The sequence below is a fragment of the Balaenoptera ricei genome, chromosome 5, assembly GCF_028023285.1.
Source record: "Balaenoptera ricei isolate mBalRic1 chromosome 5, mBalRic1.hap2, whole genome shotgun sequence".
In the NCBI taxonomy this organism is placed as follows: Eukaryota; Metazoa; Chordata; class Mammalia; order Artiodactyla; family Balaenopteridae; genus Balaenoptera; species Balaenoptera ricei.
In genome coordinates, this window is record NC_082643.1 from 101810199 (window position 1) to 101954377 (window position 144179).

Here is a 144179-nt window from a genome sequence, read left to right on the forward strand (position 1 = left end):
GCTGTGTGCTATTGTCCACCCAAAGACCCCGGTCTGCTGCTTGGCCCTCTCTGTTGAAATGGCAGCACAGCAAGTGTTAAAGCACGCGATAGTCATGCTGGCCTCCAAGGAGACTTTCTCCTTGTCCTACTCAGCACTGGCAAGGGCCACAGCTCTCTCTCCAGGGGGGTTGGTGTTATTCAATACAGAGGATGGACGCCACCCAAGATCACTCCCAAGACCTTCACTTTGGGTAAAATGTCTTCACCCCTGTTCTTTGTTCACTATTAAAATTAGTCCATCCAACACTCCACATTGTCTATTTCTGCATATTCACTGTCACCTTCATCTGCAGGCATTGCCAGGAAACTGGAATGAGAAAACAGGAACACTCAGAAACACAGACACACACACACACACACACACACACAAATAACACAAGCACAAAATACTCCAAAACAATTTGGAAACAGTGCAGTGCCTCCCTTGGCACTTCCCCAAGTCTACAGCTTGAGGAATGTCTGACCTTGGGCAGTTCAATGTTGCTGCCTTTTCTAAAGGAACCTCTGCCTCAGTATAACAAAGACCAGCTTCCACTGAACATTGGGGAGCTCTTGAGGCTGCTGCCTTGTCTCCGTTTTCTCTCTTTACAGACACCATGTGGTGTAGGAAGAGGCTGGTGCACACTTGTGTTAGAGCAGGTACAGAGACGGGGTGGGGGGGGGGGTGGTGGACAAGAGAGAGAGTTGAAAGGGAGGCACTGTCTTCTGTTTCTTTAGGATGGTGTAGGGAAAAAACACGTAAATGGTCCAGGTTTGGATGCAATCTGCCTCCCAATTCCAATTCTATCTATTTGCAGCAACATAAATTTAGGCTAGTTGTTCATTGCCTACGCGCGTGCATCTCCTCCTTCTCAAAATGGCTCTAATGACACATCCTTGTTGTCGTGAAGATGTAACAGGAGTTATGGCAGGTGCGGTGCCAGCCAGGCACACAGATAAACACTCAGCCAAAGCTTGTTCTCTTTCCCTTTTAGCTTTTTTTTTTTTTTTTCACATTAGCACTATTCATGGAGGTCCAAAATTCTCCCTTTTTATTTGTTTGTTTGTTTTGCCTCCCAAATCCTGAGTCTCGTCTGCAAAGTAAAAGAGAGAGAGGATGAGAGAGAGGGCTGTGAATTTTCATAATTTAAGGGTCTTTTTCTTTGACTTGATCATGGAAAGTGATGTATGGGAGCTGAGTGGAATGACAAAAGGGGAGAGAGAGAAGAGAGAAGAAAGACTTCACAAGAGCAAACCCAAAACTCAGCCCCTTTTGAATAATCATTAAGCAGCCTGTTGGAAGTTTCAAGTCCTCAAAAGATTTTTGGGATGAGAGAGTAACAACATGAATCTAGAAAATGTGGTACATTTTATCATAGATTTGAATTAGAGAAATCTTGGTTGGTTTTGCCTATTGTATTGGGGAGATAGGGAAAGGCACAAAGAAAAACAGAGAAACACTGCCCCCTGCTGCCTGTGTGGTAAATAGCAACACCGATGTAAAAAATTTCCGTGATCAAATAAAAACACTCACTCCCTAAATGTTTGCAAAGGAATCACTATGTGCAGATATTTGATTTTGTGGAATGCATTTTCCCATCCAAAGCTACCTTCAAAGGTTGTAAAAATGATCAAAGAACAGAGGCATGCTCTCCAATGATTATGTTCTTCACTGGGCTTTGTTTTTGTTTTTTTTTTAATTTATTTATTATTTATTTTTGGCTGCGTTGGGTCTTCGTTGCTGCTCGCGGGCTTTCTCTAGTTGAGGCGAGTGAGGGCTACTCTTCGTTGAGATGCGTGGGCTTCTCATTGCGGTGGCTTCTCTTGTTGCAGAGCACAGGCTCTAGGCACCTGGGCTTCAGTAGTTGTGGCACGCAGGCTCAATAGTTGTGGCTTGCAAGCTCTAGAGCGCAGGCTCAGTAGTTGTGGCACACGGGCTTAGTTGCTCCGTGGCATGTGGGATCTTCCCAGACCAGGGCTCGAACCCGTGTCCCCTGCATTGGCAGGCGGATTCTTAACCACTGCGCCACCAGGGAAGTCCCGGTTATTTATTTCTTTATCTGAACAGGAAATACATTGATGTGATTTTAAAATCAAAATGATATAAAAGTTATAAATTGAAAAAAATCTCACCCCTTGTTTTTGCCCTCCTAAACCATACCTATTTTTATTAGATTTTCATGTAAATACAAGCAATCGTGACTATATAATTTTTTTTCCTTCTTTCTCATACAATAGTCAGCTACTCAATATTGTTCTACATACTGCTTTTATCATGTAACACCATGTCTTGGAGATCTTTCCATTTCAGGACAGAGTAAGCTTCCTTGCTCTCTCCTCACAGAATATTTTAAATGTGGAAAGGACACATTGCCAGTTGCAAAACCCTATAAATTGGTTACATTATTGCAAAATGTGAATGATTTAAATTTTCTAATATAAAAATAACCTCCTTCAGCCCACACTTTCCCACAGACAAACACTGTCCACGGTCCTTTGTAATAACCTTGTCTCCTGGTTGTTATTTTTATTCTAGTGCTCCTGGTGATGACAATCTCTCACCTTGGTACCCACTGTGTTCCATGGCAGAACAGAGCTTTGCGTCACTGAACTTTAGAAGCTAGTGCTCAGAATTAAAAGAGCTTAATGTCACCAAGATTTCTATTAAAACACCCAAGGTGAAGGAAAAAGGCTTCCGCTTCAGCTGAAATGTTCTTGTAAAGGGCAAAGTGGAAAATACAAACACCACTGCCTTTTTGCTGGTTGGATACCACAGCCATCGGCGCCTCCTGAAAATGGTAGGGCTGCCAGCTCTTGATGGAAACCAGGTTTGGCTTTTTGTATTTGAAATGGCTAGAAAACAGTGTCTTCTAGTGCAGATAGCAAGCCAGTGAGACTGTCAAGGTCAAAGAAAAACCCAATTATCCATAGCAAACACTGACCATACAATTAAATTATACCAGTCAGGAAAACGTTTGATCCTCTGCAACTGGGCTTTTCCAGAAAACTCACCCTGAATCAATCTGAGCCATTCATCAGCTTCTAGCTGACCAATTTCCTTCTGCCACCCAGCATCCTACAACATGTCTGTAGTAGATACTTCATGCTGACCCATATCCCCTTGGTCCACCCTAGAGGTCACCTGCAGCATCACAGGAAGTTCCCATGCACACAGATATCTTACCATCAAGGATTTGTTTCTACCTAAGGGCTTTTTCTGGCTACATAAGTATGCCCTGGAAAGTCCAGCCATGCAGGGCAGGACAAAAGTACCAGGGAGTTAAAATTCCCAAGCAACCCTCAATCACTGAGGGACAGGAGTTGGTAGATAAATGTCCAGCCCTCTTGCCTCTTGCTGGGGCAATGCTGAAGTGTGTGGCACCCAGACTCTCAAAGGGACACCAGTGTGATTGAGTCCCAGGTACTGACAATAGTGACCCACTCATTAGTACATTCCTTATTGGCTTTTGTCCCTTCCCACTCTTTCATCTTCTTCCTGTGATCACTTCCTATGACAGTCTGGATCCAACCAGGAGACGGAGCACACAGTAACTTAAACAGAGGAAGTGTAATACAAAGAACCATTGACTATGATAAAGAGTAACTGTAAGATACAAGTAAACTCTATAAGGCACCCTATGGCTTAGGCTGAACACCCACAGAAGGACAAAGTTGGGAGGAATCCAGACATCTTTGGAGAAGGTGTGGCTCAGTCCACAGTATAGTAGAGAAGTCTGCGGCTTTGGCTAGGCTAGAGCTGGTCTGGAGGTGCCGCAAGCAAGAAGCCACCCTCCAGAGTGCACATGGGGGAGCAGTCAATCAGCACCTGATTATGGGGATGTGGAGCCTGGGAGTCGGGGGGGTGGGGGATAGGAGTCCTTCGGAGCATGTAAGCTGTGCTCCTGGCTCTGGTTTCCATACCAAGGGGGCTGCATGAAGGTTATCACCACACCATGGCTCCAGGACCTTCCCCGAGTTCCAATGGGCAGGTTCAAACAGATGCTAATTAGGGAAGGGAGGGGATGAGGAGACAAGGGAGGAACAGTCAAGAAACAACAGTGCAGCCTTGGGGCAGCGTCCTGGTTCCCCCTCAAGGTATATAAAACAATAATCTTTGAGCTGTTTTGCAGATACTGAAACCCCCACCAGGTGGAGAAATTAATGGTATGCTGCCCACAAGCACTTAGACCCCAGACAGGTTGGAACCAGAAGGTTGATGTCACTGACTCACACTTACCTCACCACCAACCAATAAGAAGAATGTCCACAAGCTGATCAAGTCTTCTTTGAACCACTACTATAAAACTTCTCCCTACCCCCTCGGGGTGGGGAGGGAACACACAGTTTTGAGGGCATTAGCCCCCCGTGGCCCCCTTTGCCTGGCAAAGTAATAAAGCTATTTTTTTTCTACTTCACCCAAAACTCTGTCTCCGAGATTTAATTCAGTGTCGAGGTACAGAGGCTGGATTCGGCTTCAGGACCATATTTTGGCTTGTGGGCAGGTTCCACAGAATGTCCCCACACCCATAATTGAGCCTCATCTGGCACAGAAATGGCAGGAGACCCTCCTTCTCCAGTAATATCCCTCCAGCATCCTTTACTGAGAAAGCTTAATATCATGCTCATGTTAAAGGAGAAATACTTAAAGGAATCCCTTTATCATACACCACATATTCAAGGGTGCATCAGATCTAAGAGGCAATAAATTGATAACAAAAACACCTCCCAAATAAACTATTTGCACCCAAATCCTTTTCTCAGGGTCTGATTTTGAAAGAACTCACATTAACAGAATGCCCATCAAACCTGATTTCAGTCTTGTTTCTGTGTGACTTAGATGAAGGGCCATAACAGCTCAGTGTCCCCATTTTCTCATATGTAAAATGGAGGTGATAATAAACAATTCCCACTTCACAGAGTGTTGGTAGAATGAAAAATCTAGACCATTCACCATGCATCTGGTACCAAATTTCATCCTCTTTCATCCTTATTTTCAAATCAGTTGCAGCCCCCAAATTTCTTCTTCCATCCTTTAAGTAAGAGGCTAAGTGTCAGGGTGCTCTGACCTACCTAGCGCAAGACATTTTGTCCTTGACTGTGGCTTAGGACAGCTTTAGTGGGGAGGAGGTTAGAAGGACACTTTGCCCTGGAAAGGGACTCTTTGAAGCTTCAGAAACAACGGATAAAGACAAGTGCTTCTCTGTAGAGAAAACTTCAAATGGAGAAGTTCTCCCAGAAGAGGATACACCAATTTCTGTGGGCACTTAAATAAATGAGCTTTAAAGGGGTAATATAATAGCTACCTTGTGTTGAGATCTCATGATGTATCAGGTATTCATAGTCATAATCCTGCTTAATCCTCACAACAAGTCTCTAAGGGAAATGTTATTTTTAATTCCAATTTTGCAAATGATGAAACAGAGGCTCAGAAAAATGAAGCCATTTGCCTAAGATCAGAGTCAGGATTTGAACCCAAATCTGACTCAAAGCCCCAGCTCCAACTGCTGTGGTGGATGGAGTCCTGATTTACACTAAAGAGTCAGAAGATTGTGATCCATGATTAACCTCTAAGTCCCTGTGAGATCTGGGAGGAAGTTGTTCCTTTTTCAAGGGAGAGATTCCCTCATCAGTAAAATGAGGGAGTTGAGTTAGAACCGTGATTCTTGTGGGGGTGATACCATCCCAAAGGATATTTTGTAAATTTATAGGAATAGTTGGCACTATGATGAGAAGATGCTCAAAGGCATTTCATGGTTGAGTACCAAGAAGAGTAGACACCCTATACAATGCTTGGAATAATCCTGTCCAATGAAGAATATGCTTCATGCCATGTATATCCCACAAAACATTCTTCTTGCTGAAAAGTTTATCTAAACCTAGACCCCAGCACCATTTTACATAAAAAATAAAGCATTCTTATACAGTTTTAATATACAATGAATTTTTCAGAGCCAATTGGGGGAAGATTGTGCTTTTTTTATTAAAAAGTTTAGCAAGCATTGGTCACCATTTGGAGAATCATATCACTGACACCAATGCAACTCATGATAGGAGTTAGCAGAACATTGCCCCTCTCTCACTTTGCATTTGTACTGATCATATGTATAGTATCTGTTGCAAGTATCTGTGTATTTCCTTATGTCTTCCAATATAGAAGTCCCCAGACATTTGTATATTGAAATACTCATTACCTTACTAGAAATTACTTTCCTTTTATGTTTCCTTCACAGAAAAGTTAGGACACCAAATTGATTAAAAAGAAAATGTATGTGTAGACAGGTTGTATTATCTGTGAACTTTGTTTTGAGATATTTAAGGAGGCATTATAAAAGACTTGTTTTGAAAGGGGAACTCGGGGCACAGGGAGAGAGGTTCTGACCTCTCTGTTCAGTGAAACATGGCAGCCCCCAATACAAAGCCAAGAATCAAGATGCACAATATGCATATATTTTCATTTACTCAAAAATAACTCATTAGCACCAACTCTGAGCCAGGAATTGCTGTGGGTTCTGGGATGCCATAGAGATCAAAAAGACTCAAGCCCCTGATATTGTAGAACTCTCACTGGAAAAGGCAAAGGCTCATATCTACCAAAGCTAAATATTCTCCTAACCTATAGCTCAGTAATTCCACTACTAGGTATGTACTCTGGAGAGATAAGGGTACATTCCCACACAAAGGCATTACAAGAATGTTTATAGCAGCTTTATTCATAACAACCAAAAACTGCAAACAACTCAAATGGCCCCCAAGAAGAGAATGGATAAATAAATTGTGGTGTATTCATACAGTGGAGTAGTACACAGCGATTAAAAAAAAAAAAAAAGACAAACTACTAATACCACAGCATAGATGAATCTCACAGACATTTCGTTGAAGAAGCAAGACACAAATGTGAAATTACTATATAATTTCACTTATATGAAGTTGAAGAACAGTCAAAATTAGTCAATGTTGATAAGTATCAGAATAGTGGTTGTCTTTTAGTGGAGAGGTTATTGACTAGGAAAGCACACAGGGAACTTTCCAGAAAGGTGAGAAAATTCTGTAACTTGGTCTGCTTGATGGTTTTACAGGTGTATCTAAATTACCTAGGTGTAATCAAAAGTTCATCAACCGGACACTTAAGATTCATGCACTTTGACAAACCTTAAAATATCCAAATTTCACCTCATTTAAAAAAAAAGACTCTATTTGAACACCCCAATTTAAAGTTAGTAACTGCAAACAAAACGTCTCTGAGGTCAGACAGATTTGGGTTCAGATCTCATTGCCAGTATTTTCTACATTGTGAGACCTTGAGAAAATTACTTATCCTGTCTGAGCCTCCATTTTCTCATGTATAAAATGAGAATAATAATTCATCCCTTTCCAGTTGGCTGAGAGGATTACAGACGTAACGTATGTAGAAGTGCTACCACTGTCCTTATGCTTCTCCAGGAATTTCACACTCCATTAGCTTTGACTTCCCCAAAGCAGGGTTTGTGTCAGTGATGGCAAATGTAGGACATTCGTGTGCCCCATTGCCCACTCCTGAGCCCTAGGACATGGCTAATCAACTATGACACTCTTCCCCGCTGACCCTTAAAATCCATCTCCACACAGTTCTCCCTGAAGCGGCACACTCCGTGAGAGCTGACATATGAAATAAAACCTATTTGCTATCCTGACCTACATCACATTCATCTTTGCCTTGTCTGCAGCATCTAGCACAAAGACCTGTCGAGCTTGTAAAAAAATGGAAAAAGAACTGATATTTACTCAGCATCTAAAACTCAACATACTCAAGCCAGGTGTTTTTTATGTTTTTAATGGTACCACTTAAATCCTCACAAAAATTCTATGAAAGAAGCATAATTCTTGTTGAGTAACCAGAGAGAGTAAGACCCAAGCTTATTTAAGTGACACCAGTCCACAGGTCAGAGGCAGCTAAACCAGGTTCAAATCCAGAGTCTAACGCCTAAAGTCTGTCTGCCATGGCATGCCATGCTTCATTAACTTGAATGTGCAGTGCATGTCTAACATTAGAAAATAGACAATTGTGGATGAATCATTCAGAATCCAGAACAAGGAAATAGACATGTATTTTACCATTAGGAGTGAGTTAAAAAGAGAATATAGAAAATGATTTCATGCCAAGGAGTAAATAAAAATAAGTGAGGTCTGATAATTTAAAAGAAGCAAGACATAATCAACAGTCTGCAAGATTAACAATTTATTGGCTGCTAATTCTGCAGATTGGCTTTTTCAAGCACGAGCCCATTGGGTATTCTGCTAATGGAGCAGAGAGCACCTTGGCTAATCCTGTGAAGTGCAGCTGCCCACACTCTGCAGAGCCCTGCCTGTGTTTCTTGCTTTCAGTTTGGTCTGCTTTCCTGCCAGTTTCATGTATCTCATCAGAGACCAGAGGTGGGAAAGCAGAGATGCTCCTTGACAAAGCAGAAGTCTTTGCAGTGGAGGACCAAGAGGACCAGTGAGCCCAGACCCCAGGCATGTCAGGACCACTGTTTTGAGTCTGAAAATACACATTGCAATGGCTTCTCTCCTGGGGAGACAGAGGGAACAAGAGAAAAGACTGGGAGGGAGAAGAATGCTAGAATGTCACAGCCGGGAGAGCCTGCAGAAGCCATTTTTCCTGTCTTCCCAAATGTCAACAGGTTTGCCATATGCCTATATGATCTGTACTATTATTGACGTATTCTCCTTCTTTAAATAAGCCCACTTATTTGACTACATTTAGCCTCATCCTAAGCTATAGATCAATAAAATCATACACTTGATGTGCTGGTTATATCTTCCTTATAGATATTAAAATAAACATGGTAACTATGATAATTTTAAATGTTTATCCAAAACCACAATGAGATACCACCTTACACCTGTCAGGATGGCTATTATCAAAAAGACAACAAATAACAAACGTTGGCAAGGATGTGAAGAAATGGACCCCCTGTGCACTGTTGGTAGCAACATAAACGGTGTGGCCACTATGGAAGAAAAGTATGGAGATTCCTCAAAAAATTAAAAATGGAACTGCCATATGATCCAGGAACTCCACTTCTGGGTACTTATCCAAAGGAAACAAAAATACTAACTCGTAAGATATATGCACCTCCATGCTCATTGCAGCATTATTTAGGATGGCCAAGCCATGGAAACTACCTAAGTGTCCCTCAATGGATGAATGGATAAAGAAAATATGGTATATGTACACAATGGAATATTATTTAGAGAAAAAAAGAGTGAAATCCTGCCATTTGCAAGGCTTTGAGAGCATTATGCTAAGTGAAAAAAGTCAGACAAAGACAAATATCATATGATCTCACTTATAAGTGGAATCTTAAAAACAAAACAAAACAAGACACCAAACTCATACAGAGAACAGATTAGTGGTTGCCAGAGGTAAGGTGGGGTGAGAAAAATGGGTCAAGGAAGTCAAAAGGTACAAACTTCCAGTCATAAAATAAATAAATCTTGGATTTGTAATCTACAGCATGGTGACTAGAGTTAATAATACTGTATTGTATATTTGAAAGTTGCTAAGATCTGAAATGTTCTCACCACAAGAAAAATTGTAAATATTTGTGGTGGTGAATGTCAACTAGACTTATTGTGGTGATCACTTTGAAATATATACATATATCAAATCATTATGTTGTAAACCTGAAACTAATATAATATTATGTCAAGCATATCTCAAAAAAAAAAAATGTTCATCCACATATCACATAAAACCAGCTTGAATCCTTCTAATGGGACAAGTACCACAGCATTGAGAAATACTGATAAAGTTCATCGGATTCTAACCTTTCTTTCCTTTAGCAGCAGAAATTAAGTGGTAATAGAGGATTCTGAGGAACCCCAATCTATCCAATAGATAGCACAGAGAAGCTTTGATGAAAGTTGAGTAAGATGGCCAGGAAACCCAGCTCCTTAACATCCTTACTGCCGCCCATCCTGCCCCAAGCCCCCGAGTACCCTTGTAGAACACCCAAAGCTCAACAGCAGTATTTGAACACTGCCCTAGCTCCAGCCTTTTGTTGTACAGAGGAAGAAACTAAGGCACAAAAAAGAGAACTAATGACAAAATATTGCATAGAAAATTATTGCAGAAATAGATCTTGAACACAGGGCCTCTGACATACCTCTGGAGATCTGTGCACTGTCCTGTGCCCTGGAAAACCTTCAACCCTGGGCCAAAGAGATGACACATGGCCTCCCTCCACCTCTATCTCCTTCCACGTCTTCTGGTTTGAAGCAACCTTTGAGGTGAGAGAAAAGGAAATCTATGACTAGAAGCGAAGGCAGTGAGGTGGGATTTGGACCATTATGGCTATGGTGCTGCTTGGTCTGAAAGCTCTTTGGACTGAGAATATAAGACTGATGCATGAGAACCTCAGGGAAACTGACACAGCTCAATACATCTGTACCATTTGGGCCCCCTATTTCTCCCTTGAAGAACATTCCAAGTAGTTGAAGCATCTAGAAGCATGCCACAAACTCAAATCCTATTTCAGAAGCACTGAAGAATAATTTGAGATAGCTTCCATACTTCTGTCTCCTTCCTCACCTGCAGCTCCTCTCTGACCCACCCCTGTCAGCCATGCCCCTCCATCCTCCCTTCTCTGGATCTTTCTCTCTAGAGGCATCCAGCATCTTTTCCCTCGCAGAGCACCCCAGCTTCTGCATATCTCCTCCCCACCCACTGTGCTGCTCCACACAAGACAGACAGCACAGCCCACCTTGCTGATGATGGAGTCTTCCTCCTCCAAAGGCTGGAGATGGCATCAGAAAATAATAAAACTTGAACCATTTTTCTTTCTACCAGATTTTAGCTCTATATAAGGAATCATTTTCCAACAGCCAGAACTTCCCAAAAAAGGTGAGTTGGCCCCTTCAGGCAATGGTGTGCCTTCACCTCCAGGGGATCACTTGAGAAGGCATCCTTGGAAGATTCTGATCTCAGATGGGAAATTTCACTGGATATCCACTAATACCTCCTTCCAACTCTAGAGTTTTCTGATTCAACAGGGGTCTGTGGCCTTTGGGTTGCAGCAAGGGGGAAATCTGAGGCAGTTTTGGGAAGCATATGTGAGAAGCATCTTTGACTCTAGCACAGAGATCATTAAACTTTTTCTGCAAACAGCCAGATGGCACAAACTTTAGGCTTTGCACGTCATACGATGTTGTTCGTTGCAATTACTCAATTCTGCTATTGTATCAGGAAAGCAGCCATAGGCAATATGTAAACAAATAAGTGTGATAACGTTCCATTAAAACTTTATTTACAAAATAGGTGGCATTGACATAGTATGAGTGTGTTTCATGTTTGGTAATTGCAATCATTGTTGCTTTTGTTGTGGTCATCCATGTGCAATGCTTGGTGTCAGTCTATTTATCTCTTGTAAAAATAAAATACAGTGTGTGTGTGTGAAAAAAAAAATAGGTGGCAAATGAGTCTTAACTTATTTCAAAATAAAAAGGTAAAAACAAAAATTGGCAGCAGGCTAGATTTGACCTGCTGGCTATAGTTGGCCAATGCTTGCTCTAGAGGAAACTTATCCACCTGAATACCTCCCTCTCCCTTCTTGCTTCATCCACTCAACCACTGAGCCAAGTCAGCACTACCTCCAGAATATGTCTCATGGCCATCTATAAGAGAGACAAGCCAGCACCTTAAGTAATCAAACCCACATATTCCATAGTTAGCAACTGCAGGAAGACCCCCAAATTGACCTTCCTTTGAGAGACATGCGTGCATTTCTTAAAATGTCAGTGGTAGAAGTGCTTAGCCCTTCAACCAGGAGAACTGTTGTACGTTTAGGGGTGCTAATTATAAGCTCCTCCCTTCCAGATTCCTGAGAAATAGACAGCAGACCCAAGGAACCAAATGAGAATCAAGATCCAGCACTGCACTTTCCTAAAAGGCCAGGCAAGTACAAATAGCTTCAATATTTAGGGCTTTGGGTTTAACATGTTGGAGAACATGGCTCAAACCAGACCTTCCCCAATTTTACTCCTAACCCCTTGAAGACATTTGGGTCTATTCAGAGGAGAACCAAAGTTCCAGAACCAACTCATACCCATCTGACCAAAAGTTGCTTTCTTGAATTGTTATAACCAGAGCAGGAGGGAAAGACAGCAAGTAATACTTGGGCCCACAGCTCTGCATTTAAGTGAAGAGGCTCCATTACTCTCATTAATGTGACTACCCTTATTGGTGATAGGGTAAGAACCTGGAACCACTGAGTTGTATTGGTCAGGGGTCTGGATCCCTATATTGACTACCTTACAGAGGCAGGAAGAGGAGGGGAGATAACTTGGTCCTGAGGTACCCACTTTTCAAAGGGACAACTCTGATTAGATGCTGATGAGCATTCATAATTAGTAACAGTGACAGTAAGGCATTACAAATTGCTCTTTCTGCATCTTTTCTCACTTATTTTCTGCCACCCTGTGAGGCTGCCATTCATGTCAACCCCCTTTACATATAATGGGCTGTCCAGAGGAGCGTAAATCCTAGACTTAATTGAAACTAAGAACACTGCCATCTTGGCTATTTTATGTGATTTCTGTGCTCAGGGTAAAAACTTGAACTTACTTTTGGGGCAAGTTGTCTTTTATCTTGGAAACAATCATTTCAGCAGTCCCTTTGAGTTACAGGTGTGCAAAGTAAGTGCATTCCTACCCATTGATTTTGGGAAAGGGACTTCTTCGGTGGAGATGGGGTTTGGAAAGGGCCTGGGTTTAGAAGAGGCTGATACGTAAATTCAGAATGAATCCTCTCTCATACAACAGTTTACATATGTGAAACTACATGGTGGGTCAAGGAGCCTTCTGCGAGAAAATAGTTTGGTATTTATCTACTTATTATATTCTTTAGAACACATCTGACAAGGGTGGGCCTACTTGAGGCCAGACGGTGGGAAGAAAGAGAAGGGTCTCCAAGAGGAAATTCATCAAGAGGGAGGAGTGTGGACTGGGCAACCCAGGCAAAGGCTGTTGAAGCAGCTGGTTCTGGGCAGTGAGTGCTTTAGCTCATGATACTGCTCTCTGGGGGATGGGCTGGGCCTTAGGGAATATGGTTGCTTCTGTGTGAAATGAAAGAGCTGACCTCTGATGGGCCGCACCCCTGGCAACCCAGGCCCATTGGACAGAAGAGTATCCTTGACCAAGGGTAACACAGGAGAAGGAGCATTGTCCACTGTTCTCTGTGGAGCCGCGGCAAGAGCTGACATTTCTCCTGACCACAGGGACTGCCCAGCTTCAGCAAGGGCCAGGCATCCCAGGTTTTGTTCTTCTCACCTGCAGAGCAGCAATAGGGGTTCTTGGGCTTCCCAGGAAAGGTCTCTGAAGACAAGGTGTGGGTGTGGGAGAGCCTGCACTGCCTGCTGATCTGAACAGGTGAAGGATGGCAGTCACAAAGTGACTGTTAGCAAAAGAGATTCATTTTGCATTTGTATGAGCTGTTGAGGTCTAGGGACTTCCAGCTTCTGAGCATGTGAGCCAAATGAGGCTTAGAGAGGCTTGCTTAATAATAGGATCTCAGCCATTCTTAACTCTCACTGCACACAGAATTACAGGGGAAGTCCTGAAACAGACTGATACTTGGGCTGAACCCAGCCGAATTGAATCAGTCTTTTGGACTAGAGCCAAGGAATCAACTACATTTGAAAAGTTCCATAGGTGAATCTAATGTGTAGGAGGTTGTGAAGTACAGGACTAACCTAAGGCAGATAGATAGATAGATGATAGGTAGATAGATAGATAGATAGATATAGATAGCCCCATTTTATGGAAGCTGAAGGTTAGAAAGTCAAATAAGTAGCCCAAGGTAATTAAGCTGATAAGCTTCAGAATCATATGTCAAATCTAGGTCTGACTGATTGCTGACCCCATATTGATTTTACTCTATCATGTTACCTTGAAGATTCTGGAGAATGAGGAAAAAGGAACCAAGATAGAAGAGAACAGAAAGAACCCCCCAAAGACTTCAGCTTCTTACCAGTTAAAAACATCCTTGCAGCGAATAAAACGAAGATGTTGCACAGAGACACAAAAATCTTCCTTCTTCATGTCAGTGAAAAGCCATCCAGGCCAACTCAACATACTTCAAGAAAGGTTTCTTTCTCCCACTTCTTTCCAGCCGAAAAGCTTGTCAAGCTCCTTGCACTGGTAGTTACTTCACTGGGAGGCAGGCCTTGAATGAAACGGAGAAAGTGTGGTTGTTGTGGCTTGGATTACAAAGGAATCCCACCTGGGCCCGGGCTCCCAGCCTCATTGAGCACAGGCAGAAACAGAGCGCCATCTTGTGGGGAAATGGTGCAAGCCAGGCTGGTTCAGGGCTTTGGACCAGAAATGTGAAGCCTCTAGACCCTAGCACATTACAAGTGCCTCAAGGGCAAGAGTCCTCTGAGTGTCTGTGAACACCTAGTAAATAATAATATCATTTTAATTAGAGCCATCGCTTATTGAAACTTACAATGCACCAAGTTCTAAGCAAAGCCTTTCCTGAGTACCCTCCCCATCCCATAAACACTTGCAAACTCTGATGTTGGCAATATTATCCTCACTATAGTGATATGGGTCTAGAGATGTGGATAACTGACCAGCCCAAGTCACAGAGCTAGTAATGGATCTGGGATTCAACTGAGGGGAAAATAATAGTAAACTTCATTTCCACTAGGAATGTGGGGTCTGTTTGACTACAGAACTCTTGGCAGTGTATGTGACACGGGAAAAATGCAGGCAGGAAACCAAATGCCAGCAAAAACCTGTCCTGGAAACCATCCCACTGTTTTTTCATGTCCTCTTGTTCTATAACTAGGCAGAAAAACAAGAACCAGAAGGGCACTTGCAGGTGTGTACTGCTGAGTGTTTAAAAACTGGCTCTATGGGGTATGAAAGCCCTGATTTGTGGCATTTGCCAATTTCTGTGGTATAAATACTCCCACGGTGGCCAGTTTCAAGCTACCAACTTGGCATCAACTACTTCACAAATTTCCTGAAAATTTAACATGAGCTTATTTAAACTGGTTCCAGTGCATCCATGGAATCGATTTCATTCTAAGAGAATGATGCTTGTTAGCTAGAAGTAGGGACTTCCCCCATCCTCCAGTCCAAAATAACCCTGAGTATTTTGTTGGGTTTTTTTTTTGGCTGCGTTGGGTCTTCGTTGCTGTGCGCGGGCTTTCTCTAGTTGCAGTGAGCAGGGGCTACTCTTCGTTGTGGTGCACGGGCTTCTCATTGCAGTGGCTTCTCCCGTTGTGGAGCATGGGCTCTAGGCGCGAGCTTAGTTTCATCAGCGGCATGTGGGATCTTCCCAGACCAGGGATCGAACCTGTGTCCCCTGCATTGGCAGGTGGATTCTTAACCACTGCGCCACCAGAGAAGTCCCAATCCAGACTGTTTTAGCAGCCTTCAATGATCTCATTCAGGATTTTTCTCACAAGGGCTAATACATTGTTTACTTCAGCTTGGCAGACTCATACAATCTGGCTGTATGTTTGGCATTAATCATAGACACTAATGATTTAAATCTCTGGGCTTGGAAGCACAGAAGATTCAAGTAAGTGATGTCCTAGACCAGAAGAAAAGATTTTGTGAATCTTGACAAATAGGAGAAAAGGTCCATTCTAGTTAGGATTGGTTCAGTTAGTGAAAGAACAAATTAAAACCCCTAAAAATCAGAAAGCAGAGTAAAGTGGAGATGAACTACACATACATCTTGGGTGGAATAAAGCGAGGTTACAATGAATTATATAATACCAGCCTTTAAAAATCAATATAAAATAAAACAGATAACAATGGAATTGCAATAAAAGAAAGTATGATTACTGGGGACTGTGCCATCCCTCAGGTTCAGAATTGCTTTGCTTCTTCTTGGAAAACTAGCTTAAGTTGAGTTTGGTCTTCCTGGGGGTAGAACAGTGGAGTGCTTAAATGCATAGGCTTTGGGTGGAAATCTGTGGCGTTGACCAAGTTACTTAACATTTCTAAGGCTCAGTCTCCTTGTCTGTAGAATGGTGATATTAATGATGTATAAACATTTATCCACATTTCATTTCAAGCTTGTTGGCAAAGGGAAAGACTTAAAAAAAAAAAAAAAAAAAAGCTAGTTCAAATATTTTCTTTGGGGAAGACACCAAAAGTGACTTAAACACCACTCAACTAAACTTTTAAAAGAGAAATGTCTGGTTTGAAGGTTATTAGGAAAGCATGTGGCTTAAACAGTGTTGTACCTTTGAATATATGGTTAAGGGTTACTGGGCACATCTAAACAAGAGCAGAGTGGAGTCAATCTAACTTCCCAAAAGGAATCTAAATTGCTTTAAAGTCCATCAGAAAAATACTCCGGAGCTTTATTAGGAATGCTAGATCCTTCCCAAAGAGGCTGAAAATCACATCAACCCACAAAGTTGTGCCCCAGATCAGGTTTGGAATGATTTTCTTTCACAGTAACCATCACATAGGGCTGGTGTGAGGATTATATGAAATGGTAATATCAGCTAACACATACAGAGTGTTCTTCCTGTGCCAGAACCAGTGGTGAACATGTTACATCCATTATGAAATCATGTCATTCGCCAGTTCCCAATTCTCTAGGGGTTTTTCATTGCACTTAAGACAAAACATGTTTCCTATCCTTGTGGTCAAAGCCCTTCGTGATCTGATTCCACCTGCTACTACTCTACCCCAATATCCTCCAGCTGCAATGACCATATTTCTGCTCCTCAAACACATCAAGCTGATTCCTGCCCCAGGACCTTAGCATTAGCAGTTCTTCCTGCAACAGCTACTCCTCATTTCCTCATGGCTGACTTCACTGCGACATTCAGATCTGAGAATGACCTTCTCTAACCTGTGAGCTGCTGTCCAGTCAACCTCCGCTGTATCTCTCTACTTCATCTTAGGCAGAGTACTTATCTCTTCTTGATATTTTATTCACGCATTCGTTTGTTGACCATTTAATTCCACTAGAATGGAAGCACTGGTAGGGCAAGCGCTTGTCTGCCTAGCTTACCTGCTTTCTCTCCCATGCCTAGAATATTTCCTGGCACATAGAAGGACCCCAAACATATTTGCAGAATGAATGAATTATCTCAGTCAGTCTTCCCCAAACCCTATGGTAGGTCCATTTGTGTATTTCACAAATAAGAAAACAAGACACGGAGAAGGTTGAGTGATTTGCCCACAGTCGTAAAGCTAGAAAACAGCAAAGCAAACCCAGTTGTGGCTCCAAAGGCCTTAGGCTCCACCTCTTCATCATCATGCCTGTAAAAATAAGCTTCCTCACTCACCCTTCCTGTTTTATATATTACATATTTAGTCTAGGAAATGGAAGTAAATCTGCCTTTGCTTTAGACTTACTTTAAATTAGCTCCTCTGCCATTCGTTAGTCAAAATGCTATCTACTGTTTTATGTAAATCTAAATTAAGGAAAATGCCCACTTCAGGAGTGAATATGCCTTTAATTGTATGAATATATATTTTCTAGTACTGCCCTAGATTAAGGTACTTAAGGTACTTAACTTGTTCAGGCCTTCCATCCCCTCTGCCCATCCAGCATCCATCATTTCTTTCAAAACCAAGTTCCAGGCTGCCTTCCTGTAGATGGCTTCATTGATTAATTCAGTCCATTCCAGCCACCCTCCCACAAATGTACACATTCATTTTCTTCCACTTTGTCCTCATTTTGTTACCGAATGCAAGTTCGTGTACTGGACGCACAGTGAGGCTGAACAAACCGAAACGTCGGAGTTTGGAGCAGAGAAAGGTTTATTGCAGGGCCAAGCAAGGAAAATGGGTGAATTGTGCTCAAAAACCTGAACACCCCAGTGGTTTTCAGGAGAAGTTTTTGTAGGCAAAAGTTGGGGTGAGGGCTGCAGGGTGTGTGACTTTCTTATGATTGGTGGGTGGTGAGGTAAGTGGGGGGTTCCAGGATTGTGAATCATCAGCCTCCTGATTTCAACCAGTCTGGGGTTCCAGCATGTAGTTACCATCTTCTGAAACAGGAGGGAGCAGGCAGGGCACAACTTTTAAAAGAATGACATAGCCATAGGACATGACAAAAACTGGTTAGAACTAACTAGATCCAAGATGGTGGAAGATTTGACTTCCAGTAGACCTTAAGCCTCATTATATGCTCATTGTAATACATTAGCTAAATGACACAACCATCAGCAGCCTGACAGTTCAGAGCTAATCATAAAAGGCCAAAAAGTGGGTGGTGGCCCAATTCCTGGAAATCCCCACTCTTTCCTCTGAAGTAGTTGGAATAATCCTCCCACTCATTAGCCTATGAAATTACCCAGCCCATAAAAACTAACCACCCCATATTTTGGGGCCTCTCGCCTTCCCAGATGGCCCACACTCTGTCTGTGGAGTGTGGTTCTCTCTAAATAAATCCACTTCTTACCGATCACTTTGTCTCTCACTGAATTTTTTCTGCCATGAGACATCAAGAACCTGAGTTTCATTAAGTCCTGAGACCAGGTGTGTGATCTCAATTAAAAGACCATGGGTTCAAGTCCCAATCTTACTTGCACAGTTTCACTTCTACCTGGGTGGGGGCCTTAGTTTCTCTAGAAGAACTCAAAGATATTGTTATGTATCTCCCTTGAGGAGGAACCAGGATCCTGCTTCAATAGCCCGCACTATCCTTTTTCGATTGCTCCTCCTTCATTTCTTCATTCCCTTACTTCCCTGATTAACAACTCTTTGAATCTGCTCTTTGGTATTCAGGAAGGTCTAGGAGGCTGAAGCCTTTATCCTGCAAATAAGAAACTGGGGACATGAAAAGGCTTTTGTACCTGGGAGGGCCCTACGGGGTCCTGCTTAATTTCAACTTCTACATTACCCAACTCCTCTTATTTTATTTCATACATGTATTGTGTGTGCATAACAAGCATGTTTTGTCTTTATAATCAGTGTGTTAGCTCCCTGAGACTGTGGCCCATGCCCATTAGGCTTCCTATTTTAGGGAAATCTACTTAGAACCAACAAGATGGTATAGAATTCCTATACAGTTGCCTAATAACAGAAAACATGTGCATATAAATGAAAGTACACTTTCTTCCCTCTTCCTTCCTTGTTCTGAAAGTTCTGAATTTGGGGAACAATACAAATGCTTTCTTTATTGCAAAACTCACTGTTTAACCACCATTGTAACTTGTTCAACATATTTACCACACCAAAGTATGTGTTTCTAATAACCTAAAATAGTAAAAATTCAAATTTATGTTTAATCTAAAAGAATCTTAGCCGTTACTCAGCCTTTTATTATGTCTTTAATGGTTACCTGAATCTCACCTGTTAATTATGGTCTCTTCTTATCACAGAAAAAGAGTGGTGCAAAACATTTCAACACAAACTCCTTACTTAAATCCAGAAGAGTACAATTGTCAGTTTAGTATTCATTGTCTGAAAGAATTATTTGATGAGTATTTTTATTCAATTTTCTTTCAAGAAGTAAGCATAACTTCTCTTTTTCCAAGTAACTCATATCTCTTGAGACACATGATTCAACTCTATGAAAATCATTCTTGAGTCAAATCTTTCTAGCAAGAAAGTTCTTGCTTTTGAAATGAAGGAGGACCCTGCGAGGCTCTCCCAGTTACAAACGTCTTTCCATGACCCCTGTTTCTTGTTTGTAGGGAAAAGGTGTCAGCCTGAGTTCCAAAGGGCAGATTCAAACAGTTACTACTTAGAGAAGGGAGGGAATGCAGAAACAAATGAGGAGCAGTCAAGAAACAATGGTGAAGCAATAAAGCAGCGTCCTGGTTCCTCCCCAAGGAATATACAAAACAATATTATCTTTGACTTCTTTTGCAAGAACTAAGGCCCCCGCCCAGGTGGAGGATGGTGACTTCAGGCTGAGCACAAGATTCCCAGAACACCACCCTGTTACCTCACCACCAACCAGTCAGAAGAAAGTCACACACTCTGCAGCCCTCACCCCAAATTTTGCCTATAAAAACTCTTCTCTCAAAACCATCAGGGAGTTTGTTTTTTTGAGTACAAGCCACTCATTCTCCTTGCTTGGCCCTTGCAATAAACCTTTCTCAGCTCCAAACTCCAATGTTTCAGTTTGTTTGGCCTCACTGTGCATGGGGCACGTGAACTTGCATTTGGCAACACTTTTAAAGAGTTGTCCCCACCCAATCCATGGCCTCACTGGAGTAACAGAGGCACTAATATTAAAAAGCAAGCCATGTGGCTTAAAGAATATCAGATTTGTATTGATGTTTTGAAGTATGCCAGCATGGATTAGTAGGAAGTGTCAAGCCAAGGCTCAGTTTACAAAGGGGGCAAACGGTGACAAATGCTGATATTCACTAGGTTCCTGTGCCCATGGCACCATTTTTCACAATCCCTTCCCTTTTGGGTCCCTCCCCATCACCTTAACAAGGCATCTTCCATATTAAACAATAGAACCTTTATTAGTTTGAATGTTTTTCGGTATTTGTTTTACATAATCAAACGATGGGTAAGAACAAATATAACTAGGCCTCAGAAACAAGTAGAGGACAGGCAGGGCCTTCACTGTCCATCCCTTATCTGTGCTTCACTCTGCCGGTTGTCAGATGTTTTTTCTTCTGCAGACTGGCTCTATCCATATGGCAGAGGAGGACCTCGTGGTGGACTACTCCAGACATCTGCTCACAGTGTGGCCACCAGAGAGGGAAACCAATTATCTTCAAAAACCCCAAGGATAGTTCTAATTGGTACAGCTTGTATGGGGGCTTATCTCTAAATGATTAGCTGTTGTCAATAAACTTCTGTGTTTTCCTCATTTTCTACAAGGAACTTAAATTTAAATTTAAATTTAAAACACGGCCAAGAAAATTTGATGTTACCTGAGATAGACCATCCGAATGGTCCCACAGCAATATCTCAATTTGTTCACCACAGTGTGGGGCACAGCCTTCCGTTTTGCAAGGTCAGAGGGTGAATATCAGTACACAAAGTATGGATCTGAATCCCACATGGTTTCACCATTAACCAAGTTCTTACAGCCTTATGCATAAAAATCATCCATGGGGAAAGATCTAACCACCAAGTGGAGAGCTTCCTATATTTGCTGAACAGCACTTTTTCTTCCTAGATGCAAAGCCAAATGTGAAGCCAAATATGACCCCAAGGTTGTCCAATGATCACAGAGTCAGAAGAGTAATGAATTAGATGATCTTAATGGCTGGCACCTATTAGCAAATGCATGCTTTCTGTAGAAACAATGTCAGTTCTAGACACTTTGGATCGATCCCTGCCTTTCATAGATGCTATGCCAGCCATTTCCCTCTGAAGAGATTCTTCATTCAGAGGTAGAATACTTTCATTACTTAGGTATAAGATTTCTTGGTTATAATCTACCTTCTTATCCCTTTCACAATTTCTACACAAATGACCTGGATTAGATTTGGGTGATTTAGATAATATTACATCATTTCTACAAATCTTGCTTTCATTTCTACTTTTCCTAATTTCATTCCTGGAGGTGTGGCTTTCAGTTTGCAGGGAACGATCTATCATCTAGAATATTCAGGAAACACACATACACACACACACACGCTATTTTTAAAATAAAAACAATCTTCTTAAAGACTAACTCTTCTAAATGCAAAATTCCTTTCCATTTTTATAAGCATATTAAGGAATATCTTTTATTTCAAGCCATCTGATATACTGCCATCCCAATTGTCAAAATAGCCCGCAAGTCAGTAACATTAATTGACACTGGCTGCTTAACTTCATAATAAATCTTACTTCTTTAAATCTTATTGTTATCAATACCAGAAGTTTAAATCTTAAAGGCAAAGAAATATGAAAAAAGTAATGTTACCTGCATAAAAGGAGTATCCTCTTCTGAAAACAAAAACATGTTGAAACTAGGAAGTGTGGAATAAAAACCTGACTAAAAGGCTACCAATCACTTAAGGGAACCACGAATGGCCATCAGAGTTCCCCAAACATTGATGAGAAAATTCATATTTTAGAATTCTGTCTCAGCATACCCACTATACCTCCCCCAATGCCAAAAGCAATTTCTTCACAAAGTAGCACATCTGCATGTGTATTAACGGACAGCTTAATTAACTGATGGGGTACGTCACAGAACATTTCTAACAGAAATGAAATAAATATATGATACTAAATGAGCATTTATTGAACACGTCGTGTGCATCCAGTACCTGTACCAGAGACCCAATGTCCTGCCTTGATCTATTCTCATTCACGGTACGACTAGAAACTATAATAAAGGAAAACTTGGACCCTTTTCCTGTAATCTGCTCTTTCCTCAGCATGCAGAGTTTCCCCTCTCTCTTTGTCCAAATTCCACCCATTCTTAATAATTCATTTCATATAACAAATTGTCAGGTGACAAAATGATATATGTCACATTGTCATTTATGTGGGCTGGCTTGGTCATTACAACAAGCCTGTGAATTAGGCATTATCTTCACTGTTCAGAGAAGCAACTTCTTATCTAGTGAAAGGCAGACATTCTTGAATACAGGCTTCTCACCTCCAAAGTCTCACAACCTCACCATTGCTGCCTCCTTTTAGTCCAGGCTTTCGTAAACTTTTTCTATAAAGGCCCAAATGGTAAATCTTCTCAGTTCTGCAAGCCATGCAGTCTCTGTCTCAACTCTGGTCTTGCAGCAAAAGCAGCCTTAGACAATGCAAACAAAGCAAACCCAATGGGTTTGGCTATGTTCCAATAAAACTTTATTTACAAGTATACATCAACCAGATTAGGCCTGTGGGGCACAGTTAGTCTAGTCCAATGTTTTTCAAATGGTGAACCATCAGCATTTGTTAAAAATTTCAACTTTCAGGCCCTGCCCCAGGGCTACCAAAAGTGAGATTCTGAGGATGGGGCCAGCACTGTTTTAACAAGTCCTACAGGAGTTTCTAATGCACACTAAAGTTTGAGAGCCACTGCTAATCTTCCTTATTACCCACACAGGACCCTCCCACATAAAGTATGAATAACTAAGGTGATGGTTATGCCCCACTTCACCAGAAAGCCTCTCTCCACCTCCTTCCACTCACATCTTCTGCTCCAAATCATGATTTTTCTCCTCCTCTGGAGTTCCTGCCCCAATATCCCAGGGGCTTATGCAATCCAATCCTAGTATTCTGTTGCCATTATTGCCATCTTGCTGTCCCAGACCCATCTTCCATCTCTCACCTGCTAGAACTCAGCTGCCTTCTTTAATTCTGCAGCTTGTCCAGGTAGCATATGCTCACACAGCCACAATTCCCAAAACACCCCTACTCTTGGGCACTCCTAGCCTGGCAGGGAATAAGGAGGTTTCCAATCTCTGCCAGAACTGACCCTCTTCCTCTCCACCTGACCATCCTCTTGTGCCACCCTCACCTCCAAGTCCTGACAAGCCCTTCAACTTGTTTCAGGAGAAAAAGCAATTCCCCTTCTCACATTAACACTTTATAAAATGTTCTGCCCAACTACCATCTCCACCTTCATTGACTATCGTACACTGCAGCAGAAATATAGAGACTCGCTGTGACCACAGAGTTTGCTTTGGAAAGACAAATAATACATCTTATCTTCTTCCCCACAACTTACAAATACTGTTAATGGGGGTGTTTTGAACCCCACCGTAAAATGTGTTATCACTAAAAAAGTGAACTTTCAAGATTTCAACTGAACTTTGAGTTGATGGAGAGTCATTTAGGAAATAATATTCATCCGCCTTTTGATTATGAAAGGCAAGGCCTGGGGCCTGGTTTGGAATGGGACTGCCCTGCGGATATGCGGGAAAGGGAACAAATGACTCTGCCTAATAAGCATATGGGCTCCCTGGGATTAGGAGATCATCACTGTAAACTGATGTTTGACTTTCACAGGACTACCCCCAGAAACAGGGTTTGGAGGATTGGGTAGGGGTGGCGATGGGGCAGGCTGGGCTGTAGAAAAGAGAGGAAATCACAGGGGCCAGATATCTGGCAGGTATCTGGTGCCCAAGGACACAAATGGCTACCAGTAATGGCTGCCATAATAACCCACCATTGTTCCCCTCCTTCCCAAAGTGTTTGTAAAGTTCGTTGAAAGTCACTGGAGCATCAGACTTGGGAAACTGAATGAAAGCTCGATCATATTCAAGGAGAAAGTATTTGATTCTTGTTGAGATGCTGTGAATTCAGACATACATACAGTGGGGTAGGGGAGCAATGGCAAATTTTTTTGAAGACCTCACCAAGAGGTTCCCCACTATTATCAAAAATTATATTACTGATTCTAAAGAAATTGTAAGAGAAGAGAACAAAGCAACAAGGCCATTGGTTAGAAATGATGACTGCTTAAAACAGCATTTTCCCCCCTTTTTTTAGGTTTAAATGTACACCATTTTCCCCCTAGGTATTCACGATACTTATCCCTAGGACCTGGCTTCAAGTGGAAAGAAAAGCACCTTGGAACAGACAAAGCAGTACAGATCAGTGACCCTGATTCTTTTCAATCTAACTAGAATGCTTTCCAAGGCTAAAAAATTGTTCAAAGTTACACTGTACCCAGTATGTGTGTAACCAGTGTAACAAATCCATGGATACAAATATTCCCATTTCTTTTAGATTAAGTGTGTGTTATTCAATAAGACAGTTAACATACATTTTATAAAATCAATTGTGAATTATCTATTTAAATTATAATTTTCTACTTTGTCTGCCAAAAGGAACAGAATTTAAAATGCCTTCTCCAATCCCTATAGAGGTCTAAATTAGAGCACTCAGAGCAAGTTTAAGGGAACCATGAAAGGTAAAACTTTTCTTTGTGTAACTACTAGAGACATTTTATAGAGCATATTGTAGAAGTACATTTTCTTAGGAATACTGTTTATAAAAACTCAATACTTCAAGTGAATTTGGAACATACACAGAGACTGATAACTCTGCAAAATAATAGGCAAAGAATAGGATTAATAGAAGTGGGACAAACAAAAAGAAAAAGAAACCATATTGGACCAGAAAAGGGACCCATCATCTTAAACCACCCATGATTTATAATTTTCACCAATAAATACTATAAGGAAGAATTTAAAACACGTGTGTGTGTGTGTGTATGTGTGTGTGTAACATCTCTGGAAGATTATACCAGACACTGGTAATAGAGGTTGCTTCTGGGTAGGGAAACTGGGGCACAGGGGAGAGACTTAACATTCCACTGTGTTCCATGTGAATGTATTACCTAGTTTTTTAAAAAATTAAATAATTGTATATGCATATATATCAATATAATATCCAAAAGGATTCATACCAACATGTTAATAGTGGTTATCTGAAAAAGAGACTGATTTTCTTTTCTCTTTTGTATTTTATAGTTCTCAAATTTTCTACAATGAGTATTAACCTTATAATTACAAAAATATGTACTTTTAAATGTCTCTAAAAATATGGAATAGTGAGTCACCAATGAATCAAAATAAATAAAATAACATCAATAAAAAAGTAAAAACAGAATATAGTTAATTCTCACCTTATGACGTTTTAGAAAATATTTAGGATTTTCTATATGTTGTTTACAAAACATAAAATTATTTACTAGCCACTGAACCAATTCATTTTTAGCAGCAAATATCTTATTGTTTCATTATTTTTTTTAAAAGTTGATCATTTGCCTAATTAAATTTATGGAATTTTGCTGAATTCTTATGGATGACTCTTTAGTTATTCCCAAATAGTTGAGTAAATTTGATACACACATCTATATACACCAAAGAAATACCATGCCTTTTACCATACTACACACAATAAGTACTATAAACATTTAACAATATAGTGTATTGCATTGTTGGTAATTAACTAAAGGGCAACATGCCATATTCTCATCTTGTTTTCATAACTAATTTTGAAAATAGATAAAACAATGATATCTTATACCATTTTGATCTTGATTTGCTTTTAGTGATAAAGCTTTTATTGCACGATTTCTGTTCTCTGCAGTCTTCATTATACTCCTCAAAATGCAAGACACTTTATGTGAATTGAAACAATGAAGTCAAACTGTTTCTGATAGAAAGTAAATCCAATCAGGCTGATCTGGCTAGTTTGACAATGAAAATGGCTGTTAATTAGGTTATATGACAAATATTTCCTATATTTGACAGTTTTAACTTTAATGAGCCGTTTCATTAGCTGCAAAGTTTTGACAAAAACAAAACTGAACTACCTGTAACCAAAAAAAAAAAAAAAAAAAATTTTATTTTATCCAAAACTATATATGCAAATGAACAATGTTCTTCCCAAACTTTGAGTATATTGGGTTAAACAAGGTACATCTCATTTTTTAAAAAGTCTAATTCATAGTCACTGATGTCTTCTTTTTTAACACCCTACTCTAATCATTTGATGTCTAGATAAAGCCTACCTGGTATATTTTCTAGAAACCGAAAAAGTGGAAGAATAAGGACTAGGTAAACAAATCCTTTGGCAAGTCGGGTGGTTTTCAATTCTTTGCTTTCAAGAAAATTGAAGGAGGACTAATTGAACAGCCAGCTCAAAGATCATCAAATCTAATTTTTGGAGCGGTATTGCTACAATAAAACTCCGTTCCCAGGTACAGTACTTGTTTATATGAACACAATTTCTCAGGTCATGCAGCTATAAAAACTAGAAATACGAATAGAATTGTTGCTCAATCCTTCCCGTTCTAGCAATAAGACATATTCATCCATAGATCTATGAATTTTAAAAAGCAACAATATCCATTTCACCAAGAGATGTATTTTCCCATAACTTTTACATTCTATTGAATAATTATGAAAATTTGTAATATTTATTTTGCTTTGATCGTGTACTAAGAATAATTTTAAAGATAACTCCATCAAGAATCAGGCGGATAATTGGCAATAGATGTATATGTGATGTAATAACTTAAATATATAGTGTTTTTAAAGAACAAAAAAAAAAAAAAAAAAAAAAAAAGAATCAGGCGGTTTGCTCTCTGTGTAACCTTGGACACTTAATCTCTCTCGGATCTCAGTTTCCTGATTTGCAAATTAGTGATAGTAAGACCTAGTCTAGCGGTGTTCCAAAGACTGGGTGAATTAATGCACATAGAAAGCTCTAAACGCCACGCCTGGCCCTTAGTGCGTGCTATATAAGCATTACCTATTGATCAAACTAATCAATAGCAACACCCTAAAAACTAAAAGCCTGGGGGTTTGTCTTCACGGGTAGGAAGGAGGTGCTGGAGGGATCGGGTTCTAGACCACAGGCACACTCGGAGAGTAACGGGATGCTTAAGAGAAAACGGGATGGGGCGGGGAGGAGAGAGACAGGAGGCCCCTGGAGCTACCTGCCTCGAAGAAAAATGGGCAGGATCACAGATTGAGAACGAAGAGGGCTGGGAGAGTTTAGAATAGCAGTTCTACCAACGGTTCGCATGTCTACGGATGCGAACGTCTACGGATCTCGACTGCTCCGTAAATCAGGAGCAACAACATCAGGCCTAAATGCCACCGCGGTTGGAACCCGGCCAACGTTTCGCTCCCCCGCCCCGGCCAGGTGCGAGCCGGCGCCCAGTCGGCCCTCAGGCCCTGGGGGTCGCGTGAGTCAAACGCCCGACTGCCCTGGACTCCAGACCCAGGACCCGCGCGCAGAGCCCGCCGCCCGCCTCCGCTTCCCACACGGCCCGGCCTTGCGAGGGCGCCCGCACTCGGAGGCGGCTGGAACTGGCCCCTCGCGGTCCCCGTAGCCGGACCTTCGTTGCTATTGTCACCGCCTTTTCCTCCCTTCCCCCGGTTCCCTTTCACTTCCGGGGTTGCCCTGGATCCGCTGGTTCCGTAACAACATCCCGTTGGCTTACTTCAGGCGGCGAGACCGGTGCAGCCGTCGCCTCCCAGGAGCGCCGCCCGCCCGGGCCCGCGCCCTCCCCAGCCCAGGCCGCCATGGCCACCAACCCGCAGCCGCAGCCGCCTCCTCCCGCGCCGCCGCCTCCTCCGCCGCAGCCGCAGCCGCCGCCGCCGCCACCCGGCCCCGGGGCTGGCCCGGGCACGGGCGGGGCGGGCGGCGCGGGGGCCGGCGCCGGGGACCCGCAGCTCGTGGCCATGATCGTGAACCACCTCAAAAGTCAAGGGCTCTTCGACCAGTTCCGCAGGGACTGCCTGGCCGACGTGGACACCAAGGTTCGGGGCGCGCGGCGCTACGGGCGTGCGGGGACAGGGGAGGACCCGCGGGCCGCCTTGATGGGCAGTCTCCCACATCCGTCGATGGGCCGGCGGCGCCTTGGCTTCCCCAGCCGGGGCCCCCCTGAGGCGCATCTCCTGCCGAGCTCCCTGTGCAGCCGCTTCCTCTCTGAGCTGCCGCTTTGTGCCCGGCACTGTGCAAGGCACGCTGTGTTCATTCATTCGCTTAGCCTTTCGTTCGCTTAACAGACTAGCGTTAAGCACCTCCAACGTGCCAGGCACTGCTTACATGCTGGAAATGTAGAGGTGAGCAAGACGGAGTCACTGTTCTTTTGGAGACTCTTTTGGAAACATTAACGTTAACTGTGCTTTCATCTCTGATTCCCCCACCCCCACCACGTTTACTTTGTATCCAAGTTATTTTTACCTTCTCTCGAAGATTTCTGGTAAGGATCATAACTTTGTTCTTTGCAGAAATTACTAAGTGGTAATGAATCAAATTATTTGCAGTGTGCATTGCTGGACTTTGTGAGGGGTGCAGGAGTGAAGAGGCAGAGCTGGGGAGATCAGGACTTTTGTTTCTACCGATGACTGATGTAGGTAGCTTAGGCCAAGTCACTTCTCTAAAGTGAGAAGGGAGGTGGGGTGAGGGGTGAGGAGCAGAGAAAACTGAGTAAAGGATGGAGGAGAGGGGGCAGCAGATACTGAAGTGGAAGAAGGACTGGACAAAAGAGTGAGTTCGGAAGAGTAAGTGGTAGAGGAGAAAGGTCAGCACAGTGGTTCCCTATACAAAAAGAGTTAGGGGCTAGGAAGGGGAAGGGATTTTGTACCAAATGTCAAAGTGAAAGGAGCATTAGCAGGAACGGGTAAACTTAGCTGGTTCTGCAAGGGATGAGTAGAGGACACCAGGAAGGAGCACTCAGTGAGATGGATGGAAACCCAGCAGAGTCTGGAAGCAAGTGAAGCAGAAAGCTTCTGTTGGAAACAATTGTTTTCTTTTTTCTTTTTCTTTTTTTTTTTCTTAGGTCTGGTTTGGTTCCCTGGTTTTAGAGTTTTGATGGGGTGAGGGTTTTCTCATAGTGTGTTCAGCTGTTCTAAAGAACCTCGTTTCTTTAAGAAAAGTGCTTTGTGGTGAACTGCGCACAATTCCTTTATCTTCTCTGGGAAGACCTTCCTGCCATGTGGGAACATCTTCCCTTTTAAAAACTCTGGCTCACCTTGTAGACCAGAAATAGAATGTGCCTTTTTTGAGTTGTCAGAGTTTCTGCACCACAGAAAATTCAGTTTACTTGGGGCTATTTATCTATGTAGGAAGTACTGATATGTAGTTTTCTCACTTTTAGAGAATATGCACAACCACCTTTTTGAAAATAATGCCTATTGCCTCTTTCTTCCTTCCTTCCTCCCTCCCTCCCTCCCTTCTTCCCTTCCTTCCTTTCAAAGGACATGGCCAAGTAAATGTTACCCAACTAAATAAAGCCGGTTATTTGTATCCGGCAAGTAAAAATTAAACTTTGCTGTTCTCAGAAACCTACAAATCTGTGTGTTATTGTGTATGCAGATTGAAAATTTAATATGCTGATGGTGGGGGCGAGGGGGCTGCAATGTCTAAGGCTCAACTTTTTCTTCTTCCCCATCCCCACTGAGCGTTATTGTTGTATCTGTAATATCCCTGCCAGATCCTCTCAAAGTGGAGTCTTAAAACATTTCTTGGGCGGGAAGGAGGGAAGCGCAGTGCTTTGACAATCTAATGAAAACTAAGGAAAATGCACATGTTCACATTAACATACAGCCATAAGATCCAGCTACTGCTGAGGCTCCTCTGCTGTAGACTACCAGTTCCCAGACCCCTGGAGCAAGCTGAGAGGTTACAAAGCCATTCTGACCCCTTTGCACTGAGTTGAGCATGAGGAGGGAAAATCATGAGAGGCCCATCTTTCGGTCCCAGGCAGGGAGCTCACTGACCAAGTAAATATGGCATCTTTCACCCCAGGTGGTAAAGGCCAATTTTTGGATACTTTCTCAGTTATAAATGGCTCCTGGTCACTATGATTATTGTCTATTTCTTTTTAGATTCAAAAGGAAAATCAAAGACAGAAGTATATAAGTTTATTCACCCAACAAATACTTATTATGTACCAGGCATTGTTTTAGGTGCCAGGGATATAGCAGTGAACAAAAAGTCCCTGCTTATATGGAGCTTGAATCCTCGCAGAGAAAAACAGACAATAAATAATATGTGAGAGGTTCTATGGAAGAAAGAAAGCAGGATGAGGGTGGAAAGGATTGCTGATGTGTTTTGAGTAAGTTGTTCAGGGTAGATTTCAATGAGATGACATTTGAGCCATAACTGAAGGAGCTGTCCAGCTATCAGGGCTGAGGGTTCCAGGTGGAGACCACAGCAAGTGCGGAAGGCCTAAGGCAGAACCTGCTTCGGGAGAAAGTGACAGGAGGTGAGGTAAAATTGCCCCTCCCTCCCTCCCTCCCTCCACAGATCTGTCAGGCCTTGGAAGCCTTTGTAAGAGTTTGGCGCTTACTGGAGCTGAGAAGCCACTGGCAGGAGTTGGGCAGAAGAAGGACATGATCTGACTTTCATTTTAGATAGCTTGACCTCGTATAATTATTAACAGTGTCCCCTTTGCACCCAGTCATGATCTGGTTTGGACAATAAATTATATGGTTACCCTAATTTTAGAAGATTGGCACTAGCTGCACTGTGGAAAACAGACTTCAGACGAGCAAGGGTAACGCAGGGAGGTCAGCAACAATAATCTAGAAAGGAGATGAGAATGCTCTGGACCAGAGTGGTAGCAGTGAAGCAGGAGGGAAGTGGTCAGGTTCTGGCTGTTTTTTGATGCTAATGCTGACAGGATTTGCTGATGGTTCTGGAAGAGGAGTGGAAGAGAAAGGGAGGAAGCAAGGAGGACATCAAGGCTTTTGACCCGGAGCGCTGGAGAAGGAAGAAGAGATAGATAGCTATTCCCAGAAGAGTAATGGAATCTAAAATATTTCTCTAGTCACTAGGCTTTTTACCTAAAGTAGAACCTAGAAACCAGGAGAATTACCTGTTGTAGTTCAAATTGAAGCTTGTTTTATGGGGCAACTAGAGAGCTAAATTTGTTGTGATGTTCGAGCCTAACTGTTTCTGAGATTTGGGAATACTGCGAAGAAGAATTATGTTTTAGAATCATTGGGGAGAAAATTAATTTTCATTCACATTGGTTTTGGATAAATGGAGAAGAACATGAAAAATGATCGTGAGACCGTTTTTGGTAGGATTGAACATAGGTATTAGCAAAAGTCTGGAAATTGGAAGAGATGAAGGGGTGTCACAAAGGGATAAAATCTTTATCATCTGTGTTACCTAGATAGTTACCCAGTCATCTCACCTGACAACTACTTTTCAGTTGCTTATCTGCCTAGCAGTGTGAAAAGGTGTGTGGAAACAAAGATTGAAAGAGGGGGAGGAGCAGGCTTACATTTCAGTAGGGAGATAAATATTCCCCCTCTCCCCAAAAATGCAGTACAACACAAGAATTCCTTGAATGACAGTATGTATAGGAGACAGTTAGTACGTGGGAGAAGGGCCACAGAAGCCTACCTTGGGTGTCAGGATGACTTCACAGATTTGGGTGAACTCCAAAAGCGAGAAGTTTGCCAAATGGACAGGGAGAAAGAATGGTAGGTGCACAAGATTGAAGGCATGAGAACTTACCACTAGAAAATAAGCTTTGAAGGGTAAGGGAGCAAATAGCAGAAGACGAGGCTGTACAGTTTTGCTTAAAATCATTCAGAACACGCAAACTCATCTACGTTAAGAGCCACGTAAAAGAAAGGTATAAACAGCATGAGATGCGGGGGACAGCTTGGAGGAACGAAGCATGCAGTCCTGACTGAGTGGTCAAACATTCCTTCTAGGCAGCATCCTTTTAAGATGAGATGACATAGTATGTGTCCTTTCTCCTGCTTCCCTTATGTCAGGAGTGCTCAGCGCTAGCACAGCTGACACTTTGGGCTGGATAGTTCTTTGTTGTGGGGGTCTGTCCCGTGCACTGTAGGATATTCAGCAGCATCCCTGCCCTCGACACACCGGATGCCAGAAGCAACTCCCCTCAGCTGTGAGAATCAAAAATGTCTCCGCACGTTGCCAGATGTCCCCCCACCACCCCGGGGGGGTGAGGGGGGCAACAATTGCTTCCAGTTACGAACTGGTGACCTACATCAAATTTAATGCCTAGCTCCAGTGATTGCCACTTCATAATTTCTCTTGAATCCATGTCTTTCAGCCCGTTTTTGCCACCCCAGTACAGACCTTTATTATTCTAGTCATTGCATCCTTTCCTGAGTATATTTTGTGTCTGTTTACTCTTTCACCGTAGGAAGATTAAAAGCTTTATCAGAAAGCTTTTAATTTATCAGAGAGTTTTCATCAGAAAGCTCAGCTATCACATATCACTCTGCTCATATGTGTTGTGGGTTCCCGTTCTCTATCCCATAATTCCAGACTTCGTATACAGGTCCCCAAATCCTTCCAGGCCCTGGCCCCAAGCTCTGTCTCCAACTTCATTGCTCTGCTTTTTTGTAGTCTCTTTTCTATCCAAATTGGATTTAACAATGTGGGGGGCTCCCTAATGCTCCTGACCCCACGTTTTCTCATCCACTCGCTCTTATATTGTTGGGTGTACCTGCAAGGCCTGCCTTTCCTAGTCCCAGCTGCGTCGTGAAACTCAGGTGCTGCGTTCTCAATGAAGGCTTTCTTTCTCTGCTCCTCTCCCTTGCTTTGCTCCAAATCATCTAACAGTAACACTTATTGGTATCTTATTTTCTAGTCCCTTGTCTGTAAATAGGAGGTAAGTCTGTCTTCTTTGCATTCCTCATCTCCAAACATATTGTCTTAGACAAAATAAATGGTATTTGAATGACTCTGAAATTATCCTGAAGCAGTATTGTCATAAACTGTGAAACTTTGTGGCCACATTGACACTGTAATCTAAGAAATGTTTAACATTGTTAAAGATACTCAAATTCCTGAGACTATCGATATTGTGTAACAGCGGAGATTTTTAACATTTATGTCTTTTTTCTTCTTTCTTTCTAGCCTGCCTATCAGAATCTGAGACAACGTGTTGACAACTTTGTTGCAAACCACTTAGCAACTCATACGTGGAGTCCGCACCTCAATAAGAACCAGCTAAGAAACAATATTCGACAGCAAGTGCTCAAGTAAGCCTCAGAATTGCAGAGTTTCTACAAGGGCTTGCGAATGTCACCACATACTTTGCCTGAAAGCAGAGACATTGTGCAGAAGTTTGTTCACCTGGTGATAATTTTTGTCAAGTTTGGTGTGACTACTTTATATTATGATACAGTGTGATTTTAGAGTAGGCTCTAATCACTTCACATTTCCCCCATAAATTTAACAGTCTGATTTCTCCTGTAGACCTTTGGAAATATTGAGGGAAGGGAATGACAACGTGACTTCAAAAAAAAAAAAAAAAAACCCTCTAGATATGATATGAATAGATGGTTAATGCCAGATTGGTAAATATATCCTATACAGTTACATTCACAATTATTCTCTTGGCCCTAAAAGAGCAGGCTTTATTATTCCTGATTTACAAATAAAGACATTAAAGGTCACTGAAATTAAAACATTTTTCCCTGATTTGAGGCTGTGTCTTCTGTGTTCTAATATTGCCCCTCGCTTTTTCTTTTTTCTTTTTTCTTGCATTTTACTGTGATTTTACCTGTGCTTTTTAATGATGACATATCTAAAAAAGGTGGGAGAAGTGCATTTAGACATGTCGGAGTCGTTTTTGGTAAACATAAAGAGAGTAAGAAAAGCTGGAATGTTTAGAGGGACCTAAAAAAATCATATTTATTCCTCCAAAAGCAGATTAACAATATTATCTTGTTCTTGAATATAAGTATTTGCCAAGACAAGAAGACTTGGACCCTCTATCCCTGCTTCACACCCCAAAAAAGTGACTACATTGTTTAAAAACTGCCTTAGTCTTGTTTAAAAACTGCCTTAGTCTCCCTGCCTTGACAAATATTTACAAAATGTGGCTTTTAAACAGTTAAACAAATGTTTTTACAGCTGTTACCTCTTTTATTTATTTATTTATTTTATTTATTTATTCTTGGCTGTGTTGGGTCTTTGTTGCTGCACGTCGGCTTTCTCTAGTTGCGGCAAGCGGGGGTTACTCTTCCTTGCGATGCGCGGGCTTCTCATTGCGATGGCTTCTCTTGTTGCAGAGCACGGGCTCTAGGTGCACGGACTTCAGTAGTTGTGGCACACGTGCCCAGCTGCTCCGCAGCATGTGAGATCCTCCCAGACCAGGATTCAAATCCATGTCCCCTGCATTGGCAGGTGGACTCTTAACCACTGCGCCACCAGGGAAGTCCCTACAGTTGTTACCTCTTAATTCCCTCTTGTCCCTCAGGAACCTTGCAAACCTACCTAGTGTGCTACTCCATTGATAGTTCCACCCACAGGAAGCCCCACAAATAAAACTTTACACTCTGACTCAAAGACCCATTTAGCCACAGGTAATACTAGATACTAGGAGCCTGGGGGCTCAGACTCTGTGTCCTAGTAAATAAGAGAAGAGGGAAATTTGACAATAGCTTTGTTGTCTGCATTTTAAAGGATGTTCAGGAACCTGTAAAAGAGTCCAGGTAAGATGAAAGATGCCATTAGAGGGCTGCATAATAATACCTTTTGGGAAAAAGTCAAAGCCTTTCCTGTTGGGTGGCAGGCCTGGGGGGGTTACTCATTTCCAGACCTTCAGGAGAACAATAACCAAAATAGTAGGGGGGTGGGAGGCTAAGGGTGGGATGGGGGAGGGAAGCTTACTGACACTGTCCACACTTGCAGAGCACTGTCCCGCAACAATTTGCATATCTGCTTCCCTCTCACAAAGGATGACCTTGCTTTAAAAGCGGAAGGGGAGAGTCTTGGATTCTTTTTTTTTTTTTTTTTTCCCATATATTGAGAGACTAAATGGAAGGCAAATTTCCTGGAATTTACTCCTTAGCATACAGAACCTATAAAGTAGGGAAGGGAAACAGTCATTTATTCTGTTCTTCAAAGGGAACTAAACTCAATCGTGCCCATGTAAAATCAAGCACTTAAAATTGTTGTACCAATATAAGGCATTGTTTTCACAGAATCTTGTTTGGTGAGGGATTGCTGGGCACGTCCACAGAGGGTTCTTGTGACTGTCAGCAATTAACACTACAGCAGTCCACCCATGGGTGACAAGGACTCTCCTCTAGAGACATTTTAGAACAGGGGAAATAGCTGTCTCTTGGGTAATATGGGCATTGCTCTTACTGTGATAGCTGTATATTTTTTTCTAGCTCTGTTACTTATTTTTCATAGAACTGTTCTCTTATTTAAATTCCATTAGTAAATTTATGTCTCTTAAATAACATGTTAAAGTTTCTTAAAAGAAAGACTAGTTGTGTCTAACTAATGGTATAAGGATGGACTATCACCTATAAATACAATTTCAGACAGTTTTTCTTACATATACTTTGAGAAGTACTCAGTTGACTCTGTTAGATTGAACCGTCTACAGTTGCCATTTTTGTAGGACAGAACAGTCTAATATCAGCAGTTTTGGATGGTTCAGCTTAATAGCCAATCTGCCAGCTCAATAGATGGAAAAAAGTTTTATTTTATTCTATTTATGCATTCGTTTGTACAACAGAACCTAAAAATGCTAGGGAGCTCAGAAATAATGACCTTAAGTGTACAGTGTTTAAAAGGAAGACAAGGAAGTAGCTTTAACCAAGACAGTGCCAGCTACTGGCATTTTGGCTTTGCCCTTGGACCTAGAAGTGTGACTTCTCCTCCCTCTGGTGAGGCAGCTCTGGCCACACCTCAATGAAGTGAGCCCACGAAGAGCAATGTGGTCGCTAGCACTGGCCTCTGTTTTTGTTTTTGTTTTTCCTTTAACATCTTCATTGGAGTATAATTGCTTTACAATGTTGTGTTACTTTCTGCTGTATAACAGAGTGAATCAGCTATATGCATACATTTTTAAGATCAGAGCTGACCTCTGAGTGAGAGTAGACTAAAGTACACAAGGGCCCAGAACATAAGCATCAGGGAAAGAGACTGAAGCAGTAATTTGGAGGTGGGTGGGTTTTATTTTTTATTTTGTGCCTTTGTGCTTGTGCCTTAAATCAAAACGTTTTTCAGATTGCTTGTCATTGCTTCTTTTCCACCTGCTACATTTTAAAGACACCTCTAAGATGCAACAACAATGTTTTCAGGATTTTTTTTTTTTGTATCATATCTTAGAACTTCAGAAAGCAGGTTACCTACTTTGGGCAGCGTTGACTCATTTTTCTCTATGGCCCACATAAGTGGAATTATAGTATCCCAGGGCTGCGAGGTGCCTCAGGAAATGAAAATCACATTCATCCTGCACTCCAGGCAGCGCTGCACTCAGAAATAGCATTGCAAAGTATAAGGAGAGACACCTCACCCGCTATGCAGGGAGAGCCTGAGGCCTCGGAGCTGCAGAAGACCAGCAAGCACCACGCTCTCCCAACTCTATCCAGGGAACTGTGACTCCTCAAGTTCTTTGTTAGAAAGGAACAAGGTGGAAGTGTGTTTCTTCAGATAAATTCATGTCATCTTATTTTGCTCAGACAACTTTGTGATTTTCTGCACAGTTCAGACTTTACTGTCCCTTTTGCTCCTCTGTCTCTTATGTATGATATTTCTTTGTGCACTTTCTTCCCCTTCTCTTCTCTGGAAATCGAGCTTTCCTTAGGAAAGCTTTTGCAAATAATCTCAGACATAGCTAAAAATAATAATATCCTACTGTTTTCCTACAGCGTATGGTGTGTTCTAGTGCCTATCAAGTTGTATTTTGTTTGTGTCTCTCTCTCCCACCAGAACAGGGACCAGGTCTGATTTGTAGTGGCCCAGTGGCTAGCATGGTGCCTGTTGTGTAGATGACACTTGGAACATAATTGTTGAATGAATACATCATTTAGTTTTTATAGCAAGAAGATAATAAAAAGAAGGCCAGAAGTCTTAAGTTTTATTTTTGTTCTTCTAAAGTTTTCTTTCTTTTTCTTTTTTTTTTTCCTTTTTTGTAAGTTTGGTAAAATTATACTTTGTGTATATTCTTCAGTTTTCCTGGAGGCTCTAATACTTACAAGAGGCTTACATTTTTCTGGTCAAAAAAAAAAAAGAGGTTGCAGAATCCATAGATTTATTTTATACCCAGAGCTCAGCTTTAATGATCATTTATTCCTATCACTAAATGATCACTAAGGTCATTTACTGAGATAAGCCATGGGCAGGATTGAGGTAAGATAAGCATCACCTACAAGCCTGGGCTTTAGGTAATGTGCTGTGTCTAGTTCTAAGGGTATTTTGTTTTGCTTTTGTTCTGTCTGCCTTAGTATTTCCACTGGTGACACAGTGGTGGGAAGTTTACATATTTTTTTGCAGTATGGTGTATTAAATGCCACTGTATTGTGAAACGTATTTTCTTTTGGGTATTCTTTCTGTATATTCCAAGTGAATGGATTGGAGGCAATTTAAGGTTGAACATATATGTAATAGATATGGCTTTACTTAAAAGTAATTAATGCAAATAATGTAGTATTATCTTTTTCACCTTTCTGTAAATTACCCTGTGTTTCAGATCAGGAATGTTGGAGTCTGGTATTGACAGAATTATTTCTCAGGTTGTGGATCCAAAGATTAACCACACATTCAGACCTCAGGTGGAGAAAGCTGTGCATGAGTTTTTGGCCACACTAAATCACAAAGAGGAAACAGGTGGCAGCACAGCCCCCGATGATGAGAAACCAGACTCTTCCATCGTTACACAAGGTGCTTTGCTTTTACTCTTGCTCAGTTCCATTGCTTTCCTTCTTGAACTGAGTATCAAGTTAGGGGTATTTAGTTCTTTAAAACATTTATCTATTTGGCTACTCTAGTGAAATTATATTTATTTTAATTATCACCCAGATTCTTCAACTGGCATAACATTTTTTTTTTAATGATAAGCATTTTAGTAATGTAGTGTTTGTGTGTGTGTGTGTGTGTTTCAATAGAGGGGATAATTAAAATAATTAGAAAACACATCCTTTTTCTGAGAACTAGACTAGTCTCACATTTGCTGGTGCCTTTCCTAATATACTGTATTACAGAGGTAGAGAATTTAGAATGTGTTAAATACTAGCACCAGTACCTGAAAGTCTAAAGGTGTATGTGTCATATGAAGATGACAGTGGCAAGTGGCCTTGATTCAGCAGAGCGGTTTACCTTCTGCATAAATTTATTCTAAAATATGTCTTTCCCTCGAAGGTGTCCCTGCCCCTGGGCCCAGTGCGAATGTGGCCAGTGATGCCATGTCAATCTTGGAAACCATCACTTCTCTTAACCAAGAAGCTAGTGCTGCCAGGGCTTCGACAGAAATGTCAAATGCAAAGACCAGTGAGAGAATATCCAAAAAACTCCCATCTCAGCCAAGCACTGAGACTACTGTTGAGAAAGAGAGAACTTCAGAGGACACGGCTGATAAAGAAAAATCTACACCTGACTCTGCAGGGGAAGGACAGGAAACAGTCCCTAAGTCTGAAGAATTTAGTGATCTCCCTTGTCCAGTTGAAGAAATTAAAAATCACATAAAAGAAAGTAATAGTTCAGTTCTGCTAAATAAGGATGTTCAACAAGAAAGCAGTGACCAAAAAAATAAATCAACAGACAAAGGTGAAAAGAAGCCAGACAGCAATGAAAAGGGAGAAAGAAAGAAAGAAAAGAAGGAAAAGACTGAAAAGAAATTTGATCACTCAAAAAGGAGTGAAGATGTCCAAAAAGTAAAAGATGAAAAACAAGCAAAGGATAAAGAAGTAGAATGTTCAAAACTTCCTTCAGAAAAAAACAATAATAAAGCTAAAACCAGCGAAGGGACCAAAGAAGGTAAAAACTTGGAAAAATCAACAACAGTTTAAAGAACAAATGAGTGTCCATTGGGGGCACATCAAATTTGCCTTCAAATTTTGATAAAATGTATTTGATACGTGTGTTTTAAAAGCCTGAAAACTCATATCCTCTTTGCTAAAAGATGAGCAATAAACATTTGTATATTTCTTTTCTATACTAATGTACCAATTCACAAAGTAAACGAACAGAGAAGTTCTAAACCTTATAATGTAACTCTTGTAATTTATTCATATACATTATTCCAAGCAACTTAATTCATAATCTTTAAAATATTAGATAGTACATACTTTCAGTTCCTTACTTAAAATTTCCTTTGTTTATATTATTCAGACCATGAATTATGAGTTTCATTAATTTTACAGGATAATAGTTTGCCTTTGTATTTTCTGCAAACAACTGTACCTTATTTGATATTAGTTACTAATGGTGAGAGATTATTTCTGAAGTTGAAGTTCTTTGACAGTATTTAAACCAGAAAGTTTTAAATGTAATTTAGGAATTGGGTGCTGTGTGTATTCTTATATAACAAGATGATTTATTTTCTATGTTTTATTTTCTTCTTGAAGATTTCTCTGTGATAGATTCTGATGTGGATGGACTTACAGACATCACAGTTAGCTCTGTCCACACCAGTGACCTTTCATCTTTTGAAGAAGACACTGAGGAGGAAGTTGTAATGTCTGATAGCATGGAAGAAGGAGAGATTACATCAGATGGTAAAGCATTTTACTTAATAATGCCTTTGTGAAGCTTCCCATTGAGCAGTATTTGTATATTCAGACGGCTGTATCACGAAAGACAGTGTGGTATAGTGGCAAGAGCATGGGACTTTATAGTTGGAAGATTTGTCCCTGAGTCCCAGCCCCGAGGTTGTCTGTCTGAGCAAGCTAGGTAAGTTACTAAACCTCAGCAAGCCTTGGTTCTCTATCTCTTAACTCCATTCCCTAGGATTATTGTAAAAGATGAGATCTTGTACCAATATGCCATGTGTCAGTGGCACAGTCCACAAGACTGCCCTCATGTTTGACACCAATTGCAAATTCGGAGTCCCCAAGACCACCTTTAGGTTTGGTAATCACTAGAAGGACTCACAGAGCTCATTGAAAGTTGTTAAACTCATAGTTACGGTTTATTACAGCTAAGGGACACAGATTAAAATCAGCCAAGGGAAGAGGCACATAGGCTATAGAGTCTGGCAAAGTTCAAACACAGAGCTTCCACTTGTCCTTTCTTTTTTTTTTTTAAATTTATTTTATTAAAGTATAGTTGATTTACAATGTTGGGTTAATTTCTACTGCACAGCAAAGTGATTGAGTTATACATACATATACATTCTTTTTCATATTGCTTTCTGTTATGGTTTATCACAGGATTTTTTTTTAACATTTTATTTTATATTGGAGTATAGTTGATTAACAATGTTGTGTTAGTTTCAGGTGTACAACAAAGTGATTCAGTTATACATGTATCTATTCTTTTCCAAATTCTTTTCCCAATTAGATTCTTACAGAATATTGAACAGAGTTCCCTGTGCTATACAGTAGGTCCTTGTTGGTTATCCATTTTAAATATAGCTGTGTGTACATGGAAATCCCAAACTCCCTAACTATCCCTCCCCCCCATTCTTCCCCCCCGGTAAGCATAAGTTCGTTCTCTAAGTCTGAAAGTCTGTTTCTGTTTTGTAAATAAGTTCATTTGTATCATTTTTTTTTTTTAGATTCTGCATGTAAGCGATATCATGCTATATTTCTCTTTCTCTGTCTGACTTACTTCACTCAGTATGACAATCTCTAGGTCCATCCATGTTGCTGCAAATGGCATTATTTCATTCTATTTAATGGCTGAGTAATAATCCATTGTATATATGTACCACATCTTCTTTATCCATTCTTCTGTCAGTGGACATTTAGTTTGCTTCCATGTCTCGGCTATTGTAAACAACATTGCAATGAACGTTGGGGTGAATTTATCCTTCCAGACCATGTTTTTGTACAGGTATATGCCCAGGAGTGGGATTGCAGGATCATATGCCAGCTCTGTTTTTAGTTTCTTAGGGAACCTCCATACTGTTCTCCATAGTGGCTGCATCAGTTTATATTCCCACCAACAGTGTAGGAGGGTTCCCTTCTCTCCACACCCTCTCCAGCATTTATTGTTTGTGGATTTTTTGATGATGGCCTGGTGGTGTGAGGTAATATCTCATTGTAGTTTTGATTTGCATTTCTCTAATAATTAGTGATGTTGAATATCTTTTCATGTGCCTCTTGGCCATCTGTATGTCTTCTTTGGAGAAATATCTATTTAAGTCTTCTGCTCATTTGTCGATTGGGTTGTTTGTTTTGATGATATTAGGCCACATGAGCTGATTATAAATTTTGGAGACAGATCCCTTGTCACTCACATCATTTGAAAATATTTTCTCCCAATCTCTGATTGTCTTTTCATTTTGTTTGTGGTTTCCTTTGCTGTGCAAAAGCTCTTAAATTTAATTAGGTCCCATTTATTTATTTTTGTTTTTATTTCCATTACTCTGGAAGATGGATTGAAAAAGATATTACTGCAATTTATGTCACAGAGTGTTCTGCCTGTGTTTTCCTCTAAGAGTTTTGCAGTGTATGGTCTCACATTAAGATCTTTAACCCATTCTGAGTTTATTTTTGTGTATGGTGTTAAAAGACTGTTATAATTTCATTTTTTTACGTGTAGCTGTCCAGTTTTCCCAGCACCATTTATTGAAGAGACTGTCCTTCCTCCATTGTGTAGTCTTGCCTCTTTTGTTGTAGATTAATTGACCACAGGTGCATGGGTTTATCTCGGGGCTTTCTATCCTGTTCCATTGATCTATAGTTCTATTTTTGTGTCAGTACCATACTGTTCTGATGACTAGAGCTTTGTAATATAGTTTGAAGTCAGGGTGCCTGATTCTTCCAGCTCCGATTTTCTTTCTCAAGATTGCTTTGGCATTTCGGGGTCTCTTTTGTCTCCATACATATTTTAAGAGTGTTTGTTTTAGTTCTGTGAAAAATGCTATTGGTAATTTGATAGGGATTGCGTTGAATCTGTAGATTGCCTTGAGCAGTATAGTCATTTTGACAATATTGATTCTCCCAATCCAAGAATGTGGTATATCTTTCCATCTGTTTGTGTCATCTTTGATTTCTTTCATCAGCGTCTTATAGTTTTTGGAGTACAGGTCTTTTGTCTCCTTAAGTAGGTTTATTTCTACACATATTATTCTTTTTGATGCGATGTTAAGTGGGATTGTTTCTTGAATTTCTCTTTCTGACCTTTTGTTGTTAGTGTATAGAAATGCAAGAGATTGCTGTGTATTAATTTTGTAACCTGCGACTTTACGAAATTCATTGATGATCTCTAGTAGTTTTCTGGTAGCGTCTTTAGGATTTTATACATATAGTATCGTATCATCTGCAGACAGTCAGTTCAACTTCTTCTTTTCCAATTTGGATTCCTTTTACTTATTTTCTGATTGCCATTGCTAGGACTTCCGAAACTATGTTGAATAAAAGTGGCGAAAGCGGACATCCTTGTCTTGTTCCTGATCTTAGAGGAAATGCTTTTAGCTTTTCACCGCTAAGTATGATGTTAACTGTAGGTTTATGTATATGGCTTTTATTATGTTGAGGTATGTTCCATCTGTGCCCACTTTCTGGAGAGTTTTTTTTATCATAAATGGGTGTTGGATTTTGTCAAAAGCTTCTTCTGCATCTATTAAGATGATCATATGGTTTTTACTCTTCAATTTGTTCTTGTATCACATTGATTGATTTGCAGATATTAAAAAATCCTTGTAACCCTGGGATGAATCCTACTTGATCATGGTGTATGATCCTTTTAATATACTGTTAGATTCAAGATTGCTAGTATTTTGAGGATTTTTACATCTATGTTCATCAGTGATATTGGCCTGTAATTTTCTTTTTTTGTGATATCTTTGTCTGGTTTTGGTATCAGGGTGATGGTGGCCTCATACAATGAGTTTGGGCGTTTTCCTCCATCTGCAATTTTTTGGAACAATTTCAGAAAGATAGGTGTTAACTCTTTTGTAAATGTTTCATAGAATTCACCTGTGAAGCCATTTGGTCTTGGACTTTTGTTTATTGGGAGTTTTTTAATCACAGTTTCAATTTGAGTACTTGTGATCAGTCTGTTCATATTTTCTATTTCTTCCTGGTCAGTCTTGGGAGATTGTACCTTTCTAGGAATTTGTCCATTTCTTCCAGATTGTCCGTTTTATTGGCATACAGTTGCTTGAAGTAGTCTCTTAGGATGCTTTGTATTTCTGTGGTGTCTGTTGTAACTTCTTGTTCATTTCTAATTTTATTGATTTGAGTCCTCTTCCTCTTTTTCTTGATGAATCTGGCTAATGGTTTATCAATTTTGTTTATCTTCTCAAAGAACCAGCTTTCAGTTTCATTGATCTTTGCTATTGTTTTCTTCATCTCTATTTCATTTATTTCTGCTCTGGTCTTTATAATTTCTTTCCTTCTACTGACTTTAGGTTTTGCTTGTTCTTCTTTCTCTAGTTGCTTTAGGTGTAAGGTTAGGTTGTTTATTTGAGATTTTTCTTTTTTCCTGAGGTAATACTGTATTGCTATAAACTTCCCTCTTAGAACTGCTTTTGTTGCATCCCATAGGTTTTGGATCTTTGCTGTCATTTTCATTTGTCTCTAGGTATTTTTTGATTTCCTCTTTGATTTCTTCAGTGATCCATTGGTTGTTTAGTAGCATGTTTTGTAGCCTCTACATATTTATGTTTTTTTACAGTTTTTCTTTCTTTTAGTTTATTTCTAATATCATAGCATTGTGGTTGGAAAAGATGCTTGTTATGATTTCAGTTTTCTTAAATTTACCAAGGCTCTCTTTGGGGCCCAGCATGTGGTCAATCCTGGAGAATGTTCCATGTGCGCATGAGAAGAATGTGAATCCTGCTGATTTTAGATGGAATGCTCTATAAATATCAATTAAGTCCCTCTGGTCTAATGTGTCATTTAAGGTCTGTGTTTCCTTATTAATCTTCTGTCTGGATGATCTGTGCATTGCTGACAGTGGGGTGTTAAAGTCCCCAGCTATTATTGTGTTACTGTCGATTTCTCCCTTTATGGCTGTTAGTGTTTGCCTTATATATTGATGTGCTCCTATGTTAGGTGCATATATATTTATAATTGTTGTATCTTCTTCTTGGATTGATCCCTTTATCATTATGTAGTGTCCTTCTTGGCTCTTATAACAGTCTTTATTTTAAAGTCTATTTTGTCTGATATGAGTATTTCTACTCCAGCATTCTTTTGATCTCTATTTGTGTGGAATACCTTTTTCCATCCCCTCACTTTCAGTCTATGTCCCTAGGACTGAAGTGGGTCTGTTATAGACAGCATATATACTGGTCTTGTTTTTGTATTTATTCAGGCAGTCTATGTCTTTCGATTGGAGCACTTAATCCATTTACATTTAAGGTAATTATCAATGTGTAAGTTCCTATTGCCATTTTCTTAATTGTTTGGGGTTTGTTTTTGTAGGTCTTTTTTCTTCCCTTCCTCTGTGGTTTGATGACCATTCTTAGTGTTGTGTTCAGGTTGCTTTTTCTGTGTGTGTGTGTGTGTGTGTGTGTGTGTGTGTGTGTGTGTGTAGTAGTTTTTGGGTTTACTGTTCCCATGCAGTTTTGATATAGCAGTCTATGTATGTACAAGATTGTTTTAAGTTGCTGGTGTCTTCCCCGCCTAGAGAAGTTCCTTTAGCATTTGTTGCAAAGCTGGTCTGGTGGTGCTGAACTCTCTTAGCTTTTGCTTGTCTGTGAAGCTTTTGATTTGTCTGTCAAATCTGAATGAGAACCTTGCTGGGTAGAGTATTCTTAGTTGTAGGTTCTTCCCTTTCATCGCTTTAAATGTATCGTGCCACTTCTTTCTGGCCTGCAGAGTTTCTGCTGAAAAATCAGCTGATAACTTCATGGGGATTCCCTTGTATGTTGTTTGTCATTTTTCCCTTGTTGCTTTTAATATTTTTTCTTTGTCTTTAATTTTGTCAGTTTGATTACTGTGTGTCTCAGCATGCTCCTCCTTGGGTTTATCCTGACTGGGACTCTCTGTGCTTCCTGGACTTGAGTGAGTGTTTCCTTTCCCATGTTAGGGAAGTTTTTAGGAATTATCTCCTCAAATATTTTCTCAGGTCCTTTCTCTCTCTCTTCTTCCTCTGGGACCCCTATAATGTGAATGTTGGTGCATTTAATGTTATCCCAGAGGTCTCTTAGAACTGTCTTCATTTCTTTTCATTCTTTTTTCTTTATTTTGTTCCGCAGCAGTGATTTCCACCATTCTGTCTTCAAGGTCACTTATCCGTTCTTCTGCCTCACTTATTCTGCTATTAATTCCTTCTGGTGTCTTTTTCATTTCAGTTATTATATTGTTCATCTCTGTCTGTTTTTTCTTTAGTTCTTTAGGTCTTTATTAAACATTTCTTGCATCTTCTCGATCCTTGCCTCCATTCTTTTTCCAAGATCCTGGATCATCTTCACTATCATTATCCTGAATTCTTTTACTGGAAGATTGCCTATCTCCACTTTACTTAGTTGTTTTTCTGGGGTTTTATCTTCTTCCTTTACCTGGGACATATATACCTTTACCATTTCATTTCATCTAATTTTCTGTGATTGTGGATTCTGTTCCGCAGGCTGCAGGACTGTACTTCTTCTTGCTTCTGCTGTCTCCCAATTGTCCTTTCCTTGTGGTGGTGTGGACACACTGCCCTTCCTGGCATTGACATCTGACAGTGTATACAGATTATTGCCAAGCAGGGAAACTCACTGGAGTCTTGATGTCTGAAGTTTTTATTGGGACTTCATCATGTACACCTAGTTGACTGCCCATGTGTCTGGCCTCAGCCTCCAGCCCCTCTGGAGGTCAAACTGATACCCCATGACCCAATGCTCCTACCCTAAATCACACTATTAGGCAATTTGGCTTGACCCATGACCCTAGGTAAATAAGAACACTCCTCTCAGGCATGGCATTCCAAAGGCTTAGAGATTACCTCCCAGAATGGAGGAGAAAGACCAGACCTCTCTTTTATTATATAGTTTGTTTTTCAGCCAACACTTATTAAGTACTTAGTGTGTTCCAGACACTGTGCTCAGTTATCACACTATTGTATAGGTGCAGGTGAGGAAACAGAGTTGCCAAGACAGGGTGTCTCATCCAGGGTGATATAGCTAGTGAGCACAGCGCCATTTCAAACCTGTGTCTGGGCTTATAATCAATACCTTATGCTGCTCTTTACCACATGATTAAATATTGTTTATGACCTTTTGAAAAGTCAAAAATATTGAATATTATTTGCAATTGCCTGTAGGTAGCATCTTGTAACTTTGTTGCTATCTCTTGGATAGAATACCTAGAGAGAAAACCATAGGGGAGAAAAAGTAGAAGGTTTTAATGCCACAGATGTATTTTTCTGTCTCCCATTTTTCATTCTTTTCTTAGTATCCATTAAAAAACTGAACTAGCAGCAATCTCCACTGTTCATAATTATCCTCATGAGGTCATTTGAGTACCGATGTAGGAAGAATGCTCTCATCCTGTTAACACTCCACTTTCTCTAGCCAAATGGAAATTTTAATTCTAGATCCTTTATTGAGTCTTTTCAAGGTTTTTCCTGGACAGAACTAGATTTTCTATGTACGGGATCCAAAAAGTAAGAAAATGGCTCTTTTGAGAGTACTAAGCAGTACTTAGTACCACTTCTTTGCTTCTTGCTGTGCCATGGGGAACTTATCCTCCTTCCTAAGGTAGACAGGGGTTTTAGTATATACTTGGTGTAGGGCCAATTATTGATTCTTCCCTCTTCCATAAAAGAAAGATCACAGGTTGTCATTAACATCTCAAGTTTACTTTAAAGTGTTGCTTCAGGTGAATTTGTTCAATTAAATCGTGGTAAAGCATTCATACCAAGTCTATTTTCATACAAATGAGGATTAACTATTTGTCAAAGAAACATAAATAACTATAAGGCCTAATTTTTCTTTGCCTTTTTGATATATGGGAAGCTGAAAGAAAGGAAAAAATAAGTCAAGAGGACTTACCTGGTGGTCCAGTGGTTAAGACTCAGCATTTCCAGTGCAGGGGGCACAGGTTCAATCACTGGTTGGGGAAGTTCCACATGACATGTGGTGCAGCCAAAATAAATAAATAAATGGATTATAGCCTTCACAAATGTCAATATCTGGATGTTCAGATACTGATATTTCTCCTGTCAGACCTACAAATACACTCGAACTACATTGATACTACTTTTGCCTCTTGATGCTGATCAAGCATAATGTTGATCTTATTGCTGATTGACAGAAGCGCTCATCTTTCTATTGACTTTCTTCCAGACGAAGAAAAGAACAAGCAGAACAAAACAAAAACTCAAACCAATGATCCCAGTGAAGGAAAAGCAAAAAGTGTACGGCATGCTTATGTTCACAAACCATATCTTTATTCAAAGTATTATAGTGATTCTGATGACGAGCTTACTGTAGAACAACGGCGGCAATCTATAGTAAGTCAGATTTGATCTCTTATTATTTTAACCTATTAAATCAGGTTGGCAAACTTGACTAGTCTGTTTACAAGGTACTGGTGAGCATTTGGAACAGTGACATATAGGTTCTACTTTCAGGAACCTTGTCATTTAACCAGGCAGAATAGACATAAACATATGATGGAGGCGTTTGTATCATGATTAATGTTAGTGAAAAACTGGTAACAACCTAGGTGTTTCATAGTGTCGAAATGTTTGACTCAAATATGGATCCAGCCATAAAGAGAGGTGACATCAGCCATTAACATAATATTAAGAGGGAAGCGCAGTCCATCCACATATTTCCTGCATTTGAAAATACTTCTAAGATGTGCTATTAACAGCTTTTTAGAGAAAAAAAGTGCTACCTTGTTGTATATGTACATCAATTTTAAGATGGCTTACGATTTCAGAAACGTTAAAATATGAAAAATTGTGCATCATAGATTGAGGAAGTATTACTACATGAAAAATGACTTGAAGGAAGTGCACCAAAATGTTAATAGTGGCTTATCTCTTGAGGTTAGTGGATAAGGAGTTACGCTTAGGCTTAGGATGTTTGGTGCTTTGAGGCTTTGAGTTCTGGGTGGGAAAGAGATGGTGGAGTAACACACAATGACTGGATTTTCCCTGGCTTTAAAATATGACTGCAGAAAGTCCCATGTCTAAAACCTGGGTCCTGAAATCATGACCAGAAAGTCACATTTGTTGTAGGACTAGCCTGTCACTTGAATCTGTATTTCAGCTTTCTTTTTTGAGAAAATAAAAAAATTATGGAGACCTACCTCTACACTTGATGCTCATAGATATTTTTAAAGCTATCCTTTTAACTGAAATAGCAGTTTATTAAGCCACCACTTCCCAAAATGATACCTTTAAATTGATGGCATTCTTTAAGAGTAATGAAGAATTTAACTTCTCTCTCTTTTATTCTTCTGGTAGCTTCCAGATTGAAACACATGCACACGCACATACGCACATATGTATATAGTAGTAAATATGCACTTTTGCAGAGCCCTTTAATTTGTAAGAACATCTGAAGGGCAAGTGTACTTTTTTCCCCAAAGTGTTTTTGCTTTTGCCTGATAATCTGTCAGGATAATTATGAATATTTTGTGGTTTTAGGCTAAAGAAAAAGAAGAGAGGCTTTTAAGAAGGCAAATTAATAGAGAGAAACTTGAGGAAAAACGAAAACAGAAAGCAGAAAAGACAAAGTCTTCAAAAGCTAAGAATCAAGGTATGGGAGATGTTAACTTTTAATATTTTAAACTACCTTATATACTCCATTATTTTCTAGCTATTAATATAACTTATGAGATATAATTTTGATTTTATTTTATCATCATATCTCAATAAAACCTCACTTTTTTAAGTTACGTATTTTAAGGTATGGAAGATATCCTTTTTAATCTGATGTGTTTCATCACTTTCTTAATTATATTTCTGTATCTAAAGTAAACATTCTATCACATACCAGATAATACACCTCACATGTTAGCAATTTATTTTCCAGTGATGGTGGAATGAATTATCACTGGAAAATGTATTGTTAACCTGTGAGTCCTCAAGCCTTGCAGTGATAATAATGGAATTCATCTATACTTTATGTTAACTAAAATGTCAAACATTTATCTGGAATATTTCATTGAACAAAATTGAACTTCCTCTGGACACTGATCTTGTGTGATATAAAATACACAGATGTACATATATGAACATTTTAAATAAAAAATATGACTTCTCCATCTAAAAAATTATTTTTATTCTAACACAGCTTGGAGATATTAAAGCCATGTTGCATTTTTACAGTGATTAGAAAATCTTAATGAAAAATAAATATTACACTGTTTTTAAAACTCTGTGGTGAGATACAGTTTATTGATTGCTTCTTTCCCAGGCAAAAGTAGTGTGGACTTAGAAGAATCATCAACAAAGAGTTTGGAACCCAAAGCACCCCGAAGTAAAGAAGTCCTTAAAGAACAGAAAGTTTTAGAGAAAAAGGTAGCCTTAAGCAAAAAGAGAAAAAAGGATTCCAGGTACATATTTTATCTGGCCACATTCCCACTGTAACATTCTCTCGGCATGCTTTCAGAAGAGAGGCTTTGAAAATGACAGTAAAGAGTGAGACCTTTAATGTGTATGTTATTCCATGTTTATGAAAGACCTTAGGGTTTCCTTTTCAGTATCATAATTCATTGTGTTAATATCTATAATATTTCAAAGTAGTGTATACTAATCTTTTGAGGGGGGCAGGCTTTTTTGATAATCTGACGGAAGCTTTGGGCTCTTTGCCCAGAAAAATGCACATGCATAAGCACACAGTTGTCCCTAGAGTTTCAGAGAGTTTATAGACCCTCTGGAAGTACTCAGGAAGTATCCCTGTTCTGGACATTCAGTTACCTCTTACTGACAGTGACTGCTTCCATTCTCCAGTCTTTCCAGGCAGTTCACTTCACCAGAATCTCATACTTCTCCCCATAAACCGGAGGTCCGAGCCAAATTTTTTTTAGCACTGCATTATCATGGTTAATTCTATAAGAATTACAAAGCTGAAGAGATTGAGAGTGGCTGTCTAGGCATGGGCTATAACTTTGCTGTTCCATCGTGATGCAGTTATATAAATTTATCTTAAACTTGAAGATAGCTGAATCAATCATTTGCAGAACTCAGTGGGAGGAGTTAGCTCTCATTTTTCTCATAGACCTCATTCCAGTTGATCTGAATAAATAAAACTACCCTGTTTATTCAAAAGATAAGACTTTCAGAATGAAATTGTAGCCCATATCATATTCATCTTCAAGCAAAATTCAGGAAATTTTGTTTCAAGAATACTTTCCTATAGGGCCAAGAGTGTTCCATGTCACATTTGGGATTGAGTTCTTCACTGTTGACCAAGAATAGGATTTAAATTGAAATGCACAAGTCTCTATGTATAGATTAAGTGTTTATAGTAAAGAAAAGCTAAGGTTTTTTTTTAATCTTCCCAAGAAATTCTGATATTTGATTCAAAGTTCATATTTCACTTTTTCCCCCACCTAGGAACGTTGATGAGAATTCTAAAAAGAAACAGCAATCCGAAGAAGATTCCAAAGAAACCCTCAAAACAAATGAGGTGTGTCTTAATTAGTAAAACCCCATTTTAACTGTTCTTTTGTTAGATATACGCCATTCAGTCCTTTGTAGTAAAACTTAGAATACAATCTGATTTTTTCCAAGTTGAATAAAAAATCCATCACATTCAGCATTCTAGCACCCCCATCCTATTATGACCTGAATTCCTCATTTTGGCAAGTTGATTCATATGATCTTTTATCTGGATAATAGCTACTTTTCTACTCCCTTCCCTTCCCCCAACTTCCCCACCTCTTATTTCCTATTTTGGCAATAATAAAATTGCCAGGAATAATAATGAAAAAGAAAAGGGAAAAAAAGCTAAAAATCCCTCCGCAAATAGATTGTCTGTTTTATTCTCTTCCATTTCTCATCAACATATGTTCATAATTTTGTAGAGTAGATGTAATCTTGCAAAGTGTTTTTAATGTTCCCTCTTTACTCATTGTATGCTGTAACTTCCTAATTATAATATTTGATTGTATATTATATTGAATACCATAATTTAAGCATTTCCCCTTAGTTGAGCACTTAGATTGTCTCTAAGATGTGATCATTTTAAATAGTAAAAATACGTACATAAAACTACCCCAAAAATGTTCAATAAATACATTTCTTCTCCTTTTTGCCTTATTTTCTTGGGATAAACTTTTGTTTTCACTGGGTTTAAATGTTTACGTATACTGCCATATTTATAACTCTGTAGCTGAACTATCTTAACGCTTGTAAGGGAGACACTAATGGTTTAGTAATTATTTATGCATAGCCAGTAAATGTTCTTGATGTCTTTATCCAGAAATTAGAGGCATATTTATAAGTATATCCTGATATTCTAATGGCATATCTTTAAATATTTAACTTTATTTTATGAGAAATTTCTGTGAAAAATGATCTCATAAAATTTTATTCACATTAATTGGTTAGAACTTACTGTAAAATTAGGTTGATGAAATCCCTGTTCTTTCTTTGAGGAGTTTAATTTTAAAGTACTTTTTTAAGATCTTGCTATGTCCTGGTCCCAATATTAGTAGTTGTTGAAATGTAAAAAGGTGCAGTGATATACTTACCCAGAGACACAGAGGGCTTTCTGAGGACTTCAGCCCATTATTTGAATAAGAATAATTATAGCTAGTCCATAAGTCTTTATTAGAGTGTGCTTAGTCATTAATATTAATCCCCTCAGTGCTGTACTGTGGGATAGGGAGGAAAGTTTGGATGTTTTGGTCTATCAGTATCTTCCCTTGGATACATCAACGTATACATACGTTATATATAACATTATTATTACCGTGATTTATTGTGTGCATTTGAAGCTTCCTAAGTAGCTTGTCTTGCAGGTAACCTAAATTCATGGAGTTCCCATAAATAATTTGGGTTTCTATATTAAAATATAAGAAACCTTTATTTCATTGCAAAATTTTTAAATTGCCTTCATTAGGTTTTCAGCTTTTGGACTAAAAAGAACATTGCTTTGTCATTCTTTCAGCTTATATTTATTAATGACCACTGGGCATTAGTGGGCTTTAGCAACTTAGAGTTTAAGAAGGCTTCCTAAATGCATGGACGCATCTCAGGAGAAAGAACTACTCTCTAAAAAGATGCTGCAATGTAGTGGGAAGGGTACCACACTCAGATTGAAATCATCTGAACTCGTTGCTGGGTGTCAAGTTATTGAATCATGCTGAGTTTCAGGTTCCTGATGCATAGAATGAAGTTAACAATATCTACTGGCTGCTGGCAAAGGTTAAATAAGTAAGGTGTAACATGTGACAGCACTCAACGTACTATATGCACCCAAATGTTAGATGTGAATATAAAAATTAATGTTAGTATTTCTTATATTTTAACTTTTATTTTCTTACAGCATTGTGAAAAGGAAAAAGTATCTTCTTCAAAGGACTTGAAGCACGTTCATGCAAAGAGTGAACCAAGTAAACCTGCTCGGAGACTTTCAGAGTCTTTGCATTCAGCTGATGAAAACAAAAATGAATCCAAAATAGAAAGGGAACATAAAAGACGGACATCAACCCCTGTTGTGGTGGAAGGGGTACAGGAAGAGACTGACATGAGAGATGGGAAGAGGCCAGTGGAACGGTCAGAAGGTGGCACAGAAGAACCCCAGAAACAGAAATGCACACTTAAAAATGAAAAGCATCCAAAGAAGGATGATTCTGAAATACCACACTTGAGAAGCCTGCCTAAGAAAGAGACAAAATCCTCCAAGGACAAGCCTGAAAAAGAGAAAACTTTGTCAGAAGACAAACTGTCTACAAAACATAAGTATAAAGGTGACAGTACACATAAAACAGGTGATGAGACTGAGCTTCACTCTTCTGAGAAAGGCTTGAAAGTTGATGAAAATATTCAGAAGCCAAGTCAACAAACAAGGCTTTCTTCAGATGATAAAACTGAACGAAAAAGTAAACATAGGAATGAAAGGAAATTATCAATTTTGGGCAAAGATGGTAAACCAGTTTCTGAATATATTATAAAAACCGATGAGAATGTTCGTAAAGAAAACAACAAAAAAGAGAGACACGGGTCAGCCGACAAAACTAAGGCAGAGCACAAATCAAGAAGATCAAGTGATTCTAAAATTCAGAAAGATTCTCTGAGTTCCAAGCAACATGGAAGCACATTACAGAGAAGAAGTGAAAGTTACTCAGAGGATAAATGTGATACGGACTCGACTAATGTAGATAGTATTTCAAAAGCAGAAGAGGTTGTTCACAAGGAGAAGCGAAGAACCAAGAGCTTGTTAGAAGAGAAACTGGTGTTAAAGTCTAAATCCAAAAGCCAAGGCAAACAGTTAAAAGCAGTTGAAACAGAATCACAAGAAAATGTCATGAAACAGGTGACCACTTCAAAACCAGATAAGGAGAAGAACACAGAAGAAAGTGACCCAGATAGGCTGCGGAAGTCTAGAGTTGAAGACAGACCTTCTGAAGAAAGTGGTATGGAACCTGCATCAGAGAGCACTGCCTCTTCAACACACGGTGCACAGAGAGAGTCCAGTCACAGAGCGAAGTTACCACTAGCAAAGGAGAAGCACAAGGGTGATAAAGAGTCAACCTCCGCCAGACTTGAGAGAAAGTTATCAGATGGGCACAAAAGCAGGAGCTTAAAGCATAGTAGTAAGGATGTGAAAAAGAAGGAAGAAAATAAATCAGAGGACAAGGATGGTAAGGAAGTTGACAGCAGTCATGAAAAGCCCAGGGGAAACAGTTCAGTCGTGGAAAAGAAATTAAGCAGAAGGTTGTGTGAAAATCGAAGAGGAAGCTTATCCCAAGAAATGACCAAAGGAGAAGAAAAACCAGCAGCAAACCCTTTGGGTACTCCCAGTAGTTCCTCCCTTCAGAGACCCAAAAAAAGCGGTGATCCTGCCTTGATGCCTGAGCAAGAGCCAATGGAAATTGATCTGGAGCTGGCCATGGAAAATGCATTGGAAGTACCCAAAACCCAAAACATCAGAAGCAGTAGTTCTCAGCAAGACATTGACTCAGAAAATATTACAAAACAAAAAACCAGCACTACAGTTCTAAAGGATGAGTTACGAACTTCCACAGTAGATTCAAAAACAGCAGCGCCAGCCTGTAAATCAGGACGTGGAACAGGAACCGTTGGTAATTCTGAAAAGCACGCTGATCATAAAAGCACCCTGACCAAGAAAGTGCAGCTCCAAAGTGCTGTGTCCAAACCGAATCCCGGGGAGAAAGAGCCTGCTCAACAAGGAACTCATGAAATGAATGTAGACTCTGAAACGAGTCATCGATTGTTACCTCGTGCCCTGTCAGAAAGTGACAGGGCACAAAAGAATTTGAAAAACACCACCAGACCCACTGAAGAACGTGTTGCTCAAGGAGATACTGCTCTTGAACATTCCACAAATGTAGACTCCTCCCCGTCCTTAAGTTCTGTGACTGCTGTGCCTCAGAAACAATCTCATGATTCAGGTGTAACTCCTTTAGTTGACAAAAGAACTGTTTCAGAAGGTGGCACAGCCAGCACCTTGCTTGTGGACCACTCTGAAATCCCTAACCAAAGCTTGACTGTTAGGGAATCAGAAGGCCCTAGGACAAGTGACAGCAAAGAAGGTGATGCAGTTTCCACAGTAGATAAACCAGCAAAAGCAAGCATGGATAACAAAAGACACATTCCAGAAGGTTCCCAGGCCACTGTACTCCACAGCAAACAAGGAAAAGTAAACACGCCTCTTGGTAGTGAGTTAACAGACATGACTATGCAAAATGAGAATGTTATCAAAGAAGGTGGCTCAATGGACGTGGCTGGGAAAGGAAGTAACTTGAGTTCAAAGCAGACAATTAAAGCTTCTGTAGAAAATGGCCAAAAGGATGGCATTGCTGTTGATCAGGTGGTAAGTGTGAGTACAGAAAAAGATGCTGAAACTGTTGGACTTAAGCATAATAGAGGCCCAGGTGAAATAGAAAACATGCCAACTGATGCTGACAGAAGGAATGAAAACAGTGAGGTGGACACCAGTGCTGAAAGCAACACTGTATCCTCTGTTTTACACCAAAGGAGCGGGAAAGCTGAGACTGCAACAGCTGGGTCTGGTAGAGCAGAAAAGACTTCCATTGCCACCAGTACTGAAGGGAAGGACAGAGGTGTTCCCCTAAACCCAGTAAAGGCGGGGGATGCCACAACCACGTCTGCAGAGACAGCAGAGGGCAGGGTGGCTGTGCCTTGCACAAGCATCGAGGCGGATGAAGGCCTCACGATGGGTGTGCACTCCAGAAAGCACTCTCTTCACGTCAGGCTGGAAGCCAGGGAAGGCACCATCTTTGCTGCAGCAGAGGAGGGTGGGGGCGTCGTCACAGAAGGATTTGCTGAAAGTGAAACTTTCCTCACAAGCACCAAGGAAGGAGAAAGTGGAGAGTGCACTGTGGCCGAGCCGGAAGAAAGAGTGGCTGACCCAGTGACGGCTCCTGCAGGGACCACCGAAGATGACGTCAATAGCGCGGCACCCGAAGAGAAGGATGATGCTGTGACCAGTGCAGGCTCCGAGGGGAAGTGTGATGGTTCTTCAAGTGGAGACTCAGGACTCGTGGAGGGAACGGTTACTTTTATTAGCGAGGTTGAAAGTGATGGAGCGGTAACAAGTGCTGGCACAGAAATCAGAGAAGGGTCCCTAAGCAGTGAAGAGGTGGATGGATTCCGGAGAAATATGATGAGAATGGGCCCCAAGAAGGAAACTGAGGGGACTGTGACGTGTACAGGAGCAGAACGGAGAAGTGATAGCTTCGTCATGTGCTCAGTAGCTGGTGCAGGGCCACAGGAGGAGCGGAGGGTTACAGGGGCCCCTGAGGTCACAGTAGATAACGACACGCCAGCGGGAGCCAGTCCCACCCAGGAGGGAGGCGGGTCTGTGAACGACGGCCCAGAAGGTGAAAGCGCGGTCACCAGCACAGGGATAACAGAGGAAGATGGGGAGGGGCCGGCAAGTTGCACAGGTTCAGAAGAGAGCAGCGAAGGCTTTGCTCTAAGTTCCGAATCAGAAGAAAACGGAGAGAGTGCAATGGACAGCACAGTTGCCAAAGACGCCACTAACATACCATTAGTCGCTGCTGGTCCGTGCGATGATGAAGACATTGTGACCAGCACAGGTGCGAAGGAGGAAGATGATGAAGGGGAGGGTGTTGTGACCAGTACTGGAAGAGGAAATGAGATAGGGCACGCGTCAACATGCACAGGGATCGAAGAAGGAGGTGAAGGGGTGTCCGTTTGTGAAAGTGCAGAAGAAGGGGATGGTCGGATTGGCACTGCGGTGGGGCATGTGGAAGCCGAGGCCGGGGCTGCCATCCCGAATGCAAATGAGAGTAATGTTGTTAGCATGAGCGGTGCCGAGAAGGACATTAAAGATGCAGAGATCTGCTCCAGTGCCAAAGGGATTGTGGAAAGCAGCGTGACCAGCGCAGCTACAGGAAAGGGCGAAGTGGCTCCAGTTCGTGAAGGTTGCGAGGGTCCCATGACTAGTGCAGCTTCAGATCACGGTGACAGTCAGCTCACCAGAAAAGAAAAAGTCGACGATACCAGTATTTCCACTGGCCTGGTGGGGGGCAGTTATGAGGCTCTTGTATCCGGTGCAGTCCCGGAATATGAGGCTCATCACACATCACCAGGCGAAAAAGCAGATGAAGGTATCATCACCTCTGTGGAAAACGAAGACTGTGACGGCCTTGTGGCTGCTAAAGCCAGTGTCAGTATTACCAACCAGGCTTGTTTAGCCAGCGGTAAAAGTCAAGGTAAAGGCTTGATGATTTCTACCAGTACAACAAATGATTTCACCCTGCAGCTAAACACGATGGTAGACATGGAAGAAGGTCGTTCAAGTGCCCTGAGAACTGAAGAAAGTGTGGAAGGCCCCAGAATGAACGTGGAAGAATTCGAGGTCCCCATGCCCAGCGCGGTGTCAGGCGATGAGAGCCAACTCCCGGCTGCTAGAAACGAGGAGAAAGACGAGTGTGCCATGATTTCCACAAGCATAGGGGAGGAGTTCGAAGTGCCCATTTCCAGTGCAACAACCATCCAAGGTGCCGAGAGTCAGCAGCCAGTTGTAGCAGTTGAAGAAAGAGCTAAAGGGCCAGTCTTGATGAGCGCCGATGACTTCGATGTGCCCATGCCCAGTGCACCTGTGGAAGTCGAGAGCCCCCTCGCTTCAACCAGCAAGGAGGAGAAAGATGAGTGTGCCCTCATTTCCACCAGCATCGCAGAAGAGTGCGAGGCCTCCATTTGTGGTGTGGCTGTGGGAAGGGAACATGAGCGATCCATCCCGGGCATGGAAGAGAAAGATGGGAGTGCCATCATCTCAACAAGCTCAGTAGAAGACTGCGAGGGCCCAGTGTCCAGCGCTGTCCCTCAGGAGGAAGTCCATCCCTTGGTCACACCAGCGGAGGAGATGAGTGACACCGCCATGATTTCCACCAGCACCTCGGAAGGACGTGAGGCAGTCATGGTGGGCGCCGTCCCACAGGATGAAGATCAGCCCACCATTGCGGGAACAGAGGACTTGAGTGATGCCGCCATCATCTCCACCAGCACAGCCGAATGTGTGCTGGCCGCCACTGGCCTAGACAGGCACGAAGAGAATCAGCTGACTGCAGGCAGCCCTGAAGGAAAAGATGACCTGTCACCCTCGAAGATGAACAAAGCTGAGGCCCCTCTGCCAAGCCTAATTGCTGAGGACAACTGTCAATATCCTGGGCCATCAACAGGAGGAAAGGAAGTGGGCCCCATGGTGGCAGTGGGCACCAGGGAAGGGCACGGCGGGGTGTTGGTCAACGTGCTCTCTGCAGGTGCTGGGTGTGCATCAGAGACAGAGAAGTCTGGCAAGGACTGTGCGGGCAAAGTTCAGAGAGAAGATGAAAGCCCTGAGGCAGGGACGTCGGGGGACAGCACTCAAGGCAGGTGTCCAGCAGGCGTTAGTGTGGACTTGCCTCTCGACCCTCGAGGACCAGAGCAGGCAGCCAAGGACTCCTCCGTCAGGGTGCTCTGTTTGACAGCCATAAATATCGGTGCTAAAAAAGCTGATGATCAGCAGGGGCCTGAGGGCAACTTGAAAACCACCACCACTGAATGTATCAATGGCCAAGAATCAGAAATTGCTCCTTCTCATATGACAGTCCTTCCTGCTACCTACGCTGTAGCTCCCTCGGCTCCTAAATGCAAGCAGGACTTGACTATCAGGAGTGATCACAGTGGCAAGTGGACTGCTCCGGCGTCTGCTGAGAAAACAGGAGATGGTAACAGCATGACCATGTCCTTCCAGGAAGAAGGAGGCCTTGAAGTCACTGTTTCTTCTGAAGAAAATTTGCGTAACATAGGTGAGAATCTCTTAAGTGCAAATTGTCACATTTTACAAAGATAGTTGTGTGTAGAGGACATTTAAGACAATCTTCCAAAAGATGGTTTGGGTTCTAGAACGTCACAAAATAGCTCTCATCCAACTTGAAGGTCAAGCTTCTCTAAAATTGTGTTTAAAAGCTTAAAGCCTTAGACCTGCTTCTCATGTGCGATGAGGCCAGAGGCTGAGAGCCAGGTCATCAGCTGGCCAAGTGTTGTCTGCAGGACTGTTGCAAGTCACTAAACCTCTTGGACCTTCAGGTTTCTTATCAATCAAAATGAAGATCCCTTACAACAACGTATGAAATCACCCTCATTTTACAAATGAAGAAAAAGATTCAGAGAGTTTAAATAACTTGCATAGTACTCAGGTGCCTCTTAGAAAAAAATTACTTCTGAGCCTCAGTTTTCTGTTGTATAAAAGGGGATAATAGTACAAAAACAAGCATCATTCCAACCCTTATCTGACTTACAGACTTGAAATATGTGTCAGTTCAGTCTGGCTGGCTACTTCTAATCAGGGAGCACATTATTTTTTTTAATGGAGTTTATTGTTCATATAAATGAGTTAGTTTCCGGTTTAGAATTGTTTGAAAAGGAAAAGAAACGCGTTCCTTCCTGGTAGATTTCAGAGAGTGCTGGTCTTGTTAGAAACAGTTGGTAACTTTCAAAGGTGTAAGCTTTGAGCTCGGTCATTCATACACTCCCACTTCAGACACATTACACCAGGTACCACTATGGATTCAAAGATAAATAGTCAAGATGGGAAAACAGCTGTGAATCTAGCCATGTATAGTACATAGGCCATGACACTGCAGTGTGACAGGTGCTTAGAATAGGGTTAACCACAGAATGCTGTGAGAACTCGGAGGGGGCACATGGGCTGGACTTGAAGGGATCAGGGATGTTGTCTTCCTTTCTACTCTGATTGTATAAATTGTAGCATCCTGGACTTTTCAACTGGAATAGACCTTAGATACCATCTAAATGCAGCCTCCAGAGGCTGAGGCCAGTAGGTTTAGTCCTGTTCATTATAGGGACTTAGATAGGAGACATTAAGAAATGTTCCAAGGGTTGAAATAAATGACTAAAATTTTTCATTGATTTTAGCTTAGGGTAAATTGAACACTGGAAGTTTTTATGACTCAACCATTGCTACAGTCTATTATTCCTCCTGCCTCCCCTCTTTTCTTCCCCCTAAAGGAACAGAAATAGGAGGGCTTTTAGCAAAGGCAAGCTTGCAGCCTCTTGGAGAAAGGAAGGGTTTTCCTTGGAGGCTTACATGTGGGCAGGTGAGAGAAACTAGAAGTCACAGGACAGAAGAGAGAAGGAAAGAAACGACCAAGACAGGGATAGGTTTGAGTCTCTAGCAGAGAAAATTCTGTTCTCTTTTTATCCACTTCACAGTTTTTAACTTTATGTTCAACTTTGCTGTGTCAGCATGAAGCAAGTACAGTGAGTCTATTCACAAATCACCTTCTTTATTGGGAATATACCACAGTGGCCTAGAATATTTTCTTTTAGGGACAAACTTGATGTAGATCACTGTAGAAAAATTCTTGGAAATGAGACATCCTCACAAATAATATTGTATCATTCTTTGTGGGCAGCCATCTTAACAGCAAAAAAAACATTTTCACACCCCCTCCACCAAAAATGAGTAAATGACCCCTTTCTGTTCATCTGAGAATTTTCGTATATATTCTTTTTTACTGTTTTCTATTGACAGCAAAATAAAACAGCAAAGGAAGAGGGCATGGAGTACTAGATAACAACATTCTGTTACCTTTTGATTCAGGATGTATTTTGCAAGCAAATTCTTAAATTGATTTAGTGCTTTGAATTTCTTTAGGCACTGAAGAGTCTCCATTGAATGATTTGGGAGGATTGGGACTGAAAGCCAACTTGAAAACTGAGGTATGGCTGGTAATTCAGTTATGCTGAACTGTCAGTGGTGTAAGTACCTTTTCACCATATATAGACATATGTACACTTGAGCAGAATATATTTCCTGTATTCTGTATAGCTATACAAGCAGAGTATAGCTTCTAATTGTACTTAAGACATTTAAGTTTTGTTATTGTCACATCCTATAGGGGAAAAGCTAAGAACCTCAATAATCTCAGTTAATAGTGCCATCATCAATTCCATCCACTCAAACCAGAAACCCAAGAGTCACCCTCAGTCACCCCACATTCAGTCCATTTCCAAAATATAACTTGAATCCATCTATTTCTATTTCTACAGCTTCCACGTAATCTAAGCCACGACTTCAGTAGTGTCCCCATTGGACTTTCTTTCTCTCCGGTCCCTCCTCTAGTCTTCACACAGCCCTGAGAGCTATCTTGAAAAACATGTCATTGCTCCGCTTGAAATTTCCAGTGGCTTCCCATCATACTTAGAATAAAATCTAGTTTTGGGAGTGTTTTTTGTTTTTGTTTTTGTTTTTTTATCACAGCGGGCACTGCAGTGGTTCAGGGTGAGCTGTGGTGAGACTTGAGCCTCTTGAGGAAGTGGGGCAGATCAGGAAAGGTCTTGTGTGTTGTACTCTTTTACTTTAAAGCAATAGGAGAGCCATTGATGGATGAAATTAGTTTTATCATATCTTATTTTATTTTTTTGTTTCTGAAGGTTGACAGTATTCATTTTTAAATTTCACAAACTTGAAAGTAGACTTTTATATTGTCACAGGATGCTGGGTGTTTTTTTTAATTCACTTGAGGTGAATTAAACTTACCTTCTTATTTCAAAAACCTCATTTAACTTATTTGTTATGGTGCTTTGGACTTTTTAGGTATTTGTGCCATCAGAGGAAGAGAAAAATCATGAAATTCCAGCACCACCAGAAAGTCCAAGTGGGAGAAAGCTGAGTGGAATCGGTAAATTCCTTTTAGTGGTTGTTCACATTACTTTTTCCTTGCATGTGGTTTTATCGTTTATTGCCACATAAAATTAGTAGCTAACTTGTAATAAGACATCGACAGGCTATATGGATTTACCTCTCACTTTTTAACATAGGTTAGAGAGAACTCTTTTCTATTTCATTTTTAACTTATACTTTTTCTCATGAAGTATCAATATTATGTCAATCAGTGCTATGTAAGGTAATTGTTTAAATCCAATGTCTCCAAATAATTGTGGCCAAACAAGTTGCTTTGGAGCAAACCCTTGCTCTAGCTCACAAATGTGTCAGTGTGGCCCTCCCTGTCCTTTCAGGTGCTATCACAGTTCACTTCCAAAAGGCTAGTCTCCGGCCCCTGTTCCCACTTCTTTTAACTTCACGCTCATGACTCCTGGGCTCTGGCAGTTGCCCAGTTACTGAAGCTACTCCCCACTTGCATAGCCTCTTCTCAGTCTCTCTGTGCAGTAGTATTCGGTGTCCACTAAGTATTTTTTAGGGGAGAGCCTCAGTGTCAGACGGGATTAGGACAGCGGCTCTCAAACACTTTGGTCTCAGGACCACTTTATACTTTACAAATGACTTCATCTAAATCTGATTACCTCCCAAAGGCCCTAACTCCAATACCATCACATTGGGGGTTAGGATTTCAGTATATGGGGTGGGTGGCAATATATTCCATGTGAGGGGGATAGAAACATCCAGTCCATAGCATTCAAAAAACTGAAAAGTTCGGGTAAAGCATGATCCAGGAGCAAAGACACAGCTTGCAAAGGCCCAATTTCTTATCTTCTCCTTTAGCCCCCAGCAGAAGTAATCACTTTCTCATTCTTGGTCTTTAGGAAGATATCTTTGTGCTGTCAATCATGGCTGAAATCCTGAGACTTATTCTGATTCAGTTTAGGTACCTGAATTATACTGTTCTATAATTTTTTTTTAACTCAGCCATATATTGTGGGCAGCCTTCATTGTCAGTGTACACAGATCAACTTCATTTGTTTTAATAGTGGTCTGTAACGCATTTTCCCATTTGTTATTTCAGTGGTCTCCAGTTTTTGTAGCTTTTACTAGCTGCAGTGAGCTTCCATATGCATGTAACCATGCATTTCCCCAAGTGTTTTCATAAGAGTGAGTTGAGAGGTCAAAGAATATGTAAGTTTTGCATTTTCATTTCAAGCACTTGATACTCCCCCTAATTTGGAGGCAAATACTGAAGGATAAGTAGGTGTATATTCGGTGGACAAGGCAAAGAGAAAGGCAGTGTGTATAAATCCTCACCTGGAACTATCTGGGGCAGTCAGGGTGGGGACCTTCCAAGGCACAACCGTCTGAAAGGGCAGCCTTCAAAGTATGTGACCTCAGAAGCCTTATAAGCAAAAGTACCAGGCAGTCCTGGAAGACCACCGCAAGACCTGGTAAGCCATTCATGCTCACATGTTAAAACCCTAACGATGACTAATCTATCCAAAACTTGGACAGATGCATTAATTAAAATTTGTATGTATGTGTTATAATACAAATAATTGATATCTCATTTGTTAATTGTCAAGAAGGTAACATTTTTGGATTCTGAAGTCCTTTGTTCCCCCAGTTATATTTCAGGTTACTTTGCTGTGTTTAGGTACGGTTGAATAAGAGATCTACTTACGTAAAAGGAAGTTGTTTTTAAAAGAAAAATGTGTGTTCTGTCATTGTTGAGTAGAAACAGTAGACCTTGTACTTCAAGTTTCCAAAGAATATAAACAGACCATTGCTGTTTGAAGGGATAGGATCTAACTTTTCATTTGATGGCATTATTTTTAAATGAACCAGTGTTACACTGTCACTTAACAGTTACAGCAAAGGCCTTCCTTCCACCGTCCTTCTAAGCTTCAGACGCCGACATGGTTACATCACTACAGTGATTTAATGGATCACTGCCATTACTGTAAAAATGCAGGCAACATTGTTTTTCTGATAGTACGACAGAACACGAATTGTAGAATATAATTGGTCAGAATTTTATATTTCACAAAAGCAGCTAGGCCACTTAGCGACATATTCCGACTTAACTAAAAAGCTCTAAATTTGTTTCTCTGTGGTTCAGAAACAACATTCAGTTTCCTTATTTCTCATTTTTATTTTTGAACAGCTGAACTACAGAGGGAGCCTTTGTTGGTGATTGAATCACTAAATGTAAGTCACTGTAATGGTTAGAGTTTTGTTGTTATTAGTTGGGGTTGCTTTGATTTGGGGTTTTGAGAGCGATTACATTTAGGGGAGGGGCTGGCTGTGCATTTCTTTAGGAGACAGGACGTGCTCTCCATTCAAGTTCAACCTACTGACACCTCCAGTTTCATGTTCAACTATATCCACTGATGTCAGGAAATTTAGTTGTTTTTCTCAGAAAAAAGGAGTCACTCTGAATTCAGCAGCACTGTGTTCTAGTGGCTCTTCAGGCCAATGTCATGAAACAGCACTAAGGAAATAGAAGGCGGCCCAGATCCCTCAGACTAGGGAACTCCCCTGGTAATCCTAATGAAATCCTTCAAAGAGCTAGGAGCTTTCTATTTTTTTATTACTATAATGGGATTGCAAATTGGACTGTGATGTCTTAAATTATCCTGGTGCTGTAGACCAAACCGACTTTATTTTAAGAACTAAAGTTCACTTTATGTCTTTAGAAACCTTTTGTGAAGATACTAAACTATAATTGCTATATATACATATTTTTTCCCAGCTGTGGCTCTCATAATCCCTTTTGTGCTTGAAAGAGTTGGGTTTGTGTTTTTTTGTTTTGTTTTGTTTTTTTGTCTTTCTTAATGCATAGAGAAGTGAACATTTTGTAAAATGCTTGCAAATCACAGACAGCTACATTCTTTCCAGTGCCCCTAGAGGACTCAGAAGAGCTTTGCTTCCTACCAGACAACTGTGGCATCAGAGGGCTTACCTCACCCTGTTGAGACATCCCAGTCTGTATCTAGAAGCTCACACACAGTCTACTGAGTAAAAGGAAGAGAAAAGCCCCACTTGGTTCTGTTCAGGTTTACCCTCCAGGAGTTCAAAGGATTCTAAATGTGGCCAAAACCTCCAGAGCTCCCCAGCATCCGACCTTGTTTCCCCGAATCCCCCAGCAGCTGGCTTTTTCCCGTCTAAGCACAACTGTCCTTTCCAAATATGAAATTCTGTAGCTAGGATTTAGAATATCGTAGGATATTCTAAGACTTCCTCTCTGTGTAAAAAAAAAAAAAAAAAGTACAGTTGACAAGATTTGACAAAGGGAAACCTTATGACAGAATGACAGAATCCCTCAACATTTTTTAGTAAAGAAAATCTTCAGGGATTGTTGGATGGGAAGAGAAATCATAGAATTCGGAAATTTTTTCTCTCTTATTTCTTACTCTTTTGCCATAACCATTTTAAAGACAAGGAGAATAAACACAGTGTGATGCTAATTTGTTAAACTGAAACTTCTTCAAAAGGAAAATGCCCTATGCTCTTGAGCTTCTGAGTGAAATTTAAAAAAAAAAAACACGTACTCCATTTCCTTTAAGCGTTCCCACACACGGCCAGATTATTTTCTAGATATTCAAGATTTGTGTGAGATTATCCATAAGTAACTTTCTCTATTGCGTGTTTAGGTCGAAAATTCAGGCTCAAAAACAAATGAAATTCATAGCAAATCTCAAAGCAAAGAAGGTAAGTTAGTGAAATTCATAGTAGTAATTTTAATATTATAATTATCATTTTTTGAGTGCCTTCTGTGTGACATGCCCTGTGCTAATTATAATTAGTTTGCAAATTTTCACTCATCTAATTTATATGATCCATTACAATGAGTGTTAACATCATCACATCTGTAGTTGAGGAAACTGAGGCATGGAGTGGTCCAGTGTCTCATTCAAGGCCACATAGCTTGTAAGTGGTGCCTTGCCTTAAATAGCTACTAGAACTTTGCCAGAAACCTCACAGTGGATTTATCCAGTGTGGATACAAAATGTATAGCCCCCAGTGGTTTGTATCATAGGAGAGGCTCTGTGCTGAGTACTTAACCGTTGATTTCTGACAAGCAGTCTCAATTTGGTAGCAGATCAGGGACATCACATTTATGAGGCTCATCGCCCAGGAGTCAGGCCTCATTGCACGCAACCTGCAGAGACTGCCGACCCCAGAGGGATAATTCTCTTCTCAAAACAAAATATAGAATTTTGTTGAATCCTACTGATTTTGTTGATCCCCTATTCCAAGAATGGGGAAAGAGGTCTTAATCCCCTATACAGTTATTTTTATAACATGTTATACCATATTTCAAACCAAAGTAAAATGGCAATAATTATAAACACCCATGTACCCATCACCTAGTTTTGTCATATCTTAAAATGCAGTATATTTGCTTCATAACTTTTTAAAAAAATGTTACAGATATAGTTGAATCCATATTATGCACCCCCCTCCCCAATCCCAATCTCTTTTTTGTCATGTTGACATGTATAACTCTAGTTACTTTACTTCAGTTGCTCTTTAGTATTCCATGGTGTGAATATACCACAGTTACTATTTTGCTTCTTTTGTTAGTGGACATTGAGGTTTTTTGCAACTTGTCCCAATTACAAAGAGAGCTACCATGCATGATCTATTGTTTTCCTTGGACACTTGTTCATACTGTGCTGCTACAGGAGCTGGGGGGAGAAATGGCTTTGAAATTTGCCATGTAAATTCCAGTGATTCTCTTCCCTCCTTCAACTCCATTTACTCAAGTCTAGAAATGGAAATCATGGAACTTACCTGACATAGTTTTTGTGAGGATCCCACCACAGTCATTTGTAAAGTATTCTTTCTTCTTTTCCTTCCCCCTTCCACACACACCCCTAAAATAAGTATTGGAGTGAATACTTAAGGTGGGGTTTTGTTTTTTCTTTTTTCTTTTGTATTTATTACTCAGAGATATCCAATAGTGGAAAAGACAACACAGAAGCCATAAGAAGTCATAATGTTGAAACAAATCCTAAAGAGGTGGGTTTTCATAAGAAACTCAAGTATTTCATGTTTTATGCATAGTGCTTTCTCCTGTGCACAAAGGCTTTTACCTCTTTGTGTATATAAGAAATTCAATGTATGTATTAAGAGTTCTCCATATCACTGTTACTTCTTTATGTTCTTGTAAGGTTTAGGTAATTTGGCAGGTCCCAGGTTATTTGGACATGTCCCTACGGTACAGTCAAGGATGTTTTTTCATATAACTCCTATTCATCAGCCCTTTAGTAGGCCACCAAGAGGGGAGAAAAATGTTGCCAATTAATTTATGACATGCCATCAATTGTAAGACATAGTTTGACTTCAGAGATGGTAAAATGAGAATTTTTTTTAACGTATTTTAGAATTGTTGAAATAACAGTATGTAACCAGAAATAGATATGGATATTTTGTATGGATTTATATTAAAATCTTAAAAAAAAAAACCCTCAAGCTTACAAAATGAGTCTAATCCAAATCTAGATGCCAGAAGCATTATTCTAGATTTTTAAAAAATTTATTCCAAGGGCTAGAAACTAATACAATGTGCCCCTCTTTAAGTAGATTTGGATCCAAATTCTACTGCCTTTAATATAGTCACTCTTAATTCTAGGTTGAAGAGGAAGAAAGGCACATGCCTAAAAGAAAAGGAAAGAAGCAGTACCTCTCTTCAGAAGATGAACTGGGTATCTAGAATATACATGTTCCTGTTTTAGATATCTTTGAAAATCATATTATTTTCACATCCAAAATAATGGGCCGGTAATATAGAAAATTCTTGAGGGTAGCAATTATTTACAACTCTTAACTCTAGTGTGTTTCCAGACCAGCTTGACACCTCCAGGGTCTTTTCTGGACTTGATCTAGAAACTAGATTATTCCCTGCAGAAGACCCAACCCCTGGAAATCACAAAAACCCAGGCTGCCTGTGTAACCTGGGCCTGGGCCCCAGCCAGGTGCCATCATGTAAATCTGATTCCCAAGAGCATGGTCTTAATTGCTAAGCCATACCTCTTAGGTGCTAACCTGTTCAGGAAGTTAAAAGTATCTGTGGACGGAGATTCCCTGGAGGTCCAGTGGTTAAGACTTGGCACTTTCACTGCCGTGGCCTGGGTTCAATCCCTGGTTGGGGAACCACAGCCACACAGCTCAGCCAAGAATAAAAGAGTCTGTGGAAACGCTATGTCCTAAACCTTCTCCACAGAGCCTCCTGCTTTGTTGGTGCCATTTGAGCATTTGTAGATTTTTTTATTTTATTTTTTTGGTTTTGCTAGGGCCAAGGCCAGTGTTCAGTGCTCAAGTCACATGATATCATAAATGCCTAAGAAAGAAGTCTCAAACTGTCATTTTTTAAAATAGAACTATGCATTTCATTTTTCATTTGGCTTTTATTCCTTTGTGATTCTGTGCAAACTGATTTACAGATGATAATCCAGATGTCCTGGATTCCAAAATAGAAACAGGACAGAGGCAATGTTCTGAAACTGAGCCACAAGATACAAAGGTACTTTTTCCACATATTAATTTTAAGTTTTAGGGGTAACCTAATTACATCACTGTGTATACTTATTTTGTATTATATATATGTGTGTGTGTGTGTATATGTTATATATATAGTTCTAATATCCCTTTTACTTTATGTATCTCTAATAATAAAAGGTGTATATTTTTTAGGCTCTCTCAAAGGAAAAAAACAAATGTTGTACTTTATAATCTTAAACTGCAAGATTGTATTAATATCACAGTTTAGATATAATCATTGCTTAGGTTTTTGTTCATATTATTGACTTCCTTAGGTTTCTAGGTCCTTTCTTCCCAAGTGTAATATGCTTTATTACAGATATACTCACATGAGAACAGTGAAATACAGTGATACATACTGTTTAAAAATTTTAATATTTGGCTTTCTCTTTACCATAACTCCAGCCCCTAAAATATAGGTAGTCCAAGGATGGGCCCTCCCTCATTGCCTCTTTTTTCCTATGAGCTTATTTTCACCTTGTGACTCAGGGAAGCGGCTCACAAATTTTCATTTCTGCTCTTACCCTGTCTTTTGTTCTAGGCCCAGATTTCTCCATTTCCTGGTAGATAACCTCTTCTTGGGTGTTCTTCCATTTCCGAGACTCAGGACTTCTCAGTGTCTATTCCAGTCCACCTCCATCTTCTCGTTCTCTCTCCTTCCCTAATCTATTGTTTTTCCGACTTGTTCCAAAAGTATTTAAGTCACCTTATAAATATATGGAGCTGACTTCCAGCTCACTAAAACCAATTTATAGTCTCTTTTCCTCCCGATAACTGATAAACTAAATAAAAAGTAGTAAAAGAATTTTAACAACCGAAGAGCTAAAGTCACATATTGTCATGAATTTCAGCTGGTTGTGGCCAAGGAAAGATACTGGGTTTTAAAAAAGCCCATCACTCCCCCTGCCCTATCCAGAGCAAAAATCTTGAGACAGTGCTCCTGAATTTGGAAAGAAACAGATTAAAGGGTATCCTTTTATTTTCCCTTCAACTTTATGTAAGGTTTTTAATGTTAAGTTTAAATATACTCTGACTTAATTATTTTCATTTAAAAATCACATATACATGTAATATTCTCAATATAAAACAGTACTCTGATTTTAAATTTAACTTGTATATTTTTATTTACACATTATATTAGTATCATAGTATAAACAATTTGGTATTTCATGCTCAAAACTTCTTTGCAACTAAGGGCAAATAATTTAACCATTGAGAGATCATTGCTCTAAATCAGCCCAGCTGGATACCCAGAAGTTCTCTTTGGCATCTTCTGCTTTAGTCCTTTCCCCCAGTCCCTCCCCTCCACCAACAAAGAAAAAAAAAAAAAAAAATCTGTTGTAAATTCCTTTCAGTTCTTTCTTTGGAGTTTCTCTTGAAAAGTCCAGGGTGAGGGAGGAGAGCAATTTCCATTTTGCAGGGGAAAAAAAAATGGCCTTGTTGCTTTATAGCCTTATCTCATGCTTTTCTGCCTTCAGATTTTGTATCTTTTTGTGTAGTCTCCCAAGCAGCAAGATTGTTACTTTTTAAAAAATTTCCCACAAATACCTAAAAGACTGCTAGGAAATTATTGTTCAAATAAGAAAAAGAAGCTTCTTGTCTTGTTCAACTTCTCCATAGGAAGAGAACTCTGGAGATTTGGAAGAGTTACCTAAAACGAGTTCTAAGACAAACAACACTGCTTCAAGGGCCATGGAAGAAAAAGGTGAGTAATACATCTACTTAGATAAATTGTTTTAAGAGGAGACTAATCCTTCAAAGCAGTCAGCATATCTCTCACCAGGCTTCGCCAACTGAAACTGCAGTTTGCCGATCTGCCTTCCCTTTATAACACAGTACGTCGCGCTGAGTATCAGTAGCGCTTGGGAATCATTTTTAATCTGGCTCCTGTTTTACCCAAAGTGTGCTTCTTATCGGTTAACCAGCCTCTGGCTTATTAACTTTGGTGTGTCCACCTGAGAATGGAGTCTGTGTGCATGTGTGACGGGGACGACGTAGGTCACCTTGGTAGGTGTCCTGGCGCTCAGGCTGAGTGTAGTCCCCAGCAGTGAACGAGCTCTGCTCTTTCTGCAGATGAATACAGCAGCAGTGAGGCTGCTGGCGAAAAGACAGAGCAGAATGATGATGACAACATAAAATCTCAGGAGGTGAGAAATGTTTTCTATATTTATTTGTTCAGATTTATTTACGTACTGCAAACAAATAAAATACATTCAATGCTCTTACCCAAAGTTCTTCTTAAATGCTTTTGAAGTAGCTCTTTTTTTTTTTAGTGCGCTAGGACAGCATTTCATGCAGTGCACTTTATCAGTGTCATTTTGATTCATTTTGTTCCCTATATCTTAATTTTATCCAAACATTTGTATGAGACCTACTTCTGTCAGCCACATGGGATCAGCCCAGATCTGTACCTCAGTGTCCATGTCACTTCCTGACCCAAAGGCTTAGCACAACCAAGCCAGGCAGCAGCTCAGGTCAGAGAACAGGGAGCTGCAGAGCCCTGGAGTCCAGCAGAACGAAATGGGAGCCGTAGCAGCAGGATGTGCGGAAGGCCTGCAGCAAGTGCCAAACGGGACCCAGTTTGACAAGGTGAGGTCAGGGATTCCTGGGAGGCTGCGGGAGAGGCAGACCTCCATCCCTGCCCACTCCAGGCCCCTTCGGATTTGCAGAGAGCCCAGTGGGACACATAATCACAGTGACCTGAGACGGAGGCCCATAAATCAAGGGAAGCAACTTGTACACCAGCCAGATCTTCTAGATAACCATTGCCAAGTTTGCCAGTCTTGATATAACTTCTTTTTTTTAACATTTTTATTGGGGTATAATTGCTTTACAATAGTGTGTTAGTTTCTGCTGTATAATAAAGTGAATCAGCTATACATATACATATATCCCCATATCCCCTCCCTCTTGTACCTCCCTCCCACCCTCCCTATCCCACCCCTCTAGGTGATCACAAAGCACTGAACTGATCTCCCTGTGCTATGCAGCTGCTTCCCACTAGCTATCTATTTTATATTTGGTAGTGTATATATGTCAGTGCTACTCTCTCACTTCTTCCCAGCTTACCCTTCCCCCTCCCCATGTCCTCAAGTCCATTCTGTACCTCTGCGTCTTTATTCCTGTCCTGCCCCTAGGGTCATCAGAACCTTTTTTTTTTTAGATTCCATATATATGTGTTCGCATACAGTATTTGTTTTTCTCTTTCTGACTTACTTCACTCTAGGTGTGACAGACTCTAGGTCCATCCACCTCACCACAAATAACTCAATTTTGTTTCTCTTTATGGCTGAGTAATATTCCATTGTATATATGTGCCACATCTTCTTTATCCATTCATCTGTTTATGGACACTTAGGTTGCTTCCATGTCCTGGCTATTGTAAATAGTGCTGCAGTGAACATTGTGGTACATGACTCTTTTTGAATTATGGTTTTCTCAGGGTATATTCCCAGTAGTGGGATTGCTGGGTGGTATCGTAGTGCTATTTTTAGTTTTTTAAGGAACCTCCATACTGTTCTCCATAGTGGCTGTATCAATTTACATTCCCACCAACAGTGCAAGAGGGTTCCCTTTTCTCCACACCCTCTCCAGCATTTATTGTTTGTTGATACAACTTTTTAATAGTTCTGTTTGTTTTCAGTGGCCTCCTTTATTTTTTCTAAGGGATCCCATCTGGTCACAAGTGACTAGGACTAAATCCACATTTAAGTGGACATACATATTTATTACAGAAGTAAAAGCTGACACTGAGCGCTTACTTCCATTATCGCATTATCTCATAATCCTCAGGACTCCGTGAATTCATACTCAGTTAGCATTGTTTATCAAGTGAGGGGACTGCACTGAGAGAAATGAAGCACTAAGCCTAAGGTCACGTATTTTTTAAGAGACAAAGCTGGGATTTGAGACCTCTTAGGAGGGAACTCTAAATCCCATTTTGAGAAAGCAAACTCTTCGTATAATAGAGGATAAAACTTTTTATTGCTTTTTTTTCCCTTTCCCCCTTAGGAAGATCAGCCGGTAATTATTAAAAGGAAAAGAGGAAGACCTCGTAAACACCCTGTAGAAACATCATTAAAAACAAGTAGGTACTTGGTGTGTTTTCAGTTCGCACAAAAGAAATTTTCAACTGATTTTCTAAGTGAGATTTTTATTTTTTAGAAGATGACTGCAAAACAGATGCTGGCATTGTCACTGTAAGTAATTGCAAAAGATGAGAATTCTTCAAATATCTGCTCTTGACCTGGAAAGAGTATACTGCAATATTAGTATTTTCAACTATCTTTTTAAAAAAGTATTTGAAAAGCTTTAAGAGATTTTCTTAAATAAAACATCAAATAACCATTCAGATTATATTATGATTACTAATAGCTTCATATAAATATAATTATATTAATTGTAATTCACTCTGATTCTATCCTCACCTGTCAGTTCAGTTATATAAATTATTTAGGGACTTATCTTCTTGTCATCCTTGATTAAAATATAGAAAATAGCTGTTTTATATGATTTTTACATAACGGCTTCTTTATGGAAACCTCCAAAGTGTCTATCTTACTACTTTCTATGGAGGCCCTTTTATAATAGAATGTACACCAATTTTGATGCAGGAAAATCGGCAGTAATACTTTATCTTTTTTAATATTCTTTATCTTTGACCCTGAGGTGTATACCCAACAAAACCATTGTACCAAGACATCATTGCATGAGTTTCAATGATAGCATTATTAAGAGGACAAACATGTCCACTGACCTAACAAAAGCAAATGGGATTCAAGCCTCAGCTCTGCCACTTACTCCCACATCTGTGATACTGGGCCAGTCATGTGACCCTCTCGAGACTCCCATTTCCTTGGATATAAAGTACTATAACAATATCTGCATTAATTATCTCACTAGAATTCTTATAAGACAACAGAACCAAAGAGCCACATGTAAGAGTGTGAATGCATTTACCAACACATAAGATGGTTTACCGGGCCGGGTTGGGGAATATTAACAGCGGGCCATGCGTGTCCCTCCAGTGCTCGCCCCCAGGCGTAGCAGCACAGTGGCTGGGAAAGAGGCTTGTGGCAGCCCTAATCCTCCTTGTGGAAAGACCTGTGTGTTCAGAATCATAGGCATCCATATTTGCTTGGTATGTTTAATCAACTGCAGGAAGTAGGTTCCAGATATTCTGCCTACATAATAAACAGAGGTCCTATACCTTCTTTACATTGTTGATTAACTTTCTATGTGATGATAACAAACTGCTGACTCCAGTTTTTCTCTTTGTTTAAATTCAGGTAGAACAATCTCCCCCTGGCGGCAAACAGAAAGTAATGCAAGCAGGTGTGTAGCTAAAAGCATTGCTCTGCGTACGAGCTGAGGAAGGGGTGGGGCAGCCTGGCTGTCGGGGACGGTTTTAGAATTTCATTGTTTTTCAGTGAAGTGGGTGGCTTCCTTGGTCAAAGCAGCTGTCCTTGTAGCCACGAGAGACTCTGACTATTGGCTTTTCCTGTGATCTGAGTCATTCTCAGTTTTGTTAGTCTGGGAAGCCTTCAGAGAGGAGGGGGAGGGCAGCACGGAGCAAAAGAGGGAAGGCACTGCTGTGTCCAAACCGTACTTTCGTGGACATGTTTTAGGGAGAAATAGATCAACCTGGGACTGGGAACTCTTATCAGGAAGACAGGAATTCAGCCCAAGAGCCTATTGTTTTCAGAAGAAGAATTTTGAGAGCAGCCTGTGCAGCTTCCAGAACTAGGATGCAAGAGATAAAATTGTTTCAATGAAGCGTTTTTGTCCTCATTCCAAGGAGAAAAAATATTCCAAAATGTTGATAATGATTAGCTCCGGGTGGTGAGATAGTAGGGACATTTCATGTTTTTACGGTTGCCTGCATTTTCCAGAATTTTTACGATGTGTATATATTAATTTCATGGTTTAAATTTTTTGATACATAAAAGCAAAAAATAGCCATTGATGGGTTTGAAAGTGCTGACACAGGCAAAAAAAAAAAAAAAAAAAAGAATATGACAAGTATTTTGGACCAAATAAATAGCATGGTCATATCAGGAAAGTACATATTTTGATTAGCAAGGTAAAAGTAAATGTGTAATTTAAAATTTTTTCCACATTTAACTATGCGTGGGATCTTATGATCATATTTTACTTTTTCTTGCCTCTTTGAAAATTAAGGTTTGTTTATTTTTTTTAACAAAAGGAGGTTTTGCTTATGTTTTGTTTTTAACCATCTTTTATTCATAATTTTATAATATTTTATATCCATACAACAAGAAATCTTTAGAACTCAAATGCCCTTTAAAGAGTCTATTGTAAGCTATGCAATTATGTTTTAGTATTGTCGTTGGGCAGTCGTTTTCTGAATCTGGGTAATGATGACCAGTTAAAGACTGGATTCTTCTTTGTGAGCCTTTTTCTTGGTTTTTAACTCTTCTACCTACGTTAGTTTAGTGAACTTGCAGAAAAGGCAGCTACACAGTCTTCATCACTAATAAGTCCACTTTTGGGTTGTTGAGTGTCTAATCAACATCCTCATAATCTTAGCTTCAAACAGTGCATTGAACTAAACTTCATTTTTCTTACCAAGATACATTCTCAGAAAATGGTAACATCTACAGAAAGCAAATACATAAAGAATAGGTATTCACAACCTAAAATAGGCTTATAAAATATACTTTTCTAGATACCATGATATAAGTATATGGAGTCATAAGAATTCCAACTCCCCCCCACCTGCTAGTTATGTGACTCTGAACAAATTACTTAAGTTACTCAAGCCTCATTTTCCTACCTATCAAATGAGGGCTGTGCTATTTATAGAGCTCCATTACAATTTGAGTAAAGTCTGGAATCCTGACCTGCAGTTCCTGCTGTTTCTTGGGGGCTCCCTAGATGTACCCTTCCTCCTCCCTTTCCAGGTTCAGAGCATTTGAGCTGAAAGAGAGAAACCATGAAGGCAATCTAAGCCAAATCCTCATCTCACAGATGAAAAAACTGAGGCTGAGGGAATTTAAGTAATTTGCCTAGATCACATAGCTTATTCATGACAGATCTGAAACGCAAACTTTGGTATCCTGACTTTCATTCCGACGTGCTTTTTAGCTTAGGTATTCCACCTCAACGTTTGCTTGGCTGATACAAAAACAATGATAAATCGTGTAAGAATACCTTAATTAGCACTGGTACATTCACAGACAGCAAGCCAGACTGCTGAAATTTAATTTGACACTAATTAAAATATTAATGCAGAGATCTTCCTTTTCTTAAAGATGAGTCCAATAAAGAAACATCTAACCTACAAGAACGAAGTGGAAGCAATGTAAGTGTTAATTTTCTTATCAAGACATGTCTTTTACAAATAAACTTAGTAAATGCTCAAGTGACCACCATTTCAACTTTAATTTTATTGCTTCTAGGATGACAGTGAAGAAAAATCTGTAGCAAATGTGCGTCGGAGAGGAAGAAAGCCCAAGCGTTCGCTCACTCTATCAGATGATGCTGGTATGTTCCTGGCAGAGTCTTAATTACAGAGTCTTATCATTTCAGAATCACCTTTTTAAGAGTTTTTCTTTGGATGAGGAAAAATCCAGGGGGTGCAGCTAGTATTAATACTACATAAATATGTGTGAAATGGCTCTAATCCTGTGTCAGAAATGGTACATCCCAGATGCTTTTCTGAGTACATGCGAATTTTTTGCAAATGCTGGCTGTGAACTGCCTAAGTAAACTATCCCAGAGATTAAATTAAACAGTTGTGAATTGCAAGTGCTGAAACAAAAAGGAAGTGGAAAACCACTTCTTCTGCCTCCAAAGCCCTAATATCCTTTGTTCTAAACTCTGTGACTCTGTCCTTTGTAAGTGTCTTTGGGAATTGTACAATCCAGGTGTTACCCTTCTATCTGAACAGAATCCTCAGAGCCAGAAAGAAAACGCCAGAAGTCAGTTTCTGAGGCAACTGAGGACAAGAAAGACCAGGAGTCTGATGAGGAAGAGGAAGAAGAGGAAGAGGATGAGCCCACAGGAGCCACCACAAGGTCCAGCACCAGATCAGAGGCTCAGAGGTAACAGGGGACGAAGGAGGGCGTCCAGAACCTTCACCAGCTTCTCCATCAGAAAATAGCTGCGGGTTTCATGGGATTCTCTTGTCTTTGACTCACTTGTGCCACAGTGTGAGCTCTTTCCTTTCGTTTTATCCTCAGCAGAGAGCACATGCTCCCAGCCCTCTGACATTTCAGTTCCTCTGGGAGAGGCTATTTTCCCTCTTAAACCATTTTTGAGGATCACTTTGGAATCTTTTCCAGGCTTTAGATACCTGTTTGGTGGAACCTATTTAGTTCCTTCATAAATATTTATCAAGGATGAGGAGATGTCTCAGATGCAGTGCTAAGCACCGTGGGTGGAAACACAGATACGGACAACACAGTCTCTGTGTGCAGCGTGCTTAGCTGCGGTGAGAGAGAAATCACGAGCCCATACCCGTTGTAAGACGCACCTCACAGTGCTGTGTGACAGGTCCGTCACGTGAGATCGCCAGTATGGCCACCATTTTCCACTTACATAACTGGCAATTTCATATGTTTCCCATAGTACGTTCTCCCAAACCCTAGTATAGCCAGAGCCTCTGGAGAAAAGAGGACCATGGTCAAGTGAGTTTGGGGAATGCCTCTGAATTTTCTCTCCTTCTTAAGCCATAGTGTACATTACCATATTAAGGGCGTGTCATGGTCCTAAAGGAAAGAAACCTGTTTAACTTTGTCAGTTATACTTTGCCCACCAGCCCCTGTTATTATACCTGTTAACATCAATCAGTATTCCTTTCCCCACAGCCCATTTTGAGAAATGTTGCATCACCTTACAGTTTTATAACTTTTTCTGAAGCGTGAATATTTTCCATTTTTAATGTGATTCACAAGGTGTTAATCTTGGTATCATCATCTATAATTTCATTATCCAAGATTTCAGGAATATTTATTTCAAGAGTATCACTTATTAACATCTGCCACTGTAGTATAATAGTAATAATGTGTTATGTTTACATAAAGACTTAAAATGAGCCTATTTCTAATTCCTCTAAACTTGTACATTATTAGCCATTCATGATGTGGTTTAGTTTCTCAAAGAATGAGATTTTAGAGCCAGAAGACTTTAGGAGCTCACAGGGCTGCTGAAGGTGAGGTGTCTCACGGTTGTTTTTTAGGTGGGGCAGCTCAGATAAACAGGAATCATAGAATTAAGATATCTGCTGATCGAGAGGGTGCATTTGGGTACAGACACCCCTTCCTCTTTTACACTCGTGGAAAGATCATCCAGTATAGTCGAGCCCAACTCAAAGTTCCACAGGCCTTCTAGGCATCTTCAAGTGAGTGTCTAAAAGTAGCTAACAGATTTGCCCTTTAAAATTTATTCTTCAAAAATAAATCATATTTGACTTACGGTTCTATAATCACCTGGATTATCAATGCTTCTGCTTAATGCAGTTTAGGAGCTTGTGATTTACAAATGGATTCTTTTCACTTTAGATTCCTTGGCATTGGTTGATTGGTTCCAGGGCTCTGGCATCTTTATAATCTCACAGATTCTCAGGGTCACATGGGGTCTCAGTGGGTCCATACTGCAAACGCATCAGTACCTCGATCATGCTGCCAGCAGCTCCTCTGAAAAGGTATTTCTGCTTCTGCGTGTTACCTCAGGGCAGGAAAGCCACCTCCTCATGGCATTCTCTTGTGTTCAATGGATGCTGGCCTCCCCATAGCTTCTACCTTTGGAGCCTCCTGTACAACTTTCCCTTAAACACTGGAGGGCGGCTTCCAGCTCTTCTCTTGTTTTGAGCCCCCTCATCATCCTGTTTGTTCTCCTCAATTTATCTGTATTCTCTTTAAGAAGCAAATGTCTACACCAAGTGTGCGCTGATGAATCCAGAAGAGGCCTGTCCGCCTTATTTTCTAGGCTGTGCATCAACACGCATCCAACTCACTGGGCTCCCTCTGCCTGGGCTGCACACCAACTCAGCACCTTCTTTTTCCTCATGGGGCATTTCTTCTCTCACCTGATACTTGTGCAGGCGACTGCTTGGACCCGGTTCCAGGGCCTTAACATTCAGCTTTGTGAATTGTACTTTCATCGATCTTGGCCCCTTATTCTACTGTGGTGAGCACTTTGGGATCTTATATCATCAGCCAATATATTTTCTGTTTATCACAGATTTATCTTTCTCTAAATCACGATATACTATCCCACACAGTGAAAACAAAGCTAGAGTCATATAAGCAGAGTTAGTCTCAGGTGACATGAAGACCTGCTTACCAACAGTGGTCCAGAAAACCAGCCATTTTCCTACTTTTAGTCCCCATTCTCTGACTTGCCCACGAGGAGCCTCGCCCTTTCTGGAGTCCCAGGGACTGGAGTGTTCAGTGCTGCCATTGCCCAGTGTTTCTGTAATCTGCTTCAGAAAGCATCATAGTGAGCCATCTACATGTGCAGCATCCAAACTTGGCAGCCCACAAACAGTTTCTCCTAGAAATCACCAAAAATTAGCAAAAGAGAAATGATCTACCAGTGAAAAAATTAGTAAATCTCCCCTATTAGGAAGGTAAGTCCCTGCTGACGTTCAAGTCACTTTTAAACCCCTGAGACTGGTTTTGGTGCAGTGATGCTTTCTCCCTAAGTTTAAGGTTCTTGTCTTGCCAAATAACTGTCTTTGGGAATCATTTGTTTTCCAAATGAAACCTACTCCAAACAGAGTAGGAAGGGCTGCCAAAAGGAGTCTCGGTGGCCTCACCAGTCTGCCCCACCTCACGGCCCTCCTGCACAGGCTTTATCCTTGACACTTGTGAGCCTTACCTGCCAACTCCTGCCCCCCAGAACCAAAGACAAGGCTTGTTTCTCCCCGAGTGGTCACAGACCTGAATGCTTGGTTAAATCAGTGCAGCAGGGTCCAGCAAGTAATAGCCCAGGGTCATTTCTGTTTTGCCCAGAGCACTGGAGAGGTGATGAGGTGACAGGAAAGCACTTGAGGCGCAGCCACGAGCCAGCTTGCACCTTCAGCGTGGCCTGGTTCATCTTTCCGCTTCCCACAGGTTGTGCCGACCCCTGCTCCTTGCCTCTGGTTGTGCTGGTTCTTTCTTGAGGAGCGCCCTCACCAGCAGCCCCCAGTCAGCCAGGTCCTTCCATCCTGTACACCCACCCCCTTCAGGACGCCGCCCTGCCTGCTTCAGCCCATCCTCACCTCCTTCCTGCTGCCCTTCCAGTTGGGGCTGTGCAGTTGACAGCGGCGTATACCGTTGCTTTAAGTGTGTTAGTTTTGTTTTCCTCTCTGGTCCATAAGCTTCTTCCTTGAGGTCAGGGACTTGCCTTACCTTCTGTACATTATAGCATCAAAAAATAAAAGACTTCACATTGTATAACAACTGCTTTCATGTCTCTTACCACATTTGATCTTCATAGCATACTTGTATGTATGCATCATTATCCCCACGTTATAGAAAACGAAGCAAACCGAAGTGCCGGGCACCTTTCACATAGATTCTCCCATTAATCCTCATTAAGTAAAATGTAGTATTTATCCTTATTTTATATATGAGAAGACTCTCAGGAGGGTCTGGTCCATTATTTCTCAAACGTGAATGTGCAGGCCCATCGCAGAGGCTCTTGCTAAGGTGCCGGCGCTGATTCTGCAGGTCTGGGGCAGGACCTGACGGCCTGCGTTTCTCACAAGCTCGCGGGTGCTGCCAGTGGTGCTGGTCATAGGCCCCCCTCTGAGTGGGAAGAAAGGGTCTGTCAGGTGACGTAGCCACGCTCACACAGCTAGACGGAAGCCCCTGCGCAAAGCTTCTGTTCCCTGCTGTATGGCGTCCAGCACAGTGCTGGCGCGCGCCCACTCCTCGGTAAGTGGCTGCGCACTTAGTGGCTGATGCCTTTCCCTGGTCATGGTTTGAAATGGGATATTGACAAGCACTGGTTTTTAGCCGTTCTCAACGCATGCGTAGATAACGTTATGCTGAAACTACATCATATACAACAATATTTGACTCGATTTGAGCTTATTTACTTCTGCTGTCAAAGGAACAATAAGCAAAACATGTCTCCACATCAGTAGAGTCCCATCTCCTGCAGTTTTATTTTCCAAGTGTCTTCACTGATATAACGTTTACTGCTCGCTCACACGTGTCAGGCTTTGTACTAGGCGCTGGAGAGAGGAGAAGGAATAACCTCAGCAGCTGCCCTGGAGAAACATCCTGTCTAATGGAGGGACGTATGTGTACCTGACTTTCAAACTTTTTTGACAGTAAGCAGCTCATGTTAAGAATGTATTCTGCAATATTGTCGCTGTCACTGAAACAAAATTTTCATGAGCCAAACTGAATAGAAGTGATATCAATGGTCTATTGTGTTCTATTAATACATTGTTTTAAAATAATGGCTCTAGCCTGCAATTTGAAAAACCCCAGTGGATAAATTAACCACGGAAAGTGCTGTGGCGTTTCCGAAGGGCAGCTTGCTCTGTGATGAGGAAGCCTCCCCAGAAGGAGTTGCTTTTGAACTGGGGCTTCAAAATGAGGTTTGCCAGATAGGAGGTGTGGCGTTGTTCCAAAAAACAATCACACGCCAAAATATGAACGTGTCAGAGAACACTTGGTGTTTGGGAATGGGGCTACTCTGGCAGGACTATAGTCCAGAATGGTGCAGCAGTTGAGGGCAAATGGTAAAGGACTTTGTGTATTGCGTCCTGGATGACTTTGTGCTGAAAGCATCAGAGATCCTAGAGAAGAGATAACCAAAACAAGACGGTGATATTGACATGATCAACTGAAGTTTCCGACAAATTGGTCTAATGGCAGAATGGCGAGCAGGGCTAGGCTGCTGGCAGGGAGACTGGGTAGGAAACTCTTCTCAAGTTCCCATGCCTTTTCTAACACTGCCAGCTGTCCTCTGTGGTAACGTCCTGTGAGACACGGTTGTGCGCGTGCTCAGACGGAGGCTGCCATCCCGCTGTGTTCTCACCAGTTGTTTCAACATGGGACTGGCCGTTGATTTCTTTATTGTATAGCTAGAAGAACTAGGGCCTAGAGAAGAAAGTGGTCTTGATCAAGGTCCACACCCAGAGTAGGACAGAGCCGGAAGCAGAGTACAGGCTTCCAAACTCCTCCACCCGTGCCCTGTTAGGATGTGAGGCTGTCAGCAAATAACCAGTCAGCATAGGCTCTTCTAGAGTCTCCTTGTCCTGTGTGTAGACCTTATCTAGGTTTTCTCTTCTTGGCTCTCAAGGTCAAAAACCTTCCAGTTTTTGAAGAACTCCCAAATTACTTGAAGCAGCTCTTTTTAAGTCTTACCACGGCCTTGACTTTTGTTTACTGCAGGTCAAAGGCACAGCTCTCCCCTTCTACCAAGCGCAAGAGAGAAGCCAGCCCTCCCGGGGCACGCACCAGAGGTCAGCAGAGGGTGGAAGAGACCCCGGTGAAGAAGGCAAAGCGGTAATCTGACTGCGGCCACCCCTGGCTGGTCCACAAGGGGACACGGTAGAGAGAAGAGGGACAAGCCTCAGGGCCACAGGCTGTTGTTTTTAACCAGGGGAAGGCCATGCATGTGCTCCAAGTTCCTAGGTGCAAGCTTTTTCTTGTTATGTTTTAAACAGCTTTATAAACTATTGTTCATAGAAGTATTATGTACATTTATTTCAGATAAAGGAAAATAAGTTTACTTTGTACCTGAACTCAAAACAAAGTAGTTGTATATTTTAACATTTGAAATTGGGATTTCCCGATGTGACACATCACTCACGCAAACCCTTCCAGCCCATCAGACACCAGGCTGCCAATTGGTAATCTGTGTACAGTATATAAACATGTAAAAACAGGTTGTATTTTACTGTATGTATGATGCTAATCAATGAACACTTTATTTATTTTACAGAGAAAACTTATCTGTGAACTTTGCTATATATCTGTTTATTTTATTTTATTTTTTTTAATAAAAAAGAAAGGGTTTTAAATGCTATGCAGTCATTAGTAGAGATGTTTTAGGACTCTGCCTGCCCTGTAACTATCTGAATCTCATCTGGCAGGAAATACAGACTCTTCTCGCATGTATCCAAGTAAAGTAGTTTAGCTCAAGAAGGGGTCTCCATTGCTTTTCTGTTCACAGTTGTGATTCTGTTTTTTAAGAATGTAACTTGTTTCTAGATTATGCTCGCATCTGTGACTTTACTACTAGCCCCACTGACGTAGGAAGTTCCGGTTCAAGTAAAATTACATCTGTCACCTGCGGCAGCAACCCCTGTGTCGGTGTCCATTCCTCTCTGTGCTGCCCCATGTTCTTTCCATAGTGTCTTTTTCAGTGAAGAGAAATGCATTGAAGATTAAGTCACTCCTGTTTATCGAGCTTCAGGATTATATGTTATTTTATACACAGTTATCTCAAGATAGAAACTGGCTTTATTGCCAGATTCTTTTTTAAACATGTTTTAACTCTCATATGAGCAAACTGTCCAACTTAAGTTTTTCATAAGATTAAGCTTTTCTTAAGATCAAATTTGCCTCTAGCAATGATGTGATGAGTTGCCAAATAATTGAGATTGTTTTAAAATGTTTTGTTCATATTCTTGTTTTATAATTAAAATTTACATTCAGTGTGTGTGATTTTTTTTTGGAACTCTTAATGTAAGGTGGATATTTCTGTCATTTTACATTGTTTCTTACTGAGATTTTATATATAAATTATAAAATGTTTCCCAAAACTTGAGTGGTAAGAAGTTTTTTTCCCCTATTTTAAAATTTCTCCCTGTGAAAACTGTTTCATCTCTCTAAATAATTGGTCTTAGATATATTGTTCCATTTTCACATTCAAATTTGAGTCAGTGATGGCCTCTCTCTCTCGGTAGAATTGAATGTTAGATCTGGAAGGGGCTTGGGAGACAAGGGATGTGAGAACTCCTTATTTCCATTTATATGGTTGAGTTTAACCAAAGCTCAAAGTTAGTTAAGGGTAAGAAGCCAGACTAGGTTCCAAGGCTCCAGACTCCTTGGCAAACCATCTTTGCACTGGATGGTTCTAGATTGGTTCACCAGAAGTGCTCACCTGAGAATGTATTCTCCACGTGAAACCAGTCTTATTCCGTTTAGTAACGCCCTCCCTGGGCACGACCTTATGGGACTGAGTAGCTGGGTTGTGAGGAAATGCAGCCTCTTAACAAAGTTGGAAGTAAACATTGCAGCTGCATAAGGAATTGTCTGGTGGGGAACTCAGCTGGGTCACTTAACCTCCAGCTGTTCTGAAACCCATGTAGGGAGGAGCTGCCACCCCACGGGGCACTGGAACTACACAGGAGCGGTTCTTGGTCATCACAAGGATTTGGCATCACTGATCCACGTTTAGTAGAAGGGAGGAGGTTGGGAATGCTGAGTGTCCTACAATGCACAGAACAGCCCCTGACTCCACAGCCCAAGAGGCCAGGAGCTTCCCCCTGAGAACCCACTGGGAAACACTTTCACACCACCTCAAGCTCTCCATTTCCCTCGTCTCAGCTTAGTGACAACTGCCATGCCTCGTGGCTCCTCCGTAGGCAACCTGAACAGTCACGCATCTGTGGAGCTGACACAAGGCTGGGCCAATGCAGCGGGACGTCCCAAAGGGGCAGCCTGTCCCCAGACCGAAAGTAATGCAGCCAGTTCCTCGGCAGCTGAAGCTGGTCCTTCCCTGCCTACTTCAGGCCTCTTTCTTCAGGATGATGCTGCTGGACCCCCCCATCACCTAGACTTCTTCAAGATTAGAACCTACTAACTCTGGCTTGCCAAGGCCAGCCATTAGGAATGGCCATCTGGTGATCTCACAGTGAGCCAAGTTGGGACTGAACTCCTGTCTTCTAACCCCAGGTCCAGGTTCTTTCTGCAGAGCCCCAACAGAGGGAGGATGGCTCTTCCTACCTCAGCAGCAGGCTCACTCATGGCAGGACCACGATATAGTGGAGGAATCCCCAAATATCTCCACAACTGAAAACCTAACTGATTTGAGATGAGGTGGGGGGGATGATTTGAGCTCAATGATTTAATTTTCATTTGTTTTTTATTTATTGTTCATGCTGAGTGCGAGAGCACCTTACATTTCCTAAAATTACTGCTTAGCTATCCTTGTGTAATTAAATCAAGAACAAGAAGTGTTTCCTGACGCACTGAGTGAGACACTTTTCTCAGGGGAAGGAAATGGTTGTATAGCCAGCGTCTTCCCGCTGAAACTGCTGCGCTGGGATGCACATTTGTTGAGCTCCTAGCCCAACACCAGGGACACAAGTGTGAGCCCCAGTCCCAGGGGTGACAACACGTGCGGCAGACAGCTGTGCTGCCCTGGGACTGTGCCGCAGGACACAGCAGCGGGGAAGAAAGTTACCTTCCTGAGAGAAGCTGGCCAAAGGACGAACTCCTGGTGGACAAGAGAGTCTTTTTGTTTGTTTAAGTATAAAATGGAGTTTGAAGCAAGGTTAGGACCTAAAGAAGAGAGCATTTTGAAAGCCGAGGAGCAGGCTGGCAATGACAGGCCCCATTCTCACCGCCAAGTCAACCTTCCAGAAACTTCCTGGAGGAGAAGCACACAGATAATAATATCTACATAGCTCTAACCACACAAAACACATACTAGCTCCAAAGGCTGCTTCCTCACACTGCAGACCTTCTTGGAAATTCATTAGTCACACGAGAGCACACGTGGATTTCTAAGAAATCTGGTTAACTTCGTTTAACCCAGAATTTTCCAAGGTTGTCAAAACCTTAGAACCCCTGCTTCCTCCCCGTAACACACCACATACACACACACAAGCTCAACAATTTAACATCTATTTGACAACCCTGCTCCCACCCAGTTTCTGGACATTTACATAAGAACCTGAGTTGAGGATTCCTGCCCTAAGGTCCCGCTTTGCTTTTCCTGGGGCACCTTTTAAAATAACCACTTAGAGTTGAGTACTCAAAAAATAAGTGACCTCCGCCCCAAACACCTTATAAGTAACAGGTGCTTGGTACCCCACTCTCCATCTCCTGCTCTCTTGTGATCTGGGACAGAGGACTGCCCTTCCCCCAGCTCACTGCACCTCCCTCAACCCCACCTCCATATCTGTGATCTGTAAGCAACAAATCTTGGGACTTTACTTCCTTTGTATGAATGTATTGAAACTGCACATTTGATCAAAGTGACCCCGGGATTTTCACTTCCCCAGAGTGGGAGCTGGGATGCCGGAAGAGCTACCTGCCAACCCCATGAGGGTGGTTTGTGCCTCCTTGTTCAGCAGATTATAATCTGTACATTCTTTATTTAATACACCAGCTATGGGCCCCCCAACACATTGAAACATAGAACGATACTCACACCTTGGAAGCTACCTGCGTGCCCCCAAGTTTACCACCATTCTAAATACAAGTTTATCATTTTACTGTATATGTATATACATCCCTAAACAATATTTTAAGTTTTGAATATTTTTGAACTTTACATAAATAGAATCATATTCTAAGGATCATTTGAGACTTGCTTTTTTCTTCTACACTGTGCTTTGAAATTCGTCTGTGGTAATGTGCACACCTTCTATGGTAATATGCATACCTCCAGTTAGTACATTTTTGCTGCCATATAGTATTCCGTTAAAAGAATACATCACAGTATACTAAGCTGTTCATTTGCCTGTTACTGGTCTTTAGGTTGTTTCCAGGTGAAACAATGCTTCTATGAATATTCTATGGATATTTTATGGGCAGAACCTCCCAAACTTATCATCGTACATATAGAAGATGACATTTATAGGCACATTAAGGTAAGGGGAAGGAGCAGGCTGGTTGCTGCCTGAGGCGACCATTAGCCTGTGAACCAGAGGACCACTCAGCCACTTCAAAGGCTGAGGGATTAGTAAATATCCCCATTTCCCACGCCAAGACACACCCAGCTTTCTGCTTCAGTGTACAACTGCTAATTCCTAGAGTAAGCATATTTTCAGGTTCATAAGATAATGCCAAATCTTTTCCCAAATGCTTTTACCATGTTGTACTCCTACCAGCAGTGTGTTTACCTCCCTGGACATTTGGTAATATAGGACTTCTTGATTTTTGCCTATCTAGTGGATGTAAAATATCTCATTGTGGTCTTTATTTGCATTGGTTATAAGGAGGTTGAATATGTTTTCATGTGTTTATTTTCCATCCTTATTTCTTCTTTTGTGATATGCCTGTTCATGTCATTTTACCATTTGGTTCTTTGTGTTTTTCTTATTGACTTGTAGGAATTCTTTATATATTTAATATAAAGATATAAATATATACCTTTATATATTGGATAATAAACCTTCATGTAAATGTGTTGCAAATACCACTCCCCCAAACACACACACACACACACACACACACAATTGGTGGTTTATCTTTCCACTTTCTTTATGGTACTTTTTCGTTAATTTTAATGTAATTGAATATCAATTTCACTTTGGAATTAGATCTTGTTGTGTCTTAAGACTCAAGATCAAACAGATATCTCTATCTAAGTTTTGATGTGTTGCCTCTCACATTTAGAGCATAGAGAAGAAAGCAAGAGGTGTATCAGTGCATGACCCAGGCAAGCCAAGTCTACTAAAGAATTCAGGCCAAACTCGAAGTCACCACTAGATTTTAAAAGATGCTCCATGGCTGGAAGGATCTGGCTGAAAACAGGTTTCAGCCTATTAGTCGTTTGAGTCACACCCCTCCAGTCTGGGCTGGCTGCCGTCTCATCCTGGGTCTCCTCTCACCATCCTGGGGATGCCCTTCACCACTCTCATCTTTGGGAGCCTCTAGGATCTGCATCCCCCATTTTCCTCTTGCTTGTTTACTGCTGTATTTTTTTTTTTTTAAACACATAGTGAACTTTTTTTTTTTAATGAATTGACATGTTTATTTATTTATTTTTGGCTGTGTCGGGTCTTCGTTTCTGTGCGAGGGCTTTCTCTAGCTGCGGCGAGCGGGGGCCACTCTTCATCGCGGTGCGCGGGCCTCTCACTGTCGCGGCCTCTCTTGTTGCGAAGCACGGGCTCCAGACGCGCAGGCTCAGTGATTGTGGCTTACGGGCCCAGTTGCTCCGCGGCATGTGGGATCTTCCCAGACCAGGGCTCGAACCCGTGTCCCCTGCATTGACAGGCGGATTCTTAACCATCGCGCCACCAGGGAAGCCCTACTGCTGTATTTTGATGAAGCCCCAGTAGCATTATGAGAAGTGGCCTCTGTAATACCATAAAGGACCAACTGTCAAATCAGACTCATCAGAGACCGTAGCCAGCACCAATCTTTACTAATAATTTCAAGGATATAAGTAGTTGCTTGGTGCCGTCAAGCATGGAGATCCGGGGTAGCCAATTTACTTCCCTGGCCCTTTCTCATCAGGATGCACATGTGCCCAGATTAACACAAGAAGTCTCTAAAACAATACCTGCAGCTACTCTGCTTCCACAGGAAAAAGTCATTTCAGTCACTGAACACCTCTACTCAGAAGGTTACACAGCTTGCGTGATGTTTTCCCAGGAGCCAAGCCCCATAAATCAATAGATTCCAAGGGGTTTTTTTCTTTGTTGTGTTGTGGCTATAAGCAATCCTGGACAGACCAGGTACATCCTGTTGAAAGCATTTCCGAAGTATCAACTCTCCCACTAGCAAACACCATTCATTGTTTGCCTAGAGTCCACTCATTAGCAAATTTACAAGAATTTTTAACTCCAGGTCACCTTATTTCTTTCTCAGGAGCAGCTCTCAGTGCTGGATTGAAGGCCTGTTGAGAACCATATTCTTCCTACTACGTTATAGGAAATCATTTCAGGACCGTTTCAATCATGGTCCAGTCAGCTATTAGAAACTATATCAGTTATTTTAATAAGTAATTTAATATTGGCAGTTGGTTTCAGTAGCTATTAGAGGACTGAAGAGCAAAAGAGTAATCCTGACATGATACAGAGTAACTTCAGAAAGCAACCACCATCACTGCTCGGCTTGGGGAACAGAAAGGAAAGATTGAGTTTGGTAGGAAACTGAAGAAGAATCCGAGCAGTGGTGACGAGCAGACCCCTGAGGGGTGTGGCCGGGTTGGCGGGACAGGGTGGCTTGTCCTAGAGTCGGGGAAAAATGGGAAATTGGAGCCAACTGTGACTGCAATCGGCTGCCACTGCTGGAGTGAAGAACCGTGGCTGGGGAGAGGCTAACAAGAGTGACCAAACAAGGAGAAGCAAGTCCCTTCTCCAACTTCAGCCTCCTAGTCTGTGCTTAGTGCCCCAAATTGGCAGAAAGAACCTGGAGAGCCATCTGGCTAAGGAGAAGTGGGGTTTGCCGAGTCCCAGCCCAGCCAACACAACATGGAATAGAGAAGGTAGATTTGAAGCTAAGAGACGAGACGATAGCTTAACAATTGGCAAAGCCACACCTCTGACTACTCAACTCTCTATCCCACCCTACTACACATACTTAAACTTCTATACACGAACAACTGGCTTGTGGATTTCCCTTATGCTGTAGCAAGCTCAGCACTGCGCTTCAAGGATGCAATTCAAGTTTGTAATTCATCTAGCATCTGGGTGTTTTGCTACAGTGGGGCCTTGACAAATACCTAATATGCCATGCCTTCTAAAGTGGAAACTCCAAATACATTTTTCAGATTCTCTGCAGAAATCATCTGCGTTCTCATTCACTCAGTTTTTATCTCCGGAAGGATCAGCCTCTCCATTAGCTTTTAATAAATGTGCCCCGTCTGATCACTGGCAGAATCTATCCCATGCTTTTTTGCAAATGTCATTCTTTCAAAATAAGTAGTATATCATCAAAGCTCAAAGTTGTTTTTATTTGCAGAAAACAATTTGTCACTCTTCAACAAGTCTTACTTGAAAGAGTCAAATAACATTTTTTTTCATCCCAAAAGAAGTATTCATCAAGAATTTGCCTTTTCCTATTTTGGGCTCATGTGTCTCTGTTTACCCTCAAACATTGTTTTTCATTTCATCCCTGTCACTTGGGGGTCCTCTGATCCTTCAAAAAGATTCTTTCCCCAGTAAGCATTCTTGGAGTTTAAAAGGACATATAATTGGTCATTTCAGATTTTTTTTTCATTTTTATTTTATATTGGAGTATAGTTGATTTATGATGTTGTGTTAGTTTCAAGTAGACAACAAAGTGATTTAGTTATACATGTACATATATCTATTCTTTTTCAGATTCTCTTCCCATATAGGTTATTACAGAATACTGAGTAAAGTTCCCTGTGCTATACAGTAGGTCCTTGCTGATGATCTATTATATATAGTGTGTGTATGTTCATCCCAAACTCTTAATTTATCCCTCCCCCACCTCCACCTTTCCTCTTTGGTAACCATAAGTTTGTTTTCTAAGTCTGTGAGTCTGTTTCTGTTTTATAAATAAGCTCATTTAAAATTAAAAAAAAAAAAACCCAAAAACTAACCTTTAAGTGAAATTCAAGTCTCAATAAATTCGTCCACCCTCTGCCCCCCAGACCCCTACTTCCTTCTGAGCTAAATATGGATTGATTCTAAAGAGAGGGCTTTTGATACTGCACTAAGAGCCTGTTTTGAATGTACAGGAAGCACGTGTCTCCAGCCCTGGTTCACCTGCTTTTGTGCAGGGATCGTGCCTCAAGCTTCTTCCTTTGACAGTTGCCAGGACACCTCAGTCCCATCTGTTCACTTGATGTTCCATTAAGCCCGTGTGCTACCACCATATCCTGTTCTCCCCTTCCTGTTGCTAGCCACACTTACTCAGACAGAATGACAGAGTTTGCTGTAATTCCTCGACATAAATCTCTCCAGTAAGCTTCCCCCCTATCCTAAACCCCTTTCTCTGAAAGCACAGTCTTCTGGCCCCTTCCCTTTCAAAACCCAGTCTAAAATATCCTATAATGGAAATAAACATCTCCAAATTAGGCCTCAGAAGATGATTTAACAACAGCAAAAGAAGCTGAAATATGTTATTTGTGCTAAAAGACTAAGAGAACAGCTATGTAAGTGAGGGGGTTAGAGAGCTAACACGTTTTACCGAGCAGGCTGCCTTAGCAGGGATCCTGATGCAGCAGCTGTGCTCTGCGTGATCTTGAATAAATCACTTGGCCTCTCTACGTCTCAGAGTCCTCATCTGTAAATAGAAATTCTGATAGCTGTCCCTCTGATCTCAGGTTGTGTGAGGATAAAGAGACCATTCACTTAATACATATCTGCTTAGAGCCTACCATGTACCAGGCCCATTCTAGGCACTGGGGACACCCAGGTGAGTGACCGTGAGGTTCGTCCATACGGCTGCAAGGCAGCCTCAGAGTGGCTCATCCTCATGCTGAGTAGTATCCTATGCTGTGAACATAAAACACTTGACTTATCCTCCTCTTGATGAACATTTGAGTAGTTTCCGGGTTTTTGGAAACTGGGAAAAGAGGCTTTGAGCATTCTAGCTTACATCTTTCGGGGAACTTTCCTACACATTTCTGTTGGCTCAATTCCCTTTTAGTCTTTCTACTTACGTCTGAGAGAAAGTCTCAGGTTGGTGCTGGTGTGCTGTAATGTCTCTCTAGCTCTTGTCAATCTGTCCTCATAACAGAGAGCCAACCTCAGGCCCAGAGCCTTCAGCATCCTATTATATCAAACTAGTGTATCAACACAGTTCTATCAGCATTATATACGTATATTTTTAAAAGATTATACTTGGTAATAGGTTAGTGATGCTTCATATATGTATATATTTATATATGAACATATTCACATTATTTATGTTATTTATACAAAGGTTCTTTTAAAAATGAGTTTTTTTCAAGTTTAAAACGTAGTCATTTAGACACAAATGAACCTAGCTACAAAACAGAGACAGACTCACAGACATAGAGAACAGACTAGTAGTGGTTGCCAAGGGGGAGGGGAGTGGGGGAGGGATGGAGTGGGAGTTTGGGATTAGCAGATGCAAACTATTTATAGAATGGATAAAAAACAAGGTCCTAATATATAGCACAGGGAACTATGTTCAATATCCTGTGATAAACCATAATGGAAAAGAATATAAAAATGAGAATGTATACATGTGTATAACTGAATCACTTTGCTGTACAGAAGAAATTAACACAACTTTGTAAATCAACTATACTTCAATAAGAAAGAAAGAAAGAAAAGAAAGGAAGGAAGGAAAGTAGTCATTTAAATAAAGGTATTAAGTAAATAGAGATTATAGATGGATACACACAGAGGGCAAAAATGTGAAAAGGGGTTGCAAAGGGTTGTAATTTAAGAAATGCTACTCTAAAAAAGACACTCTTTTGAATCACACATCTTTGTTTATCATCACTGAGTGGCAACTTGCCCAGATGAGTCGGTTTAATGAAAGACAAGGTCTCAGGTTGGGGGCATGGGCAAATCATTCTAATGTAGAGGGTTTCCTTGTTTCCAGAAGGAAAAGGTCACAACAGGTAGGGATGGGAAACTCCCAGAAGGACTTAGGACTGAAGTAATATGTGAGCCGAGCCAGGCAGATGGAGAACAGTATCTTTTTAAAATAGTGCATTTTCCTGTTTCTGTGTTCTTTGCCAGACCTGGTGGGTCAGTGGGGTCTCCACAATGAGGAACAGGACAGAAGGCCCTTAGGCGGGAGGAACAGGAGTGAAGGTTTTGAGGGGTTTCAGAGGAACATCAGGAGTCACTTGGCTGTGTCAGGAGCTAGGGGAAGTCAGGCAGCACCCCCAGGAGTCAATGCTCCAACCATCACCATCACCCTTGACCTCTGTGTCACTGATAACCTGCGGACCTCTGCAACTTGACTAAGTACCCAAATCTATGACCACTCCTCTTTCCAACTCACATCCCTAATACTCACACTCAGACTCCAGCAAGTGTTTTACTCTTCCAGGACTTCTAATCCATTGATCCTAAATCTATCAATCACTTTCCTTGTGTCACTATTTTTGCCCTGATCCAGCTTAGGTTCCATGATTCTAAACCCTCCCTCACAAACAGCCTTAAATTCCTGGCTGCTCTTGTTAATGGCCCCGCCTTGAGTAGCCCAACTATCTACCCAACCTATGCTATGTGAGTGTGTGTGTGTGTGTGTGTGTCTCTATTTCCCTGAGCAAGGGAATGTTGCTGGAGAAAAGCAAACACCTGTGCTAACTGGTCACACTTTAAGGTCATGGACGTGAATCCGGCTCAGCTGTTCCACCTAACTACCCTGATTTCTTCCCTTCCCATTGTCCCAAACAGCTTTTCGCACCTTCTCCCTATCCCCCTAGTCCTCCCTGCCCCACTCTCTGTGCTCAGCTTGCCTCATACTTGTTGAGAGAACTAAATAAAGTAATAAGCATTAAGCATTTGAACAGTACCTGGCTCATAGTATGTGCTCAGTAAATGCCAACCATGGTTATTATTACATCATTGTCAGTCACCACAGTAACCAGCCTAAAAGCATCTATATCATTCTCTTTACCAGAGACCAACTGCTCTCACTTTCTCAAGGACTTTGCAGTTTTCTCTTCTCTCCTGCACTATCAGTTATCCTTCTTGGGACTTGCTTGGGGGTCCAGTGGTTAAGACTCCGTGCTCCCAATGCAGGGGGCACGGATTCGATCCCTGGTCAGGGAACTAAGATCCTGCATGCTGCGTGGTGTGGCCAAAAATTAAATAAATAAAATTTTTTTAAAAATTGGGTTACTGCAATAATAAAAAAATTATCCTTCTCTTTTGGGTTATTTACACGGACATAAAAACATATTCTAGTATCTTCTATCTAAAGATAAATCTCTGGTAGTAAATGTGTTTATCAGGGAATGAGAAGGGAAATAGGACAGATGCTTAAGGGGAATGCAATGAGTAGTAAATAATAGAGATCCAATGCACAGCATAGGGAACATAGATGACGATATTGCATTATAATCAACAAACTTGCTAGATTAGATCTTAGTTATTCCAACCAATAAAAAGAAGTGATAAATATGTGTAGGTGCTAATTATCCCTACCAGGGCAATCCTCTTACAATATATAAATGTATCAATTCAACATGCAGTACACCTTAAATTTATACAATGTTATTTACTGTACAGCACAGGAGACTATATTCAGTACCTTATAATAACTTAAAATGAAAAAGAATCTGAAGCTGTACACCTGAAACTAACACAATATTGTAAATCAACTATAGTTAAATTTAAAAAAAATTTAAATTTATACAAAGTTATATGTCAAACATATCTCAATAAAAATAATTAATTAAAAATAAAAGTAAATCTCAACAATCTACTAAATGGGAGAAAATATTTGCAAATGATATGACCGATAAGGGGTTAATATCCAAAATATATAAATAGTCCATAAAACTCAATATCAAAAAAAAAAAACAACTTGATTAAAAAATGGACAAAAGACCTGAATAGACATTTTCCAAAGACATACAGATGGCCAATAGGCACATGGAAAGATGCTCAACATCACTAATCATCAGAGAAATGCAAATCAAAACTATAATGAGATATCACCTCACACCTGTCAGAATGGCTATCATCAAAAAGAACAAAAATAACAAACGTTGGCAAGGATGTGGAGAAAAGGGAACTCTTGTACACTGTTGGTAGAATGTAAATTGGTACAACCATTATGGAAAACAGTATGGAGGTTCCTCAAATAATTAAAATAGAGGGAGTTCCCTGGTGGCTTAGTGGTTAGGATTCAGGGCTTTCACTGCCGTGGCCCAGGTTCAATCCCTGGTTGGGAAACTGAGATCCCGTAAGGCACATGGTGCAGCCAATAAATAAATAAATAAAAATAAAATATAAAAGTTTTTTAAAAAAATAGAACTACCATATCGTTCATATGGGTATATAAGTGAAGAAAATGAAAACACTAATTCGAAAAGATACATGCACCCCAATGTTCATAGCAGCATTTTTACAATAGGTAAGATAAGGAAGCAATCTAAGTGTCCATCAACAGAAGAATGGAGGAAGAAGATGTGGTGTACACACACACACACACACACACACACACACACACACAGAGGAATATTACTCAGCCATAAAAAAGAATGAAATTTTGCCATTTGCAACAACATAGATGGATCTGGAGGGTGTCCTGCTTAGTGAAGTAAGTCAGATAAAGACAAATATTGTATATTTTCACTTATATGTAGAATCTAGAAAATAAAACAGACAAATGAATATAACAGAACAGAAACAGACTCACAGATACATACAACAAAGTAGTGCTTACCAGTGGGGAGAGGAGTAGGTGGAGGGATGGGGGAGGGGCAAGATAGGGGAAGGGGATTAAGAGGTACAAACTATTAAGTGTAAAATAAATAAGACACAAGGATGTAATATACAGCACAGGGAATAGAACCAATATTTTATAATAACTTTAAATGGAGTACAATCGATACAAATATCAAATCACTATGTTGTACACCTGAAACTAATATAACTATACTGAAATAAAAACACAAATTAAAAAATTTTTCTTTTCTTTTTTTAAATAGCCCAAAATCACCCTCTGTCAGATCACTCTAATTTTCTTCAGAACACTTACACCATCTGATGTTTCCTCCATTCCTTTATGCAGGAATTTGTTTCTCGATGATATTTCTCCACTTGAATGTTAGCCTATTGAGAGTAGTGTCTTACAGGGCCCTGAGCCCCAGAGCCTAGAACAGTAGCTGAGACACAGTAAGCACTCAAATATTTGTTGAGCATTTAAAAATAAATGATAGGAAGAGACTACAGAAAGGGAAATTGGCTGGAAAATTTTGTAAGGGAACCCGCATAACACCATGAAGGCCCCCAGGATAGTTACTTAGAGACAGAAATACAGTACATTCAGAAGACTTTCTTGTTATTTTACAAGCATCTCAAACTCAGTACAAGTAACAGCACATAGCAGCTTCCCCTTTATCCACTCAGATCTCCTTCTTCTCCTTAACTGCCCCCTCAAATAGCACCATCATCCGCCCACTGTCTTAACTGACAACCCAAATGAAAAAACAAAATCTGAGAGACAAGACGGGCTTGTTTGCAATGCCTGAATTTACTGATATTTAGGGTGAAATACCCCAATTAGTCTCATGAAAAAGTTAGCTTCTGAAAAAAATGAAAAACTTGCCTATGAATTCAGTAAATCTCTGCATGTACCTTATATCGCCATCCAGCGGGCGCCCGGGTCCAGTCTGCACAAGAGGCAGTCAGCGGAGCTAGCAGAGAGGAATCAAGGAGATGTTAGACCAGGAGATCTCTGGGCTCCCACTGCAACCGCCCCATCGTTTCCCCCTCCCCTTGAGGGAGGTGAGTCTTCAGTGGGGGTCCGGAGTGTGTCTGGCTGAGTCTCTTCAATGCAACACCTCGGTTATTATATCCCTGACAACATGAGACTGTGGAAACATAAAACTAGGAGCGAAAACATTCCGTTTTATGAAACCAACATTCTCTTTTTGACTCTACTTATCACACTACTTCTCTACCTTGGTATCCTCACATCCCTCAGAGGTGCCCGCTAGGTGGCGCTCGTCCTCCACTGTACCCAGGCGAAAAGGGTACTTTTCTTTTTAAGCCTGAGAGGTGATTTCCAAATCTGGCTTTTTACAGGTAAGAAAACTAGCTCCAAAGGAAAAATGTCTTCCGTGAGGACGTATCGCAGCATCTCAGAGCCTCGAGCAAAACCCAGGTCCCCATATTTCTGAACTCAACGGAACTTCCATCACCTGCTGTCTCCCTCTACACATGGTTTAGTTTATTAATTAGAATAACAATGGCGTATTTCTTTCCTTCTACATAACAAGGTTTAGGTTCAGATCCACAGGCCATAGGGTTCTTTATTTTCAAAAGTACGAAACTGAAAAAATCGTTAGATTTTCCTGCCTGAATTCTTTCTTAGATTTCCTTAAGTTCGAAGTTCCTTTTCTGATGAATGCGTAGCATAGAAATAAGTAAGGAAGACGATGGGAAATATTTAATGAGAATAAACGTGAAGGTTTATGAGGAAAAGCGGTTAGAGTAGAAAACGCAGCTGGGCTGGCATTACACAAATTGAGATTTGAATCCTGATTTAGCTGCTTACTGATGGTGAAATCATTTAAACTCCCTGAGTCTCAGTTTCTTCATCTGTAAAATAGGGATAATAATGTCTTCTACTCACTCCACCCTCAAGGTTATGTAGATTAAAGAAAACAATAAGCTGCGGTCCCGGCACATTGTTGGTGAGCAACATTTGTTTAAATATAAAACTACCTCGGCCTGTAGTAATGGTCTGACATACCTGGACCACGTACGTGAAAAATCCTGGTGGGGTGTGAAAACGGATGACTTAGGAACCCAGGAGCCAGTGTCTGCTGGCGGGAAAGTGGCGTGCTGCTTGATGCTTGGGATTCTTCGGATGCTTGGAGTGCCCTCGGGAGCCTGCGGATAGGGACAGAGGGTAAGTGCCGAGCGCGGCCTGCCTTGGATCTGGCTCCTACCAGGCGAGCCAGCACCGGCATCCTCTCCCCGCCCGTCAGCTCGCGCAACTTAGCAACGGCATCGGAGAGCACCGGGTAAAAACCCTCGTTTTAAGGGACTGGAAACCGTGGCCAAGAGACGGCAGGTGACTTCGGTCACCGCCGTTGGAGTCTGAGAGACGCGCCTGGCCTCCCACTGCAAAACAGCCTCTGGCGCTCGCCCTCGGGCCGCTCTGAGCACAGGAGACGGTCTCCTCTCCGGATCTCCCTCCATCCTGCCCCGGGCGCAGGTGGAGGGCGGCAGGGACGCTGCGCGCGGTGGCCCCACAGGAAAATCCCCGCGGACGCGGGTCCCGGGAGCGCGGGAGCGTGCGTAGCCGCTTGCGGCGTGCGCCCGAGTAATGGGGTTTGCCTCCTCGCGGGCCCCTCGGCTCTCCCACCCTCATCCTGCGCTGCGCTGCGGCCCGCGGAAGCCCCACCATCCGGCAGCGCTTCGGCTCGAGGCTGTTCCCGGGGCTGGAGGGTACGGCATGTAGGGGGCGCGCAGGAACCAAACTGCCGAGGAGGAAGGGGAGGTCGAGGGTGGAAGTCGGAAAGGAGAAGGGGAAGATTAGGACAGAGCTGAGCGAGGGGCCGGGGAGGAAGGCACCGGCGCAGAGCAAGCCTAGCGCCCCCTCGAAGACTGGCCGGCCGAGGGGGGTCCCGAGCTCCGCAGATTCCCGGGGCCGGCCCAGGCCGGAGCTCGGCGCCCACCGAACCTCAGGCGCCGTCAGGCAGCCGTGGGTCCCCGGAGCTCTCGGTCAAGCGCGGAGCAAATCGCCCTTTATGGACTGGAAGCGGTGCCCCGGCGCGCCCCTATCGCCGCGATCTCCAAGCCCTGCGACATGAGCTGACCTGCTGAGCCCTCGCCACACACCCCCACTCGCCGGCCTTGGCTCTGCACGTACCCGGGGAAGCCTCTGTGCATCCGTGCACCTCCGCTCACCGGCCCCCAAAGCCTTTTCATTCCCACCCAACCCCACCAACAGCTTCTAGTGGTAGTTCCAGACCCGTGTGTTTACTCTCCGCCAACACCCAACTCCCGGCCCTGCCTGCAGCCATTCCCCGGACCTAAAGATTGACTAACCGCCGCAGTTGCCCGAGATGACACGAGCCTCCCTCTCTGTGAGCCTCCTGAAGACTCGGAATGCGGCCACTTTCTTATACCCCGGGCACACACCAAAAAACGGACAACTCAAAGTCACCGAATTGCATCTTTCTAAGCTTTGAAAATCTCTACCCAAGCCTGTGGCAAGGGGCATATTCTTCTTTGATTTGGGGTTCTTTAAAAAAATTGGCGGGGGGGGGGGGGCGGGCAACTAAGTGGTGGTTATATATTCAAGTAAGTCTTTGTATAGCCCCCAAATTCACTCTAATACTCAGTCACTCAACCCGCAAACATCTCTGCCTGCCTGTGTGTCCGGACTCACTCTATGTTTGTCCACATCAAGTCCTAACCCCACAAAGGGATGGCTCTTTGCGACAGGCAGTTCACACCTGCCCGTTTCTCTCCTTCTGGGTGAACTGTCTCAATCAATCTCCTCCTCAACTCGCCCCCAGAGAGTGACAACAAATTGTCTAGGGTGGTGGGAGAGGGGTGTAACTTAATAAATGAAGGTCCGCGGGAGGAAGGAAAGGACAGCTTTCTTTTGAAACCTCTTAAACATTCTGTTCTGTTTCCCCTCTGGGCCTGAAGAGCATCCCGTTCCTTACACTTGCCACCTACTGACACCAAATTTAAACACCTTTCCCTCAAAACTGAAGCAGTAGTAAAGGGCTATAAATGGGCAATGACCTCTTCAAGGATGAGGCTCCCCGCCCCCAAATACACTACAGGATCTGCACTGTAGTGTATTTGGGATGCAAAAGAGCATCACGTGGCTGCAATGCTGGAAAGTATAGATGCTGCGAAGCCCCCCCACTGACCCTGAAAACTACTAATGTATTTCATCCTGAGGTGTAGAAAAAGAACCACCCAAAAGAAAGCTACAAGGGCGAATATTATTTGTTTTAGTGGCACCAAAACCACCAATCTCAGCAATTTACTAAATTAAAATCACAGTTCTTTAAACGTATTTAATGGTTCAAATTGTGTATTTGGTTTTAACGTAAATCTCTGGTAAAATTTACGGAAGACAGTGAAGTATGTTCCTTAAGCAACTTCTTCATTTAAAAATAAGTAATATAAATAGGCAACAAATGTTTTGAGATATCCACAATATTTGTGTTTCTTAGCCTGGCTTCATCTACTACTTAAAATAATGCACTACTCTTTTTTTTAAAGCGCATTAATGTCATCAGTTCAGAATCTTTACTATGGTAGTTCCCAGATATTCTTTTAAACAAAAACATATTTTTTCAATTCACAAGTAACAGAATATGTAAAGAACAAAGTTTCAATTTTCTTCCTCGTGTAAAATTTAGCAAACTCCAAGTGCATTCAGTTTTGACAGCCCAGGGAAATGACCGCGCAATTTCCAGAAACTCTCCCAAAGATGCCCTCTAATTTCTCTCCTGACTTTAGCTCTATCTGTACCATCTTTTCCTTTTTAATTCTTCTATAGAAATTGAAACAAATAAAATCCGGTGAGGAAAGAAAACTATTTCTACAGTGATTTTAATCCACTTATTGTTTCAGAGAAAAGAATTAATATTCCAGTGAGGAATCCGCGAAAGTATAAGGGGAGAAGAAGAAGCATTTCATTCTTCGAATCTATAAACCTCCCTAGAGAACAGAAACTACGCGCGCGTTTTATGGAACTGCGTTAACTTTGGGTTTCCCTCCTAGATCTGACTCAACTAAATATCGTGTTCCATAAAAGTGCTAGAATAGGTGGCTACATCTGTAGAGGTAAGAATCGTGGTTTTTTAGCGTGTCTAGGTGGGTGAGCCTCTCTGTTGCTGGAAGATGCTTCGAGGACCAGGCTTGGGAGGAAAGGGGTTAAGTCAGACCCTGACTTTCTCCGCGCAACGTGCCCCGTTTTGTCTGTTCAAGTCGACGTCGTCCAGCCGGAGCCAACCAATGGACGGCCGGGAGCTCCCGGGACAGCCCAGTGAAGGGGCGTGGCCTGAGGCTGTCACTCAGCAGTGAGGAATGACACCCGGGCGGGAGGGGGGGGGGCCGGGCTACGGTGGAACTCTGGGGAAGGAAAGAGAGAAGAAACAGATAAAACCAAGACAGGGGGTAAAAGGGTGCCCCGCGCCTCTCGGAATCCAGCGGCCGTCGTCGCCGCCGCCGCCGCCTCTGGGGGTGGGCTCCGGAAGAGCCGGCCCAGCAGGGAAAGGAGACGACGATCCAGAAGCGAAATCCTGCAGGCGGGGAAGAGACAGAGGAGCAAAGAAAAAGTGACTCGGGCGGTGCACCCCGGAGGCGCTCAGGAGGGGACTGCAGCCGCAGAGGGGCCTCACTGATCCTCCCCCCACGTCCTCCGAGGGCCAGACCCCGGCCCGCCCCTAAGGGCGCGAGGCGATGAGATAATCCAGCTGAGCTGCGAAAGGAGAGCTTCTGGCGCTGGATTGGGGGGGAGGGGGTCTCTGGGCGGGGTGGGCCTCGGAAGTGGGGGTGAGGGTCGGCGCTGATCCGGGGCCAGAGGGGGGCGGAGGCTGCTGGGCAGCCCAGGAGTGGGCTGCAGGGGCCTCGCTCGCGGGGCTCACTCGCGCTGCGGCGGCCCGCGCGCTCCATTCAGCTCGGAGCTGCCCCGCGCCCCAGCCGCCCGCCCGGCCGGCAGCTCCGGCCCGCGGCGCAGATGGCTGTGCGCGGCGCCAACACCTTGACGCCCTTCTCCATCCAGGCGATCCTCAACAAGAAAGAGGAGCGCGGCGGGCTGCCCGCGACGGAGGGGCGCCCCGTACCCGGCGGTACAGCGGTGGCAGCGGCGCCCGCTGTCTGTTGCTGGCGGCTCTTTGGGGAGACAGACGCGGGCGCGCTGGGGGGCGCCGAGGACTCTCTGCTGGCGTCGCCTCCTGGGACCAGAACGGCTGCGGGGCGGACCACGGAGAGCCCGGGCGGCTGGGATTCGGACTCGGCGCTGAGCGAGGAGAACGAGGGCGGGCGGCGCTGCGCGGACCCGCCGGGGGCCAGCGGGGCCTGCCGTGCAGGGGCGACCCTGGGCCTCGGCCAGCCGGTCTGTGAGCTGCCTGCAGCCAAGGACCTGGAGGAGGAAGCCGCGGGCCGGAGCGACAGTGAGATGTCGGCCAGCGTCTCAGGTCGGCTGAGGCTTCGCGGGGAAGGGGGCCGGGCTGAGGGGTTGGGCAAGGAGAGCAACTACGCCGAGTGGGGTGGGCCTGCTGTTAGCACCTTGTTCCCTGGGCCCCCCGGGTTAGCCAAGACCCTAAGCTCTGCGCACCGGCGCGGGCTGCTCTAACTCTCCGGCAAATGAGCCCGAGAGAGGACCGAGAAAGTCCTCAGAACGCTGCGTCCTGGGGTAAAGCCTCAGACGACGTCGTGGGGCAGTGTGCTTTAGACCAGACTGGGAGAGAACCACTGCACCCTGGCTTTGAGTCCATTGCCAGTGCCTTCGGCCGAGTCTGTCTCCAAATCCCCAAAATCGAGGAAAGGGAAGAGCGAGGGTCCCAGAAACCTCGGGTAGCCAGTATCCAGGCCCTGGCCCAGAGATCAGAGATGCTCCCAGCTCGAGGTCTCAGAGCCCGCCCCGCAGCTCAAAGATAGGTAACGAGGGATAATTTCAAGTGAGCCGAAGGCCAACCGAGCCCGAGCTTCGGGAGGAGGGTTTATTTAGCTTTCCCAGACCCCAGGCCCAGGAGACCTGTGCCGGGCTGAGGACCCAAGAGCTGGAGGCAAACCCTGCAGCCAGCTGAAGGCAGAGGGGCTTGATTTAGGTCATCCCAGACTCAGCATGGGGAGGAACCTCCTCAACCACGGGCTGGCACGTCATTTGGTCAGAAAGACCCCCGTGCCTGCCCCGTCGGTTGGACGGTGCCGTAGGCCTCATGCTGGCCCCAAGCAAATATTATCTGCTGCAGGCCAGAGTGCTGGACCTCCCTGCTAGGGTTCTGCGGGGAGAGCGGGGAAGAGGCGGAGGAGCTGGCGTCAGATTAGGGTCCAAGGATTCGAAGCGGGGACACCCCTCTACCCCCAATCCCAGCCCTCCTTTCATTGCCTTTGTAAGAGAGGGAGAAGCCTACCTATGGTCTTGGCTCAGCCTATTGCCATAGCCCTCCCACAGTTCCGGGTGGATGGGGGCGTAAGACTCCGAATACTTCTGTCTCCAGGATCCGTCTCCCCACTTGCTCTTTACGTGCAGCCAACACGTGTGTGCTGTGACGATGCGTGTGTGAGCCTGAGTGTGGGGAGGCGGGTGAACCCAGGGAGAGTATCCGAAACGCCATCTAGAACCCCAGGGCTGAGGGCTGAGGGCTGAGGGCGGAGAAGGCTTGCGAGGATGCTCAGGCCCAATGCCCACATTGCTGAGAGGAGCCTGGAGCCCAGAGAGGGCGAGGAGCTGGATCTTGGCAGCACAGCGTTGATACAGCGGCTGAGTTCGTTGCCGGCTCACAACAAGATTAGCTGCAGGAAGCGAGTGGGGCAGGGTTCTAAGACTTGCCTCCCGGACCCGCGGCTTCCAGGCCCTCCCCACCACTCCCGCGACATGAAAGTGTATTTCCGCCCCCCACCCCGACCACAGCGGTTGAGGCCGGACCTCACTCCTCTGTGGCACTGACAGTGTCTCGTTTCTCTTCCCACTGGGTCCACAGGCGACCGCAGCCCGAGGGTCGAGGAAGACGGCGTTGGCACAGGAGGCGCCCGCGTGCCCACGTTGTGCAGCGGCAGCGGCGGCGGGCCCGCGGGCGGCGCAGAGGAGGAGGAGGAGCCCGTGGCGCCCAAGCCGCGCAAGAAGCGCTCGCGCGCCGCCTTCTCCCACGCACAGGTCTTTGAGCTGGAGCGCCGCTTCAACCACCAGCGCTACCTGTCCGGGCCCGAGCGCGCAGACCTGGCCGCGTCGCTGAAGCTCACCGAGACGCAGGTGAAGATCTGGTTCCAGAACCGTCGCTACAAGACCAAGCGCCGACAGATGGCCGCCGACCTACTGGCCTCGGCGCCCGCCGCCAAGAAGGTGGCAGTGAAGGTGCTGGTGCGCGACGACCAGAGACAGTACCTGCCCGGAGAGGTGCTGCGGCCTCCTTCGCTGCTGCCACTGCAGCCCTCCTACTATTACCCTTATTACTGCCTCCCCGGCTGGGCACTCTCCACGTGTGCGGCCGCCGCGGGCACCCAGTGAGCCGGCCTGGGGTGAGGCAGCGAATGATCCCCGCGCTCCAGCTCCAGACGGGCGCTGATGGCTGTGCAGGTTGTGCCCTGTACTGGGGCGCCCCGCGGAGGGGGCAGGTGGAGGATGAAATCCAGCCCTGGCTCTGCTCTCCAGGACGTGCGCCCTGGCAGCGGGACTGGGTCTACCCAGAGGGGGGCGCCTTTTTCTAGTTTGAACAGAGGCATCCTATGGCCTAGGGACCCTGTTCCTACCCCCCACCCCACTTGCTTGGAAGCCCTTGGACATTATTTATTACCACCATAATGTTGGGTTTGGATTGTGTCTGCCTGGGGATGGCGTTTCCCAGAGAGGAGAGAACTCCTGGAGACCACACAAGCCTGAATCCCAGAATTTCAGGCCTGCCGGGAGCTTCGTGCGCTAGGCCACACTAGTTCATGGTATCCATGCTACCAATCTATGTGTATCTACATATCTATTATTTTTGGAAATTGCAATTGTTACAAAGGGGTTTAGAGCCCTGGCAGCCCCAAGGAGCCCCAGGCTAGGGGTTCATTGAACCATGAAATGTTTGGTTTGCGGGCCCTCCTCCCCACCCCTCCCCGGTGTCAGAGCTCGGGTGGGGGCGCCTAATTGGGTGCTGAATGTATGGAAGGGAGCCTCTGAGCACAGGGCAGGGCAAGGGCCCCGCATCTTCCCTCTCGGAGGTCCAGGCTGCGACCAACTGGGGGAGCTCCTGGGAGCCCCCGAACCAGGAGAAAGGAAACCCAGGAGTCCTTCGCAGAACCTTTCTTTCTTTCTTTCTTTCTTTCTTTCTTTCTTTCTCTCTCTCTCTCTCTCTCTCTCTTTCTTTCTTTCTTTCTCTCCTTTCTTTCTTTCGGAGGTTAAAACTTGTAGCACTTTTCAGTTGCTTGTATTCAAATGATGGTTATTTTTGTATTCAATGTGAATATCCTTGACCGGCCTTTCCTCGGCGTCCTCTGCAGTTCGGCCGCTGGGCCCAGTCTCTACCGTTTAGCCTCGGCGACTCCTGCGTCCTGACCCAGGATTCTCCCATCCCTGTCCCTGCAACCTAAGACAGGTGATCCTGTCAACCTCGTGTCAACCTCGCCGCTTGTCGCCTCCTTAAGGGCACTGTGCACTCAACTAGAGTATTAACTTTAAAAAGATTTGTGAAATTTGGAAGTTCTATTCGTTGTATTTTTTTTCCTTTAATTTATAAACTTTTAGTTTAACATGCCCTCCTGGACGCCGTGTTTTCTCTGAGCCTCTCTCTGTGCGGCTTTGGGGGAACCGGTAACGTGGGCTCATTTTCCCAACTTGTTTTCAGTCCAGGACAGGACACCTCGCTCCTCGCGGAAGTCGCCTCGCTGCTCACCCTCAGGAAGCATTTAAATCTGCGCAGCTCAGGGAATCGTCATTTCTGGGACTTTGCAGGAGTCACAGAGGAATCTTACTGAATCCGGAGCAAATACCTAGGATTCCCGTTTTTACTCGTGGGCACTAGTGTCAGAGTCTAGGAAGCATCCGTAGCTGAACCCGCTCCCAATTTCCATCCCCCACCCTAACCTTTTCACTCCTCCACCTGCCAGCATCCTCTCTGCTTTCGATTTTCTGAGCGTTTTCTCTAAGCGTTCCTGTCATTATTTCATTTCCAGAATAGGCAAAAACTCTCGCTGGAATTCTGAAGCGGTTAGGGGAGAACGAGGAGCTAATAAGGTGTGTCCCGGGGAGGGTCACCTGTGCTTTGACCCCTGCCGGGTGCAAATGACACTGCACCTTGTTCCAAAGCGCTTCCACTCACTCCCTCAGTGACACGTCGTCACTTGATCCGCACAGAAGCCCACCGTGGGAGCAGAGGATGGGCAGGGAGATGGTTATTTATTACTCCATTTTAAAGATGAATGCGCCCCGCCGGCGTTCCCCAGAATGACTCCCCAGATGCCAAGGATTCAACGGAGCGAAGCGCTCACCGCTACACGCCCCTCACATCGGGTCTGGGGAGAGCAAGGAAGAGTTAATGCCACACTGCAGGCGCCAAGGCCCCCAGTCCGTGGCCTCAGTCGGGAAAACACTGAAACTCAGGCCCGGGCTACTTTCAATTTCATCTCAGCAGATAGGCCGCCTCGCCCTCCTCCTCCGCCTGCGATCTTTCCCAGCCTTGGACCCTCGGGCCTTGGCACCCCAAAGGCCTTGGCCGGGCTTCTGCTACCCCTCAGCCCGGAGGGGGCAGAGAGTCGCGACAAAGGCTTTACGAAACGATTCCCGCTTCTGGAAACAGTGAGACGCCAAGGGAAAAGCAAACGCCCTCAGGAGATGCACACCCTCGCCCCCAAGTCCAACTACTTTCCAAAGGATACCTGCAATCGTTTTGTTTCTTTTTGACATGTTTTTAAAATTCCACTTTAATTTCATCATTAATCATGAATGCGTTTTCCTTATAGAAAGTTAGAAGTTTTCCAATAATGCTAGGATCCCTTTTCTCTCCAGAGATCGCCATTACTGAGGGTTTTTTTAGGGGGGGCAGTTTTTTTTCCCCCTTCTGAAAACGTCAATTGTTTGTGGCTGCGTCCTAAGAGGGTAGTTTGCTCTCCATCCTTGCGGATTTGGAATCCAGAGGACTGGGGAGTTTCTTCCGTAGGCCAGGCGGCGCCCCTTCCCTTCCTCGTCCCCTCTCCGGCTCCCTGCCTGGGTCAGTTCTACTGGGCTGGCTCGAGTCGCTCGGGAAAAATGACTCAAACGAATTCAGTTTGACCCGGATTGTGGCAGTTTCACTCTGAGCTGCTCCGCGGCTGGCGTTGGCGCGAACGCTGTTAAGATCTGATTCCAGGAGCTGGAGGCAGCCTCCGGGTCCAGCCCACCCTCCGAAGATTTCCCACCGCATTTCGTGACCCAAGATGTATGTCTCTACCTGGACCCCAGGCCGCAAATGCGGCTCCTGTTGGAAATTTTCGGTATTACTTTCTTCGTTTCCTTTTCCTTCTCTACTCCCAACCCCGCCCTTTCTTTGAAGATGAGAAAGTTCTGCTTTGTGCCCGCCCTGCTTCCTGTCCAAGGGGATCTTCCTCATCCACTCCCTGCGGCCCTGGGCCCCGCTGAGCCCTCTGGGCCTTCTCACGACTTGGTTGCCAGGAGCAGTTGTCACCTGAGTCAGGTAGACTTTTGGCTTCATCCTTCTCAATCCCTTTCACCCTTAGTGAATCTCAGACCTGCCCTTAAAGATCACTGGGTTCGACCCACACACTTAGATGGGGGAGCAATGGCTGGGGAAGGGGACAGAACACCCTGTGACCCGTGCGGAAATCAGTTCCAAGGAATCAGGCTTAGACTAAAAATCTTGCTCTGGGCAGCAAATTTGGGATGATAGGCTACCAAATGTCACTGGTGTTGTGTGTGTGTGTGTGTGTGTGTAACTCAAACTCCCGACCTTTTCGCCATGGCGATCCCAAGCCGCGTCTCACTCAAAGTGACTTGATTTGACGGGTTCATGGACCCCCGGAGAGTATCTCTAAAGAGCTGGGTCAAGCAGGGAGAGTTTGGGGATAGATTCCATTTAAGAAAATAAAGGGCTTCCGGGCCACAGCGAATCCCGCTCCTCCACTCTAGCAAGGGAAAGAGGGTGACAGCGAATCTGACTTCATTTGAGAAGGTCGGAAGAGAGCTCAATACACGATGTCCCCGCACCTCTGAGAGGCAGGTTAGTGGTAGCCGTGCCCCGAACCCCGAGAGGCTGGGCCCTAGGAAGAGCGGCATCTAGGGGAGCGGGAAACTGGCAGACTGTGTCAGAGCCACACCGAGCATCCCACAGAGGCAGGACCTCATCCAAGGTCTGCAGACGTCCGCGGGGTGGGGACCCCAACTGGCCACCGGAGCTCGGTCCGGCCAGGCCGATACTCCACCCGCGTTTCATCACCAGGAGAAAGGTAGAAACCGACCTCTCTCAAGTCCACGGAATTCACCTCGCCTTATAGAAAGTCTTCTGCCTCGGGGAAACCTGAGCAGTGGGGAGAATCACACATTCCCGGGAACCAGAACACTGGTGGAGCAGCTTCTGGGCCCGAAGGAGTGGAGGGGAGCGAGGCAGACCCGTGCTGGGGCTCAGGCCTATGCCGAGGAGCTGCAGGGCTTCAGTCTTGCAGGCCACCAACCTCCCCCTGCTAACAGTCTTCGTTGGGAACCACGTCGAGCTCTGTGGGGCCTGCTGGACACAGCATATGCTTGAAAGAGCTGAGGGCAGGCGGGGCGGATTGATGCATCGCAGGTGTAGCCGCGCTACTGCAGAAGTCAGGCCACCAGTGAAAGTGTGAAGGCCGCACCGCCAGCGGCCAAGGAAACAAGAGCAGAGGCCGGAAGGAGCAGCCAAGCAATACTTAGCACCACCACCACCAATGAAAACAATAACTATAACTCTATTCCTTTGTCTGGGACATTATAAGTGAAAAAGCGCTTCCTGCATCCTGTCCCTCGGTAGTTCCTTGAGGCCGCCTTTTACCTGGGTGGACGTGACCTCCATTTTGCAGGTGGGGAAACTGGGGCTCAAAGACGCAATGTGACTTGCCCAAAGTCACAGGCCATTAAGAGGCCAAGTCAGAGTCACTCAAAGATTAGAAGCATATTTTAGGATTTGAGGCATCAGGGTGAATTGTCCTTCAGCTTCAGAGCTAGCATTCCCCACGTTTGGTTTCAGGGTGGTTGGATCACAAGAGGGTGGGTGTGCTTTGAAAACCATTAATCACTGTGCAGCTGGTGTGGACTTATTATTATTGTTGCCATGATTATTATTATGAACTTCTGGGCAATGCTGAGTTGGCTGATCTTAAACAAGCTTCCTTGAACTCCTGCATCCTTCAGAGGTTTCTAAGTGCTCTGTGGTGTGCTCCACGAAGGGGCCCTCAGAGGGATAGATAACCTGGGCCTCCTCCAGTTTTCGAGTCTCCTGATAAATATGTTTTTGAAATGAAGAAACGCCAAAACAGGGTTGCAAAAAGTGTATTATATTGTAAATGGTTACATCATGTAATAAATTTTTTCCCCCTGTAGTCACACATAGAAGTTATTCAACATAAACTGGGTCGTTAAAAATCATTAAAGCATTTATTAAAAAAAAAAAAGATAACAAGCGGGGTGGTCCAGTGCGGGATCCAGGTTAAGCTGAACAATGAACTTATTTCAAACCTTTTGGGTGTATGAAGGAAGGGTCGAAAGTCCAAATTTAGGGCAATTCACGAATGTGAGAACTGCGGCAAACGGCCCTGCAGCCCCGCACCCCTCCCGAAGCGCTGTCGTTACTGTTGAAGTTTTTGGCTTTGAATCGGGCAGGGAAAGGCAGGAGCGTGGCTTCTGACCGACCCGGAGCTGACCCGGAACCCGCGGCATGGGCGAACAGCACCGTTCTATTGCTATTGGAATGTCAAATTCAAAGGGGATATTCGGTAGCCGCGGGGACGTCACCCCGGAGCCTCCAGCGAGGTAAGCTCCGTGCTGGGCTCCAAGTTCCCCCCACGCTTGCGTGAGTGTGCGTGACACACTCACCCGCGCAAGGCCCACGCTCTCTCACACTCTTCCGCCTACAAGCGTCCGGGTTTTCTCCCTCCGCGACCCCGCCCACAATCCCGGGTGCGGCCCGCAGCCGGGCGGTTAGTGCGCCAGCGAAGCCAAGAGCCCGTGGTCTCTGCACAGGCCTCACGGTCTCCAGCGAGCGCCTGCATCCCTCCCTGCTGTTGTTGCAATTGCAACTTTAGTTTTTGGCGTGAGGATCCAGCGTAGGGGTTGCTCAAGGCCTCGGGGCTTCTTGGTGAGTCCTTTCCGGCTCGGCCCCCTCCCATTGCCACAGCCACATTCAGGCCTCCTGGCTGAGCAGCGCTCCCTATGACTTGGACGTGCGCCCCGGCACTTAGGGAAATCCCGGCCCTGGAAATCTGGGATGCACAAGGTGAGAGCTTCTCTCTCCATCCTGCATATTCGAGGGTGAGAAGTGGTCAAATCGGGCTCAATGGCCCCATAGATCCATAAAGTGATTCTGCTTCGGACCTGGAGTCCGCAGGAGAGAAGCAGCTCTGCCACTCACTTCAATCTTAGGAAATTAATTTCTTTTCTCAGAATCTCTGTTTTAAAAATTAAATAAAGAAGAAGAAGGAGGAAAGAAAAGAGAGTTGTGAGATGCTCCTTCAGGCTTCTGGGTAGTGTTTGGGGTGTACACTCACCCCCGGCTTGAAGTGGAAGTAAGGACAAAGCCCTTCTATATTTTACTTTAAATAATGCCATCCCCTTTATAAGCAGTTTTTTTGGGGGGCTGGGGGTGGAGCTGTTTTATTTTTACAAAGAATTTGGGTTCCCCAAGATGCTGTCTACAGGCCTTCCCAAGGTCCTTATCTTTGGGCCTCCTTTATCTGCTTCCCCGGCCTGGGTGGTCAGCTGTTTTGAAAAGTCCAGCTTTTTCGATGCGAGGACTTCTCCCCACCCACCAAGCTTGGGAGGGAGACCTGAGGCTATTCTGCTTCTGTGGCCGCGCTGAGCTCCAGAGAGTCCCCTGTCCTTGGATGGAAACCGCGACGCATTAAGAAAAAAAAAAAAAATTAATGCCACAAGTGTTTTCTCTCCCGTGGTCCACCAGAAAGCAAGGGTGAGCGGCACGCTGTAAAACAAGAGCCAGTAAAGCCGCTTATTTTAATCAGCTTATTAACATTTTTGAATGGCTTCCCTTGTGCGCTCCGAGGCCCCCTCGGTGGCGTGGCAGAGCTGTGCGGCCGGGATTTTTACGCACGGAGAAGCATACCCGCGCGCGGTGCCGCCGCTCTTGGCACCAGGGGCTGGCGGGGCGGGGGTGGCCGGGCGGTGCCCACAGTGCCAACTCTGGACCTGGGCGTCCCCGGCTTGTCCACGTCTTGCTGCGCGCCCTTAGCAAGACTGCGGCCTTCGGAGGATACAGGGCTGTGTGGATTCAGAGGTTGCAAGGGAGCTTTCGAGACCCTAGATGTGACCCCGAATTGTACCCACAGCTTCGAAGGAGCTGGACGATCTGAGGGTTTGTCCTGCTTTATCACATTTGTGCTTTGTTTTTGCAAAGGGTGCTGATGGAATTGATATTCCTCCCTGCACAGGTGTCGAGCGTATTCCTGCTGGCGTGGGCCGGCGTCCGGGCTTGGTCCAGCACATCCTGGACCCGGTGTAGGCATGTCACCAGGGTGACTGACTTCCAGGAATTCTTCCTCCTTAAGGAGGCCCGGGACGCTGCCCCTCTTCTTTCCGGGAGAAGTTGAGCGACGCGTCCTTGGCCCCTGGGACCGTGGGAAACGAAACTAGAGACACACAGAGACAGGTGGTGAGAAAGAGTAGAGAAGAGACGCGCGTGGACACAGGGCAGGTGAGAGAAAAAGCGGGCTCAACGGAAGCCCTCGCCAGGTGGTGAAGAGCTCAGTGTCTTTCAGGTCTCAACTTACAGATCTCAGACCTTCCTGGGCAACCCTCCCCGCAAGTTTCGATTAAAAATCCCTTCTAAGTCCGTCCCACCATCCCGGTCCTTATTACTTGCTACAGTGATAAGTGATATTGGGCCCACTGTCGTGCTCCGGCATAGTCTGGCCTGGCCTAGCAACACTTGGGAAGTTGGAGCCGAGAGGGCTTGTGCCTGCGGTGTCCCTAAATGCCTAGTGCAGAACCTGTCGCTCTGTGACATTCAATACGTATTTACTGGTCGGACTCATGAATAAGGACCAAGATCCTCAGCTTTGTCCTTGTCTGTCCCCGCCACACCCCACCTGCACCTCGGGATCTGAGCGCCTGGCCACAGGCGCCCACGCGGGGCTAGCAGAGGACAGGAGGGCCAGCGGAGCTTTCCTGAGCTTTGCTGAGTTCTTTTCTCCTGGCTGGCTGAGTGCAGGCCCTGGGGAAAGGCCGAGCGTGAGAGCCGGCATGCCTTGGGGTCAAGTTATGCCGCCTCAGGCTCAAGATTCTTCCTGGAGCCTGGGCAGCCCGCTTAGCTGCCAGCAAACTCCAGAAGGCGTCTCAACCTCAGATCTGATCGTATTAAAATGCACATAAAATCTGACCAGCTAAGGGCTGACAAAACCAGGGCCCTGAATAAACGTTCCGTTTCCGGTTTATATGAGTGGGTGGGTGGGGAATGGTCCAGTTTCGGAATTGGACAGGCGCTGTGGTTGGAGAGGGCCAGCTGGCCAGCAGAGCGCAGAGAGGGGGGGATGCGGAGAACACCCTTGGAGAGGTACAGGCAGTGGATCAGGTGGCGGGACTGAGCCCTCAGCGGCCCTCGGCAGAGGGGCTTCTCGAGACGCTTAGGGGTGAGCCCGGGCTAAGGCCCCGGGGCGCGGTTGACAGTGCTCCTAGTTGGGATAGCAGCTTTCCAGCGACTGTCCTAGCTCTTTGGACTCCCAGCTCAGGGCCTGGCACATAGTAAGCACTCAAAAGTTTTTGGATTGCTACTGTACTGTACCTTATGCTTCAAGAACGGATTCTCTGGGCCACTTCCATTGAATCTCAAGGCAGGTAGTTCTGGTTCCGTGAGAAGGCACGGGGTGGGAGAAGGTGGTGAGTCCAGGAGCGCTCAGCTGGAAAGGCCAAACCCAGGCCGAGATCTTTTTGATTCTTCAGAAGGGAAGGCAGTGAGAGCTTCCTCTTGAAAAACCCGGTAGGAGCAGAGCGTGGATTTGGAACCAGGCCCTTCATGAAGATCGGGCTTAAGCCTCACTGCCAAAAATATGGATAATTACCCCCCCGCATACACCCTACCCCTGGTAGTGATAATCTAAGAGCCCCGTGCTTCCTGGGCAGTAGGTGCCAGGAAGAGCTCATAGCCTAACTGATAGTAAGTTTTGCAAAGTTAAACAAGGACATTTACCATTAAAAAAAATTATCTACAGAGATGGTAAGGGGTGGACAGGGAGTGTTGAGAGATAGTAAAAATCACCAAATGAGTAAGAACAGTCAACCCCTAATGGAAACTTTTGAGACAACAGTTTCTGTGCATCCTTTGCAACTGCAGTTATGGTTTTTAAATAAATTCAATACATAGACTTTTAAGGTTTAGAAAAGAAATACATTAATCTGCTTTCCAGTGGATTCCTTCTGTCCACAAGAACTTGCAGAAGAATTTCTTTAAAATAATTATTTCCTAAGGTGTGCATTATTTATTTGATTAACAATAATTGTTTTCCATGCCATGCTGGTACTCATGTTTGTGGGAGGCTGGCGTCCTGCCTTCTGGTGGTTCAGTCCTGAGGGGAACGCACCCCCAGAACATGCCTAGGAAGACCCCCCACAGGATACATACAGAGGCCAACGGGGGTCCTATCCTTCCCAGGTGCTGGGCCAGGAAGGACCTCGAAAGAAAGCTCCCAGGGGAATCCTAAACATAGAGTTTGGGGCGGGGGGCGGTGAAGAGAAAAATCTTTGTTGTGGAACGGCTGTCTGACCTTCTCTTTTTCCTCCTTTCTGTCCTCATTCATTCATTTGTTCAAATATTCAGCATTATTTGTTAGGTGCCTACTTTGTGCCAGGGATACAGAGGAGAAAGGCCCCGCCCTGGTGGAGTTTACCGTCCAGTGGGAGACTGGGATAGAAGTGCCAAAAGGAAAATTAAGCAGGCTGTGTGTTAGCGCAGGAGAGTGCAGGGTATTATTTGGGAGGCTAGTCAAGGAAGGTCACTGAAATGTCAAATATTTTCAGGAGCGCTCACGGTGCGCGCCGATCGCTAGGGCTGGGTCGCTGCCTTTCAGACTCCATGACAGAGTCTCTATTCCGGGCTAAGTCTCTGTCCCTTCTTTTTCAGGTCCTCTCGGAGCCTTCCCTACTTTGCGTGTGCGTGGGGGCGGAGACCAGGCCGAGAGCTCTGAATGCCCTTTTAAACACCCGCTCCATTCCGGGAGGCCTGCGGGAGGGTCTGGGAGGCGCAGCCCCGAGATCCGGGCACCCTCGGGAGTCAGTGTCTGAGGTCCCCGATCACTAGCGCGCTGAGCCGCTGGAAACTCCGAGAAGTTTCAGGAGGAGCTGGGGGGCAGCTTCTCCTTCTTCCCAGACAGAAGCCCTCCAAGCCTGCGCGGGCCAATCACCGTCCTGGTAACCGGCGCTTTATTTAGCGCTTAATCTGTTTGCGCTTAAACCGTTTCCTTAAGTGCTTTACGTGAATTATTTCATTCATTCTTCCAGGCAGCTCGATTACAGTTACCCGACGTTGGGAATCGACCCTACGCTGCGGCTCTCGCTGGAGGAGCTGGGGTTCGAACTAGACTGTCTGGCTCCAGACTGCTCAGCGCTGGCCACATTTCCGTTCTGTTCCCCACCGCAGAGTCGCGGTGATGAGGATCCCATTTACAGAGAAGGAAAATGAGGCCCGGAGAGAGTAAGCTCAGTCAGGAGCCGAGCTCAATGGTTGACGTTCCTTAGCTCATTTCATTTTCACAACCTCTCTGAGAAGAGGAATTCGCGCGCCGGTAGCAAAGGAAGAAAGAGAACTAGATAAGGGACGGTTGGTTGGCCTTGGCTGTGCAGGTCGAAATGGCAGCGTGGTGTTAAGGCTTTGGAGGCAGGGCTAGGCTTGGCTCCCGCTTCTGCTTTTTCCCAGCTTCCAGGCCTTTGGACGAGTTCCCTAACCTCTGGCCCTCAGTTTCCCCATCAGAACAATGGAGACATAGGTTTGCTGGGAGATAAAAGGAGATAATGTAGGCAAAGCCCTTGGAGTTGGTTCTGGCATAACAGCAAATTCTCAGCAGTGATAAGGGTACGAGGCTGAACAGGAACCTGCCTTCCTAGACTCTCACCCTGGTCTTTCCTCCCTCCTTTTCCATTTACAAAAGGGGGAGAATTTCCCCCAAACTCATTATTACAGAAGCATCAGGAGATAGTAAATTGCCTTTTTGTCTTCAGGGGATCTGAGACACAGACTGTAGAGGAAGGCTTCTTAATCCAGGCTCCATTTACTATGTTCCTCTCCTTGGTGACAGTGTGATTCCTGGCGCCTCGATGGATCCTTGTGGGCTGGTGGCTGGCACAGGCCCTGGGAAGGGTGGAGGACTCCACACCCCTTTTCCTATGCATTGTGATAGGGAGTGGTGTATAAGATCTACTGAAGGCACATCAGTTGCTGTGCGTTCACCCCTCCCCATTTTTTGAAGATTCTGGCTTCCTTTCTCAGGGCCTGATTGGAAAGAGCTTCTCAGCTTTGTTCACTCAACCCCAATCTCCAACCCCTCCCAACAAACACTGCAGCCCCCATCACCAAGGTCCCCAGCAGCAGAGACAGGGAGCTCCAGGAAGGGTAAAGAGGTCTCACAGGTCCAAAGCACTTCTACTGCTCTGCTCTGACCATATTTGATCTTGTTTCATCCTCAGGAGAATCCCATGAAGTGGGTGGGATTATCTCTCCTTTACAGATACGGGCGCAAAGTTCAGGAGGGTCAAGTGACTAGGGCAGGGTCACACAGCTTGCAAGGGTTGAGCAGGGAACTCGCCCACGGGGCCTATAGGACTTCAGAGGTTCCAGCTACTGCCTGCGACACCTACATGCCCCACTCCCACTACTAGGGTGGGGTCTGGCACTGGGCAAAGGAGGAAGAATCCCATGGGGAGCGAAGAAAGGGGTATTAATTCTCTGGGCGGTTTCCTATTAAGAAAACACCTCGCTCTGGCCTGCTTCTTCCCAGGGGCCGCTGCTCGGCCTCCTGAAGGCGAGGCCTGTATATTTGTAGTTTGATTCCGCCCGTCAAGGCTAATTTCTCCCCACAACTTAATGGACTCGGCTTGACATGCGTAATGATTCCTAATCACGAACATTATTTTCGCTAGCGCGGAGACATGTTCCAGTTGTTGTGACAGATCGCGTTTCAGCCATAATGACGGAAAATTACCATTTCTAATTCTCCGGTTTTTGACACCTAAATCCACAGACCATATGTGGCAGCGGGAACTCTGGGCCCCTCGGTCCTCCCTCCCCGCCATGGCAGAGATCTTGCGGTGTGGTGCTTCCACCCACCCCCCTGAGCCGCGCCCAAAGGGGTGGAGCGGCAGAGGCCCTTGGGATGGACCCGTCTTTTCTGGCTCCTCAGCCTTCCGGCCCCTCCCTCCAACATGAGATGCCCAACCACTGATGACAAAAACTGGAACTTGGAAGGGGCCTCAGAGACTCATGCATTTTCAGGGACCCGTTTTACAGATGGGGACACAGAGGGGAATGCAGCTAGTCCAATATCTCATGGCTGGTAATTGGAGGCTAAGCTTTTCTCAGAACCATTCCTGGAGTTCCCTAGCAGTGAATGTCCCTCAGCCGTCGAGAGGGAGACCTGGATTGTTCCTTTATTTGCAAGCCTCAAAACCATCAGAGAGGCAAAGCTTCCTAGGGAAAGTTGATGAGAGCTAGTGCAGAGGAAAAATTTGAGGCACAGAGCGGCGAAGTAAATTGCCCCAGATCATAGCCCTGGTAGAGATGGAGTTGGGCCCAGCGCCACTGCTCTTAACTTCTTTCTAAGCTGCCACAATTCACCTTGACCTCTCACCCACTGTAGGTGTGAGGAAATTGAGGCCAGCAGGCAAAAGGCTGAAGCCAAGACGCCCATGTCCATGCCCAGGTCTTGCTCACTTTAGAGGCCCCGGGAGGGATGCAGCGAACCCCACCATTGGCCAACACTCTCCAGCCTGCCTCAGGAGTCACTTCTGCACGCCTCCCAAACCCCCACTTCAGGCATGAGTCAGAGCGAGGCCCTGAGGATAGAAAAGGGAAGAGATAGAACCTCCACCAGGGGTTCACAGTGAAAACTGCTCGTCACACAGGCCTGCGGGACCTAATAGTGACCGATGCGCTTTGTTCTAGGGAAGCAGGAAGGTTCATGGGGCACGAGGAGTGTCTGCTCAGAATTTACTAATCCTGCCTTGGGAATATGTCACAGAACCTCAGGTTCAGCGTCCTCTGTAAGACCATGGTGAAAATGCCCACCTCCGAAAATGGTTGCGAAGTTGGTAGAGGCCTCCCGTCTAGGCACTGGGGACCTTCGCAGCGGCTCCATCCCACTCAGTCCCTAGAAGCCCCTGTGCCACACCCACCGTGATGGGTGAGGGAATGCTGCCAGGGCTGAGGCGCGGACCCCAACCAGGCAAGGAAGTCGCGAGCTTTCTTAAAGGGTTCGCTGAATCCCTGAAGGTTATCTGTCGTCCGTGGGAGGCCCTGAGCTGAGGGTGACGCGAGCGCGGAGAGGAGGTCGCGGGCGAGTCCTGGGCTCTCTCCGAAGTCCGCTCTGCGAGTAACCGCGCGAGTTTGCGGTTCTAAGCGCGCTCCTCCTCGCGCAGAAGCAGCGATGACCCAGCAGGGTCAACCAGACCAGGAACCCATCCAGGAAACGGAGAGCTGGAGAAGAGAAATGACACGCCTAGGTCTGAAAGCTGGGCGCGGGTCTCCGCCTCCACGTCGCCCCATTCCCGCTATCCATGCGCCAGCTGGCCCTGGCGCGGTGCCTCCCCCTGGCGTCTGCCCCACGGTCCCACGCGGATGGCACCACGCAGGGCGTCTTTTCCTGCACCCAAGGTGTGCTGGGACCACGCTCTGTCACTACCGCAGCCTCGATTGTTGTTTCCAACTCAACGTCTTCGGAGTGCCCTGGGAGGCGGTGGTGTATAAATGCTAAAGTAGCTGGCTTCTCTGTAACACCTACCCCACCCTACCCACAAAGTCCGCCTTTGTTGGTTAAAAAGAAGTGTCTTGGGAATACATTTTTTAGATACAAATAAGTTGGAGGCTTCCACGGAAGGAGGCTGAAGATAATTAGCTATCAGGATAAACTAGGAGCCTTGCTCATGCCCTTGGTCGGCTTGAAGCCAAAGTGGTCACGTCCATGGAGATTCTGGGTTTCAGTTCCTTACTAAAGGTGAAAGAATAACAGATTTCTGCCCCCCCCCCACAGCTTCCACAACAGAGAGCGCAAAGGAAAGGATGTTCATGAAAGGACTTTGTAACCAGAGGGTGTGCAAAGAGCCTGTGGATGTAGTTACCTACAGGGGCTGCCCAGAGGCTGTGGAGAGCCCTCTTGGCCTTCCTGTCATTCAGGCTCCGGGCACAATCTGCATGGCTCAAACCTACAAGAGTTGCATAGCCTGTTAATTTTACCAACTTGGAGACTGAGGCCAAGCCTGAAGGGAGTGTCTCACCTCTTTTCTTTTAGGCTGCTTGAAGCTTTAGCTCAGCAGAGAAACTCCGTCAGAGAGGCCATCACTCTAATTGGGAAGAAAAAAGATGGCAGATAGTGGTGCAAAGACCTCTGAGCAAAGGGATCTTCCATTTTCGAATCCAGTACAGAATCATTTACACGCCAGAGTACCTGGGAGTCAAACTCAACTCTTCATATTACTGGCTGTATGACACTGACTTCAGTATGGTCAACTGTAATTGGGGGTAGCAATAGAACCTACCTCATAGGGTTTTGCTGAGCATTAAATGAGTTAAAACTTGGAAATGGCTTAGAATAGTGCCTGGTATATAGTAAGTGCTCAATTACTGGTGTCTGGCATATAGTAACCAATCAATACATGTTAGGTGTTTTCAAAGACACCAGGGCTCACATGGTAAGGAATCTCAGGTCTTTGCCTGGATTTAAACGAACAAATATAGAAGCCATCACAGACCAATGGAACCTAAAGACATCTGCAAAGAGATGCTTCAAGTGTTGCCTAGAATGGCAGTTTGGATGGTGGTCTCTCCAGTCAGGGGCCTGGATGTCAATTTCAGCTCTGCCACTTAATAGCCAGGTGACTTTAAACTAATAGATACTTAGTCTATTTGTGCCTCAGTTTCTTCTTTGTAAAATAAGTTTTAAAAGATAGATGTAAAACATTTATCTCACTGCCTGACGCTCAGTAAGAGTTCAATATTGTTATCTCTTATTCCTTGTTGGTATATAAACTGCCCTTACCGACACTGCTAGTGTAGAGGGAGATGATGTAATTGGTTAATGCTCTGGTAACTGGGTGCGATTGCTCAGGGCCAGAGAGTTTAGGGATGATCTGAACTCAACACTGACATGACCACTGGGTGGCCTTGCCCCAGTCACAGCCTCTTTGAGCCGGCTGTCACCTCTGCAAGGAGGATAATGATTTTCACTTAGCAGCAGAGGCTCCAGAATTTCCTAATAGGAAGGGCTCTGGGGTCTGGGGGCTTTGGAAGATTGCCTTAAAGCTGTTCTGACAGAACAAGCAGGCTCTTGACTTAGATTGGATGTATGCTTGTGATCCAGTGGAAGAGAGACTGCAGGCTTACTCTGCCCTTTGCTGCTCAGTTCATTCAAAGAGAACAAAATGCTATGCTAATGTTCCCATCTCAGGTCTGTGGGTGGGGCAGACAGGGTGGATTAAAGTCTGATTGAGTGGGGAACTTGCTGCTTAGTCCTTCATAAAATGCCAGCAGAAGGGCAGAATTCATCTGGGGTTCACAAACCCTTCTTCTAGAGGACAATCTTGATCAGAAATCCTGACCTAGGATTACTAGATCTTATGACCCACTTTTGATTTGCCTGCAAGGTACTAAAAGGCCCACAGGCTTCAGCAGCTATTTTGTAGATTTAGAATTAGAGCATGTAAAATGCTTGGCAATGTGCCTAGCATGCAGTACTGGAAAAATGGGAACCCTCTCTATTAAGTCAGATCATAAATGCCTGAAACGGCTTAAGCAGGACCTTCTGGGATATATTCACAAGAAGGCTCACGGTGCATTTTTAAGCGTTCCAGGAAGAAGCTTTGCAAGGCCTGTGGTGCAACTTCTGTCCACTTCGCTAAGGACATCCTGAGGCTTAGAGACCTTTCCTACTGGAATCTCCCTCAGATAGGAGGCTATCCTAGGGGTTCACTTTGGAAGAAGCTCGGCTCGGCCCGAGTCTCTTGGCGCTTGCTCCTTGGCTCCCCGTTGCCCAGCGCCGATGCTCAAGAAGACTGGGGAGAACTGTGCGGTAGCCCCACCTGCGGCTTCACTCGGGCGCTCTGCCTCTGCGCCAGCGGTTAGTTCTGGGGCATCTCATACGCGTCGGGTGCCCGGCGCACTGCTGGATCGCCTTGGCTCATAGCCAGGACTCCGAGGCCTGGGAGAGCCAGCAGGATCTCTGTGGTTTCGTCTTTCTGGTTCTGTAGGCAGGGGCCAAGGGTTGGCAACCATCCGAGCGCCTAGCTTGCGGGCTCCTCCGTGTGTTCTTCACGTCTGCATCTCTTTGCTCTGATCCTTACAGGAAGGTTGTTGGCAAGTCGCGTGGACATCACGCTGCACTTTGAAACAGGATAATGAGAGTGACAGCTCACGATTTGTTGAGCTTTCGGTAGGGGCCAGCCACCATGACAAGCTATCTATCTCTGCCCATTAAAACATTTGTCACACCTATTCTATGAGGGATGCATCGTTATCAGCCCTATTTTACAGTTAAGAGAACTGAGGTACAAATAACTGGATTTCTTTGTGGTCCTACAGTTAACCAAGTGATGGAACCCAGATTTAAACCTTGGCAGCTCATGTCCATAACCACGCCCCTATGCTTTTTGCTGTGTTGCTGGGGGCCAGAACAGTGCCTGACATTTGGTAGGCTTCTTTGAATATTTGTGGAAAGAGGAGGCATTGTTGTCCTCATGTTACCTATGATGCAAGCGGACAGAATTTCTGGGCCGACCCTGGCCAGGAAGGGGGTCAAGGCCGCTTTGGCGTGGTCTTCTCCCCTGCATCCCAGGTGGACTCGGGGATGGTAAAAGGCCACTAGCCTGGTACATCCTGCCTTCAATACCCGGGTCCTTCCTTCCCAAGAGGAACATGAGGGTCTGTGAGTTAGGTCTCTCCGCCTGGCGGGCAGAGGACGCTGATTTAGTTTTATTTCTTGAGCGCTCCAATAGGAAGGCTACCCCAGTACTCACCACCGACTCAGTGGTTCCCCACCCCTTGGCCCCCAAACACTGAGCCAGTCCAGGGTGCTGGAGGCTGAGGCGCGCTTAAGCTGGGAGAGTGTGGGTGGGACGAGTGGCGGGGTGGGCGGGGGGAACGGGGTAATCCCAGGGTTCCCTTGGCACCGCGGACATAAAGGATTAGGCCGAGAATCGGTCCCGGGCTTGTGGCTGGAGCAAATGGCACGGGTAGGGTGGGTGGATGAGTGACGCAGGGAGGGCGTGAGTGGAGTGGAACCGGGCCGGGGGCGGAGGCCCTGCCCGGGTGGGATGGAATGGGGGTAGGGGCCGCGGGCGCGGCGTGGTTTGGTAGGGATTGGGTTGAGGGGTGCAGCCCGGGCCCTCGCGGAGGTCATCGGGCCCGGATGCGCAGGCACCAGTCAGGCCAGTGCCCCCTCTCCCACTGCTACTTCCCTTTTGGCCGGGGTCGCCGCAGGTGAAGCTGGCTGCAATCAGCCTCTGCCCTCTACGCTGGGCGCTCCTTCTCGGCCCCTGCAACAGCAGCCGCGTTTCCAGGATCGCCGGCAGTCAAGGCCAGGGAGGGGGGCAGGTGGAGGGGAAGTCGGTTCAAGCACTCGGGAGCCGGAGCGGTGAATCTCCCAAATCCTAGCAGTGCAGATCCCTGCCTGACGCTGCGCTGGTGCGGAGAGAGCCCCAGCCGCGCAGGGCCGCTTCCGCGTGGGGCCTTGGGTACCAGCAACCCGCTTTGTGCTGCAGGTCCTCCTGTAAGACAAGGCTGATGATGTCTCCCTCTTACAGAAGCTGAAACGGTACAAAGGCGCGATAAAGCTGCGGTTGGCGTTAGGGCCCATCCCGCCTCCAACTTCAGCACGCGTAAAAATTCAGTGGGGAGTGTACTTGGTTTCAGTGGGTGAGGGTGAGGCCCAGGATCTGCATTTGTACCCCTCCGGCGGGCCTGGTGCACGCAGTTCAGGGACCTCACAGGGAGACGCCGAGGCGGAGGCTGCGGGGCGGGGAGGCGAGGGGAGTGGAGTCTGGCCTCGGCTCGATCAGCTTGCCCTGAGACCCACTGTGCCAGGGGCACTGGGGACACAGGGACGGTCAAAGACCTGCCCTCGAGGAAGTGACAGTTTAGCAGTGGAGAGTCAGGCCTGGGACCAGAACTCTGTGTTTAAGCCACTTACTCCAGCGGGGCCGCCACGCCGCGGTGTCTGCAGCGCCGTTGCCCCGCCACGCGCGCCTGTTCCCCGGATCCCTCTCTGCCGCCAAGTCGCCTTGGAGCGGTCGAGTCTCCGGGCGCACGCCGTGCGGGGCTGGAGACAGTACTGAGGCTTTGCGGGGGGGCTCTGAGCGCTTTGGCGAGCACCTTTGCAGACCCAATCCGGCGACAAGGCCTTTTCCAGCTTGGAGGGTGGGAGGGAGGCGGTCGAGCCGCTGGGGAGCTTGGGAGCGTCGAGTCTTCCCTAACTCGGGTCTTGCGGAGGTTTGCCCCGGGGAACAGGAGCAAACTGGGCCCCGCTGCAGCCGACTCGCCGAGAACAGGGGCGCTGCTTCCTGCCAGCATCGGGGAGGGTCAAGTCAGGCTTCCCCAGCAGGCGGGTTTGCGCCCGGCCTTGCTGCCAGGAGAGCCACCTGTGGAGGCCGTGGGCGAGAGTTGAGCTGAATCCACACCTGGAACGTACCCTTCCCCAGTTCCCTTCTCAAAGCCCTTTCCTTGCCAGTCTGAAATGAAGCGAGAGGCTCTGCCCCTCCCTTGGGTAGAAGGCAATGAAGTTGTCAGGGATTCACAAGCAAACAGTGTTTGCTCGCCTTTACCTATCCAGGTGAATTATTTGCGGTGACTTCTAATTTCCTTCCCCCAAAGAAAACCATGTCTTCCCACCTTTCCACCTTTTTTTTTTCTCTTTAAGCTTAAATGCTTATGAAAAATTGATGGAAAAACATCTTCAGTGGCCTTTGGGTTCTCCTAGAAAAACAACCCAAACCCAGACCTCACTAGTAATAGTGAAAACTTTAAAATTCAGCTCTTTATCCCAGGCTTCCCCAGTTTTCAAACTGACAACTCAAACATGTTTGGACTTCAAAATGTCAAACTTGATATCTGGCTCTTTTACAAAGATGGCTTGGCTGAGAAATGACTGAAAAGGTAAAATGTTACTTCTGACAGATTTGGAACTCTCCTTTATGTTTTGCTAATCTCACTATCGGCTTGCTGAGTGACCATACTAGAACTGAAAGTTTTGTGTCAATATATTGGCAGTTTATAGAAAATAAAAAAGGTAGAGTATCGAGCTAATGAAATTTAGCAAGAATACTATTAGACTTTTCCCTTATTCGTCATTCCTCCTTAGTTCTTTTACGTGGAATTCCATATAACATATAAACTATTTATATAAAAGTTTGCAGAGTGTTACATTAACCAAAAATACAGGGAATGGAACAATTAAGGAGCACATATAGGCATATTAATTACCCCACCTCGCACATGAAGCTACATGTTCTACATGGCGTTTTCATTACTACATGAGCTGTTAAATGTATAAAGTAGGTACATTTGTGGGCATATTAACACACTATGAGAACTTGAACTTGTTCATTTCCTGGTTTTTATAGGCCTCGTTGGGCTGTATGGGCTTGCTTTGCACATGCTCACATGCCCTGAACTCACATTGACTTCTAGAGTCCCCCCTTCACGGATGGAGGGAGACAAGTAGAAAATGGCATAAACTGTATGGTGAAGCGTAAGCTGGCCAAATCTGTGTTGTATATGCCTAACATTAACTGCATCCCACAGTGGCCCTGGCCCCAGGACAGAAGGAAGCCCTTGACTCATGAAACTGGGTCTGGGTGCTTTTCTTCAACCAGTTGTCTTTTCAGAGACCACATGGTAAGTCCATCATTACATTGGAGATATATATATATATTTTTTTGCCATTGGTTTGACTGGGCTGTCCTCCCAACTTTACCTGACAAATATGAAACCTAAAATGAAGCTGCCCTGCTCCCTAAGCAGAGTGCCCAGTTCTCTTCCTTAGTGCAAATGAGTTTGAAATAATTCTCACCTCTTCCCCACACAAAATGAGCCACCTGTGGTGCTTACCTCTGAGTTTCTATACTCCTTTATTCTCAATCATAAAATTGAAAATAACGTTAATAGGATAATTAGATACCTAGAAATGGGTTACTCGGTAAAGAACAGGTAGATTGGTGTAGAAATAAATAATCTTGGGTCCTGATGGGTGTTTCAAGGAATGAAATTAGTTTACATTATCTCTATTGAAAAGCATTGCTTATGTATTGAAGAGAACTGGAAAAAAACAAAACAAAACTGTACATACCCCTACCTTCCACATATATTTTATTCTTGGTTTTTTAAAAAATAAAAATCTAGCAAAAATGTAGCTTGTTTGAATCTGGAATTAGAATAAAGAACAAGAGTAGGTTCTATTTTACAGTGGTCTTATGTAAAGAAAATTTAAAATCAGCTTCAAGATAACTCTTGAAATAAATATTTAAAATACGATTTGGTTTACATGCAAAAGCCACAAGAAGGAAAATACCGCAATTGTTTTTAAGATGGCAAACTCTTTGAAGAAAAGTGAAAAATGTCATTTGTCATTTTTATGTCCTATTTACAGGAACAGATAACCAGATATTTTGAAGAGGAAAATATGGCATTTGTGTGTGTGTGTGAGAAAGTGTTTTATGAATGGTCCAGGTTTTCACATTTTGTCTGCTGAGTGCAGGCAGTTTATAATGGACAATTGAAGTCTGAACTGATAACATTTTTAAACATAGAACTGGTCATTTTGGTCTAAAACGATTCCATATAATTTTTTTAAAAAGGTCAAATCAAACATGGAGATAACAGCTACTATTTGAAAGCTTCTCGTGCTAGGCACCATGCTTGATGTCCTATAAATATTATTTCATTTCCTCCTTATGAAAGTCTATGATATTATCCCCACTTAACAGATGAGAAGATTGAGCCTTTGCAAGTATAAGGAACTTCTTTACAGTCATATAGATAGTAAATGGTGGAACTGGGATCAATTGACTGTAAGATCCAAATTTTAGTTACTACTCTAAGCTGCATCCCTCCATTGACATGAATAACCATGTTTCACTGAACAGTCTTGAATTCACGGAACCTTGTATTTAAAAAAAAAATGTTTACTAAATTAAATGGTTCAAGTTGAAATGGTAGAATTGGCTATGAACTTAGACTTTGAGAAAAATTACCTGGCTTTCAAGAAGGTGGTCTTATTTGCTAGGCCTAAAATGTTTTACTTTACTGTTCTGTTTTGAAATGTTATGTTTTGGAACAAAACCAGTGGTAAGGTTCAGAAATGGAGATGCCAATATAAAGGATGAAATACTGGAACTTTTTCAAGCTGTAAACTGGAGGGAGCTGAATTGGGGGAGTTAATATGTATATCAATTTTCATATCAGATAATTTCATATGTGTGATAGATTTCATGTGGCCTCTTTCTGTTGAAAACATTTTTTTTTTTTAACATTTGTTTGCTAAAAAGTGTAACTCCAAGGGCCAGATTCCCTGGCTTGTGTACTGAAGATATTCAGCGTTTTGAGTGTTAAGAAGAGCTTCGAATGAATCCCCGGGAAAAATTCCTTCCATTTCCAAGTCTGCCAATGCAGGATTTTCAGAAAGGATAGTTGACCAAGGAAATTAAACTCCCTTTTACTATGCAGATGTCAAGAACGAGCATGCTCTTCAAAGAAAAGTTATGAAACACAAGAATTTTTTCTTCACTTTGAAACGTATTTTCTTCTTGGTATTGGTATCTACATTAGTTTGAGTTTCCTATGAGAGTTTTAGTTTCTTTATTCTTTTGTTACTGTGTGGTACCGATTTTTTATAACCCAGGAGCAACATTATATAAAGAAAAATTAAAATTTCCATTACAATCTCTAATTCTCTAAAATTGAAAAAAATGTAAACTGAAATTAACATACATGCCATTGAAGGTTGGAATTTTAAATTTGGTCTTAATAGTCCCAATACTTATAAATAGCAGAATTATTTTGCGGTTGAAGATTCTTTATTTAATAGTATTTATAGAATGTGGTGAACGCTGGTTGAGCAGGTTAATATGCTGCCTTTTTAATAGGGAGCTATTGCTACTGGCTTCCCTTCCATAAGGCATGCACTTGGTGTTGTTTTTCAGTGCTGTGAGTGCTAATGAAGGCCAATTTAAAGCAATTTTCTTGAAGATTGCTGTTCAGCCCCGTCTGACTTACAATTCCAAAACTTATGCCAGGCAGGAGGGTGTAGCGAGAGGTTAGTAAATACAATTATATTAATACTGGTGTTATTTTAGTTACTTAGAGCTTGGTTATCTTGAAGGCAACCGGTCAATTAATACAGAGCTGATATTGTCAATGTATTCATTACACTAATAAGTCTCTCATTTAAGCAGACGTTGAAGCGCAGTGTTTGAGAAAGGGTGTGTAAGTACGTTCAGCTGAGCTGATGAGTGAGGGCAAAAGATCCTCTTTTAAAACTCTAAACTGCAGTAGATGAGTCATTGGCATGTGTTATCTTAGATATGTCACTGCTATGCTTACCACAAAATTATTCTATTGTCAGTGAAATTATTTTACTCTGTTATAGATATTATTTTTGTCCGTCTTTCCTGAGCAGGGTGTACTCTTTCAGAATGGACTTATTAACATGGGATCAGCTTGAGCTGAATGTTGTGAACGCACAGAATTCAGAATGAGGCTAGTTCAGTGATCTTTGCACAGCGAAAACTCAGTAGGGTCCCCTCTGGCTCAGTGACTTCATTATAAGGAAAATAAAAAAGAGAAAAGATGACTTTTCTACAGTCTTCTCTCAATTTTGTAGCCTCTCAGCCGTTTTCAGGTTTCACTTTTCATTTTAAAAACAAAATTTCATAGGCTCCCTTCCAAACTATTTAATTCACTTCTGGCAACTAAAAAGAAAAATGAGGCACAAATTGCTTTTGAAAACTTAGAAAGGTACCTACATTATTGAACATAATATCGCGTAGGACTTAATTGGGTACAATAAAATATTTTATACCTTCAATTCCCTTGAGACCAAAATGAAAAAATTTTCTCTAGGGGCAAAAGATAAAGATGATTTCAAATACAATGACTAAAAGGTAATTATATAAATAAGGTATTTTTGTTCTCTCTTATTTTTGAATTATGTCACCTTGTCTAAGACAGGATAAAAATTTCCAAGGAGGAAAATTTCAGGATATCTAATTTGCAGTCAGAACTAGTAGGTTGATATTTGTAAACTCTTTTGCAATTTTTGAGCTGTAAAATGGAGATCATTTGATTTATCAAAGACATTTTGTGGGACTTAAACTGAAAAGAAAATGAATGATGAATGCTACATAAATTTTGGCATTTGAAGAAAATTACTTAACCTCTTCTGCAATTCTCCATTTATATCAATATGTTACAATGTGCCCTTTTATATGAATGTCACAATTATAGAGATAAATGAACTTTAAAATGAAGTAATTTAATATTCAAGTTTAAGTCAGTAATTTTCATTTTGTTCAATAATTTAATTTTTCATATTTGAATAATGATGAATTTTCCACATTGGGCCTTTTTCCCCCCAGTTTGGTATTTTGACTTGCCTATAAAACAAATGCATTCTAAAAATTAAGACGTTGAGGTTGGCATTCAAACCTTCTTTGAATGTTAAGAAAAGTGAGATATTTTTACAAGTGTAATGAACATTTTTCTGGTGCTCATTTGAAAAGAATATTGGATTCATATTGATAGCAAACACTTTGAAGAGATTTTGTTAAAGTGTTGTACTTCTCTCTCTCAGAGTTGCCCTTTGTCTTTCCATTTATGTGGAGAATAAGGAAGTGTGTATAATTTATTACTATTAAGGAACTTTATGAATGGCCTTTCTCATATTTCCCCCTTGGAAGCCATTAGATAATCTGTTTTTGTAATACTGAGTCCAACATTTGGTTTAATATTCTTTTTCTCAGAACAGACTACATAATCATAAGATTATTAGACATCTCATAATTTTTAGAGGTGTCTTAAACCCACGCACGTTTACTCCTATGCTGTTTCCTAAAGTTACAATCTTTAATTCTTGTTCTCAAAAGCAAACAAACAAACAAACAAAATGTTACCCAAGATGCACATAAAACATGCATTAGAGGCATTTCCTACTCTATGTTTTTTTTATTATCCCTCTACCTTACCACCCACCAGCGTTGTGGATTTAAGAGTCGACATAATTGAGTAAGTAAATTACCAAAAATCCAGGCAGCTGCTGCAGACACCTAGCAATTGGCTGTTCCGTGGTTCTAATGTTCTCGTATTAGCACATTAAAACCAGCAGAAAGGGGGCTCTTAATTACGCTTGCTTTATGGGAGCACAATAAATTCTTTTTGTTGACCTTACTGCACACTCAATGGTGTTTTTGTGCAGTGTTGAATTAAGAGATATCAAAAGTCATAGATTGAAGGATTATTCTGAGTATTTAAGGAACGAGTAAGTAGGTAGTAATGAACCCCCAATACAACCAAATCTGCTCGTCTCAATGCTAAAGTACCAGTTATTCAACATTTCAAACTGACAGCTTGTAAATGTAAATTTTATTAAATGCACAGCAATAAAAATTTGTAGGTTTCTGTCACTTTGAATTTCAGTGGCTCAAAATGAGGCCTCTAGCCTTTTAAATCACAGCAGGTAAAAGCAGAGCTCTCAAGCATTCAGCATTTTAAACTGGAACCTTTTTTAGGTTTCACTGTGCGCATTTGCTCACAGTGAATAATATCCTTTGCAGGATTCAAGAATGGATGTGTTATGTCACTTAACAGGCCTGCATTTTCCATTGCCTTTATATCACAGTTCACAAAATGTTTCTCTTACATCCAGAGAGGGGAGAGAGAGAGAGAGTGGGAGAGAGAGATTTTAAAAGAAATAAATTACAGAGATAAAAAGAAAAATAAATTAAGAAAAATAAGAAAATGTATCAAATAATATGTATTGATGCTTTTGTTTTTAAACTGGTCAAGCTCATTCTCATGGATATAATGGAAAATATAAACTGTCATGTAAAATAAGGATATAATGAGAAAAAATTATGGAAAATAAAATCTTTCTAAAACCTAGAAGGAAAATTAAAAACATGCATATTTCAAGGCTCAGTTTATTGGGCAAAATGATAATTGGTGTTTCATTTAAGGAAAGCCCAAATCTAGATTTAAATGACAATTGTTTTCTATGTTCTAACCTTACTTAATAACAGAAGCATTTCATTTCTCTATTTATTGTCCTATAGAGAAGCAGTCTCAATTGATACCTGACAAATATCAGAGTATAAACACAGTAATTGAATATGAGTTTGTCAAGTAATATTACTTTACCTTGGTGAATATTGTTGCTATAAATGACTTTTCTGATGAGACTTAGGAGAAAGCATTTGGCCACCTGTGGTTGTTAAATATCCCCCTGGCACTTTTTGTAAGAGTTGAAGTGTTACCCCGTGTTTTGGCCACATTCCAGTTTGGGCTAATGGCATTCGTCCTTCCAAAGTTTCCTTTGCAGTTTTAATTGGGTCTGACCCTTTCCTTCACTTTAAGGAGCCCCCCCCACCTCAAAAAAAATTCCCATTCTGGCAGAAAGAGAGGAGAGAGTCGTCCTTCTTTGGCTAAATTTCTGGAGAGTATTACAATGTTCTGTACATTATCAAAGTAGTTAAGGGTAAATTTCAACACTGTGCATATATAAGTACTAGAGGGCTTTAGCATTTATAAAGTATAAATATTATTTGCTGCATGCATAGAATCTTTCTTCAAAAGATTTTACTTTTAGGGTACTTTAGGGGATGATGTAGAACAGTTAACTTCAGAGTTCAACAGCTTATTTTTTAAATGGTGGAAATCAAGGATGCTTTATCATAATTCATATGTATTTAAAAATTATGATTACCAAGATAGTAATCACATTTTGGGGGGCTAATTTTCCTTTCTATATTAAAAGTCAAAGTCCTTTCTCAAAGACGTGTGTGGATCAGCTAACATGTACTTGAAGCTGTTTTAATTTTAATACCTCTTGCTGTTGCTGTATCTACTGAATCAAAACTAGAGTTAAGTACAGACGACATATCAGTCGAATGGTTCTTAAGGTTTCCTTAGCTAATACGTTTAAATTTGAGAGGCAGTCACTTTTGAGAATATTTCTATTTCTGGTTTCTCATCTTCCCCTATCACTTCTGGTTAGATCTGCTGCCAAGGTCAACTCCTTCTTTTGTTAGAATTCCCAGCATTTTGGTGTATAGATAGCTATCCAAGGGAGGGAGGTGGAATAAAAATAGAGTGGCCTTAAAATCATGGAATTTCAGAGTTGGAATTTTGGAGCTCACATTTAGTCACTTTATTTTAATCTACTTCATGTTTTTTTTCTTTTTCTTTTAAATTACATATGTGGCATGTGACTGTTAAAAATACATAAATTATATACAGTAAAAGAATTTACTCTCTCCTCCCCTATCTTGCTCCGCCTCAATCCTAGAACCTTCCCAGTGGTAATTACTGATATTACTTTGGTGTTGGTCCTTCCAAACACAAATGCGTCTTTGTACATAATTTTGTTTTGTATGATTTATTTCAAACATAAATGGAATCACACCATACCGCAATATGTTTTTTTCACTTTGTAATATTATCTAAAAAGCTTTCTATATTTGTACATATAGATATACCTAATTCTTTTCGCTGGGGCTTGTAAATCCATACTATGAAGCACCTCCCAACTGTTGATTATTTCATTATTATAACCAGGTCCCTTGCCCCTCTTTATATACATGGGGGATTATTGCTCTAGAGTAAGTACCTATGGACTGTGCTGCAATTCTCTTATTTTATAATTGAGGTACCCAGGGTCCTTGGAGATCAAGTGATCAAGGACACACAGTTTTGGCAAAGCCAGGACCAAAGCCCAGGTCTTCTCATTTTTAGTCTACTGACCTTTCTGTGATACCATATATGGTGGCTATTCTGGTGCTCTGCCCAGATCCTTTCTTCATGGTAAATGCTCTCTTCCTCAGAGGCTGGGGCATCAGCTCTGACAGCTCACAGCTGCATCCATCACAAAGAATTGTCCTTGGCTGCAGGAAACTGCTTTGGCCAAGGTTATGCCCCCCCTCCCAGAGAGTGTCTCATGGTTATTGATTGACTGATTCAGAAATACTAAGACTTGGCTCCCTTGTTTCAGTTTGAGACAACTCTGAAGAACTATCCCAGCTCCAGAGCACTTTGTAGGATGGGCTGAGGCCTCAGCTGCATTCAGGGTCAGCTGCATTCAGGGTCAGCTTCTCACTCCACCCAATCCGGACTTTATTACAGAAGTGGGCTCAGAGGACTCAGCAATAATCCTTCTGCATGCAGTTCTCTGTTTCAAAATCTGTTTCCAGGGAACCCAATCCAAGACACCGTATGGCTTCATATATATCTTCCCCAAATGTGAACTTGGAAGTTCAGAGGCAGAACAAGAAATGATTCAAAACTAGAGGTTCAATTCTGAGATGATTCAGTTCAGAACTGGCGAGTGTCAATGGAATCACTAATTGCTATAGGCTCTAGGACTAAGCCTAAACATTTAAGGCTAAGCATTGCACATAATCAGTACTAGAAGAAAAGGTATAGAAAGGGAAGAAGGAATGAAGGGGAAGATGTATAGATGAGGAAAGCTGCTTCGAATAGTTTTTGAGAAGAGAGAGGATAAACATGGATAAATAGATTAATAAGGATGGAGAAATTTTGTTCACCAGAGTTCTTTTTAGGTATAGGACTATCTTTTAGGGATAATACAATGATTACTGTGATGCTCTTATTTCCGAACTCCCCCCTCAACCCACCCCACACTCAACCCCAATATGCAGATGTAGGCTGGCACCAAGAGCACAGGGGATAAAGGAGGAGAAATCTAAAGTTCTAAGGGAAATTAGGAAGAAGGAAAAAGAAGCTGGGTGTTGTCTAGAAGAAAGAGACAAGAGGAGAGACCCAGGTAGAAAGAAGGCTGAAACATAAGTTTTGAAGGACAAGAATGTCTAAAGGGAGATCCCTCAACTTGTTCCCTGTGAACTATGCAATTTAAGCCATCTTCCCCTCACCCTTTCTCAGATGAGCACCCTCCCTTACCCAGGACCCTGTCTGTGACCCTGCCCCCCAGTTCCAGTTGGTTAGACCTGGAATGGACCCCCGAACGGAACCAAACCAGTCAGATCCTCTCCAGTAATTTGGAATAGGGATTCAGAGACAGAGAATTCACTTTTGTATGCGATTAGAATTACAGTCATGTAAGCCTGAGGGCTGAGGCATGGCAGTCTTCCAAGATGGGGCAAGAAAGCAAAGAATACCAGGCTAAACAGAGTGGGATAGATAATATGCAAAGAGAGAATTAAATAAATACGAGAGATAGAGTTTCTCTCTTCCTTAAGGATTTCTAGGTCTTGCTTAAAGTCCTCCTTTGAAACTTAGTTCCATTCTCGTCCTTTGGTTCTATAGAACACTCCTGTATCCCGCTAACAAATTACTAAGTCTAATTCAAGTTTCTGTCTACTACTTTAATCAAAAGAGTTTTCCATTTCTGGGGATTTATCCAAAGAAAACAAAAACACTAACTTGAAAAGATATATGCACCCCCATGTTCATTGCAGCATTATTTATTATAGCAAGACATGGAAACAACATAAGAGTCTATCAAAGGATGAATGGATAAAAAAGTTGTGACATGTATATGTATGAGATATATATATATATATATATATATATATATATATATATATATATATATAATGGAATATTATTCAGCCATAAAAAAGAAGGAAAGCTTGCCACTTGTGACAACATGGATGGACCTGGAAGGCATTATACTAAGTGAAATAAGTCAGACAGAGTGAGACAAATAGTACTGTATGATCTCACTTATATGTGGAGTCTTTAAAAATAAATAAATATTAAAGAACAGAGCTCATAGATACAGATTGGTGGTTGCCAAAGTTGGCAGGTGGATGGGTGAAGGGTGTCCAAAGGTACATACTTCCAGTTATAAAATAAGTAATCCTAGAGATGTAATACACAGCATGGTGACTATAGTTAATAATGCTGTGTTGTATATTTGAAAGTTGCTAAGAGAGTAGATCTTAAAAGTTCTCATCACAAGAAAAAAATTGTAACTATAGTGATGGAAGTAACTAGACTTACCTTGGTGATCATTTCATAATGTATGCAATACAGAATCACTATGTTGTACACCTGAAACTAATATGATGTTTTATGTCAATTATATCTCAAGTAAAAGAGTTTTAACTAAGAATATTTGTATCAGAAGTTGGACTGTGAACAATAGCCCTTTGGAGAAGAGAACTGTAGAATTGGCTCAGTTGAAGTGATATAAAAGGGGGTGAATAATGAAGATTTCTCCAGAGTGGGACAGGAATGTAGCTTGATTTTGTTATTTACAGCCCTACAAATATGACTAATCGTGATTAGAGTGGGGAGAATTAAAATGCCAAGGGAAAACCATTTAACAAAATCCCATAGAGATCAATAGAGAAAAGAACTGGACATAGATAGAAAAATCCAGTGTTTATCAGGTAAAAGCATTCAGGAAATGAATTGACAACAACATTTATGTCTTAAGATAAAGAAAATATTAGGAAGAAGTAAAGCAAATTTTCCATTTAAATATGATTAAATACGAGCACTTACAAATGAAAAAGTAAAATGTAGCATGGTGTATATAGTATTTGTGTAAAAAAAAAAAAAAAAAAGGAGGGATGGTGTATTCGTTTCCCAGGGCTGCATAACAAAGTACCACAGACTGAGTGGCTTAAGATAACAGAAATTTATTCTCTTATGGTTCTGAAGGTGAGAAGTGCAAAATCAGGGTGTCCCCAGGGCCATGCTCCCTCTACAGGCTCTAAAGGAGAATCTATCCTTGTCTCTTCTAGCTTTGGGTGGCTGTAGGCATTCCTTGGCTTGTGGCAGCATCACTCCAATCTCTGCCTCCATCTTCACATGGCCTTCTTCTCTCTATGTGTCTCTGTGTCTTCACGTGGTATTGCTCTCTCCATGTTTCTTTCCTCTTCTTATAAGGATATCAGTTTTACTGGATTAAAGGCTCATGACAATGACCTCACCTTAACTCTATTACATCTGCAAAGACCCTATTTCCAAGTAAGATCACATCCACAGGTGCTGGGGGTTAGGACCTCAACATATCTTTCTGGAGGGGGATAATTCAACACAAAACAGACTGTGTATATATATATATATATATATATATATATATATATATATATTTACTTATTCAGTAGACAAATGTTTTTCAGTCTGGGGTTATTGTAGATCATATCTTCAAAAAGAGGGTTGCAACAATGTCTCCCATCCTAGGTACCCTTCTGTAGTGTTCTTTACCACTCTCCCATTGGTAATTCCCCTCCCCTGGATTCCAGCTGGCCTTGGTGACTTGCTGTAACCAGGAGAATGCAGCAGAAGTGTCATCATACATCTTGTGAGGCTCCGTCAGAAAAAAATTTGCAACTTCTACGTAGGTCTTGAGAATGCATGCTTTCTGTCACACCTTCTTAGGATGCTCCCTCTGGGAACACAGCCACTATCCTGTGGGAAGCCCAAGACACATTGAGAAGCCACATGTAGATACTCCCGTTGACAGTCTGAGCTGAGCCAAGTCTTCAAGCCATCCTAGCACAGGATCCAGACATTGAGCAAAGAGTGCTCCAGATTACTCCAGACCCAAGGCATTTGTGCCATTCCCAGTCATCTTGAGTCTTCCCAGCTGTAGCCCCAGACAATGCAAAACACAGACAAGCCACCCCTGCTGTGCTCTGCCCAAATTCCTGATAAACAGAATCCCTGAACATAATAAAACAGTGGTTGTTTTACACCCCTAGTTTGTGGTGATTTGTTATGCTGTGACAGTAATTGGAATAGTGGGTCATAACTCATTAATGGTTTGTAAGATGAATTTAGTGGGGCACTAAAATTAAACTAAAAATTAAAATTTTTGTATTCTATATCTTGACATTTTTATTTAAAAATATAAACAACATAAATTTGCTATTAAAAGTGATCATTTTGTCGCTGTGATTTGGAAGGCTCTGTTCGAAAGATATAGTTATTCAAATGCAATAGCCAGCAGCAAGATGTGCAGAGAAATCCACAAACTCAAGGATAAATGTGTGAAAGAGAACTTTTGACAGTGGAAAAAAGGGAAAGAAAGTAAGTGTTTGTTATGGGAACAAACCCATAACTCCAGTTTGCATGGCCAGCTAGAGGATAAGAGGAATGATTTCTTTTTTCTTGTCAAAATTTTTATTGAAGTATAGTTGATTTACAGTATTGTATAAGTTTAGGTGTACAGCACAGTGATTCAGTTATACATACACACACACACACACACACACACACACATACACATTTCAGATTCTTTTCCTTTATAGGTTATTACATGATACTGAGTATAGTTCCCTGTGCTATACAGTAGGTCCTTGTTGGTTATCTATTTTTTACATAGTAGTGTGTATACATAATCCCAGCCTCCTAATTTATCCCTTCCCCCACCCCCTTTCCCCTTTGGTAACCATAAATATGTTTTCTGTGTCTGTGAGTAAGAGGAATGCTTTCTTGATAGACTACAAATATGAATACTGGCAAAAAGCGACAGTTTAGCACAGGTGTTAAAAAGGACTCTGACAGTAGACTGGGCTTTGTTTTAATCTCTCCTCCACTATCTACATCTGGGTAAATCTAGAAAAATTATATCATGAATCTAAAATTCAGTATTTTCGTCTGTAAAATGGCAATTATGATAGTACCTACTTCACAGAGTTGTTAAGAAATTACATAAGTTACTGTGCATTGCCTAGCAGAGGGTCTAGTCCATATAATGAGCTCAAGTAGATAAATAAGAAGTAGAAAACTCAATACATTAGCTTGGTTCTAAATAACTGAGGAAAGTTAGTTGGTATGGTGGGCAGAATTCTAAATGGTCCTCAAGAACCCTACCCCTGATGGATACAGCCTGTATGTGACTACGATGGGAAAGTCACGCCCATGACTAGGTTAGGTTATGTGGCACAGATGACTTAAAGAATAGGAGATTATCGTGGGTAGGTCTGACCTAATCAGGTGAACCCTGAAAAGGGCTCTTCCTAAAGCAAGAAATTTGAAGCAAGACGGATTTGATGCAGGGAAGGTTCTTGGTTGCTGGCTTTGGAGTGGAGGGAACCAAACAAGAAGGAATGCAGATGGGCTCTGGGAACTAACAACTTATCTGTGATTATATCAATGCCAGATAATGACAGTGTTGTTTCTTCATTTCTGATCGTTATAATTACTTCTTTTTCTTGAGTTATGGTGCTAGCTAGGTTTGCCAGTACATCAATAAATAATATCAATGATAGTAGGAATCTTCTTCCCAAGCTCATATGGAAACTTTGAATTATTTAACACAAAGTGTAATATTTGCTATAGGCTTTCTGTAAATTTCTTTATCAAAATAAGGGAGTTCTTTTCTGTTTCCAGTTTGTTAAAATGATTTTTTTAAATCAGGAAAGAATGTTGGATTCTATTGAATTATAATCTCTTCCTTTATCTGCTGAGATGGTCATAATTTTTATCCTTTAATCCTTAAATGTAGTGTGTTACATTATTTAATTTTATAGTGTCAAACCAGCCTTGAATTCCTCGAATAAGCCCTACTTCATCATGACTTTAGACCATTTTACTCCATTTATGCCTTCCTCTTCCAGACCTATTTGCTATTATTGTCGTGTTTTTTTAGTTCTACCCTTTTAAACACTATAGGATATTATTATTATTGTTATTAGTTTATAAACTCAGTGTTCCTTTGTTTACCCACATATTGATCACTTTCTTTGTTCTTCTTACATATTAGTCCATATGGAATCATTTTCCTGCCTAAAGTGAATCCTTTAAAATTTTCTTTAGAGTGGCTCTAATGGTGGTAAATCATTTTTGTTAGCTTAATTTATCTCCTTCTTTGTACAATATTATTTCTGTGTATAGAAATCTAGCCTGACAGTTATTTTCTTGTAGGACATTGAAGAACCCAATTGCTAGTCTTTTGACTTCCACTATGGCTGTTGAGAAGTCAAGGGTCAATATGCCACTCTTTTAATGATAACCTAATTTTAAGACACTCTCTTTGCCTTCAAACTTCTGCATTTCCACAGGGTGTATCTGGATGTGGATTTATTTTTATTTACCTTGTTTGAGATTCGTTGCAATTCTTGAAGCAGTGGATGAGTGTCTTTCAAAAGTTTTTTGGAAAACTCTCACCCCTTATCAGTAAAAACATTGCACCTGCCCTGTTTTCTCTTTCATTGTGTTCTGGAGCTCAGATTAGATATTTGATAAACCATTTCACTTTATCCTATGTTTTTCAATGTTTATTTTATATTTTTCATCTTTTTTCTTTCTGTGCTGCATTCTGGATGCTGTCATCTGGACTATCTTATTCACAAATTCTTTTTTCAGTTGTGTGAAATATGTTTGTTGTGTTTTTAATGTCAATTATTTTAATTTTCATGTTAAGCAATATTACTTGATTTCTTAGTGTCTGCTGTGTTATTTTTAATAAATTCCTCTTCCCTGCAAAAACATTCAAGTTTTCAGACTTGCCTTTTATTTCTTTAAACATAGTAAACATAATTTTTCATAATTTGTGTTAATAATTTCATTATATTAATTATTTTAGGTCTGTTTATGCTGTTATTTCAGCTGACTGTCATTTACAGTACCTTATTTCCTTGTGTTCTGAGTTACCTTTGTGAACTGCTCATTTTTTCATGGAAAATTAGTTGTGGGGATGCTTTGTAGCATAGGATAAGGGTGCCTTCCTCCAGGGATGATTTGTTTTTGTTTCTTCCATGTGTCTAGCAGCACTAAGATTGCAAACTCATTTTAAGCTAAATTCATAGTTTGAATTTTATCAATTATATAAGTTGTGTATGTTTTCCCTCATAGCTTGCCCTTTAACTTTGTTTACAGTTTTTTTTATTGAACTATAGTTTGGGTTTTTTTTTTAATCTTAAGGGGAGCATTACATTTTTTTGGTAATTTTGTTTTTATTCCTTAAGAGCCTCTTTCCTACTCCAAGTCATATGTTCTATATTTTCATCTAAAATATTAAAAAGTTTTGATTTTCATAACTGTAAATTATTTTTATTTATAGTATAATATAGAAAATTTATTTTTTTTAAATGAATATCCAGTAGTCCAAGCACGATTTACTAAATAGTTCATCCTCTCCTCTCTGATTTGAAATACTATGTTTCCATGTATGTATGAGTCTGTTTCTGGGCTCTCCATTCTATTGCAGTAGTGCCTTTACCTCTACAATGTCTGCATGCCTCATTCTTCTTTTTCAAAATTACTTGGAAATTTAGTATTATCTTGTCAAGTACCACATTAAAACCTGTTTGAAAATTAATTGAAATTGGGTAGTATTTATGTAGACTTGGAGCTATTTTACAGTAATAACTTTAAAAAATATTGTCTTTCATCTATGAACATAGCATATATATCTTCATTTATTTCTTTGAGATGTGTTATAATTTTCTCAACAAAATTTTTGAACATCTTCTATGTCTCATTACCTTATCATTTTTTGTGATTGTGAATGGGGTCTTTTTTTTTTCTTTATAATTTCTAGTGGATTTAGCTGGTTTAGAAATATCATTATTTTTTTGGTGTAAATTTTGTAACCAGCACTCTTAATGAACTCTTTTTAGTACTATGAGTTTATTAGAAGATTTACTTGGCTTTTCTATGCAGTAGATCATGTCATCTACAAAGATAGTTTTGTATTTACTTTTTGATATTTATTAAGATAGAAAGTGATAAAAACTCTCATCAAAGTGGGTACCGAGGGAACATATCTCAACATAATAAAGGCTTTGTGACAAACCCATAACTAACATCATACTCAATGGTGAAAAGCTGAAAGCCTTTTCTCTAAATTCAGGAAAAATATGAGGATGCCCACTCTCACCACTTCTATTTAACATCATATTGGAAGTCCTAGCCACAGCAATCAGAAAAGAAAAAGAAATAAAAGGCATCCAAATTGGAAGAGAAGAAGTAAAACTGTCACTATCTGCAGATGACATGATACTTTAAATCAAAAACCCTAAAGTCTCTACCCAGAAACTATTAGAACTAATAAATGAATTCAGCAAAGTTGCAGGATACAGGATTACTATACAGAAATCTGGTGCTTTTCTATACATATCAGAAAGAGAAAGTAAAAAAAAAAAAATCCATTTAAAATTACATCTAGGTCTTCCCTGGTGGCACAGTGGTTGAGAATCTGCCTGCTAATTCAGGGGACACGGGTTCGAGCCCTGGTCTGGGAAGATCCCACATGCCGCAGAGCAACTAGGCCCGTGAGCCACAACTACTGAGCCTGCGCGTCTGGAGCCTGTGCTCTGCAACAAGAGAGGCTGTGATAGTGAGAGGCCCGTGCACTGCGATGAAGAGTGGCCCCCACTTGCCACAACTAGAGAAAGCCCTCACACAGAAACGAAGACTCAACACAGCCAAAAATAAATAAATTAATTAATTAATTTAAAAAAATCTGTAAGGTTCCATAAAAAAAAAAATTACATCTAAAAGAATGAAATACCTAGGAATAAACTTAACCAAGGATGTGAAAGACCTATACTCTGAAAACTATAAAACATTGATGAAGGAAATTGAAGATGATACAAAGAAATGGAAAGATACCTTGTGCTCTTGGATTGGAAGAATTAATATTGTTAAAATGGCCATACTGCCCAAAGCAATCTATAGATTTAATGCAACCCCTATCAAAGTACTCATAACATTTTTCACAGAACTAGAACAAATAATCCTAAAGTTCATATGGAACCACAAAATGCCTCGAACTGCCAAAACAATCTTGAGAAAAAAGAACAAAGCTGGAAGTATCATGCTCCCAAACTTCAGACTATACTACAAAGTTACAGTTATCAAAACAGCATTGTACTGGCATAAAAACGGACATATAGACCAGTGGAACAGAACAGAGAGCCCAGAAATAAACCCACACACCTATAGTCATTTAATCTAAGACAAATGTGGCAAGAATATACAGTGGAGAAAAGACAGTCTCTTCAACAAATGGTACTGGGAAAACCGGACTGCTACATGTAAAACAATGAGATTAGAACATTTCCTCACACCATACACAAAATAAACTCACAGTGGATTAAAGACTTAAATGTAAGACCTGAAACCACAAAACTCCTATAAGGGAACATAGGCAAAACATTCTTTGACATAAATCATAGCAATATTTTTCTGGATCTGTCTCCTAAGGCAAAAGAAATAAAAGCAAAAATAACAGATGAGACCTAATTAAAAGCTCTTGCACAGCAAAGGAAACCAATGACAAAGTGAAAAGACAGCCTTTAGAATGGGAGAAAGTATTTGCAAAGGATATAACCTATTGGGGTTAATATTCCAAAATATATAAAGAGCTCATACAACTCAATATCCAAAAAAAACCCAACCAATCAAAAATGGGTAGAAGACCTGTATAGACATTTTTCCAAAGAAGACATATGGATGGCTAACAAGCACATGAAAAGATGCTCAACAATGCAATTATCAGAGAAATACAAATCAAAACAACAGTAAAATATCACCGCACATCTGTCAGAATGGCTATCATCAAAAAGTCTACAAATAAATGTTGGAGAGGATGTGGAGAAAAGGGAACCCTTGTGCACTGTTGGTGAGAATGTAAATTGGTGCAGCCACCATGGAAAACAGTATGGAGCTTCCTCAAAAAACTAAAAATAGAACTACCATATGATCCAGCAATACCACTCTCGAGTATATATCCAGAAAAAAATGAAAACACTAATTTGAAAAAGATCTATAATACACAAGATATGGAAGCAACCCAAGTGCCCATCAACAGACAAATGGATAAAGAAGTTGTGGTATATGTATACAATGTAATATTACTCAGCCCTACAAAGAATAAAGTCCTGCCATTGGTGGTAGCATGGATGGACCTAGAGAATGCTTAGTGAAATAAGTCAGACAGAGAAAGACAAATACTATATGATATCATTATATATGGAATTTGAAAAATAATACAAATGAAATATATGCAAAACAGAAACAGACTCATAGATATAGGAAACAAACTAGTGGTTACCAAAGGGGAGAGAGAAAGGGGCAGGAACAAATAGGGGTTATGGGATTAAGAGATACAAACTTCTATGTATAAAATAGATTAGCAGCAAGAATATATTGTACAGCACAGGGAATTATAGCCATTATCTTGTAATAACTTTTAATGGAGTACAATCTGTTAAAATACTGAATCACAATGCTGTATACCTGAAACTAATATAATATTATAAATCAACTATACTTCAATAAAAATGCTTTAATGTTTAGTGTAATGCTTATTGAAAGGCTTGAGAGTAATTTTGTATCAGATTAAGGAAGTTCCCTTCTACTCCTCATTTTCTAAGAGGGATTGTTTTCTTTTTTCTAAATCATAAATGAATATGGACTCGTTGAATGTGCTTTTGTTCTCTGTAATTTTGAAAAAGTTAAATTATTTTGTCTTTTCAAGACCTGAAGTCATTTATGCCCATAGTTTCATTTCTATCTACTGCTTTAACTTTCTGATTCGCCATGATTTGTATCTTGAATTCTATTTTATACTTTATTCAATCTTATATGTACATAGTAGAGGAAATTACCTCAAATCAAAAGTTTTAATTAATTTATTTTTAATTTTTTGGCTGCGTTGGGTCTTCGTTGCTGTGTGCGGGCTTTCTCTAGTTGGGCGAGCGGGGGCTACTCTGCATTGCGGTGCGCGGGCTTCTCATTGCAGTGGCTTCTCTTGTTGGGGAGCATGGGCTCTAGGCGTGTGGGCTTCAGTAGTTGCAGCACACGGGCGTGTGGGCTTCAGTAGTTGCAGCACACGGGCTCAGTAGTTGTGGTGCACAAGCTTATTTGCTCCGTGGCATGTGGGATCTTCCCGGACCAGGGCTCGAACCTGCGTCCCCTGCACTGGCAGGCAGATTCTCAACCACTGCACCACCAGGGAAGTCCCCAAAAGCTTTTAGAAGTATTTTAACTAGGAGTCTGATTGCTAGGTGTAGTGAGTTGAATGGTGGCCTCTAAAAAGATATGTCCACGTCCTAACCTCTGAAACCTGCGAATGTAACCTTATTTGAAAAGGTGTCTTTACAGATGTAATTACGTTAAGGATCTCAAGACAAGATCATCCTAGATTATCTAGGTGAGCTCTCAATCCAATGACAATAGTCCTTCTAAGAGACATACAGAGGTCTTCTCCTTCTTCTCCTCCAAGAAATGCATAGAGCTACCAGAAGCTAGAAGAAGCAGGGAAGAATTCTTCACTAGTGTCTTCAGAAAGAGTGTGGCTCTATGGACAACTTGATTTTGGACTTCTGACCTCCAGAACGGTGAGACAATAAATTTCTGTTGGGGCAATTTTTTATGATACCCCTAGAAAACGAATACCGTTCTGGTTATTAACTCTTTTTCTATTTTATATGTTGCAAACGTCTTCCACGAGCCTGTCTCTTGTCTTTTAGTGGAATATGGGTGATCATCATCTTTTTTCACACATTGAGTCTCATTGTCTTCCAAAATGTCTCTGAGTTTTTTCCAGAAAGATTTGAAGAGTTTTTTTCTGAAATTAAGGTAAAGGTGGAGTCATAGTAGTGGTGTGGAAAGGTATGTTTCTTATTAAAGACACTGACAGCAGGGAAATTAACATTGTCTCTTGGCAAAAACACAAATCAGCTTCGTAGCTGAGTGATATAACATTATTGACAAGTGTTAAAAGTGATGAAAGTGATGAAAGACTGTACTTTCACATGGCACACGTGGACAACTTTTTTTTTTTTAATAAATTTATTTTATTTCTTTTTGGCTGTGTTGGGTCTTCGTTGCGGTGCATGGGCTTTCTCTAGTTGTGGCGAGCGGGGGTTATTCTTCATTGCGGTGCGCAGGCTTCTCATAGCGGTGGCTTCTCTTGTTGCAGAGCACGGGCTCTAGGCGTGCGGGCTTCAGTAGTTGTGGCACTTGGGCTCAGTAGTTGTGGCAACTAAGCACAGGCTTAGTTGCTCTGCGGCATGTGGGATCTTCCCAGACCAGGGCTTGAACCCGTGTTCCCTACATTGGCAGGTGGATTCTTAACCACCATGCCACCAAGGAAGCCCATGGACAACGTTTTTATTATCCTAGAAGAATCAGAGAGGGAAAATAAATCTGTAAGAGTTAAAAGTAGCTGAAGTCTACAAATTTAGCATGTGCTCAGGTGAAAAATTCTGTGTACATTCATGTGTGTGTGTTGTAAAGTGCCATTATTTACAGTATTTAAGAGGTAGCCTTTTGTAATTTCCTGTTTATTTTTCTTAGTCTGAGATATAACTTTTTTTCAATAAATATTTCCCTTTAGAATGACTTAAATATATCAGACAGATAATATGGTGCCACTATTAATACATGACTATTCAGTAGCTCAGAAATTAAGTGCATTATATATAAATAGAAAATTATTTTCAAGATTTCTAGGATGGTCCTACATTGTCATTACTCCCTGAAAGCATGGATCTTCCCCCACCTTGGGTCACCAGTAGAAGACCTTCATGTGGATTTCCATCAATAAGTATTTTTCTCATTGACTAAAAAAAAATGATATTTTGGGTGGGAGCTTTGGAGAGGAGAAGCTGGAGTCTCTTAGCTTAGCGTATCAGAGACAGGTATGGTCCCCTCAAGTACTTCAGCTTGACCTGAACTACTGGAGTTCAGCTTCAACATAATTACAGCACAGCAAGGAGTCCCTTCTGGAAACCAGCTGCTTGGTCAGGGATTCATTTATCAGGAGGATTATGACTCCAAACATTTTTCTAAACTGTTGTGGCCATTTAAAAAGGAAAGAAAAAGAGGAGTCTGGGGAACTAATTAGGAAGGAGTGGCTCCCCTCCGAGTCTTGACCTTAACCCCACTGAGAAAGTATGGAATTTACTTTACCTAAGTAAGGAAAGAACATAAATAGTTGGCAAAAATGCTCTGTGGTATGAGTTCCAGCAAGTCATGAATTGGCCTGTTACAGACAGGGAGAGAAAGAGGAAACAAAACACAAGAGAAACTCCAAAAACTTTAAAAGTAACAATTAAATGTATCATTGTAACACATTATTATTTTGTACTTTCCTGATTACAAGAAAATAAACCAATGTGAGTCTGTGATTAGTATATAAAATGTAACATGAAAAAAATGATTTTGGTCTTTGTCAGGTTATGAAGTGCTACCACAATGAGTCTGGGTATCACTTTCTATTATTCCATTTAATAGATTGTGTTTTCTCTATCTGCATTTTAATGTCTTTCATTAGTTTTGGAAAATCCTCAGGCTTAACCTTGTAGAATATTGTTTCTTCCACATTACTTGCTCCTCTTTCTCCAACTCTAGTTGTGTTACACCTTCTTATCTTATTTTCCATGTTTCTTAAACCCTCTTTCATTTAAAAAAAAATCTCCTGATATATTTTTTTGTTACATTCTGGGTAATGTCATTATTTCTATCTTCCAGTTACTGAGCTGTTTCAAATGTACTACTTAATCCATTCACTAAGATTTTCATTTCAGTGATTGTAACTTTCACTTCTTAAAGTTCCATTAAAAAAAAAAAAGTGTAATTTCTTGAAAGTCTTTAGTTTTATGTTGGGAGGACTTTAAATAGTTTGCAAAACTGCTAGAAGCAGAAAATTAGCCTCTTTTCCAGTCTGTCTCTGTTGTATTAAGTGATTAAGTGAACTGTAGGATAAATGAAGATATAATAGCTAGGAAGTTCAAATGAACAAAAACAAGTACTTGTACCTCCTTGTATTGTCTACAGAGTTCTTTAAAATACTGGCATTTAATTTGATCTTCATAGTACTCTTGTGAGGTGCTTACTCTTACTTACATTGCTGAAGCTAAGAGACTTAACCGAGGCCTCCAAGCTAGTAATAAGTAGCGCTGAAATTAAACTCATGTTTTATGACTCATTTTATTCCATACTTTTCCAGTATATATTCTTAAACAATTTTTAGGTTTATGCCATGGAGTAATAGCATGTTGGGTAATTAGGGAAAGGTGTACTTTGTTCCATTATATCATAATTAAACTTTCTTTGAAATAAGCTACTTAGGTTCAGCCCAAGATAACTCAAAATGTTTCCTGAGTAGGAGACAATGGATTTTCAGAATAACTTTTTTCCTGCCTTATTTTTTTCATTTCCATGTTTCCTTACTTTTTCTTTCTATATTTCTACCCCCGTTTTTAGGGTCTTATGTTCCGTAAAGGAATTAATAAATTGCAGTTCATAATAATTTAAGATCTACTACTTTTTAGTTTGTTGGATCACTA

General features: G+C 42.5%; 2 protein-coding genes across 3 annotated transcripts; both read left to right on the forward strand.

Moving 5' to 3' along the window:
• The first annotated feature begins 27812 nt into the window (after positions 1-27812).
• BOD1L1 (biorientation of chromosomes in cell division 1 like 1) lies at positions 27813-82773 on the forward strand. Of its 2 annotated transcripts, none has more exons than XM_059923330.1 (26): positions 27813-28168; positions 33267-33391; positions 37846-38036; positions 38514-39128; positions 39719-39868; positions 47539-47705; positions 48852-48963; positions 49624-49762; positions 50766-50838; positions 52702-58678; positions 60550-60614; positions 61492-61576; positions 63728-63771; positions 65217-65274; positions 66518-66588; positions 67202-67274; positions 68013-68092; positions 69730-69814; positions 70183-70256; positions 72121-72196; positions 72274-72308; positions 73398-73443; positions 75384-75433; positions 75531-75615; positions 76022-76175; positions 81471-82773. In XM_059923330.1, exons 1-26 carry the CDS (start codon positions 27932-27934, stop codon positions 81586-81588), a joined length of 8985 nt encoding a protein of 2994 aa, XP_059779313.1. In that variant the 5' UTR covers positions 27813-27931; the 3' UTR covers positions 81589-82773. The 2 variants fall into 2 exon arrangements, with proteins under 2 accessions (XP_059779313.1, XP_059779314.1); XM_059923331.1 differs by having other exon boundaries at positions 72277-72308.
• A 17561-nt stretch (positions 82774-100334) lies between these two features.
• NKX3-2 (NK3 homeobox 2) lies at positions 100335-102827 on the forward strand. Its single transcript, XM_059924174.1, has 2 exons — positions 100335-100794; positions 102304-102827. The coding sequence occupies exons 1-2, from the start codon at positions 100335-100337 to the stop codon at positions 102825-102827; spliced, it is 984 nt and encodes a 327-aa protein (XP_059780157.1).
• The last annotated feature ends 41352 nt before the right edge of the window (positions 102828-144179 follow it).

Coding starts and splice junctions, on each gene's coding strand:
- BOD1L1 (XM_059923330.1), top strand. CDS start 27,932: ATGGCCACCAACCCGCAGCCGCAGCCGCCTCCTCCCGCGCCGCCGCCT. Junction 38,037..38,513: donor CTCTTCCATCGTTACACAAG/GTGCTTTGCTTT, acceptor TTTCCCTCGAAG/GTGTCCCTGCCCCTGGGCCC. Junction 69,815..70,182: donor AAGGGCCATGGAAGAAAAAG/GTGAGTAATACA, acceptor CTCTTTCTGCAG/ATGAATACAGCAGCAGTGAG.
- NKX3-2 (XM_059924174.1), top strand. CDS start 100,335: ATGGCTGTGCGCGGCGCCAACACCTTGACGCCCTTCTCCATCCAGGCG. Junction 100,795..102,303: donor GATGTCGGCCAGCGTCTCAG/GTCGGCTGAGGC, acceptor CTGGGTCCACAG/GCGACCGCAGCCCGAGGGTC.